Source organism: Barbus barbus (genome assembly GCF_936440315.1).
Source record: "Barbus barbus genome assembly, chromosome: 30".
NCBI classification, from domain to species: Eukaryota; Metazoa; Chordata; class Actinopteri; order Cypriniformes; family Cyprinidae; genus Barbus; species Barbus barbus.
Window position 1 is genome coordinate 4451659 of NC_136758.1, and position 121896 is coordinate 4573554.

At 37.9% G+C, this 121896-nt stretch overlaps 2 protein-coding genes across 2 annotated transcripts; both read right to left on the bottom strand.

Annotated features, from left to right (window-relative positions):
* Positions 1 to 23409: 23409 nt before the first annotated feature.
* LOC306850242 (forkhead box protein A2-like) lies at positions 23410 to 25776 on the bottom strand. The gene is made up of 2 exons (XM_079385759.1): positions 25502 to 25776; positions 23410 to 24868 (listed from the first exon to the last, which is right to left on the bottom strand). Exons 1-2 carry the CDS (start codon positions 25571 to 25573, stop codon positions 23717 to 23719), a joined length of 1224 nt encoding a protein of 407 aa, XP_079241885.1. The 5' UTR covers positions 25574 to 25776; the 3' UTR covers positions 23410 to 23716.
* Positions 25777 to 39603: 13827 nt separating this feature from the next.
* LOC306850517 (serine/threonine-protein kinase D3-like) lies at positions 39604 to 121628 on the bottom strand. The gene is made up of 19 exons (XM_079386183.1): positions 121305 to 121628; positions 120273 to 120919; positions 75001 to 75139; positions 64519 to 64650; positions 62866 to 63023; positions 60816 to 61008; positions 60648 to 60719; positions 60389 to 60572; positions 58974 to 59097; positions 58236 to 58313; positions 53162 to 53447; positions 47883 to 47935; positions 47572 to 47644; positions 47327 to 47433; positions 47030 to 47191; positions 44056 to 44154; positions 43395 to 43662; positions 41556 to 41641; positions 39604 to 41469 (listed from the first exon to the last, which is right to left on the bottom strand). Exons 2-19 carry the CDS (start codon positions 120555 to 120557, stop codon positions 41296 to 41298), a joined length of 2673 nt encoding a protein of 890 aa, XP_079242309.1. The 5' UTR covers positions 120558 to 120919; positions 121305 to 121628; the 3' UTR covers positions 39604 to 41295.
* Positions 121629 to 121896: the final 268 nt, after the last annotated feature.

The window sequence follows — 121896 nt, forward strand, 5'->3', positions numbered from 1 at the left end:
GCCCTTCTCGCTTTATCTGATGCCAATTCTGCATCGCACTCCTCCTGCCCCCTATCTGAATGTCTCCTATATGGCTGTGTTATCTTATCCGCAGTGTCATCTCTTTATCAGCCCTATCCCGACCCCAGCCGATCAGGCAGACTGCATCAGAACCGCACACATGAGCACAGCTCTGCTTACACATAATCCGCTCACAGTATTCTTCAATTTGCTCTATCGAGACAGACAAATCCCTACTGAAGGGGAGAAATAAAAAGTGGTTGTTTTTTTTTTTTTGCTCTTTGTCATTGTTGCCTGAACTGAGCTTGTTCAAGTGTATAATATAATATAATATAATATAATATAACATAAAATATAATAATATATAATAATATATATCATGACCCTATAGATGACAAGTAGTGAATAGAATAGAATAGAATAGAATAGAATAGAATAGAATAGAATAGAATAGAATAGAATAGAATAGAAATATGTAATAAGCTGTAAACAACCTTACAAAATATGTGATTTAATTAGAAAATTTTAATTGAGGTAAAAATTTACTATAAGTTAACACTTTATTTTACCGTTTCCGGTTACACTTTACTTTAAGGTCTCTTAACTAGTTGCTTATTAGCATGCATATTACTAGAATATTAGCCATTTATTAGTAGTACTTAAGCACATATTAATGCTTTATTCTACATCCCTAATCCTACCCAATACCTAAATTTAACAACTACCTTACTAATTATTAATTAGGAATTTATTGAGGGAAAAGTCGTAGTTAATAGTGAATAAGTGTTCCCTATTCTAAAGTGTTACCCAGTTCCCTTGTTACATGCACTACTTGTTGTTAATTACTTAGTGCCTATCTGTGTAATTACACTGTAAAAAGTCACTTTAAAATAAAGAATATAATATAATATAATATAATATAATATAATATAATATAATATAATATAATATAATATAATATAATATAATATAATATAATATAATATAATATAACCCCACAGAGGACAAGCCATTTGGAATAGAATAGAATAGAATAGAATAGAATAGAATAGAATAGAATAGAATAGAATAGAATAGAATAGAATAGAATAGAATAGAATAGAATAGAATAGCTCATGTGAAAACCCTGCAGAAATATGGCCCTAACCCTACAATGTAAAAGAAAGAAAGAAAAAAAGAAAGAAAGAAAGAAAGAAAGAAAGAAAGAAAGAAAGAAAGAAAGAAAGAAAGAAAGAAAGAAAGAAAGAAAGAAAGAAAGAAAGAAAGAAAATTCTATTTAATACATATTTATGTAATTACTATGTAATAACAATTCACATATATTATATTAATGTGGACATTTAAAAATACAAAACTGAAATAGAAAATAAAAAGTGAGCTACATTCAGGTGCCTATTAAATTAATAACATGTTAATAACAAATGAATAATAGTGTAATTACAGTTTGTTTGTTTTGAGTTTTGTTTTTTTGGTATGTTTTTAAGGTAGAATCCTGGAATCCTTCAGTTTCTATTAAATGCTTTAATAGGACAGGATGAGAGGTGGTCAATAAACTGGATAACAATCCATGTGTTTTTCTTTTCTTCCTATTCCGTTCATGGAAACTACCTTCTTCCTTTGTTTCTGTTTCTTTCTGCGATCCCCGCTGAATGAACACTCGGCTTTCCTTCTTGCCGGCGCTGACGGACGGGATTGGATCTGCGTGACAGGTGAGTCGGCCCAGCTGCTACCTGTAGCAGCCGCCTCTGTCAGACAGCAGCTGTCCGTCTCTGGATTGCACCAACACACGCACTCACTCACTCACACTCAAAACAGTCAGTCACGCATCCAGTCACACTCATTCAAAAACATAAATGCATACTCTCCCACACAGCCATTCACCCCAAACAATCAGCTCTGCTCAGATGCCCAGCTAAAGGAGCAACATGCTCCGACACACAGTTTAAAAGCTACTGTTTTTTTTTTTCAACTGAAACGGATGCTATAGTTTGTATTTATATTCTGTGCATTTTTTTTACAAATTAGGATTCATCAGAAATTAATCTGTTTATCAGTATGTTTTTGCTGTTCTAGCTTAGTGAATGAATAAAATCCAACCAGGCTCAAAATAATTCATTAAATATGTATGTATCCAAAACAACTAAATCAACTATCAATCCGAGATCCTTTCTGCAAAATTACAATCTGATTTAAAAGCATTTAAAAGGTTTTTGTTTGTGTTGTCCTTGTATAGTCCCATCCGGTAATCTTCCTCCATGACAGCATCACACACTCTTTGTCTCAGTATTATGATGGCAGTGAATGCACTCTAATGGCCTCTGTCGGTTCCTCTTACACACCTCCGCAGGTACACCTGTCACCAGTCGTCCGCCTCTCCACTCCACTCCCATTCTCTTCTCTTTCCTCTGCAGTTGAATAAAGGAGATCAAACGGTAGGCCCGTTGTTAAAGCCCATGTCAGTGAGACACCTGTGCTCTGCATAGTACAGTTAAGTCACCTGGACTCAAACTCTACATAATCACTTGAATTTCTGAGACAAAACAGTGTCACATATTATCTTCACTAAGTCACCAGGCTTTCATGGCTCATATATTATGATAAAGAATAATATGGAGCTCATATTACAGGCCCAAACTGAGCCAAAAAATAAGATGAAATTCTGATAGCTTATAATGTAAATCAATGAGATATATAGCAGTCTGGCATGAAATAATTTAAACACCATTTGTTATTTTATGTCTCCCAATAGATTATATTTAAATGCTTAGTTTTATGATCAAAGCTCTCAAGTTGCTTCAGTCCAGTGAGTGTTTAACTTAAAATATTACAAACAATATAAAAGTGATTCTTCTGTTTAAACATCAGTAATGTTTTCACAGCAAAAAGAACGTTAACCACGACCTGAAGGTGGACGTTTTTACAATTATTCTAAAAGGCCTTTCACTTGCTAAAAAAGGCTAAACTATCAATCAGATGACAGAAGGCATGGAGTACATTGTGTACAAAAGGTTTCTCAGTGCATCGTGTTGATCATTTAGAGACCTTGAAAAAAAAGAAATTTGTGTATCAAATGACACAGTAGGTTGTATATGGTTAATGAGCTATTTCTATTTGCGCTGACCCTTAAAGTAAACATGAAGGATTGTATTATATGCATCAATAAAGAAGAATGCATCAGGACATTGTTACAAAATTAAAAGGGTTTGACGTCAGCCATAAAAAAAGTAATTTAGGTGGAGCGATTGAATGATACATTACAAAGACAAACATTTTATATTTTTTTTACCCCCTGAGATAATTCAAATTATTTCAACATTTTTGTTGTCCAATGCCGATATATTTTATTTCTGCACTCCTGACCAGTGAAGGCTGCATGGTAAGTGCACTGGTTCAACTCCTTAAGAGCTTCTCTGGATAGTGGGCTTGTGGTGACCCATGCAGCGACCACCTGGCCTCTGCATTGCTACCTGAAGAGCAGTGCAATTAAGCTTTTACCACCCCTGATTAAAACACAAACACACTCACACACACACACATGCATGTGCTTGAACCGTCCCTGAACCCTTGTTGCCTAAATCACGTCTGGTCCAAAAAGACTGTAGTGGAAAACAATCTTTCTGCTCTCGCTTTAGTTATGGGATTTAACAGAACTCCAGTTTGGCACCAGATAAAATTCTTAAATTCCCTATTTTTCTAAGATTGTGTATTAGTGGCATCTTTTAACATGGGAATGAATACGCTAGACAGCTTTAGCACAGGCTGCTGAGTGACCTCATTATAGGTGGGGAGCCAAAAAAAAAAAAAAAAAAAAGCTTCTTAGGACACTTGCTCTTTTCACATGTTGCATTGTGTCTGCAACATCAAAAGCTCAATTGAGCAAAGCACTGTTCATCTGCAGCTTATCGCTGCCGGCTCACTTTGATTAGCTCACTTTCAGCACACAATGGACACATATCTAGCTGGAGTGAGACAATGCCTACAAAGCTGATGCTTCAAATCCTTCAAAGCAGTGGTTTGATGTGTGCATCTACCTCAAAATACAGTACAGATTGATCCATAGTTGAATAATTGAACCTAGCCTTATTTTATTTACTCTGTTTCTTTAATTTGCTTTTTCTGTACACTGATTGGTAAAAAAAAAAATAATAATAAACTGTTCAGCAGCTCAGACAATAGCTTTCAAGTTTACATGGCTGAAATTATATTATGTTTTGACATTTGGGAGAAGCATGATAAAGAATTGAATAAAGTATTTAAAAAAAAAATATATATATATATATATATATATATATATAGCCCAGAAATACACATTGAAATTCTGGGTGTAACAGAAGTAGCGTGACACAGACGGGAAGTAAAAACGGGGATCTTTATTTAGCACAGAGGAGTCGTGACGGATAGTTGGGTGATGCACTGGTGAGTATCAGTCTTTAGACTTCTTCCTTGGAGATTGGTGTGGAGAGTAACTTGAAATCCTTTCCTTACAGATGACCCGGAGAACAGGCGACACAGAGACGGAGCACACACCTCAGGAGCACGGAGACTGGAGAGAGCGTGGAAACAGAACACTAAGGAGGAACACAGGAGGTAAGTCACACAGGTAAGTCATATAGAATGCTGAACTAAGTCAGAGAATCCTCTTTGTAGGTACGAGACAATGTACAATGATGGTGACTGAGGTGTGTGCTTATGTACTTGGCTGGTGATTGTCTAATTGGATGTGTGACAGGTGCAGGTGCTCAGAACAGGTGAGAGGGATCTCTATGATTGGGTGGTGGTGGAGCCTGGCCGATCCATTATAGTACCCCCTCCTCCACGGTCCGCTCCTGAGGGCCGAATACCCCGACATTGTGGTGGTCTACCTCTGCCACGGGGTGCAAGACGATCAGGATGAGTAGCGTGGAATTCCTCCATTAGGGAAGGGTCTAGGATATAATTTCTAGGTACCCATGAACGTTCCTCTGGTCCATAGCCTTCCCAGTCCACCAGATATTCCAGTTGACCACCACGGCGTTGGGATTCCAGGATCTCTTTGACCTTGTAGACGGTGCCCTCTTCAAGGATCAGAGGAAGAGGGGGCTCCTCCCTCTAGCCAGGCTTTGTGGGAATAGGAACAGGGTCATGGTAAGGCTTCAATAGAGAAACGTGAAAAGTGGGATGAATTTTATATTGAGGAGGAAGTTGAAGCCTGTATGTGACCAGGTTAACCTGTTCCAGGATGGTGAAGGGACCAACAAATCTGGGACTGCGCTTCTTTCTGGGCAGGCGCAACCTCATGTCCCTGGTGGACAGCCAGACCCTCTGGCCTGGCTGGTAAGTGGGTGTTTCAGCTCGAAGATCTGTGGCCATCTTCTGCCTGCGCACTGCCCGCTGAAGCTGATGGTGCGCTGCGTCCCAGACCCTCTCACTTTCCCGGAACCAGTGATCGATGGCAGGAACATCGGAGGGTTCCCTGACCAGGGAAACAGGGGAGGCTGGTAGCAGAGTATGCACTGGAAGGGATTGAGACCAGTAGATAGATGTCACAGGGAATTCTGGGCGTACTCCGCCCAGCCTAGGAATTAAATACTAGGTATCCTGGTGGCCATGCCAGAAGGTTTGTAGAAAGCGCCCTACTTCCTGCACCTTCCTTTCCATTTGCCCATTAGACTGTGGATGGTATCCAGAGGTGAGGCTTACGGTCACACCTAGGAGATTGAAGAATGCATGCCAGACTCGAGAGATGAACTGTGGACCCCGATCTGACACGACATCCTCAGGAATGCCATAAATTCTGAACGCATTATTGAAGAGAAGTTCAGCATTCTCCAGTGCTGTGGGCAGACCCTTGAGGAGTAGAAGTCGACAGAACTTAGAAAAATTATCAATCATTAGAATGCATGCGTTAGCTCCAGAGGGTGGTAGGACTGTTATGAAGTCAAATCCTAGGTGTGACCATGGGCGATTGGGTAAGGGTAACGGAAGGAGCTTGCCAGCTGGTAAATGGCGGGGGTTTTTTGACATGGCGCAGTCTGGACATCCCTGGACAAACCTTCTCACATCCCTTGCCATATTTGGCCACCAGAAGCGTTCTCCTAGCAGCGAGAGGGTGTTGTTGGCCCCTGGGTGGCCAGTGCCCACATAGGTGTGAGAGGAGTATGTTGTGACCGTGGCACATATTGACGACCTGGTGGGCAGCCCGGTGGATTATTGGGAGCTGCATCAGTGGCAACTGGAGGAGTGGTCCATTGGATGGAACTGAGGATCAGTTTGGAAGGAATGATGCTTTCGGGTTCTTCTTGCTTTTCAGAAGGACTGAAAATTCGAGATAGGGCATCCGCCTTAACATTCTTGGAGCATGGACGATAAGAGATGGAGAAGTTAAACCTGGTGAAGAAGTGCGCCCATCTAGCTTGTCTGGGGTTTAGGAGTTTGGCATCTCGAAGATATTGCAAGTTCTTATGGTCTGTTAGCACAGTAAATGGATTAACGGCTCCTTCTAACCAGTGTCTCCACTCCTCCAGCGCTAATTTAATGGCTAGCAGCTCCCAGTTACCGATGTCGTAGTTAACCTCTGCCGGGCTGAGCTTCCGAGAATAGAAGGAACAAGGATGAAGTCGAGCTGGTTTCCCCTGCTGCTGAGACAGCACCGCTCCAACTCCGGTGGTAGACGCATCGACCTTGACTATGAAGGGTAGATCTGGGTCAGGGTGAACGAGGAGCGGTGCGCTCGTGAAGGCTTTCTTCAACATAGCAAAGGCTGTAGAGGCTGATGGCTGAAGACTTGGGTTTATTACGTAGAAGGTTGGTTAATGGGCTGACGATCTTGCTGTAATCTTGGATGAAGCAGCGATAGAAGTTGGCAAATCCGAAGAATCTTTGGAGCTCTTTGATAGTGGTGGGTTCTGGCCAGGAAGTGATAGCTGCTACCTTCCCCTCGTCCCAGGAATTGTACGGAAGATTGGTTAAAGGTGCATTTCTCAGCCTTGAGGTAGAGATGATATTCCCAGAGTCGTTGTAGGACCTCCGCAACGTGACGGCAATGTCCGGCCAGGCTCCGGGAGTAAATCAGGATGTCATCACTGTAGACGATCACTGAACGATGGAGAAACTCCCAGAGCACCTCGTGCATAAAGTCCTGGCATAAGGAGGGGGCATTGATGACCCCCTTGCATATCCGGATCAGATTATAAGCGCTGCGGAGGTCCAAATTGGTGAAGATCGAAGTACCCCGGAGATGTTCCAATGCCGATGGGATGAGGGGAAAGGGATAGTGAAATTTGACTGATCTTGTTGAGTGAATGGTAATCAATGCAGGGCCTCAAACCTCCTTCCTTCTTGGCCACAAAGAAGAAGCTGGGAAGGGAAAAAAAAAAAAAAAAAAAACGATGTATCCTTGTTTCAAGGCTTCGTCGATATACTCTTCCATGGCCTTCTGTTCTGGAAGCAAGAGTGGATAGATTTTTCCACGGGGCACTGGCTCACCCGGTAAGAGGTCGATGGCACAGTCCCATGGTCGATGTGGATGTTGCTGGGATGCTCTCTTGGGACAAAACACATCACTGAAGGGGGCATATTTGGAGGGAATGTCGACAGATTGTTTCTCTACTGGGCTTTCGATGGATGTTGAACACGCGGGTATCACTTCAGCAGGAGAAATTTGTGGTGAGGGAGTGCTGGGAAAACATCCTGGAAAGCAGTTTTTGCCCCACTTCAGGACTTCTCCCGTCCGCCAAGAGAGTAGAGGATCATGTTTTACCAGCCACGGGTGCCCCAAGATGATGTCAGCGGTGGACCCCTCCAGAGCTAGAAGATGAATGGTTTCGGAATGAAGCTGACCAATGCGCAGGTTGATGGGTCCCACACTATACTGTTTGAGATCTGCTAGTGAGCGACGCCTTGTGGTACCATCACAGAGAGGCTCAAAATCACTCTCCAGAACATTTTCGTTCACCATTCCTGGCTGGTGGAATAAACTTCCCACCCCTATCCGGAATGCCGGATCCCAGGCAACCTTCAAGCAACAACTGAAAACTCATCTCTTTCGGCAGTACTTGACTTCATCCTAAACTCAAAAAAAAAAAAAAAAAACTTTCCCTCTATCTTTCTCTCCACCTACTAGCTTGTACTTATTTGAACAATGACTGAGACTTGGTGTTACGAGCACTTCCTCTGTCTGATTGCCTCTTCAAGATTAATCGCTTTTTGTATTCCCCAATTGTAAGTCACTTTGGATAAAAGCGTCTGCCAAATGACTAAATGTAAATGTAAATGACTATAGCGCACATTCCTTCTGCATAATGGTTCCCCAGTTAATCGACTGGACTTGGTAAACCGTTTCGGTGGCGATGGTTTGAAGTTGGAGCTGGCGGCAGAGATTTCTGGAGATTCAATTCCCCGCTGACCTGGAGTCGAGTAGGGCAGATACTGAAACAGACACAGTGGCAGTAAGTATTACACAAGTAGTGAGCGGTTCCATCCTAACCTCCGTGGGTTGAATGACACTCACCACAGGTTGTGGCGGACGAAGGGGGCATGCCAGGATCATATGCCTATTCGCACCACAATATAAACAGAGACCGCGGGTCAACCTCTGTCGCTCAGCTGGAGTGAGTCTCTGGTTTTCAACCACCATAGGTTCTGGTGATGATTCTGGAGTGGTCGTGGAATCTGGTCGGCCGAGGAATGATGCAGACTCAGCGGGTGATAGCTCTGCTAGACAGGACTAATTGCGGTTTGCACAGCGAATAGACAGCTGGATGAATTGTTCTAATCCGATGGAGTCATCATAAGCAGTAAATTGCAAGTGAAGTTGTGGAACCAATCCCTGCCGGTAGGTGGTAAGTAGGGTCTTTCGTTCCATCCTCTGGCAGCTGCAAGGGTTCAAAACTTGATAGAATACTCGTTAATAGTCATAGTACCTTGCTGTAGATGGTAAAGTTGTTCACTGATTTTAGTATCTCCACCGGTCCTGCCAAATACCTCATGGAAATGAGAGATGAAGCTTTGAAGACTTTTAGTAGCGGGACTGGCCTGAGCCCAAATTGTTTCTGCCCATTGAAATGCAGTTCCTGTTAGCAGAGAAATAATGAATGCCATTTTAGACTGTTCAGTAGAATACATTTGTGGTTGCATCTCCAAGGTGAGGGTACACTGTAGGGGAAATCCGTTGCACTCCTCCGCCGAACCAGAGAAGGGCGCTTGTCTGGCCATGGGACTGGCGATGATGGTAGGTGAAGTGCGTGCAGTGTTTACGGAAGTGACTGGCAGTGGTGGTGATGGTGGAGCTGTACTCTGGAGCAAAACTCGTCGGAGGGAATCCACAAACTTCTGAAATGGGTCGGGGGAACTCATCTGTGCAGACGGTGTTGGGCCGGTCTTCTGTAACAGAAGTGGCTTGACACAGATGGTAAGTAAAAACAATGATCTTTATTTAGCACAGAGGAGTCGTGACGGATAGTGGGGTGATGCACTGGTGAGTATCACAGTCTTTAGACTTCTTCCTTGGAGATCGGTGTAGAGAGTAACTTGAAATCCTTTCCTTACAGATGACCTGGAGAACAGGAGACGGAGCACACACCTCAGGAGCACGGCGACTGGAGAGAGCATGGAAACACAGAACACTAAGGAGTCACACAGGTAAGTCATATAGAATGCTGTCAGAGAGTCCACTTCGTAGATACGAGACCGGACAATGATGGTGACTGAGGTGTGTGCTTATGTACTTGGCTGGTGATTGGGTAATTGGATGTGTGACAGGTGCAGGTGCTCAGAACTCAGATGAGAGTGATCTCTGTGATTGGGTGGTGGTGGAGCCTGGCCGATCCGTTACACTGCGGATTCAAAACCTTGAATTAATATTTTAGGATTTAGTCACTTACAGTATATCTCAAATAGACTGACATTCTCAAATCATGCTGGATTGCATGTATCAGGTTTTATGAAGCTTCTGTGCATGCTGTTTTTGAAGCCAGGCAGACATATTCTGAAATGTAATTTTCAGTTCAACTCAAATTGTTAAGCTGATAATTATGTATTTTTCAATAAATTTTAATGAAAATAATGCATAATGAAGTTATATTTCTAATATACAACAAAAGTTAATTGCCTCTTTTGTATTCTTCCTTACCGTTTTTGCTTGTTTCTTGTTGTTGTTGTTGTTTTGTTTTTGTTTTGTTTGATTGTTTGCACTCAACCCCCTTCCCTATCAAAACCTCATTACCTTGATTATTTAAAGTGTTAAATGTCAAAAATTCGTTGCCTCTTTTGTTTACTTCCTTACCGTTTTTGTCTGTTTTTGCACCCAACCCTCTTCCCCATCAAAACCTCATTACCCCTATTGGTTATTAAAAGTGTTTGCTTGACTGACTGACAAATATTTATAGTATTTATCTATGCAATGAATCTGGCTAATCTATGAGTCCGGCTGTTTTTCAACAAGAGGCACATATATAGCTTCTTACTTCCACCCAACCCAGAGGGCTAAAACACTCGGGGAACGGTCGCATACAGTAAAGCTGAGATCACAGGGTCCCTTACGCAGTGTTCACTTCTCCCTATACACTCTTAAAAACGGTTCTTTATTGGTATCTTTCATGAAGAACCTTTAACATCTGTGGAATCTTTCCATTACACAAAAGATTCTTTACAGTTGAAAAAGTTCTTCACACTAAGACCTGTTCACTGACAAGTTGTTTTGGGAACACACAATGGTTCTTTCATGGCATCACTGCGAAAGTTCACTTAACTCAACAACTTACAAAACGTATGCAATATATTATCAATTTTAATGATTAGAATCTGTCATATTTAAAAGCCCTACAAGTTCTAAATATATTGTGATGATTCACATGAAAATAGAGGTATTTTGGTCATATAATCATCTTAATTGTAACCTTTAAGCATTGTGGCTGACTAATAAAACTCATTAAAAATGCCTCAACTCCTTTTTCCTGCTTTTTTATATTTAGATTGCTGTGGCAATGCATAGAGACAGGTGGGTTAATGTCCTATAGCGTTTACAGTACCCTTCAAATTGTATTTGTATGTTCCCTTCATAGTACCGAAGATAGCAGAATACTCTTTAGTGATGTCTACATTTGCAGCACACTTACGGTCCATTGCAACACTACGACATTTTGTGCAATGTAAATATCTAAAAATATGATTGTGTTATGTAACGTTTTTCAATTTTAAAGTTTAAACGTGCTGTTCTTAGGCAAAGCATGTAAGATTAGTCTTCCCATGAGCACAACAATGAATTCTGCTGGTCTTGGATCAGTGTTCAACACCTCAAGTTCAAAACTCAGTTACTAGTAGGAAGGAAATGCTGAATCGAGATCAGCAGCTGCGTGCTCCTTCGACTTCATTTACATTGTTTACATCAAATACGCTATGTCATTTCTAAAATGATTTTACATAAATTTTAAATAAACAAATGGAGTGTAATATGTGGATTAAAACTTGTTTATTTAATTATGGTTGCATTAAAAATGAGTTTAGCCAAGTATGTGAAAATAAATTACATCCATATTCGCATTTAAATCAACAAGTGCCCGCCCTCTAAATCAACTCGAAACTAGCTTACAATGAGTTGGCTTTTTAGATGAACGAACCAGACAAATCTCTTGCAAACAATCTGATTTTTCACTGGATTTGAACTTAAAAACGTTGACACTATCAGTGGTAAAATCATATGAGGTGCAATAATTTTATAACATTTTGCTGCATGAAGAAAGCTGTTTTTGTGTTATCTATATATTTATTTATTTGTTTATAAAAAGCTTTGTTTATTTTTATTTATGGTTATGCCTATTTATGATGCTCAATAAAGAATCCATAGCTCCTTAGGTCAAACTGTACTAAAAGAGCAGACTTTAATAGGCCGATGAAGAGCCTTAATTGTTCAGAGAAAAGGCAGGCAGAGAGCGTCAGAGCTGAGTCGGTGACTCCGGTTGGCTGTCCTGTTGGTGTGGGCGGGCATTCGTGTCTCCAGGCATGGCAGCCTGTGTTTGCAGTTGTCCCTAACAGCACCGACCGACTCCAGCCCAAACACCTGTGTTTGCTTTTGCGCTCACTCCCCCAATCTTCTCCGTGCAGGTCACATGATCGGCAGATAGCCCCGGCACCATGGGAATACAAAAGCAGGGGCTTTTAGCGCTGTTAATCATTAATGTCAGGCTTCCTTGTGCCCCTCTCTCTTGACGTTGCAGATGTGAATGTTATCTTGCTCATGCATCCAGGTCAGACGTGACTGTGGGTAGCTGCAGGTGAACGTGGCTGATGGAAAGGGTTGAACCATCAGTTGCCAAATGAAGTGGCACGACGGGGGAAGATGACTGCTGATTGGTTCAGATCTAAAAAGAAAAGTGCATTCAACATGATTAGAGTGTGAAATATATATATATACATATAAAGTAATGGGAGAATGCGTAAATATATGACAAGAATACACATTTTAGGTGTCTAAATATCTGTATTCCAGAAAATACATTCAAATTTATAATAAAAAATTTAGCCGCCAACATTGGGGTCTTGTTTGACATGGTGACTGAGAAAATGGGAGTGATAATGGAAGTTAAAGTCATTGGCACTAACATGGAACACATCCATTTTTAAGGAATTAGCTTGGCTAAACCACAATCCTGTATTGAAAAAAATACTGAGATTGTACTTCTGTCTAGACTTGTTATTGGTTGTTCCAAAGACCCCAACTACCCCAATGCAATTTCCTAATGCATACACACTCTTAAAATTAAAGGTTCCATCTTTTAATAAAAGAATAATCTTTTGTGGAATGGGAAGTTTCCGTAGATGTTAAAGATTCTATTGTTTTTTTAAAAGTGTAGACATAGTTGGGTTTAACACACCAAGTCCATGTTATATAGGAAAGACTTGTAGTGTGTTCATTCCTAACAAAGGCATATATTGATCAGAGAGTTCAGGCAGAGGTTGAAAAACTAAATAGTCAGCATAGATCAAACACTCTGGCAATATAAATGAAGGTCTGAGGTTCAAATTTGTATGTGAGCTACCTGTGCATTGCAATTGTGTATTCTAGTTCTAGTAGAATTATTTACTTTAAAACAAATATTCCTTATTTTTTATTGAAACACACGCAGTTTAAGGAAATGGCAAACCTTTAACAAAAATTCTATGCAAAAACATGACTGAACCCACAATGTTCAGACATCCTGCCAGATTTACACCACATAACTGTTTGTTTGTTAACCCTGGACGCGAATGATAAGAGCTTGGAACATGAGTTCACCGCAAAAATCACTAGTTAACCAGGCCATGTGCTCTCTCTCCTCTGAAGAAACTCCCACCCACACACAGACATGCATTACCACACTGTTCCTGTCAGAGAAATAAAAAGCGGATTATAAGAGGCATATTTCCTGAGCCCGGGCCAATGGGGAAATAAATAGTTCATTTGTTGAGTCAGAGCAGGCCCCAACCGTAGTGCGCTTTAAACAAAGGTGCCTGTTTACCAGCAGCAGGTAGAAGATGGATAGCTGGTTAAACATTGCTGGCATACCTGGCCGGTGCCATGGGCCGGTCAATGAGACCTACTGAGGGGACATTGTGTGGCTGAGTCTTATCTCTGGTGTACTCTTTGAGACCAGACCTGTGAGTGAGAGCGAAAGGAACGTTTGAAGAGATACAGATTATAATGTTTGGCCTTTTTTTTTTTTTTGAGACCATGTGTATAACCAAGCTGTTAGGAAGGAAATGGTTGGAATATATGCAATTAAGAAGTGGGTTTAGTTGAGAAAGACGCAAAACATTTTAAATGTTCTTTAAGAGCATGACTAATGGTCATCTTTGACCTTTTTTACAAAAAAAAAAATTATACAAATAAATATATATATTAAAAATTCCTCATTACTAAAGAATCTAAGCAAACTTTCAAGATATGTAGTTCCATGTATTGAAAATCTGCAGAAATAGTCATTTCACTTTTGATGTGAATGGCCATTTGAAATTAAGATGGCATTTATATTATAATGTATTCATAATACTGATTCACTTTAAATGTAAAGACTAAGGAAATGCAATTTTATACATAAATCCATCATTGGATCAACTGATTCAGTTGTGGAAAATAAGCATATACGAATACGAGTATAACAGACATACCGCCAGGCACATCATTTTATTTCATATTTTCTCACAGCATAATATCTAAATAAACTTATCGCTCAAGCCTTTCACAGCTCCTGGTCTCTCATTTAATGCATGACCAAAATACTGTATCACGTTTATTTATTTATAAGCCTCACTTGGGTATACGCAAAAGCCCTTCAGCAGGGTGTGTTTTTATTCGTGTGTGTTCCCATAGCTGTATCTTTGGCATGTTCCGGTACTTGCTAATCACCCAGATTTTGTGTGTTTCATCTTATATGAGTCAGTCGTTCTCAGCCGTTTCTGTGCAGTAGAGATCTGTGTCGTGTTTCAACACAGCGATTCTCAGCACCCATAAATTACACAGTGGTGGCAACTTAAAGAAGTGCTGAAAAGCCATGAACAGAGCTTTACTTTACTATCCGTGAAGCGTAAGGCTGCACCATCCCACACACAACCTGTTCACACACACTCACACAAATGTGTATGCGGTACATACTTGCACTCGCATGCTTACATATAAACAAACTAAAAACAAATTAATCTTTTTACCTCATTTTGAAAGCCATAGAAGTTAATATTATTCATTTTGTGTTTCATTAAAATCCAACATCCTTATGACCTAACTATGAAATCTGTCATCTTTTTATGAGATGCTATTGCTTAAACCATATTATGCACTAATGCATTAATGTTAGTATATGAGTCATGACAGGAATTAAATGATTCTTCTCATCAACTTATTAAGTTATCTAGCTGCCTAATACATCCATAATTCCATATTATCTTTCTGATGTGTCTGGACTGCTAAAATAGAGAATACCGTGGTAAGAACACACACACACAGGTTGACTTGATTTACTTTAACCTGACTAAAGGCTGTTGTGTTTTATGTACAGAGAAACCCATATAGTCAAACAAAAGAGTATCATAAGAGTGAGCACAAAAGAACAGAATACATTCTGCAATATAAAACACATATGTGTTCATATTGTTAATTGCAATACAATTTTAAGAGTAAAAGTTGCGTCTGTTAACATTAATGACCTCTGAGCTTCAATGAACAAGCAAAAAACAATTGTATTTAACATGAACAAAGGTTAATAAACGCTATACAAATATTCTGCTCAATGCTAGTTTATGTTAGTAAATGCGTGAACTAATGTTAACAAATAAGAGCTCATCATGTTACCGTTGTGTGTTTATTACTTTTTATGGTGTGCAATCACAAAAAAGAAGCGCATGAGCTCTGGAACAGCCATCACATTGTCATCCCTCTTTCTTTTTTACTTATCAAAGGAGGCGTGTGAATTTTTTTCTTTTGCTACCACTCATTTGTGAAGCACGTCAGAGAGCCACTGTATCATTAGCACAAACCACATATCACAACCCTTATACTTGACAAGATAAGACATTGCCCTCGAAGCGCAATCTTGACCCCCTTTTTGCTCAGCCGTCCCCTTTAAATGAGAGCACATGCAGAGGTGAAGCCCGGCCAAGGATATATGCGCGCAAGATGTGGCATGAGCGTGTTTGTTTGCGAAATTGTGAAAAGCCATGCAAAAGTATCTAAATGACCATACAGTACAATGAGAATTAAACACATGGGGCAGCTGGACTCTTATCTGAACGAAACCCAGCAACAAAGGAGCCCTAAGACTAAGAGGCTTGATGCATGGGAAAGCTATGGGCCAGCTATTGTGACTGCCCTTCTGCTGAGCAAATAGTCCAAACTGTTCATTCCCCGTCTTCCATTCTCTCGCCGGCACATTGTTTGTGTCCTTGCATTTCATTCGGCAAGGAAGATTGCTCTCAGGCCCAGTGAGCAAACAGTCCAGAAAAGAGCCGGCTATCTTCTGCTGTTCCCAGGAGAACTAGCATTTTGATTTGGGCTCCAAGCTGTCAGAGGATTGGAGAGTTGATGTCAGGGTGCCTGAATTAATTGCTTTAAGCCGAAGAGGGGGCTGACTGCGTTTATCGCCAACTGTTCAGTAAGATGTTTCCTAGCAATTATGCCCTCGACTTCGGCTGTGAGCTCAATTGTCGGCGAGTATATTTTAGAGGCACGCCGCAGGACACGGATAAATAAACTTAAACGTATCTGCGTGGATGGTTAATGGTCTAGTCCTACGTGGAGAGTCATTAAGACCGTATTCAGAAAATTTGAAATTCAGATTCTGTTGGATAGCCTATTACACTGAGAGAAACATCAAATCGCACAGCTTGTTCAATTGGCATTTTCTTTTTCAGGTCAAACGCAATTCAAACTGTGCCTTTCCTTGTTGAACGTGTCTATTTTTTCAAGTGGAACACTCTTCCAAGCCAAACGGCAATTCCTAAATGTCACAAAGGAAATATAGCTGTTACTTCAAGTACCATTTAAAAGCTGAAATTAATAGTAAACCCTATTGTCTTCTTGTCCGTTACCATCAAAGGGCACCTCAAATGCTAAATAATTCATCTTCCCTATTCCCATCTTTCCTTTTTTTCTACAGCTTTCACTGAGAGAGCATTTGCATCATAAAGGCAAAATGAGTCTTAACCTGTCGCATAAAAGACACATGGATTTGTTTAGATTATGAACTACCTCTCATATATGTCTCACTGTTCATATCCATCATCTGATTTGCTTCAAAGGTGGCATCATGCTAAGGCATCCTCCAACAATGCTTTGTTTGCATGTAAAAATGGCTCTGTGGATGATTTGCATCGGTATAGGTTTGCATTGGTTGAAGAACGGTCTATGGGAAGAGCGACCTCAACGATGAGTTGAGCCTTTTAAACTTCCTAATACACAGTTATGGTAACGGTTGTTGCTAGTAATGTAGCCTGTACCAAACATACATAGCCTATAGCACTTTTCTATGTTATTGTTGTTTTTTCAGCACTAAGAGAGTGCAACAGTCGAATTCCGGAAGTAAAAAAAAACACTCATTTTGTTTTTTCCATAGGAAAACTGATTTTTAATGATAACTAAACCTTCAAAGACAAACCTGTTGTGAGCGCTGAGGTTGTTAATCAATTGGATAAGCTTGTGTTAAAGCCATTTTTAACTTATTTTATACTTAACAGTGGAATTCGTGTTGAGGACCTTCATTAGCTTGTATAGAAAATTCCCCCAATCAGAGAGCAGCAACCATATCGTGCCTAAAGAGCTGCAAATGATGTAATCAAGTTGGTCTCCCTATCCTCTCCATATATAGTATATGTATGGATATTTTGCAATAATCTTAAAATATTTTGTTTCTCTAGATATAATCAACAACTTAAAACTAATATTTTTAATTCAAGTCGCAGTGCTTCATGGGATTGTTTTTTTTTTTTTTTTTGTCTTGGACCTTTATCTTTTTGTCAGATTTTTAAATACTTTGCTTTAAATCAATGTTGGTTGGTTTGGTGGCTTATAACATCGAAACAAAAAATGAGTGGAAAAAAATTATTCCGGGACCAACACCACTGAGAAAGTGAATGGGTGCTAATGTGTTTAAATGCTTTTTTAATTCATTCTTCAGAACTATTGATATGCTATTTCTGGGAATCAGCAATTCACAATTACTTTTGTATTACAGTTAAGCACACTTCAGATGGTTATTATAGCTTTTAATGTGACTAAGGGGCCTCGTTAACATTCTCACTAATTGATGCTATTGTCATCGCATCTGTAAATTAGAAAACAAAGACATGCTTGCAGATAATAAATCAGCCACAACAATGAGGAGAGCTCTTGATCTGACAGGAAATTGAATTAAACTGCCTGCTATGTGGCTGTCAGCGCGAGGAGAGGGGTTAAACATTGTGTGTCAGGGGACCACTACTGTGTAGCATCTGAGAATAATCTGTTCTAACATACCAGAGGCTCCTCCGGGCTTTTTAACAGGCAACACCCAGACATTAATCTCTTTGTGATAAATGCATTTATACTGGATTAAATTGAAGATTGCCTTTAGTTTGAGAAAGGGTTGGTGAATTATTTCTGTCTGAGTTGGAGGATTTACTTTAAGAGCTCTTGCTGTGGACTCTCTGGGGACAGTATTGGTAGAGATCCTGGATATGTATTTACTAGTAGGTTAAATTTGCTCGTGGCAAGAGATCTGACTTGATCAAATGAAAGAACATCAACTGGTATTTGCTCTCCCATCACGTTTGCTCATGTCTGCTTTTGTTAAGTTGTTTACCAAACAAATCATTTGAATGCAAAATGAATACGGTTCATATATAAAGGAGCTTCTTTGTCAAGTTTCAAATTGCAACAGTTGTAATAAATATAAAGATGCATCACTACAAAACTCGTGAATCTTGCAGACAGATTATTTGTATGTGTGTGTGTGTTTATTCTCCATGAATGCTTGAGGAAAAAGATTCTCATGAATGTTGCATGAATATGCCCATCACCGTCTAAACTACAAGCTCCTCAATGTTGAAAAAAAATGCAGAAATCACCTTTGTGACATACTCCTCTCACGTACAATAAATTGGACAAGCTCTATCTTGGAATAACCTATCGCCTTTACCATTTCGGTAGTGAGAACACATGCAGGACACAATCTGATTCGCTTTTGTTATGCAGGGAATCACGCTGGGGCATCTGGGCTTGTTTGCCTTTGGTGAGAAATGGAGATTGGTTTGGAGGTCTGAATGAATTGCTAGCGTCTGTGTTTATTGCTTTCATTAAGATTTAATGAGTCAAGTGTCCTTCCCAGTGACTTAGATTTTACCCACAGCATTTGACCACAGGAAATGTTGGGCTAGTCTGTGAACTATTGGCATCCGTACGTGGTAGACATGTGTGTTAATGTAAGTGCACAGGAAATGGCATAGCTGACATCGACATTGTCATTTCTTATTTAATACCCTAGTTATTTCAGCCGTAAAATGGAATCTGGCATTTGTCCAGGTCATTTTATCCCTAAAAGATGCTGATGTTTAAACAATGAATCGGGCGAATGGGTTGGTTGAATGGACATGTGGTTTGGCCTGTACGTCTCAGCAAGAATTTCACACCAAGCTGGTGGATGAGTGTGAACACAGGCCTGAACCATCACACTCTTACACTATTTCCGCTGCATTCGCCATGATTCTCCGATCACAACACCCCGACAGCATGTAGGCCATTTAACAACAGCTCCTAGACAATCATACAGCCTTTTTCAGCTAAAGAATAATAGACAATGTTCCTATTCAGAGTGTCTGAAGGGTTGGGCATGTACATGACATTAAAAAAATGTGAGACCAAAAAAAGAAAAATCTAGTGATGATTCATTTCAAAACAATGCCACCTACTCATCCCATTAATTACTATAGTAAATTACTCAAGAGATGCTCATGAGTGTTTTATTTAGAAAACTAGTCAGCTCATATCATATTGAAACAGTAATTACAAACTTAACCCAGAATGGCTCCAACAATGTATTTACTTCATATTAAGAGTTTCTATAGCATGCATTGTATCACATGAAATGCAAACATTAAAGATCAGAAAACATGCATTTCTCCAGCCGAAGAAATATACAATTTCAATGTGATTTAGATTAGAGCTACATTAATTTGATCTTTTTCTGTGTGGAATGTCTCTTAAGGCACATTTGATCAGGTTATTGGCTTAAAGGAGCATAGATGTATCTGTTCATACTTATGGTATTACTCACAAAATATTATTTCATATTTTAATATATAATTATATTTACCAAGGTAACTAAGAAGAAGTAGTGCCGTTTATTGTAAGGGTAATATATGCATGCTCCACATGTTTGATATTAAAAATAGAAAAGAAAAGAAAAGAAAAGAAAAGAAAAGAAAAGAAAAGAAAAGAAAAGAAAAGAAAAGAAAAGAAAAGAAAAGAAAAAAAACACAAAGTAAAAAAATTAATAAAAATAAAAAACATCATCTTTAGGAAATAAAGCATGTGCTCTCCCGTGTTTTTTGTCTGACTTTGTTATATATGTAGACCAGTTAATAAATATGGAATTACTAGGAAAAACATTTAAAAAGAATGAAGGTTTTATTGCAATTTAACTAGGAAAAATATTCAAAAATCATTTTATTTCCCCGAGCATTAATAGATTATTTAAATATATTTGTGGAAATATGACATTGAACTATTTATTAATATTTTATCATAATCGGTTTGTGGGCTTTTTTGCGCTATTTTAGCATGTAATCGTATTGGGCAGCGTTTAAAAAGACTATTACAAAGACTAACCTAATCCTATTCGGCATATTGCAGTGAAACTGCCTTTCTAACTTTAGGGCGTAGATTAGGCGTCTGTGTTGAGTATTAATATAGTGTGGGACAGCAGCAGGATTAAGAGTATTTGGTCTTAAATCGGTCCCTCCCCAGCAATGGGTTAAAGCGGCATTACAGCTTGTAAGATGGGTGTCCCGCAGATCTCCCTGGAGACCGGGTCCACTTGGGTGTTCCAGGACTGAGCAGAGAGAGCAAAATACGTGCTAAAGCCATTTAGCTGACCCGATGTAGTTTAGATGCCACCACGCACAGTCCTGCGATTCGGATCAGACTGTGTTTCCATTCCAAAATTAGCTCATTTTGTGGTTTAGGTACCAATAAGAGTCGTTTATGTGTATTCAAATCAATCAAAATAAATCAAAGTTTCATTCCCATGCATGTAAGTGTGTGCATTAACCATTTTTGGCCTGTATTATGTTTGTATGTGACGTAGCTACTTATGAAAGTTTAGGCGATGCCCATAGCTCTCCTTGAGAAACTTTACTCTCCTAATAAGAATTTGGAGGATCGGTTGTTTACATTCCGGCTTTCATTTGCAGTATGATATGCAAATTGAACGACTCCGACGAAAAGCAATTAAACAGGGTTACCTAAGTGAGAAGGAAAAACACGCCAGGGAAAAAGCTGATCTCGTTGCTATAACAACAATAATAATTTGATTTTTAGCTTTTGTTTTAATTCGTTTTAACTTGCAGCCTTTTAAAAAAGCAGATATTAGAAAAATATTTTAGATCTTACTTTATATTGCATCCTTTAAAGTAGTGTAATCTACCTAAAAGCATCTTGGATTCTCTCATTCCAGTCTTAGCCACAAGTAGGGTAAAAATGGGAAAGATAATAATCATATTATTATTATTCATATTATCGTGGTCGTCCTTGATCCTTGATGTTGATTTATTTTTTTATTTTTTTACATTGAATCAGAACAGAAACAATCTGACAAGCTATCACTCCTTTTATTCATTTATTTACGTTGTGAGCGTAAACCTGAACTTTCTGTAAATTGTCATGGTAAGACTTATTTTGTCTGATGTCAAACATAGGTTGCTGTTGTTATTTGTGTCTCTGGAACGATGTTAACACCAGAAATTCTTGGTTGTTGAAAATAATTTAATTTGTTGAACGCTTCGCATTCGTTAAATGAGAGACTTGTACGAGCGTAAAATCCTTTATCTGCATTGATAATTTGGTTGCAAAGTCGTTTATATCTGATAAACGTATATCTGATATATACCGATTAAAAAAAAAAGACATCACCACTATGTACCTGAGAAAAACTCAATTTGATGCGCTGCGGTTATCGGCAAGGCGAAAGCAATGCATGTCTTCTCCGGTATCATTGGCATCAATCAGCTGGAATAGCCATCTGACAGTCGGCTGAAAGAGCCCCTTAACATCAGCACTTGAGTTGTGTCTGTTCAAGCGACGAGCCATATTGCCGTGAAATCGCATTGTTGCACGCAGAAACCTCCTGTATGAAATCCTTATTAAGCCAAACACTCAGCATGCATCGAAAGCCGCAGCAGTGAGCTGATTTAATGATGAAATGTTCGTACCTGGAGCCTGCAGAACGGTGTCGGAGCCTCTCCCGCTGCCTTCTGCACAGGACTGGAAGCCTCGCGGCATTTATTTGAGCTCAAACTCTGTCACTGTTGACTTTAGCAACAAAGCAAAGATTTCACTGCCCCGCTAGTTTAAAAAATGATTATTTTACCAAGATATCGATCAGTGCGCTATAAAAATTCAGCCTAGCATTATGTCTAAAACGAGGGGCAGCGCAATTTAATTTCTGTGTAAATTTACCTAGAAGTGACGTGCTCTTATTCAAAGTTTACACTCGTGTGATTTGATTGCTCATGTACACATCCTATATGTATTAATACCGCCTTTTTCATTGTTTACCAGTTTGTGTTTATTCGCAGATCATGAGGGTTTGAAATACAATGGAATGGACTGAGAGCTAAAAACACAGAGGTGACAAAACCAGGCCTTCTTTGCCATTATTCAAGCTGCAGGAGAATGCTCTTAGTGTACACGTTCATGTGATACCCCAGGGGGATGATTTGTTGGCCACAGATGACTTCTTGATCTGCAAGTTTACTATTAAAAGGTGAAAGCCTGTAACACAGCTTCCTTATGTGTGTCGGAACAGCCCCACTACATCAACATTTCTATTTCTGCTTTTACTTATGTTTCCTGTTATTAGATTTTTACATAAGAGGGGTCTCGGGTGTATTTATATGTTGGAAAGAAACGAGATATTTCGTTAAAATGACAGAAATGGGAGCTTTTTATATATTTACTTATTTTATTTTTTTAGTTATAGCTATTTCATTTTTAAAAAATTACTAATCTAAAATATTTATTGCGATACTGTTGAAACGGAGACTTTATTTCTTGACATTTTTATTTATTAATTTTACACCAAAAGGGTCTCAATTCGTAGAAAAAAGAGAGACTTTCTAAAGATGACAAAAGATATTGCTGAATTGAGAAATGGATTCTTTGTTTATTTTTGTTATGACTGATTAAAAAATCTTATGCCATCATATATATATATATTCTGTATATACAATTATATAGATTATATGCAAATAATTGGTGTCATCTTTCGTAACACAATGCTACATTTTATTGTCGTGATAATAGATTTCAGTTGACTATCGCTTAAGTGAAATGCAGTAGGCCTACATCTTTCAAGGCATTAGAATATTATAATGAAATGAATACTGATTATTTGGGAAATTTATGAATGTTTTGAAAAGTATGTAGCTAATTATAAGCAATTTAGCTTATTTTATATATCAGGGGCAAAAACTATTTCTTAGACTGTTTTTATTGTTGATATTATTTCAGGTCATTGTTGAAAATAGCATAGAAAGCATTCAGTCAAAATAATTCAACTGCGGCAGATTAAATATAAATCTGTAGCCCTCGCAACTAACGAGTGGTTGTGCAAATACCTTGATAATTCGTTGAGCAAAATTATATTTATTAGTATTATTATTATTATTATTATTATTGCTGTTGTTGAGAACACAAATGAGTGAAAATCAGAATTGCGAAAAAATTCCAAATAACACTTTAATATAGATTCTGTTCTTGTCATCAACTACAAGAATACACATTTACAAGCCATAAATAAGTTTACACAAGTGATTGAAGAACTTCAGTCCGTCCGCAGTCCTTCGGTGTGGATTTGGTCCATTTTTCAAAAGCCGCCTCGAAGAGTTCGTCACATTGTCAACAGATCTTTTACAAAATAATTACTAACGAACATCTAAATTAACGGAGAACGTCAAAAATCAGAATACGTATACACAAACATTTTACAAATGTACAAATGGTCACAAGGTCCGTGAGAGTTTAGGAAGAGTTCAGGATGGGCCTGGCGTACACACCTTGGTAGTACGATGTGTCCGGCGCATCCAGGCCCGCTTTGCTCGCCATGGAGCCCATGGATAACGGGCCGGCCATCGGAGAGCCGTAACCGTAATGCATCACCTGCTCGTATGTCTTTAGGTCCATTTTGTGATGCTGTTGCTCCGAGGACATGAGGTTGTTGATGGAGAAGGGATGGTTGAAGGAATAGTGATGATCTGGCTTCAGGTGTCCTTCGTGCGCCAAAACCGAGTGATGTTGGGCCAGGAGATGCTGCGCTTGAGAGCTCGGGGAGGCTGCGTGGTCCGGGCTCAGACCCTGAGCCGACTTCATGTCAGACAGGGATCTTTTGTGCTCGTTACTGGACGAGTTGGAATGAGGAGATTCGTTCCCGTTGCAGCTCTCAGAGCTGCTGTTCGAGCCGCCCTCCGAGGTTTTCCGACCCGGCTCCTTGCTCAGATTCTTGTCGCACTTGAAGCGCTTTTGCCTCCTCAGATAGCAGCCGTTTTCGAACATGTTTCCGGAATCGGGGTGAAGGGTCCAAAACGAGCCTTTGCCCGGCTTATCCGGGGAGCGCGGGACTTTCAGGAAGCAGTCGTTGAAGGACAGCGAGTGGCGGATAGAGTTCTGCCAGCGCTGCTGGTTCTGTCGGTAAAAAGGGAAAAGGTCCATTATCCACTGATAGATCTCACTGAGGGTCAGCATCTTACTGGGCGACTGCTGGATGGCCATGGTTATGAGAGAAATGTACGAGTAGGGCGGCTTGGCGTGCGTGTAGCTCCTCCGATAGGTCTTCGGGTCCCTTGATCTGTTTATGTTCGACTGGCCATACATGGGGCTCATAGCGTTCATATTGCTGTACGAGGTTAAGGTGTTCATGGAGGGCGCTTGCGCTGCCATGGGGCTCATGGTCGGGCTCAGGGCTGCGCTCATGCCCGGCATACCCGCGCCCATGCCGGCCATCGCTCCGGGAGACATGCCTGTCATTGAGGGACTCATGCCCGTGTTGACATAGGACATGTTCATGGTGTTAGCTGCTGTCATGTTGGCGGTCGAACTCATTCCGGACATGGTCATGTAAGTGTTCATGGAGTTCATTCCCAGTCCGGTGTTCATGTTGCTCACGGAGGTGTAACACTGCGAAAGAAATCAGACAATGCGTTTAAGCGCAATACAACTCCAAGCAGTAAATATATAGAATCGTTGGCCTCGCTAAACTGAAAAGAGAAACATAAGAAAACAGCTTTTTTTTTTTTTTTTAATTGCAGCATATAAATAGTTTAATATAGAAATGTTTTATTAAACAGTTCGTTTTGTTGGGGTTAAGAGAAAATAATCGAATTAATCTGGAGATGTGTCATAAAGTGAAAGGCATTTTTGTCAGTTACAGCTTTCCAGCATATTACAGGAAACCCCAGGTGTAGTCGATATTACAGCCACTCAGAAACTTAAAACCAAGAAGAGCAGGATATTTGTTTAAAAGTCAAATGTCCGGTTATTTTCGCTTTCGATGTTGTCGAAGAAGAAAACCCATGTATTCGTCGGCATCGGTAATTGCAAATGAAAAGTTTGCATTGTATGTCAAGCACAACTTTGTTAGGATAGTGCAGGGCGTCGAGATGATGGGGGAGGATTTGGAGGCGCCTCAAGTCAATATTTGATCTCAAAGTTAATATTATCTCAGGGCTAATATTGAGTTGTATAAAACCGGATCGGATTTCGACGAGGAGAAAAAAAATACATATATATTTATTTAGGTGAGTTACCCACCTCGGGCTCTCCGTAGTAAGTGCTCCAGTCAGCTGCGTGTTCGTGTCCCTCCATTTTCACAGCACCGAGCATCCTGGAAAAAAGTTTCGTGTAATTTTCAAAACGCTTCCCCACACGAGAAATGCCGGTATTGTGTGTCCTTTGGCAGCCAAAGGTGGTTGTTGGGGACCACGGGATACACTCGTGTCGTCGTTGTGCTCTCCTCCTGTCAAGGGCTGGCGCATGTGTGTGTGTGTGTGTGTGTGTATCTGAGATGACTGCAGTTGAAATGACGCCTGCTGCTGGCTCTTAACGCTGTGATATAGCTCTGTGCGCCCAGGCGAGCCTCCAATCCCTACTGCTTCACTCGGCCCCTATTTGAATAATCTGCTCACACCTAGGCGCGAGACTTCTCCATGTGCCCCCCTATTGTACACCTGCGCAGCTTGAAAAGAGCAGCCCCATTTGAAAAGATTCATTATATCCTAATCTTATTGTATTCCAGCGGGAGAAAGAGGGGAATAGAAGTTTGGACTGCTGGGAGAGGAGTGGTTTGAAATTACATCCAGATAAAATTGGGGAGGACGAATTTAAAAATGCCAACACCTCTGGCTTCAAGTATAGTTTTTATTCAGATCGATCAACTGTCCGAGTGTTTTTTTTTTTTTTATTTATTTATTTATTTTTCATAGTTTTTATGAACAGTATTTATTATTCACAATCAATGGGAATCAATTTTAAATCAGCAAATACATCTCACTTTATTTATTCTTAACAGCTTTTTTAAAACTATTTAATACATTTTAAGAGCTCAGTAAAGTCAAATTTTTAAAGAAGTATTTGTAAAAGGACAGTGTCCTGTATTTTAAATACAGTATAAATATAAGAGAAAGCAGGACGACTGTGACTTAGGCCAGATCGAAACGTGCTCATAATGCGTTGTTTGTTCTGAAATGTTTTCGGCTATTTTGAATGAATTTGTTTACCTGGCTCTAGTTTATGTAACTAACAGCGGTACGCAGTTTGCTAATGTAAGACCAGGTCGTCGGTGTTGATTCTGCAGAGCTCAGTGGCAAGATTTGATTGCTTTCGTTAAACAAAGTATCCTAACATTTATACACTTTGTTTGACTATCCACGATATTTAGCTGGTGGTGGTTTGGTGCACCGAGGACAACGAAAAAAAAACACAATACGTAAAAACAACATAATTGCTTATATTTTCATAGTCTTTTGGCCTTTCTTTGATTGCTTTGCATCTCTTGATTTGGTGCAAAAAAAATAGTGCGCCCTCTCTTGGTCTACAAAGGGATTTTTCCACAGAAATAGGTTAGTGTGCTCAATTGTTAAGACTTTAAGATAACGTAGGCTACATGGTAAGTTTTTTATTTTTTATTTTTTTTATTAACATTATTTAATTATTTCATGTTTAACAGACCACTAGTCGAAACACGTCACTAGATTTTCATGTATTTTTTACACTCAAGCGTATGTAGCTAATATACTGTTCGTTTAAGCATTTAATGAATCATTTAATATTTAAATGACACAAAGAATCATAATGGTTACCGTTCGGTAACAGTTCATTTTAGAATCACATTTTAACTAAATGTGCAGGCTGAATATTGTCATTCTTTATCCTTTTAATAAAATAATATTTCTTAATATAGTTCAGCAAGGCATCAACTCTTTTTCGATTTGACACGCGCGTCACCAGCGTTGTAATAATGTTGTAGAATCAGATTTAGTGTGTATTTGTGTATAACAAGGGTACAATTTGCAAATATAATGACGGAGTTTATTTGGAGCTGTGTGTATTGTGTAAACGGTGCTCATAGACACCGCTAAACGCGCGCAGCATCGCCGAACAAATAACCTTCAGCAAATTCGTAGCAATTTCTTATTGTGCTTTGACATGCTGTGTGCCACTGAACATCTTAAACGATGGTAGTTATGAAGACAAATCTTATTTTACAGCAGTCAACAAAACATTGTAACAGTAATTCAGTTAAACATGGGCCCTCACTAGAAATTGAGGCTTTATTTATACTGTAGCTTGTTTGAATTAGTTGAAGTGATTGAAAATAAGCATTCCTTCAGTTGAAATGAGAATTGTTCATCATTAAAATGTGAGCAAATCGATCTACTTCTTGTGTTTAACAAGTTCACATTGCTTTGATTTGAAATTATTTAAAATTATTTTTTCTGAGATAAAAATCGAATAATAAAAAAGAGCACTATAATTTGCCAGCTGTCTCTTGATCTACATCTCAGATAAAGAGATTGAAGTGTGTGTGTGTGTGTGTGTGTGTGTGTGTGTGTGTGTGTTTTAATCTAATTTTACCAAGCTAAACTAAACTAGGTAACTAGGCTTACCTAATTATGCAAGAAAAAAAATGATGCAACTGTAGATGCCATTTAAATTACATGGCACTATGTCCTCCTTGATTATTTTGTTTGAAGTTAATTATTAATGGACAAGGTACAGACTGTGAATGCATTCTGTGTAGAAGGTCACTATTTTGTATTTGGTGGAAATGCAAAAGGACCACGTCTTTGAGTAAACACCACGTTGGAGCATAGGTCCATACTTTGTGCCTGATCACCTCTGAACTTGTGTTGGTGTATGTCACATGTCTCCCAAAATATCAAGGTCTACAGCAAAACTTTTAGATATTTTATTGAGGCGCACTTTCTTTCTCTAAAGCGTCAGGATTTTCTCTGCTTCTGTGCGTGGCCCAGGGCTCGTTCATTCATCATGCGATTCAGCGCACTCTCTGTGCTGCAATACTGTCACTGTGGGTGGCGCCTTGGTGGTCCTCCTCAGTCTCATACATTAGGGCCTGTATTCTCAGTAAATATTGCCATCTTTAAACACTGACCTCCATTCTCCTTTTTGTCACTAGGAATTCATGTTTGAGATCATAGAGAGGTCAAGATATTTTAATCTAGTAGAAGCAGATAGATAGATAGATAGATAGATAGATAGATAGATAGATAGATAGATAGATAGATAGATAGATAGATAGATAGATAGATAGATAGATAGATAGATAGATAGATAGATAGATAGTCAGTAAAAGTGAGGCAGCAGGATTTCATTAAATTCCCTGCTGTTACTTGGTGCTCCACTTTCAAAGCTTTTAAACCACAAAAGAGGCATTTAAACGAAACTATGTTTGTTCTAATTTCTTCTTTTTTTGGCATTTGCACTTTTACCCCCGTCATTTATCTGATGGAACACAAAAGGGCCAGCAGGTTAAGCTTACGATTCATCTGTGTGTGACCGATAACTGGATCTCTTTCTTTCCAAATAAAAGATGCAAAAATGTTTGCCGCACAGTGTCTGTGGCGACAGTAAACATTCCAGAGCGAGACAGGAGTTTGTTCTGGCTATTATCTGGCACAGCTGTGACAACCCCTGTTGGCTGCAGGTTTGTGGCCACCAAAGCATGTTTACCTGGAAATGAATCTCAAAAGTAGAGCGACGGGGAATGCACACAACGCCGGTTGGATGCAGAGGGGGGAAAAAACACAGCCCCGCCATTGAAATGCCATTCAAAGCCAAAGGGGTGGTATGGAAGATATTGCACAGGGGCCTGGGCGCAAACAGTGGCGTAAATGGGCCAAAGGACTTCCTCAAATACGCACATTTTGATATTGAGAAGCATTCGCCGAGGACTGCCCCGTAGTGCGCTTCTGTTTGGTCTGTATCCAAGGCCCACTGCAATACGCTTCTGTTGTCATGCAAAAAAGAGCACGGCACAATCATGCATACCTCAAACAAGGTGCCAATCCACATCCAGCAAGCCCAGCACTGGAGGATCTGAATGCACGAAATCAAACATCTCTTCATTTCACCTAAATGGCCAAACCGGGCAGAAGTTAAACGGGGTGACAGAGGGAACAAAACAAGGCTTGAGATGGTAAATCTCTTAATTGATCAGATTAATGCATTATAATGCTTTGGCATGTCTGACAAACTATTACCCCTCTGAGGACAAAAAGGTTCGGATTAAATCCGTTATTTTAATCCTTCCATTTTTAATGTATGCCGCAGCAAAAATGTAATATCACATAACCCTCCATTGCTATTCATCAGTGAGGGAACTGCAAAGTCAACACACATTTTAATTACAAGCCAAAAGCAATTAAACGTGAGGACAAGCGTCAGTATGCTAATTAAATGGCAGGCTCCCGTGGGAAGGGAAGCTCTTAAATATCACTGCTATCAGTCCAGATTGAGCACTACGAGCTGCCATCGTTCACACTCACCTGACACATTTTCACCTCCGAGCTGCAGTAAAGCAAACACGGCTTGACTCAAATCAATTCATTAGGGAAAGTTATTAAAGAGGTGACAGCGTGTGTAACGTGAAGTTAGTAAGAGATTAGAGTTCCTGCATTTCCTTGCCATCCTCTCTCCTGCCATTAGTAAGGTTAGAAACAGTAATAGAGGAAATGGAGTCCAGCAGCGCTACTTTTTGGATTTTTAAGATATATGTTTCTAGAAGGCCCAGAAATCCACATACTCTCTCTTAATCGGTAGATTCTGCCATTTGTAAATCAGTGCCAATCATTATCAGCGTTTGCAATGGTTGAACTGACTGATGCAGGCCTTCAGCTCCTTAAGAAAACAGTCACGTTTCAGTTTTACATCAGTCAGAAGGCATTTGACTGTTCCCATTTTCCATTATTCCCGTGTCTGCCGGAGGCCAGTCTTATCTGTATTCCGGGCTGATAGGTGATAGTGAGTTTGCTGGAATGAAGGCTGACCCAAGACACCCAAGAGCTTCAGCTTCACGTATTCAAGTTTTAACTTATTTTGTGCATTCTCTATGCATATTAAATACAATAATTGTTGCAGAATTTAATAATCTAAATTTAAATTTTTATTTTAAATGTTTTATTTATGTAGGCCTCTAAATTATGTATTTTTTTTTTTACAAATGTGAGTATCAAATATGATCATCAGGCTTTTGAGGAATATTTATTTGTTTATCTTTCAATCATCATTGTATTGTATTGCATTATATGTTTTGAAACTACAGATCATAAAACTTAGCATTTAAATATAATTTTACTAAGATATATTACTGGGAGATATTAAGTGAAAACATTTATATCATGTAGTCAACTATACTGTTCAATTTTGGTCACATAATTATCAGCATCTACACCAAACTGCTCATTTTGATCAGTTTTGCCCTCTGAATAAAACAGATGAATCTGAGCTCCATATTCCCACTATATCATATTACATGGGTATTAAAATCCTGATGTATCAAATGTGATACAAAACATAAAAGACAGACGCAAACTTTTTTCAAATTCTGTCTAAAGGTTGGATAAACGGCTCCATTTAAAAATGGATATAATCTTACGTATGAGCGCTTAGATGTTGTGCCATAAGATTGCTGATAAACACCTATATCTGCTCGATCACCTGTCCCAGTGTGAGTTTCCATGAGACTCATGAGGGAATGTTATTAGAATTCTGCTCTGCAATTCCTTCCTGCCTCACCTGAAGATCCATCCATATGCAGATGGCTAATTTGTAATGTTTACTGAAAAACAGCATGGGGGACCCAGGGAAGCTCAATCTTTTTGTCATCCCAGCCGTTCATTCAAAGATCCCCCAGACACCGCCACCCCAACATCAGTCCCCAATCTGTGTTTGCTTACCCATGAACAGTGGCAGAATCCAGGGAGAGGAGCCCGTAAATTCAAGCTCTGTTTTACAGGCCTGGATAGCTAACAAGCTAGCCCGCTAAACAAGGAGACTCCAATAGCGAGACCCTCAACAGATTAGCACCTCATCAGCCTCCCGTGGCTAAGGACAAATATAGCCTTCCCTCCCATAAAATACAATGGGACCGCCGGCGATAAACAACACCCCAGCGGGGGTCCGATTCTCCCTCACTAAACTTCCTGACCTTCCCCTTCTCTCTGCCTCACAGCTGCCTGAGCCACCGAGTCCCGCTCCAGCCCTGTGGCCCAATTGGAGAGTTGTGTGTATTTCAGGTGAGCAAATATTGCCACTTGCTTGAGAGTTCAATGGTTGCCCCTTTCAGAGGTTGCGTATTGCAGTCACTCACTTGCAGGAAGTAGGTGTGAAGCTATGGGAATTCCTTTCGGCACAGCTGGAGTCATCCAATCAGTCCAGTCTTGGATTGGCCCTTAGATTTCAGCCTCTTTGTGGATTCTGTCGGTCTCATTTAACTCTGGCGTATGGACTGCTAGAACAGGAAAGGGAAAGTGTCATTCCTTTGAAACATACAATCTTTGGATGGCCGATTCGGTAGCTCACAGTAACGGTGGGATTTGAGAATTGACCCGATCAAGTAGGTGCTGTTTTTGAGATGCCTTTGCCTCACTAAGCATTTACAAAGGCGCCAACTGGCCATTATTAACTGGCTCCTACCTTAATACAAGTGTCTTGATCTGAATTGGTGCTGAACTGAAATGTTCTCAACAGAAGTAGGAAAGGAAATCATGTGCAGCTTGATCGCGGGAGTTTTTTGTGATCAGATAAACCACTTGAGCTCTTTCTTCAAATCAAATCACAAAAGCAGCACCTTGCACTTTTACAGAAAGGAAAAATATACGCAGAAATTTAATTATATTATGCGCATTATGCACCGTATACATAACAGTCTAAGAAGGTACTTAAAATAATTCCAGATTGGGGTGTCAAATGAAAAGAATGCTTTAATGCTCTTTAGTTAACAGTTCACATTAAATAATTAAATAATTCATATTGGTTGTACCCTCATCGCATGGTACGCTACTGTCAATTTCAAAAACCTTCACCCTCACTGCTCTTTGGTGGTGAAACTAACTCCCAACCTTCACGTGAATCCACCGCAATTAATAAATCTACCTATAACAGTCCTGGGAGTACTTGATAAACTATTTAGCAACTTTAGTACTTTAGTTTGTCAATGGGACACTCAATCGGACACCTTTCCACCCATCTACCTCTATATGGTTCATAGTAGTACCATATTGTGTCCCACTGACAACCTGTTGTACCCATCGAAAGTCTGGGACCAGGGTTAAACAATATCTATACACACAAGGTACTGGTGCTATAGAAATAGTAAATGAATGCATGGTAGAATATTTACAAGACAAGAATGGGATATAAATATACAGTATATACCCTAGTTAAAGGAACACCAATGTCAATTTTATTTTGCAGCTTTATATTTCTTTATATCATGTTGGCATCTTGAGTTCCATGAAGAACATGTAACATCCATAGAACATTATTAAAATGTTCTGTATAAAATGATTCTTTCTGAAATAAACGTTTCTTTGGGGAATCTAAAACAGGTCTTCCATGGCATTGCTGCGAAAACACTTTTTTTGGAACCTTTTTTTTTTTTTTAAATTGATGGTTTCATAGTAATTTTTTTGTCACATTGTGTTTGAGGACTATGACTTTTGCCTTAATAAACTCCAATTAAACAGAGTTGGTCCCTATACTAAACTGTTACCTAATTTTTGACTCCAGTTACTATAGGGTTTCAGGAGTATTAAGATCATACCAAACAGAATCATAATTTCTGTGCACATCAGATGCATCTATAGACATCCACAGCCCCATAAATGTCGACTTATCAACTAAAGCATCAGCATGTTACGTGAGAAAAGCCAACACAGAACAGCAGTGCTCAGACCCATATGGGACAATGCATTCAACAAGACGCAACGTCAAAGGCACACAGCTGGAGAGGGCTATACCTCTGTGCTCAATCAAAGCTCCAGATAGGCTACCCTAGTGGGGGTGTCCGTGAAAAAGACCCTCCTCTACTGCAATCAGCTCTCTCACACCTCAAATGAATCTGCTCCCTGATCCTGTTTACTCTTTGTGTGTTTGCTTGTTTGTTGGTTTGTTTGTTTGCTATAATGCCTGTCGATGCCTTGCATTGTGAAGACAGATAGCAGCAAGACGACACTCCACATGGACCACCCTTGGAGCTGGCTGAAGAATGCTGATGCTAGCCCGAATTATACTTAGATGGTGGTTTAATATGCATTTATGTTTAATCTGCAGAAGAGTTCCGAAAATAGAAAGAAGGTGATGTAGGTCAGCAGATAATATTTATAGTATACACAGAACAGTGAAGGCTTACAGCCCCAAAGCTCCCATACTTCACTGACAAATGAATTTTATTGATTGCTTGAGGAAAGATTATGTCTTATAAGGACAGATTTGGTCCATATGAAATTCTGACATGTCATAAAATTGAGGTTTTTAATAGAATACAATTTCCACAATACAGTGAATGTGTTCAGTCCATAGTCCAATATATCAAGACAGACTCCCGAGAGGAAATTCATGAATTAAGAAATAATTAAAGAATTAAGCAATCAATGAATAATTAAGCTGTTAAGCAATAATGAAATCAAAATAGTAATTATATGACAAAAAAAAAATATCCATGTAAGAATTAAAACTGTGCAATAGTGAAGACCAGAGATGGTTTTAGCATGGGGTGAGTTGTTACTTCATCAGTTTAGCCAATCAGAAAGTAGTTACAGGGGTGGATGAACTATACAGTACATGACCACCTCCTGACGTGATACAGAAGATAGTAGAAAAATGTAAACAACTGACAAAAATAAGGGAATAATATCAGAGCATTTTTAACACACTTCCACAACACAAATGCATGGTTGCAAGTTAAACAATTATTTAAATGAATTCTAATTGTTTGTCTGTGTGAAAGTTCATACTGCACTGACTCTATGAGCAAGGATTGTGCTAATGGTAACAATGAGCAATGTCTTGTTCGTCACTTTTACATGCTAAATATGTTAGCATGCATTTCATTAGTTGTTAATTATTTGTTAGGCTAGGTTTGATTGGTTCTAGGACCACCACTCAATTTGGAATTATCTGGGAAAAAAAAATTAAGTAATCAATTTAAAATGAGGATGATATTTGCCAAGTTCTGTCATGAAACTCTAAATGGTGCAGGCTGATGGATCCTTAAAGGGTTCCTCCACCCCAAAATGAAAATTTTGTCATTAATCATCCCCATGTCGTTCCAAACCCGCTAAAGTTTTGTTCGTCTTTGGAACACAATTTAAGATATTTCGGAAGAAAACCGGGAGGCTTGTGACTGCCATTGACTGCCAAGTAAATTACACTGTCAAGGCCCAGAAAAGTATGAAAGACATCATCAGAATCAGTGGAGATGCTGTTTTCGTTCAAATCAAAGTGTAAATAAATGTAGAAACATTTCACACAGAACAGGGACAGTCACAAGCCTCCTGGTTTTCATGTGTTCCGAAGACGAACAAAGCTTTTACGGGTGATTGTAAAGTGATTATTGACAACATTTTCATTCACAGCGTTAAAATACTTGGCACAAGCTGATTGGTTTATACATACGCAGTCAATGAGCTTGCTGCTTTACATTTAGATGGCTGGTTAGCATTCACTAGAGCAGTTTGCAGCATGCTTTCAGAGTTCCTCTGAACCCCCCACCTTCCCCAGCTCCACCTGTATAGATCTGCTACTAGTTATTTGATATGCTATTTGTGCAGTAGTAGTATATCTTAAATACTCACAGCACCATATCGGCGTATATGAATTGGCAGTAGCAAGTTCCTGTACTTGCTTTCAGCAGCAGCAACAGCAATAATCTACAACTACAGTAATAACCAACAGCAGCAGCGTAATAGATCTATTCTGCCAAGACCAAATACATTAACATTATCATATGCATTACCATGCTAAAATCTTCTTGTCATGCTAGAAATAACATCATACACACTCTCTCTCTCGCACACAGTCCATAGTATTTTTAGAAAAGAACATTTTCCTGTACCATTTTGGATTTGAAATGGGAGTGTTTTGCAGTAAGATTGAGCGATAGAATAATTATTTCAAACAAGTAAATGTGATTACCAGAATACAACCAAAAGCTACATGTGCATGTTTTGTGTTGGTGTTAGTCCAGCGAGGACGTTTGAGCCACTCTTTGAACTTGCACAGTTTAGAAATAAGTTTACTTTTCTAATCTACTACAGTTTGTAACAAACAAAAACTGGGAGTATTATATAAAAATTTAAGATGCAAAGCACAAAACAAAACTTAGAAATGTTGAGTTATAAATGTTAAAGTCCTGACATTTTATCCTACCCATCAGATTTTCCTTACTGCGCATGCGCACATCAATATTTCGTTCTTTTTCTCACGCTGAACAACAATATTTAATGCATCTGCATTACTGTAAGGGGTAGGTTTAGGGGGGGGGGGGGGGTAGATGTAGATGTTAATAAAACACAATCTAATAGGTAGAAAAATATATTGACTGTTGGTTTCCGGTAGCTGTATCCCACTGCAAATATAACACATAATTACAGTATATACACTACTGTAAGGGTAGGTTTAGGGTGTGGTAGGTGTAGACATTAATAAATCATAATTTAACAGGTAACATTTTCGTTGTCGAATTGTACTACCTACTGTTTTAATGGCAGGTAGGAAAATCTGACAGGGTAGCACAAATCGACAGAACATCGGTCACACTTTGTAATTACAGAAATTAATTACATATATAACTACATACAGGTATTTTTTTTAAATATAAGTACAATGTAAAAACATGTATGTACACAATAAGTGCATTGTATCAAATGATTACCTTAAATGTAAGTACATAGTAATTAAGACCACTTAATATAAAGCGGGAACTTAAAGGCTGTGTTACAATAATACTGTAGGATTTTTCTACAAAAGTTAGTCATTTTTATGATTTGTTTTGCAATCTGACACTCCATGAATTCCACATTTAAGGTGCCTTTATGTGAAGTGACTCATATGAGATTACATATTCTGATATTTTTGAAATGTTACATTTTATTTTAAGTCAATGTTTTTTACAATGTTAAAACACAAATAAGTACCGGATATGTTAAATAACTACACGGACTACTAGGCAGTTACGTTTTTTGTTAGGGTTTGGATTAGGATTGCTTGCTTGCAATTATGCATGATTTACTGTTATTATTAAAGTATGTACTTGTGTAACTGCATCACCTTAAAGTAAAGTGTTAGAATTTTAAATGATAAAGATTTGCATCACTACCCCAAATGTACATTTGTGGGACATATACATAACCTATATTTTTACTTTGGTATGCAGTGCAATTAAAATCCGGGTACATTTAAACTTAAACAATGCATTTATTGTTTTTATTTTCCATCTGACATGTAACTAAATTTTAAATCAATTTTAAACACAGTGTTCATGTTCATAAGTATAGCAAGTTGTCATTTAGCCGATGCCTTTGTGCAAATGTAGCATGAAGCAACCTAAGATCAAGACAATAGTAAAGCTCATGAATCACTCCATAGTGTTGAAATCTGCCGCTCTTCTTTTTGTTACTATATATATATATATATAGTTATTTGAAAGAAAACAAGAAAAAGCATATTGTTTATTTTATTTCTAATAATTTTATTGTATTTTTATTGTTGCAGTGTTAATGAGCATCTGCAATAATAGTCTGAAATGAAACAGCGACCAAACTATTTACAGAAGTTACACTGGGAAGAGGTAGAGAGAGAAGTTATAGAATGGCAATATGACAGATTCGAACCTGCTATGAGAACAATATGCGTCTCGACGACCGATGCTCTGGTGAAATGAACATTTTAATGGCATATACTACAAGCACGCACTGACCACATGAGGTTTGCTGAGAATTCTGTGAGCAGAACGCCCTCTAGTGGCATAAAAATGAAATCAAGTCTGGCAAAATATGACCTTCTGTTATGAAACAGCCAGGACGTTGATTTCATACATGTCCTCATATGACGACACCGGGACTAAAAGCATGTTTATTACGCATTTTGGGAGACATAACAAATGAATAGGGAAATAAATTATATTTCAATATTCTCTGAAATATTATATATTATTATGAAAATCAGGTCAAATATTACTCCCATTATTACACTTTTTTTTCATTACATGTTGCCCCAAAAACACATGCAAATACGATTTAGTTTATAGATACATTGTATATAATGAGAAACCCCGTTTATGGCCATTTTACACACATTTTGCAGAAAGAAAAAAAGTATATCGAATCATTCTGGTATAACATAGTTGAGATTCATCTTAGTTTAAAAATAAAAAACTACAAATGTATTGGTGATTTTTTTTAAAAATCTATTGTTTTTGCATAACCTATGAATGAAATATAATTTTTAACTTTTTTTTTTTTTTTTACATTACTCTAAATGCTCAAAACAATTTAAAGACATGAAAAAAACTTTTTTGTTTTCCCTAAAACTTTTTTCTCGGGTCTTAAGAGGTTAATAAGCATCTAACACACTATGCAAATGTGTTATCATGTTTTCTCATAATTGACTGATTGAGCATTTGATCCCTCAGTGGTATCTATAACAAATGCGTCTGAAGATCATATATAAGACGTGCAGAGGAGAATGAACGAGACCTCAGGGCTCCATTTCCCCTTCTGGAGCAGCATCTGGACTTCATTACCCATATTTACACAATATGTGCATTTAAGCCTGTTTTGATCTCTACAATCTTTCCAGCATTTAATGGACTGCCAAGCCTTACATCTAGAATGAGGCTGAATCTGCAGCAATAAAGCTCTGTCGCTCAGTGGCGCGTGGTTTGTGCTTCTACTGAACGACAGACAGCGCCAAGCCCTGTGGCCGCAGCCAGCGTGCATCTAAACATGCTGTATTACAGGCTTTATGGAAAGTGAGACCACATGTGTGTTCCTATGCAATAAAAATGAATTGTGCGTTCATTCATGATGACTGCGAGCAGGCATTTTTGACTTGTTTACTGGGTCTGCTTTTCTTACAGTGCACCTTCACCCTCATGTCTTTCTACACCTTTTCTGTTTTCCTCGACAAACGAAGAGATTTTGTTGAATGTTTGTGACCGGTTTGGTGACCACCGACTTCCGTTGTATGGAGAAAAACACTCAGACATTTCTCAGAATATCTTGTTTTATGTTCCACAGAATGAAAATGCAACATCAACTATTTTACTGTTAGTGTTGTTAGGTATTTACCAATAAGTCAATAAAAAAGTCATGCTCTTTCTAGTTTTATTTTAGCTCATGCTATTTGGGGAAAGATTGTTTTATTTCCAATCTCAGACCTGTAGGTGCCTTATCTAAACCAGTTTATGATCAAAACCAAATGTATCCTCAGTTTGCAAGGTCTGGTCATGAAATAAAATGACAGAGTAATTTTATCTGCCCAGTTTTCCTGTCTCCTGAAGATGAACACTTATCAGTCAGCCATGTGGCACGGCCACACATCTTTAAGCCATTTGCGGAGAAGGCAGATAAAGAAGCTCATTCAGAGGTCCCTTCATCTCAGGGGAAGGGGATGAGACTCGCTCTTAAGAGACTGACCTGCTGTCTCGAGTACCCAGCATAGCTCTGACTGAATGTCTGTTGATAGATTAAATACCCTTTTTAATGTTTGAAAGAAGCGTCTTGTTCACCAAGGCTGCTTTTGAGCAAAACTACAGTAAAACAGCAATAACCAAATATTATTACAATTTTAAATAGCTGTTTTCTATTTGAAGGTCAGATGATTTTTCAGAAATCATTCTAATTCGCTGATTTGCTGCTCAAGAAACATTTCTATGATATTATATTTTCTCACAGTAACTTTTTTACACTTTTATTCCTCACATTCCTTAAGATTTTAAGGATTTGATTTACGACACAAATTATCCAAATTTGTTAATCTCTGAGAAACATGAAGACATACAGCTCATTTGTGAGGAAGGCCACAGTGCCTGATCTCAGCGGTTACATAATTGCATCCAGCTGCTGTTGATTGGAGCTGATTTGTGGTGCCACTGTTATACTGTGGCTCACTGCTCTGAACACACTGACACACACACACACACACTGACTGACACACAAACACACACACACACACACACACACACACACACACACACACACACACACACACCAGCAGTACAAACCCACAACATCAGGCTCCTTGACAAACCATGATGCTTAACCCAGCCAGTAAAACCTGCCATATGAAACTTCATTTTTTTTTTAAATGGGATAGTTTGAGACAAAGTATATATAAAAATATTGACATTTAAATGCTTCGTTTTATTATCAAAACATATAATGCAATGCAGTACAGTGATGATTGACTGTAAACAAAATAAACCAGTAATTTTATGTAAAGGGCTGTATGCTTCAAACCTCATGATATTCTGGTGCGGACATGCCCAGGTCTTCTGATCATTTCATGACCTGCAAAAATGGCAAAAACTTCATTTTGTCAGATCTCTCCTGCACCATCAGCAAATCCAAAAAATTGAAAAATCACCCCAAACACATGGAGTGTATAGCTTTTATTGAACCAGTATGTACTAAAATATACAGAACACTGACACTTGCCAATCCAGCGGCAACATAGTGATCAAGATGTGATGATTTAGAGGAATCCTCGACCCTTTTCTCCCATATTTCATTGTGTATGGTACAGTTTTCATTCCATGGACAATGAAAAGAAACTACTTAAAAATGGCTTATTTTCTCCTCATATTTGATAATTTTCACTAAGTTGTGTGTGTGTGTAGAGGGATGTGGGTACAATGTGCCAATTTATCCATCTTAATTTTTATATTGTATGTGGTTTTTACAACAACAAAAAGTCCATTACCAAAAATATTTTTCAGATTTTCCAGTTCTGGGATTCATAGAAAGGTTCATTCTTCGGTACGAAACATACCATATTAAAACAAAAAAAATGAAAGGAACAAAAAGAATATAACACTGTTCATCTTTTTCTAATAAAAGTTGTTAGCAGTTATTTTCAATACATTATTTTTTGTATTAAAAGAGCTTTGCTAATGAGTCATAAAGCTTTCTCACAGTAGGCTTTTGACCAACACATCTTTCTGCACTGCTTTCTGCACTGCTTAGCTGGTATTAGATTTTAAGACTGCAGCATGAGGAATAAATAAAACGAATGGCTCTGAGGACAACACGACGTAAGAACAAGAGTCACGACAGACACAGATGTCTTTGGTCCGCTGAAGTTAATATCTCCCATTCCATCTGGCAGATTCAATTCAGAGCTCAAACATACTGTAGCTTAAGTGTAGCTGTCCTTTCATCCGACGGCACAAGCGCGAATCTTCTGGATTCTTCAAGAATGGTGTGCTGTTACGTCACATAATACATTTAATTGTACCAGCTGCAGTGGTTGTATTGTTTAGTGCAAAAAAATGACCCTTTTGAAATCATTCAGTCTGCTGTGTAACCTATATCTTAAGACAAAATTAATTAGAAGATCATAGAAGAATAAGAATTTTTAAAAAATGCATGTTCCAGTTTGATGCTTTCCAAACGAAAGGCTGTGAACACTACTATAAATGACTGCATCGTTCTCCCCAATGTGTTTTGTTTTACTTCATTCACATCTGTTACTACCCTTTCTATTATTGTAACGCGTTTCTGACATTCGAACACACGCCTCGATAAGAAACAAACATAACAGCACCGTTTGGAAAAGAAGAGTCATTGAGACTTCTGAATGCACTCCCAGCGAATATTTCCACGCTCTGAAACAGCCTTCATCTTCATTAGCAGTGTGGATCTGCAGTTTCCATGACTCTTGTTGACATCCAGAGAGCGGTCGACCCTGCTGAGCTCGTAACAGTTTGCTTCAGATTGCTGATGTGTTTCAATCTCCACAGCAACAGACCATTAACAGGTTGCTGCTTTCATCTGACCTCGTTTTCAGTTTGGCTCACATGGCCACTAGGGGTCCTCGTCCATATCATCGAGGTTTGGCGCCATGATGAAGTGCTTAGGATACACCAGGCTGTGCTCGTAAGCGTACTTTTCCCAGCGTGCATCGTCGCTCTCGTGAGTAATGTAGCGTTCCCCTCGGCGCGTCTCAAACTCTCGCAGATCGAGCCACGTCTGGTAGTCCTGGGACAGTGCAGACATGGATAAGTTGAGGTATAAAGCTCTAAAACATTCAAAGAAGCCGTTTGACAGGTTTTTAGGTTCCTTACCTGTAGCCACGGATGACTGAGGGTCTTATCCACACTGTAACGTTTCCTCATCTTGACTTGGAGAAGGTTGTTGATCAGATCTGTAGCTGTAGAGTTCAATTGGAGATTGTGGAAATAGATAGACTAGTTAATACATGATCAGGATGTTACAATATTACAGATCTAGGCCACATTGCCAAAAAGAGCAATCTGTACCCTTACATAAAAGAGAGGTTTATTCAAGTGTGCTGCTGGTGTACTTGTTTTAACCCAAAAATTAAAGTATACATCTAGTGTACTTTATATCTCTGATAAGTACATAAAATGTTCTTTCTCATAATTCTTAGTAAATGAGAAAACCATAATTAGCATATACTTACAGGTAATCAAATATTTGGCTTATTCATATGAAATAATAATCAGATATATATTAGAGAATCGGACTCGTAACCCAAAGGTCGTGGGTTCGAGTCTCAGGACCAGCAGGGATTGTAGGTGGGGTAGTGAATAACCAATACTGTCTCCACCTTCAATACCACGACTGAGGTGAGACCCTTGAGCAAGGCACCAAACCCCCAACTGCTCCCCGGGCGCCGCAGAATTGGCTGCCCACTACTCCGGGTGTGTGTGTGTTCACGGTGTGTGTGTTCACTGCTGTGTGTGTGCATTTTGGATGGGATAAATGCAGAGCACAAATTCCGAGTATGGGTCACCATACGTGGCCACGTTACGTCACTTTCACTATATATGCATACAAAATGCTTCTTTATGATAGTGATTCAGAATACAGTATATTTCGAACTTGAACTTCCATGCACAAGTTTATAGTAACAAGACAGCTTTGAGGTTAAATAGCTTATAAAGAGTTTAGAAAAAATAGTACATTTGTGGAATTAAATCTGGGGCTAAAAGTAACTCCTAACTTGCCGATTTAGGAGAAAATATTAAATATAATTAGGCATGTCAGTCTTAATTTTAGGACTCCTACATTTTTAATCTAAGAGTAATTCACAAAGCGTTTTAGCTCTTTAATCTGTGAAAAATCGGGTAGTGAAGAGGAATCCTAAATCACTACAACCAAGGGCTAGAAGTATATAACTAATAGTATATCTATAAGTTCACTTGTAGTATACTTCACAGCAACACAAAAGAAACACTTGAAGCCAGTTTAGTCCCAAGAAGTATTGGAATACTGGAGTATATTACTAGTCCGATTGGATTTGTAAACTGAAAGTTGAACAACAATCTTCAGTGTCACATGATTCTTTTTGGTGCTCAAGAAACATTTCTTATTTTTATCAAGGCTGAAAACAATTGTTCTGCTTTATATTCTGGTGAAAACCGTGACAAGTAAAGAGCTGTTATGCAAGTTTCTTCACACAAAGTTCAACAATAAATTAAAACGAGTGTAATGATGAATTTGAGTATAATTGCTCCAACAAAAATAAACATGTAATGATGTGAAACGCAGAGACAGAGAAATAACATTTATAGTCTTGTAGAGGAGTGTGACAGACTGAAATTGGGAGAGGCTGATATAATCTCTCAGGTCCTGGGCGGAAAGAACTATTCTAAACAGACGTGGGGGTGGACAGTCTGCTCGCTGTCTGACAGACATCTCCCTCTTTCTTCTAAAGCACAAGACAGACATTACTCACTACGGTTCAGATGAATACAAATGAAAACACCTTATCCGGCATGCACTAGTACTGCCTATTTCTTCCAAAAATGTACAAAACCAGTTTATATTTTGGTTTATTCTCAGCAACTGCATCTACTCTGTAACAAAAACATAGTGGTGCTGAGAAAACAGGTTCATTCTTTAGAAAGTAACTTGAAATCAGTAAAGCATGACTTTACCTTCTGCAGAGATCTCTTTCCAGGGTGTTGGTGGGTACATGAACGCTGCGTTCTGGATTTGGTCGTTAATGTCCTCGTCCTCATTAAAGGGGAAGGTGCCACTCAAACTGACATAGATAATGACTCCCACTGACCACATGTCCAGGGAACGGTTGTAGCCTTTACTGCGCAGCACCTCTGGGGCAAGATACGCTGGTGTGCCCACCACTGAGCGCCGGAAAGATTTTTCCCCGATGATCCGAGCAAACCCAAAGTCACACAGTTTGACCTGAAACAAGAGAGTGATCTCACTGAGCAAGTGGTCTAGTTTGCTCATGTTTTGTCTCAGGAACTCTATAACACTTTTGTCAGCTGAACCCGTTTGACTAAGTATTTACTTGAAGGAGCTCCTGAGAATTTAGAATAATATTCCAATAATTTATTAACACATTTCTATGAAGTCGGTTAATGGTTACAATCAAAAATCTAAATTATTTAACTGTTCTCTTGTGTTATATTTTAAATGTTTTTATTTTAAAATACTGTATTTATTAACATTTTGCATTTTTATGATTTAATTATTAGCTTTTCATCAACTCAAACCCCTAGTTTGGGAAACCCGGTGCTTTTTATATGGTGATTTTCTCTTTAAGGATAATGTCTTTTATTCACTGTTGTTTACCTGAGGAAATGGCTCGGCGGATGCCAACAGCACATTTTCTGGCTTCAGGTCACAGTGAACAATGTTCTTGAAATGGAGATGTCGCAAAGCCACAAGGATCTATGACAGTAAAGCAGTCACTTAATTGCATGCAGTTATCAGCTGGATGGTTTTTCTAAAGCTTTATCTGGCCATCAATGTAATATGCTCTTCTAATGTAAAAGAAAAACCCTTCATTTGTTTCTGACAGACAGAGAGACAAGACAGATAGAAATGAGATTTCTCCCCAGTATGAAAGCATTCTAGATGACAGTTTCATATTACAGTACAGCTGTCTAGCTTTCTGGACTGATATTGTAGAGTAATGCCAGTAACATATATACAGTCGTGGTCAGAATTATTGGCACCCTTGGTAAATATGATAAAAAGAAGGCTCTGAAAATAAACCTGCATTATTAATCCTTTTGATCTTTTATAAAATAAAATAAATAAATAAAAAATCACAAAAATCTAACCTTTCATTGAACTAAAACAATTTAAAATGGGGGAAAATCTCATTATAAAATAAATATTTTTCTCAAATACACGTTGGACACAATTATTGGCACCCCTAGAAATTCTTATGAGTAAAATATCTCTGAAGTATTTTCCCATTCATGTTTACAATTTTGAGCACTCCAGGGTGATTATGAACATGAAATTATCCAGCCATGGCTTCCTGTTTCACAGAAATATAAATAGGAGGGAAAACAAAGCCCAAATTCCATTAATCATCCATCACAATGAGAAAAACCAAAGAATATATTTCTGATGTGCAGCAAAAGATAATTGAGCTTCACAAATTAGTGAAGTGGCGTTATTTCAACCATCGGGGCAATAATTCAGAATTTCCAATCAACAGAAAATGTTACGAAACTACCTGGAAGAGGACGTGTGTCTATATCGTCCTAATTAACGGTGAGAAGGAGAGTTTGAGTGGCTAAAGACTCCAAGGACCACAGCTGGAGAATTGCAGACAATATTTGAGTCTCTGGGTCAGAAAACCTTAAAAAAAAAAAAATTGTCAAACAGCACCTACATCACCACATGTTGTTTGGGACGGTTTCAAGAAAAATTCTCCTAGCTCATCCAAAAACAAACTCCAGCATATTCAGTTATCAGACACGACTGGAACTTCAAATGACTGGCTTCTATGGTCAGATTAAACTAAAAAATGAGCTTTTTAGCAGCAAACACTCAAGATGGGTTTGGTGAACACAGGGATAAAAACTACCCCATGTGTACAATGAAATATACTGCTGTATTTTTGATGTTGTGGGCCTATATTTCTGCTGGAGGTCCTGGACATCTTGTTTAGACAAATACCAACACGATTCTATCAAATACCAACAGATAGAAAATCAACAAGTGACTGACTCTGTTAGAAATCTTATAATGGGACATGTTTGGATCTTCCAACCGTACAATAATCCAAACACAAACCTCAAAAACAACACAAAAATGGGTCACTCAGCACAAAACCAAGCTTCTGCTGGCCATTCCAGTCCTCTGACCTGAACCCTGTAGAAAATGAGTGAGGTGAACTGAAGAGAAGAAGCACCGTCATGGAGCTGTGAATCTGGAGGCTCAGGAGAGATTCTGGATGAAGGAATGGTCTCTGATCTCTTGTCAGGTGTTCTCTAACCTCATCAGGCATTATAGGAGAAAACTCCTATACTATTTTGGCAAATGGAGGTTTCAAAAAGTATTGAATAAAAGGGTGCAGTTAATTATGGCCAATGTGTATTAGAGAAGAACATTTATTTCATAATGATACCCCCCCCCCCATTTTAAATTCTTATTATCAAATGAAAGGTTAGATTTTTGTGAATTTTTTTCATAAAAGATCAAAAGGATTAACGATGCAGATTAATTTTCACAGCCTTCTTTGATCATATTTACCAAGGGTGCCGATAATTCTGACCACGACTGTATGTAAGAGGCATGCTGTTCGAATAAAAGGTTAGTTTAATATAAAAGTTTTAATAGGTAAAACAGGCAAGAGGAAATGTAAAAACACATGCTTAAGAATCATAAAAACACCAAAAACAAAACTCATGTCCATCAGGACTTCATCCAATCTCATATCACATTACTGTTCAAAGGTTTGGGGTTAGTAACAATGTTTTTAGTAACACAACTTTTTCTTTTCTTTTAAAAAAGAAAAGAAAAGAAATTAATACTCAGCAAGAACATTAAATTGATGTCATCAAAAGTGACAATAAAAACTTAAATATAAATAAATAAATAAATATATATTTTTAAAGACCCTGAAAAAATTACGGTTTTCCGCAAAATTTATAATCAGAAATGTTTCTTTAGCAGTGCATTTAGCATATCAGAATGATTTCTGAAGGATCATGTGACACTGAAGACTGTAGTGATGATGCTGAAAATTCAGCTTTGCATCACAGGAATACATTTCATTTTAAAATATATTCACATAGAAAACTGTTATTTTTGACTTGTAATAATATTTCATAAGATTACAGTTTTTACAGTATTTTTGAGTAAATAAATTTACCCAATGAGCTTAAGAGACTTCTTGCAAGAACATAAAAAAAGCTTACTGACCCCAAATTTTGAACAGTGGTGTATAAATGCTTGGTTTGATAGGATGTGAGACCAACACCACTGACATCGGGCATTGGGCTACATGTCGAGAACAAACATGGATGCAATCACAATCATTAAACATTGCCATTTATTTTCATTGAAACAGAAGCATCTTAGCCACATCACAACAGCTCTGTGGCTTCAGATCCATGACTAATAGATAAGCTCTCGGGGTCCCCAGGGGCCCAACTGCTCAACCCACAGACTCGCCGCTCTAATTTAGCTGTAGATGAGATCCAGACTACTGCCTCATCGAAACAAAACGCACTTCAGAATACACATGAATAAACATGAAAAATTGGATTTGCAAGGACTGGAGAAAACAAAGATATTTGCAAACCTGTGTGACGAGAAACTTAGTGATGCGCTCTGGAAGTTTGCTCTTCTCACTGGACAAGATCATCTCCAGCATGTCACCGTGGAGTTTCTCCATGACAACAAAGACTCTCTCTGGAGTCTCAAACATACACTCCAGGTTTACGATGCCAGGATGGTGCAAATTCTATAAGAAAGCAGTCACATATTAAACTTATTAAAGGGGACCACTTGTCTCCAGCATAACGAATTAAGGAAGTCACTGTTCTAGTGCTATCTACAGCCACAATTTCTCAATAATCACATTAAAAAGATTGATCACCTGTAAAATGGCAACCTCATTTCTCAGCTGGCTCTCCTGTTTGGTGGGGAATCTCATCTTGTCTATTACTTTGATGGCCACATCTCTGCCTGTTTTTCTATGTTTCCCTTAAAACAGATTTAAAAGGAATATATATATATATATAAATAACAATCACTTAAGTGATATCCAGAGATTGTATTAAGGTAGCACAGTTATTTATCATTGGTATATTCCCAAAGCCACTGAATTATTTTAGTGTGTACCTCCATAAACAATGCCAAACTGTCCAGAACCCAACACTTCATCAGCAAAGATCTGATAGATTGAGCTGATGTCCTAAAGATGGAGCAAAAAATAAATATTAATTTCAAATATAGTTTCTCCAGTACACTCAATCCAAATACAATTTCTCAGTCTACAGTTAAATTAATAAGCTCAAATTGTTTTATTTCCTCTCTCAGTTCTTCACTCTTGCAGTGTGGCTTGACCGTGGACATGACCGAACATGCAGAAGGGTGAATAAAGAGAGTGTATAGTTGTGAAATATTGCCGGTAAACACAGTCAGACACTCACCACATTTTCCTGGATTTGACTGTTAGATACAGAAATGCTGATGGACAGTTCCTCTGTAATACACACAAACACAATACACACACATTTGGCATTTCATCTGGGTAATGTTCAAATGTCAAATCTGTATGTAGGAAAATATGAAGCAGACATATATATATACATATTCAATTGGTGTCACATCCAAAACTTGCAACACATTGTAAGTTATCATGCGGCTGGTCATTTAGCAATTTGATTGCTGAAACATATTTTCCAGTCTTGTTCTCATTCCTGTGCAAAATGTGAGAATAATTCAAACATATCATATCTGAAATATATAATAAATTGTAAATTACTCTGAAGATGACAAACATGAGCTACATAGTAATTCTCTGAAGGGACACTTTGTGCTTTTTCTGTTTATTTTTTGGGTTAGATTTGCCTACAGACAAACACTTAATTATGTATGTCACTCATCTCTGGGCTGAAATCTCCTCTGAATACTGAATCAAAAGTGTGTTTGTTTCATAACTAAACAGCTTTCATTAATCCAGACCTGTCAAACCTCTTTAATCTTCTGTCTCTCAACACAATTAAATAGAGGTGCATCAGGATATTAAATACTTAAGCTCGGCCATTTACTCTGCAGAATAGAGCTGCAGATCTGCCTGAAAGTCACTATTCACAGCCGTCTCAGTTTGTACCATTGCTTCATCAATGACTGCTTGTTTGGACATTTAAAATTTCCAACTTCATTCTGTTTCAGTGATTTATCACACACACACATGCTCATCCATACATCATTCGGGACATGCTGTTGACTTATGTTGCATCTGCTGTTTGTGCAGCATTTTGAATATTGTGTGTTGCAATTTGTTTTAGATGTGCTTTTATGTTTATGCTTTGTAAAGTGCAGGGGACTGGCTAAAATCATTGCATAGAGTAAATTACTATTATTGGTCCCACTTTATATTAGGTGGCCTTAACTACTATGCAATTACATAATAAAAATAAGTACAATTTACTTATTGTGGTCATATTCTATTGCAAAACACTTTGCTGCTATTGAGGTGGGATATGGGTAAGGTTAGGGACAGGTTTGGTGGTATGTGTAGGTTTAAGGGTGGGTTAAGGTGTAAGGGATGGGTCAACAGTGTAATTATAAATGTAATTACAGAAATTAATTACAGATGTAATTACATATAGGTATTTTTAAAAATGTAAGTACAATGTAAAAACATATATGTACACAATAATTGCATTGTACCAAATTATTAATTTAAATGTAAGTACATAGTAGTTAAGGCCACCTAATATAAAGTGGGGCCCTATTATTTTCAGTAGCAGTACAAATTTCATGTCATAGCAGGTCGTGTGTCTTTTTAATGAATTAAAGTGCACTTTTTATAGTCTTTTTGGATAATTATACATTTTTAATAGCATGTAGCGTTAAATTAACTATTACACTACTGTTCTAAATTTTGAGGTTGGTAAGATGTTTCTGAAAGAAGTCTCACCAAGGCTGCATTTATTTGATCAAAAATATCGTATATTATTATTATTATTAAAGCTTAAAATAATTGTTTTCTATTTGAATATATTTGAAAATTTTATTTAGTCCTCTGATGCAACACTGAATGACAGCATTCATTTAACCCTCTGGTGTTCGGTTATTTTAGACCGAAAAAAAAAAAAAAGTTTAGAATTTTTCAAAATCGCTACTTCATCGGAATGGTACGAAACTTGGTGACTTGTATGGCAGTCGCTACATGACCACAAAAAAAAACAAAACAAATTGTGGACTTGATACGAAAAAACTAAATGGTCTTAAAAAAAAAAAATAGTCACACTTGTGTTGTTTGCGGTCAAAAATTGGACCGCCATTGGAAATGAATGGGAAATACGCAAAAATACAAATAATTTTTTGTGTGTACAATCTACAAAACATTCACAATGCAGAAAAAGAGTGCACAGCAATAAAAGGGTGACACTCTAAAACAGCAAGAGTGTAAAATAGACACACTCCGCCCGCCCCCCATCCCCCACAGAGACATACACTCACCTAAAGGATTATTAGGAACACCATACTAATACTGTGTTTGACCCCCTTTCGCCTTCAGAACTGCCTTAATTCTACGTGGCATTGATTCAACAAGGTGCTGAAAGCATTCTTTAGAAATGTTGGCCCATATTGATAGGATAGCATCTTGCAGTTGATGGAGATTTGTGGGATGCACATCCAGGGCACGAAGCTCCCGTTCCACCACATCCCAAAGATGCTCTATTGGGTTGAGATCTGGTGACTGTGGGGGCCATTTTATTACAGTGAACTCATTGTCATGTTCAAGAAACCAATTTGAAATGATTCGAGCTTTGTGACATGGTGCATTATCCTGCTGGAAGTAGCCATCAGAGGATGGGTACATGGTGGTCATAAAGGGATGGACATGGTCAGAAACAATGCTCAGGTAGGCCGTGGCATTTAAACGATGCCCAATTGGCACTAAGGGGCCTAAAGTGTGCCAAGAAAACATCCCCCACACCATTACACCACCACCACCAGCCTGCACAGTGGTAACAAGGCATGATGGATCCATGTTCTCATTCTGTTTACGCCAAATTCTGACTCTACCATCTGAATGTCTCAACAGAAATCGAGACTCATCAGACCAGGCAACATTTTTCCAGTCTTCAACCGTCCAATTTTGGTGAGCTCGTGCAAATTGTAGCCTCTTTTTCCTATTTGTAGTGGAGATGAGTGGTACCCGGTGGGGTCTTCTGCTGTTGTAGCCCATCCGCCTCAAGGTTGTGCGTGTTGTGGCTTCACAAATGCTTTGCTGCATACCTCGGTTGTAACGAGTGGTTATTTCAGTCAAAGTTGCTCTTCTATCAGCTTGAATCAGTCGGCCCATTCTCCTCTGACCTCTAGCATCAACAAGGCATTTTCGCCCACAAGGACTGCCGCATACTGGATGTTTTTCCCTTTTCACACCATTCTTTGTAAACCCTAGAAATGGTTGTGCGTGAAAATCCCAGTAACTGAGCAGATTGTGAAATACTCAGACCGGCCCGTCTGGCACCAACAACCATGCCACGCTCAAAATTGCTTAAATCACCTTTCTTTCCCATTCTGACATTCAGTTTGGAGTTCAGGAGATTGTCTTGACCAGGACCACACCCCTAAATGCATTGAAGCAACTGCCATGTGACTGGTTGATTAGATAATTGCATTAATGAGAAATTGAACAGGCGTTCCTAATAATCCTTTAGGTGAGTGTATATGAACTAGTGTGACTGTAACACAATAGTCACTGTTTCTGCAAATGCATGAAATAAAATCAATAATTCGTCCAAAAGTAATAATTATAATAATTCGTCCACAGTCAAAACACAGACACCAAGGAAGGGGTTACACACTAATACATCATGAGTACAAAACAGACACACACACACTCAAGCACACACTCACAGACACACACACACACACACACAACATACTATTATACACACACAAATTAACTGGTGTGGCTGTAACAATATGGCAATATTGAGCCAGAAGATTCAAATAAGAGATTGAAATCAGATTGATTAATCTCTGATAAAGCATTCCTGTTCATTTTTGGTACATTTTTGTTGACTTTTGCTGTTATGTGTAACAAAATGCCTTAGTAAAATAAATGCAAAAACTAACATTTCAAACAAAAAAGATCTAAATCTTTACAAAAAGTTGTCTTTGAGAATGTCTAAATATATATATCCAGATCCACAACTTAATAAAAATAAGTCTTTATGCCTAAAAACAGCTAAAGAATTTATAAGCCTTTTATAGAGCTATATAGGAATCTAGAGGGCTAAACCATGGAATTGCAGATGTTTTTCTTTTTTTATTCCGACCAGATGGCACTAATCTGACTTCAAAAATTGGATTTTAAAGGCATTGTCTCTATTTCAACATGAAATACTGCCATAATTGAAAAGTAATATCAAAATTTTATAGGAAAAAAAACTATTATTTTCAATGGGGATTATAATTATTGCATAAATATTCATTAGTACCATGAAATTCTCTCAAATACAAAAGAAAAAATATTTTGGAACAAAAATATATTATTGATTTTACTGAAGATAAAAAAAAGTTACATTTCGGGTGTTCGGTCAGTTTTGACCGCGAACAACTCAAGTGTGACCCCCAAATGAACAATACCAGAGCGTTAAAATAGTCACTTTACTGACACATTCCATCAATTTAATGCATCCTTGCTGAATAAAAGTATTCATCTTTCAAAAACATACTGACCCCAACCCCAACATGATATAAACAAATACTGCTTCATACAATATCATTCATGTTGCACCTTATTGTTATGTCAGACATATTTGCATTACACTGGCTCGTCACCAGTAGTGTTATATAGCATATTTTATGTTTGCCTGCGAATACAATTATCTTGCCTGCTGTTAACAGGTTGCTCCAGTGTTTAACTAATCAGTTGTCTGAATGATTGTGCTAGTGCTGCTTCCTCAAGAAAGTTTAGTCTTGCCAGTTTAAACAAAGTGTTTTTAGCCATTCAAGCGCAAGACAGCCTGAAAGACATTTCAATGCAGTACTCGCACACTGTGATAGATCGTTTCTGTGCGCAAAACATCCTTTTTTTCTTTAAAATGCTTACATTAATCGTGTCTAATATATATAGTTTTTTTATTAAAGTGGCAATAAATTTACAAAATAATGTAAACTTGACTGACTGCTTCCTCTTTAAAGTCTTTTGTGTTCAACAGAAGAAAGAATCTCAAACAGGTCTAGTACAACTTCAGGGTGAGTAAATGATTTTTAGGTGATCTTTTTAAGCCTTAAAGAGACAGTTTGAATAAAAAAGAAATTATGCTCAAACTTCATGTGTCATGAAGTGCCAGGTGTTCAAAATCTACAATTCTGGTCTTTTCATATGGCTTGAAACAATTATTTTTCTACATTGTAAAGAAAATTAAGTTAGAACAAGAAAATACTAGCTCATTACTTCAACATTTTATGTTTAATTCAGTGTGTTACTTGCTGTTTCTTTGTAATTATATGTGAAATGTACTAGCAATTCCTGAGTGAAAATAGTTTCAAAGTAAATCATATGGTCATATGGACCACTGTATTGTTTTGTTTTTTTGGTATAATTTATGAATTTTATGTAAAACAGCAGTATGTACTGTTAAATATCTCATTTTCTGTTTCATGGATGAAAATGAAGATTCACTTCACATGATTTTAAAAGACTTTTAAAATACAGAGTTCGGACTTTGCTACTCACTGTGATCTTTACTCTGTCCGGCAGCGGCACCCACGCTGGGCTGTGGTGTTACTGGAACGGGCATCAGGGCCTGGCGAATTGCCCTCTCCCAGCCCTGGGCCACCTCCAGCCCCACGCCACCGGCAGCCAGCGCAGGGTTGTGGATGTGGAGGCCGCCGGTGTTCTCCCCTACGTAGTATACCATGGTGGCGGTGATGACCTCGAAGCAGTGCGGATTGCCCCCCAGGGCTAAACTACTGAAGTCGCGCGCAACCTCCACCTGCAAGATCTCTGACAGGGGAATCTCCTGTGGGTCAGACAACGAGTCAGAAATTTACACACTGACTCAGTGACAGCTAGATAAGATCGTTTAACCAATTAAACAACCTCGCATTTGCTCTTTGGGTCTGGAAATGAGTCATTAAATTAATCCACGTGATATTGAAATAAAACATCCAGTCCAGTTCAAAATTCGCCTCACAGAGTTCGCAGAGTTCATCAACTTTATGGTGTTAAAGTGACCAGGATCTCACTGATGAGAAGTAAAGGGCGGTCGCTTTCCAAGTCCATGTGGTTCCTCCAGATTCAAAACGATACTCTCAAATGTTCCTTATCACACATATCAAAAATAGCACTGTCTGTGAATGCAGCCCAAGCTTGCAGTCTAGGGTTAAGCTTCAATCTTCACTGACGACGCAGAGCCTAATGAGCCAAGTCTGATTATGACAGTCTCTTAAGAGTCCACCTTCTGCCCAGCCCCCGAACTTGCTCTCAGATGAGACAGGAAAAACAGTAGCTGTGGCCAATCAGCGCAAATGCTGCGCCTGCGGTCTCTTCTGAATATGAGATGAAGTGCTTGTGGTTTGGTGGGTGAATCATGTGACCCAACCTTATGAAGAGCTCCATGATTACAGGGCAGCGCTCGTGTGCATACGTGTATGAGTGTGTAGGCAAGTCTTACTCTAGCCACCGATACATTATGTAGGAGGTGGTCACACTTAAGGGGGTGGGCTGTGGTTATCCTGAGAAAGGCCTGGAACCCCCTTACCCAAAAAACAAAAGTACAGGGCTTCCATCTTCAAAAGAGAACACTATGATTTCCAAATGTGCAAATCTGACCCGTTCTGTTAAGTTATAGATGAAAATCAAATGCACGATCATGTCTTACACTATACTTTAAGTATAAAGCTTTGGGAATCTTATACTTTACTCATTGTGCTGAGAAGTGTTTTTCTTATTGACTACCTCACAGTTGATTTGACTGAGAAAATTGAGAACTTTACAATAAAGCTAAGAACAGAAATGGAGATGGTTTTTATTAACAAACTGTTATTCTTTAGAATTATGTAGTGCTTTAGTAATAGTGAATCTAACAAATAAGCTTGCCTGAAATATAGATTCTTGTCAAAATTTCAAAGAAGTAGTATCTGTTTTAGAATTTAAGATCTGAGCTGAGCGCCAAGCTGATAATAAAGTGGTGTGTAAAACAGTCTTAAACACACCCTGAAGTCTCACCCAGGGTGGTGAGGTTTCCTGACTTTAGTTTTACAGCTGGGAACACTGGAGCTGCTACAGAAACATTCACAGAAACACACAAGTTCTTAAAAAAAACAATGAGCATTAAAAATATTTAGATTTTCTACTGATTTTATTATGACAATATGACCTTTACATCTCCAGATGTGTGAACGTTACTGAAGATATAACCATGGCTCATTTCCCAGTGGAAGCCAAAATACATACACTACCATTCAAAAGTTTGAGGTCAGTATGATTTTGTTTTTCTCTAGTGCCCACCAACTCTCTACTGCCCACCAAGGTAAAACAGTAAAAACAGTAATGTTGTGAAATATCATTACAATTTAAAAGAACTGTTTTATGTTTGAAAATATGGTAACACTTTATTTTGATAGTCTACTTTAGACCTTCTACTAACAGTAAGTAACTTTGCAACTAAATGTCTACTAGCAGTCAGTAGAGTATTAGTGGACAGTCTGCTTAATATCTTCTAACACTTTATTTTTTACAACACACAATATACTGACTATGAGAAGTATGTCAACTTATTATACTAACCCTACACCTAACCTAAGTATACTCTGAGAATTAGTTGACATGTAATTGCAAAGTTACTTATAGTTAGTAGAATGTCTAAAGTGGACTATCAAAATAAAGTGTAACCAAAAATATTTTTAAAATCTAATTTATTTCTGCAAAGCTGAATTTTCAGTATCACCACTCCAGTCCTCAGTGTCACAGAAAGTTTGGACATGCTTTATATTACGAGTCTAACTACTATGTATAAGCATTTAAATTTAAATCATTTGATACAATGTACTTATGACGTATTGTGTATATACATGTATTAATTGCTTAAAATTTAAACTTTTGAATGGTAGTGCACATATTTTAAGCTGTCCACTAATCTTAAAACATAAAATGTAAATGTACATAAACATACTCTGAGCGCGCACACACACACACACAGAGTTGCGCTCAAAATTATTCCTACCCTTGGTAAATATGATCAAAGAAGGATGTGAAAATAAGTCTGCATTGTTTATCTATTTTATCTTTCGTCCTTTGGAGTGTTACAAGCTGTTCGTGCAAAGATAAGATCCCTGAAGTTGCAAAGACTAAAGTCTCAAAACCAAAGAGATATTCTTTATAAAAGTTAAGACTCTGCCACGCCCCTCTAAAACGGCTCGTTCGAACACGCCCCCCACATCTTGACGTCAAGATATGGAAATATTTGCATAATGCAGCCCAAATGTTCACGCAAAGAAAGAAGGTGTGGTTTCAGTAACCGCAGTAGTGTTGATGCAGCGTGTCAGGGAGACGCTGTGTGTTTCTATGTGAAAGCAAAAGCACTTTATTTGGCCTTCCCAAAGTAGATGCATTTAGGAATTACGATTATTAAGATTACTTACAACACAACAGCAATGTATTTTATGGACGACCGTTTTGTGAACCTAGGAGAGGAGGTAATTCTGACACTGCTATGACAATCTGGCGCTTCTGAATCAGCGACTGTATGTTTTTTTATTAGTTTAAGTATTTGCTATTGACTGTTCAAATGCAGAGTTTTGCGTGTCGTGTGTGTGTGTAAATGTGTGTGTGTGTGTGTGTGTGCTCACGTGTGTGAGAGAGGGAGAAAGGGTCACACAATTGCGGCTTGTGTGCAAATACATATGAGCTTCATCACTGTGTCTGTCACGCGACTCTTTTCCTCTCTCGGGCTTGAACTGATGGTAAAACTAAGGACATTATTTACTGTCTTCCTTTACTATAATTTTGAAGCTTCCTATTATGGAAAGGGGCGTTACATTTCCGACGCGCACTTGTTGTGTTCGGCCAATCACAATACACTGTGCCAGTTGGCCAATCAGAGCAGACTGCACTTGTCGGAAGGAGGGGCTTTGTAGAAATCGAAGAGTTTGAGAGAGGCGGGGCATAGAGGACCTACAATAATGTACAGTGTTTGAAAAATAATGTGTTTTTTGAACAATAAAGCATGTCAACATATTCTGTTACACCAAATAATGATCTTTAAAAAAGCATCATATGACCCCTTTAAAGTAAAAGTAAAGCATGCTGTCTTGCGCTTGAAAGTAAAATATCTCTAAAGCATATTTCCATTCATATTTGATATATTGATATTTATCAAATATCTTGATATATAAATATGAGGGAACACACAAGGCCAATTTCCCTTAATCATTGATCATGAAATCAAAGAATATTTCTTTGATTTTGATTTCTGATGTGCAGCAAAAGATTGTTGAACTTCACAAATTAGTGAAGTGGCTTTAAGAAAAGAGCTAGAGCAGTGAAAATTCCCATTTCCGCCATCAGGGCAATAGTTAAGAATTTCCAATCAACAGAAAATGCTACGAAACTGCCTGGAAGAGGACGTGTGTCTATTTTGTCTTAAAGCAAGGCGAGGAGGACTCTCCAAGGACCACAGCTGGAGAATTGCAGAAAATAGTTGAGTCTTTGTGTCAGAAAGCCTCAATAAATAAATAAATAAATCAAACAGCACCTACATCACACTCTCATCAAGTGACTGACTCTGTTAGAAATCTTATAATGGGCCATGGTTGGATCTTCCAACAGGACAATGATCCACAAATGAACATCAAAATCAACACAAAAATGGGTCACTTAGAAAAAAAAAAAAAAAACAAGCTTCTGCTAAGGCCATCCTAGTTCTCTGACCTGAACCCTATAGACAACGACTGGGGTGAACCGAAGAGGAGAAGCACCAACAGGGATCTGGGAATCTAAAGGGTCTGAAGAGATTCTGGATGAAGGAATGGTCTCTGATCTCCTGTCAGATGTTTTCTAAACTCTTCAGGCATTATAGGAGAAAACTCAGAGCTGCTATCTTGGCAAATAGAGGTTGCAAAAAGTATTGAATACAAGGGTATGATTAATTTTTGAGTGTGTCTGTGTATGTGTATATATATATATATATATATATATATATATATATATATATTTATTTCTGAGTGAAAACTGTTAAAAGTAAATCCTAAGTAAATTAAGTAAATCTTACTTAAATGTGACCACATATGCTTGAATACCTGAAAAAAGTAAGGCATTAAAATGATCTCCCACCAAACTTGTTGTACCACTATGAGCAAACCTGTATAGTAATACATTTGCATTAACCATAAAACTACACCGTGTATTTGATACACTTCCTGCCTCTTACTGAATGGCTTTTAGCTCAAAGCTGAAGCAGAGGAGGAGGGGTATTCTGTGGTACTTGCCAGACACCTCAGCGGTGAATGTGAGAGGGGAAAATACTACTGCCTCTAGCTGTGTGAAATGAGCAATTAATTATAATGTTTTGACATTAAAAAGATCAAAAGGTGGACTGCTGCATAATCAGTTTCGTTAGAAGTATATGAGCAATATTATGATTTCTGGGGTTATTCTAAAGGTTGTTCTTGATAACATTTAAATATAGACCTGAATGTCAATTGTTTTCCATCAACAGAGAAAATCATTTAAACCTGAACCTCAACAATTGTTTTAGTAAATATAAGTAGAATACTTATAGAAAATCAGAAACACTTATAATACCTACTTTGTAATATTTGGCTCCTGAGTCATTCTGAAACAGAGTCAGACTCTTGCTGTCCAGTCTCCAGTAGTGTCTCTTTCTCTGAGGACAAAACAGGTTTGACTCATTTCAAAACTCAGGAAAGTTGTGAGAAAACACATATTGATATAAAGGGCATTTAATGCAAATTAATTATGATGAAGAAGTCTTCGTGTAAGCTTTAGTCTACTTATTATGAAACTGCATTTTGCCTCCAGAAATAGAAGATCAGAATTGTTATTTTTGATTGAACTACTAGGCAAAATCAGATTAAATAATTGAATAAATCATAGCCGTTATTTATTTGTCTTAAGAGTAACTGCATTGAAAAAATAGCACTAAACATCAGTATTCAACTACATATTTATTTTGCAACAACAAAAAGGACTTAAAATGACACAAAGAGAGCTCTGGGAACCTTACTGATTACTCAAATTAGTCTCTGAATCTGTATTTTACACCAGTTTGTGACATAAAATGTCCAAACAAACCAATTCACTAAAATGAATCAGCAAAAATGTGACATAAAAACATTGTCACACTACACCACAAAAAAAGCTTTTTAATGGAAAAGTTACCATATACTATCATGAAAGTAGCAGTTGTAGTTAGTAATTCTTCATCATTGTTATACAGTTTTGCCCTTAGCAGAAGCTTTCTTATCAAAATGCATAAACTGCCAAAATAAATAAACAAACGTGTGAATATGAAATAAAATCTCACAAGATTGTCTCGACTGGTGTAGTGCACCATCCATCCTTCTTTGACCATAGTGGAGCTCCTCCTCTTGGTGTGTTTGACCGATTGCACCACACGCATCAGGGGGATATTTGTGCTGGTAGAGGGGCTTAAAGAAGATAAGAGAAACGGCAGTGATCGATAGTGCTGATGTGGATGATTGATCAAGAAAACGTCTGAATTTAAGGTTTAACTCGCCCAAAACGGAAAATTCTGTCATCTTTTACTCACCCTCAAGTTACTCCAAACATGTAAGACTTTCTAACCAAACCAAACCAAAGTTTTTGGTCCCCACAGACTTCCACAGTATGAAGCAAAAACAGAAACTGTATGGTTACCCACATTCTTCTACACATCTTCTTTTGTCTTCAGCAAAAGAAAGAAACTTAAAAAGGTTTGCAAAAACTTGAGAGCAAGTAAATTCTGACCGAATTTTCATTTTTGGGTGAACTATCCCTTTGTTTCTAAAAATATTTCATTTTATTTTAAAGTACATGCTTTTATCCAAAGTGACTCCCAAATGAAGACAACGTAAACAATCGAAACAACAAAAGTGCAACAATATACAAATGCTGTGACAAGTCTCAATTAGTCTAAGTTTTTATAATAAATAAAAATAACTGAGTACATAGAATAGAAATAGAAGAGAGAGCTAGTGTTAAGAGAGTCAATTTATTATATTTTTATAATAAATAAAAAGAAAAGAAGTATACAGAATAGAAAAGAGAAAGAAAATGCTAGTGTTAGAGGGTCAAGTTTTTTAAATACATAAATAGAAGACAATTATAATAGAAAGTTACGTTTTTTAATAAATGAAAGAAAAGTAGATGGAATAGAAATAGAATAGAGTGCAACTGTTAGAGGGTCGTTTCTTAATACATAAATAGAAAACAAATAGATTTAAGATTTAAAACAAATAGATTATTTCATTTCTTTATTTTCTTAAATGTGTGTATATAGTATTTACAGAGTTTTGACTTGGTTTTAGTTACTTTTTCTTATTTGTAAGTGTGCTAAATGACTAAAAGTAAAGTAAGTAAAGAAAACAAGTAGACAGAACAGAAATGCAATAGAGTGCAAGTGTTAGAGAGTCAAGTTTTTTTTAATAAATAAAAAGAAAACAAGTAGATAAAATAGAAATTCTAGTGTTAGATGGTCAAGTGTAGATGGAAGGATCGATTCAACTCGGATCGAGTTTGGCAAGTCATTTAAACCAGCAGGGAACAGTTAAGGTAAAAGTCAGTGAAAGTGATTTTGTGGCTCTTTGGGATGGAACAATAACACGCCGTTCACTTGCAGAATGCTGGTGGGCACATACGTCTGAAGTAGTGAATTTAGGTAAAGGGGCGCAGAGCCAGAGGTGGTTTTGTAGGCATTTTATAATTATCCAGAGCATATACCTGATGGTCTTCACAGGTTCTTCATCCTTCTCACGGTCCATGAAGGGGGAGTCCATAAAGAAGATCTTGTCTTCTGGAGTGGTAGGTTCCTCTGAATCATCCAGACCACGACTGCTATCGCTGTTCACATCACTGCTGTCTACTTCCATCGTGGTATCAGAGTCAGGACCTGGGCTGGCCGGCTCTGAAAGAAACATACAGTAAACTTATTAGTACATGTTTCATTTTAGTTGGATGTGGCTGAAAACCATGACCATACCTCCATTGAAGACTCCAAGACAGTCTTTTGGTACCTTTGAAGCACATCGCTTGTGGCAATTGAATTTACAGTCTGGTGAAGAAAACACTCATGATCACTTTTTTTTCTACATTTGTCTAGAATTCTTTTCTATATTGGAAAGCATAAAAAGAAGATGGCGATACTCGCCTTTGCACTGCATGCCCTGGCGGAAAAGCCCTTTGAGCAGCCGTTTGCAGTACTGACAGATGGTGGGGCGGGTGTAGGTGTGAATGACAAAGGTGTGAGGGACCTTCACCCGCCCCAGCACCATCTTCTCCATCCAGATTGGCCGGCCGCTCCATGATGGCATTCGCTTACCCGGCTCCTGATGGGGGCGCTGCTGTAGCGAAGAACAATGCAACAAAAAACTGACCACTGTAATTCACATACTGGGTACAGCATGCATACTGCAGACCACAGAGATAGTATGCTGAGTAGTACGACAAGTAAGATTATGTTTTAAATTAATACTTTTAGAATCCATTTACCTAACAACTAACAAGTTACTGTAAAGATTTTTAGTTATATTTTCTATTTCAAATAAACGCTGTTAAAAGTATCATAGTTTATCAAGTATCATAGAAACTTTAAGCAGCTCAACTGATTTCAAAAAATATTTCTTTAGCAGCAAATCAGCATATTAGAATGATTTCTGAAGGATCATGTGACACTGAAGACTGGCGTAATGATATGGCGTCACGGGAATAAATTACATTTGACAATATATTCAAATAGAAAATAGATTTTAAACTGTGATTATATTTCACATTGTTATTTTCACATGTTCACTTGATGAACATAAGAGACTTCTGTCAATAAAAAAATCGTACTGATTTCAAACCGTTACACAGTACAGCAGCCATCTATATGAATGTAACAGAGGAAATAATCTTTAATGATTCAGTTTTTCACAGCACGCATTACTTTACTGAATTCTGAACTAGACAGCTCGGATTAATTACTGTAAACAAAGAGAGAACTGAGAATTGCTTTGCTTGACCTTGACAAGACAGTAAGAGATCAGAAAAGTATTGATCTGACCTTTTTATAGGGGCCAAAAACAAAAGAACTTTCTTTCCTTTCTTATACTGAGCTTATGTGGAGAACATTTCATTAGGTCTAAAAAGCTGTCAGATGTAAAGAGCTGAGTTTGTGATATTTCACAACATTTTAAATACAACTGCATGGTTTGACGGGGACCACAAGTACAATGTCAGGCCTCGAGAGGAGTTTATTTGAAATAAAATAAGTATAACATACAAGCGAATGTACATTGTCCAAGAGGGATATTGTGAGATAACTCAAAGGACACAGTGTACTTGCCATGTTTGGGTTTGGGCTGATATGAGGTGATCGCGCTAAAACAATGCATATCTTTCAAGCCATTTTGTTATATATAAACTAGAAATATAAATTAATAACAAGTGAAACATAAAAAGTATTTGGATATTTATGTCACATCCAAAGAGTATGCAATTTTACTGTTTTTATACTAGACTAAATGTGACTCTGGACCATAAAACCAGTCATCAGGCGTAATTTTTTAATCTGAAAGGTGAATAAATGAGCTTTCCATTGATATATGGTTTGTTAGGATCGGACAATATTTGGTCGAGATACAGCTATTTGAAAATCTGGAATCTGAGGGTGCAAACAAATCTAAATATTGAGAAAAATCGCCTTTAAAGTTGTCCAAATGAAGTTCTTAACAATGCATATTACTAATCAACAATTCAGTTTTGATATATTTACAGTAGGAAATTTACTAAATATCTTCATGGAACATGATCTTAATATCCTAATGATTTTTGGCATAAAAGAAAAATCAATAATTTTGATCCATACAATGTATTTTTGGCTATTGCTACAAATATACCCCAGCGCTTTTGTGCTCCAGGATCACATATTATCTCAGATCTAACTCAACCATTTTTGCTGATATTCTTAAATAAATCCTTTTGGTTAAAATTTGGGAAATGCTTTTAAAAAGCTTGTGTCCATGTGATAGTCATATACAAGCGTACACAGGTAATCTAGCAGAATAATCACAGGTGTAGTTATACTATTTGGACACTAGAAATTGTCCAAATATTTTTTGTATTATTTAAAAACAAACAAAGATCTACTGTCATATTTAAAACCTATAAATAGTGTGCAAAATAAATAATGCAAATCATAAAATAAAATCATTCCTTACCTCTTCCAGGCTCACGACAGCATGCTCTGCTGGAGCAGGACGAGGAAGAGACAGCGACGGGCCGGGCAGAGACACATTAGAAAGACGTCTTTTCCTTATACCGCTACAGTTGTTAGGGATCTTAAAGGCACATCGCTTGTGATAGTTCAGGCCACATCCTAAAAATCCACAAAGAAAGCTTTAGTGTTCAGGATTAGTGTCAAGGAAAAACAAGCCTTGGATTTGGTTTAAAGCAAGATCAGAATATTATTAGAGATAAGGTAAACGGTCAAGAAGATCAAAATCAAGCACAAGGTTTAAGGACTGAAGATAAGATGACACACAGACAAACTCCATCAAAGTTTTACTCCTAAACTCCAGCAGAGGGCTCCCTCTTCTCGCAGGCATATGGGCACTTAAGCATGTTTAGATACCTACATAGAAACCAAATGCATCTCCTGAGGACTGGGTGGGAATTTTAGATTTACTTTTCCAAATCACATTCACAACAGTTAAAAGTGTAAAGTGCTTTAGCATGCCTCTACATATGAACAGCTTGCATCCATTCAGTGTAGCTTCTTACAAGTGGAGCCCATAATCTTCCTGCAGCTTTTGAATGTCACATCCAGCGCTTGGCAGAAACACTGGGTTCCATTCAAACAGCCCCTGATTTCAACTTCAAAGCTGAAGCGATGGCAGCACTGGCACATCGCGCCGCATGTCTGAATCCATCGCCTCCAGTCAGACTCACAGATCTTTAAAGCAGTCTCAGACTCACTAAGAACCACAACAATACCTTGATTCAGATTCATTTACAAAGTGCTCTTTTTGCCTTTGTTGTTTTAGTCAGTCAAAACTTTGTTACGTCATTTTTTCATTTACTTTAGTCTATTTTACTGAAATGGCATATACACTACCGTTTTTTAGAAATGTTTTTTAATACTCTTTTCTGCTCACCAAGACTGCATTTATTTGATTAAAAATACAGCAAAAACGTAATGCTGTGAAAATTATTACAATAAAAAAATGCTTTATTTCTGTGATCAAAGTTGAATTTTCAGCATCATTACTCCAGTCTACAGTGTCACATGATTCAGATGTCAATGATGATTTGCTGCTAAAAAAAAAAAACATTCTTATTATTATCAATGCTGAAAAAAATGCTTAATGTTTAATATTTTTGTGGAAACCATGATATATTATCATTCAAAGGTTTGTAAAAAAATATTCAAAAAGAATGCATTAAATTGATCAAAAGTGACAAAGACATTTATAATGTTACAAAAGTTTTCGATTTCATATAAATGCTGTTCTTTTGACCTTTCATTTCATCATAGAATCCAGAAAAAAAACTTTCATGATTTACACAAACATATTAAGCAGGAAAAACTGTTTTCAACACTGATAATAAGGACCATACTGTACTTAAAAAGTGTTTTATTCTCACTAATGCTGCATTTATTTGATCAAAAATAGTGAAAACAGTAATATTGTGAAATGTTATTATAATATTTTCATTTTATTATATTTTCCAATTTAATTCTATGATTTCAGAAATCATTCTGATATTTTACTAATGATAGTCATAACACCATCATACATACCCACAACAATAATACAAAAATATTCATATGCTGAATGGGGATTAAAATACAATAAATATACGGCTGCTACCTTCACATTTGAGGCCCTGTCGGACGAGTCCCCACAGCATCTCTCCGCAGTAGTCACAGAAGGTGGGCGCTTTGTAGGAGTGGACGTAAAGCGCATGGGGTCGGATCTGGAAGTCTTCCACTGTAGCTTGAGCTGGAATCAAAACGCAACTTAAAGGACAACTCAGGCGAAGAATGGATGATGCAACAAAACACTGAGCAAAATAATACAAATGAGAACAAAATGAAACAAAAGAACAAGATACATATAAAACATTAGTCAGCATTAGCAGCATATAATTAGGAGTCTAGCAGTCATAATGTTTCATAACATTCCAAAGAACAATGAAACTACTTGTCTTGTACGTTTTTTGACAACTGGTCCACCCTTGTTTTAGTCAGCGGTCTACAGACTAATGAGAGATGAGCAGACTGATCTCCTGAAGGCAAAAGCATAGATGTATGACTGATGTTTAGACTGATCCAGAGTCAGTGATAAACTGATGTGACTCAGACTGGAATGAGTCCATTTGGATGATTCACGAGGATGAGACTGAGACTGAAAGAACTGAACATCACTTCATGTGTGTGATGAGAAAGTCAACTTGTAAGGCTGTGAAACAACACGCCACTTGAGCTGTTTCTGCAGTTCCTGTTTTATAGTTTGTGGTTTTACCGTAATACATGACTGGCAGACTTGAGTAGCGCACACCGTGACTGCACTGGCAATTCAGTGTTACTGTTCTGACGTTCAGTCCAGGGGTGCCGACAGAGCCTTATTACAGGAAATATTGCTGTGCCACAGTAGAATATTACTGATAAATCCTTGTCTGACAATGAAGATTACCGTACAACTGATTACTGATAATATTTCTGCAATTATTTTGTGTTTGTTCGCTGTTTAGAGAACTAATGACGCCAGAATCACTCTTGATCTAATCTGACAAACAGATCACAAAGGTCTGAATTTGTTTGCATTTTTCAGTTCAGATTGTTTTTTTTGTTTTTTTCAGTTTAGATTTATTCAGACATTTCAGTCCTCGTGATTTATTTTCATGTATTATTTTTATGATCTCTCACCTAAACAGTAATGGATTACTTTAGAAGACAGAAAACAAAAATACATTTACCTAAAATGGAAAATAAAAAGGAAGCAAAACCTACAAATGTCTTTTATCATTTGTCAGCAACAAAGCAGCTTGACTGTGCACTGCAAAGCTACATATATACACATATACATATATATATATATATATATATATATATACACATATACATACATATACATATATATATATACATATATACACATACAGTACCCTCCAAAAATAATGGAACAGTAAAGACAAAATTGCTTTGTTGACTGTGGAGTCTAGACATTTACAAATATGATTAAAAGATGAATATGAGACAAAACTACAGAATGTCACATTTTATTATTAGCCGTTTCAACACATACATGTTTTACCAAATAAAAAGAACAGCACTTTTAGAGTTCATCCCACTCATTGATGTGAGCATAAGTGTTGGGACAGTTGCCTCACAGGTCTTTCAGTGATCAGCTGTGTCCTGTTGCATTAATTCTTCAGATATTAAAAGCAGGGAATGTGTCGTATCAGTTATATCCATTATTTCCGTATTCTGAATCTTGCATTCGATGATGACACACAAACCAGGATGAAGATGAGGGAGCTGACTTTGAGAGAAAAGCAAGCAATTTGGATGCTAAAAGAAAAGAGGAAGTCAGTTAGAGCTCTAGCAAAAACAAAGGGCATGGAGAAATCAAGAGTTTGGAAACCACCAGCAGCCAACAACTACCTGATAGGCTGAGAAAACAACAGTAGTTGATGACAGAGAAATCATAAAAGCTGTGGAAATGAATCCTAAAAGACGTGTCTGTAAAATCACCAACAACTTCCAGAAAGCTGGGGTGATGCTCTGACAATCTACTGTCCTCAGGAGACTTTGACACAGAATTACAGATGCTACACAGCAAGATTCAAACCTCTGACCAGCACCAAAGATAGAAAGGCAAGATTAGAGTTTGCAAAAAAGCACAATAAGGTGAGCCAGAAGAGTTTTGAAACTGTGTTTATGGACCGATGAGACAAAGATGAACCTTTATCTAAGTGATGGGAAAGCAAAAATGTGGAGAAAAAAAGGGAACTGCAATGATCCCAAGCATACAGCCTCATCTGTAAAGCATGGTGGAGGTGGTGTCATGGCATGGGCATGCATGGCTGCCTCTGGAACAGGCCCTCTCAACTTTACTGATGACTTCATGTATGATGACAGTAGCAGAATGAATTTGGAAGGGTACAAAACCATCTTGCCTACCAATATTCAAGAAAATGCCAACAGATTCATTGGGAAGTGCTTCATATTGCATCAGGACAATGACCCATAACACCCTGCCAGTTCAGTCAAGGAATTAATAAGGGCAAAGAAATGGAAAGTGTTAGATTGCCCAAGTCAATCTCCAGATTTAAATCTGATTGAACATGAATTTCACCAGCTGGAGAGGAGAGTAAAGGCAGAAACTCCCCAAAACAAGCAACAATTGGAATTGGCTGCATTAAAGGCTGGGAAAAGTATTTCAAAGGATGAGAGCAAGAGTCTGGTGATGTCTATGGGTCACAGACTCACTGCTGTGATTGTGCGCAAGGGATCTGCAACTAAATAATAGCTTTTAATCTTTTATATCTGCCTTATGTTCAACTGTCCCAATACTTATGCTCACATCAATGAGTGGGATGAACTCTAAAAGTGCTGTTCTTTTTATTTGGTAAAACATATATGTGTTGAAACGGCTAATAATAAAATGTGACATTCTGTAGTTTCGTCTCATATTCATCTTTTAATCATATTTGCAAATGTCTTGACTCCACAGCCAACAGAGCAATTTTGTCTTCACTGTTCCAATACTTATGGAGGTCACTTATGGAGTCACATATGTACATATACATATACACACATATATATATAGGGAACCTTTTTGATGGGGGCCTTTTCTTGTCAGTCAGTGAGTGAGAAAGCATCTGCCAAGTATATAAGTGCACTGCTAAAATGAAAGTATAAGGTCAGGAAACATTTGGTGCATGGCAAACATTTTCTGAAAGAAAAAAAAAAGAAAGAAACTGTGTCCTAGATTTCTGTCACTGTTTCACAGGTGGATGGTTTTTCTTAAAATTATGAGCAACTAAAATGCAAAACTGTTCCATTTTCAAAACCTATAAAATACACACCCAATTTTCACTTTAGTTAATAGAGTTCCTACCTTTTTCCCTCATTTTGTAGCATAAGAGCAAAACATTCAGTAAGGTCAGCGTGACACCCAACAAATTCACAAACTGTGTGACATAAATCTAATATAGCACCAAATTAACTTTGTAGTGAACATTCCCAGGATTTTGACGTAATGGGAGGGAAGTGATCTGACACCAGGTCAGAAGTACACAAGAGTACTCCAGAGTTACAATATTGGTTATGGCATGCTACATTTTTATTTATTTATTTATTGCAGCTTGTAATTTTAAGAATCTGAATTTAAAAGAACAGTTATCAATTCAAGACTTGGAATATACAGTTTCAGGTTTTTACATTTATTGTCTCTAAAAACTTGGTTAGCTCTCCAAAACTCAAATCTGGGATATAATTTGACTGTGAAGCATTTCATATTTGTCAAGTCTGTGAAAAGAAGTCCAAACGCACCTTTACACACTGCAAACACACAGAAGTGGTAAAAAACCACAAAGCTGTGTTTACAAAAACCTTCATTAGCAGGAAATTGTGAACTGCATGCTAGAAAGTTGGCTGTTCATTCTTGTGCACAGGCAATAGAGCATTAGATATGCTCCCACACAACTACACATTTTCAAATCGACTAGTCGGTGAATAGTTGTCTAAGCCGTCCTAAGGAAGTCCTGTATAATTTTGGTTTCAACTGACCCTGAACAGATACATTTCTTACATCAGATTTGTTCTTGTGCTGACTTTTTGTGGTTTGTCCACTCAAACTTTCTGTGACTTTGAATAGAAAATATGATGTTTTACCAAGTGTATCTTCCAAATATTTGATTTGAAAAGAATGGTAATTCAGGTTTCTTTCAGGTAACTTAAATAATATGCTTATTTTTAGTAACATCTGATTAATAATTGATTTTAACCAAGTCAACTTACAATGCAATATGACAGTATAGAAATTTGATAGGAGAATTTGGATTATTTACTCTATGATTGGATTGCAAAATCTGAAATCTGGTCAGGATTCAATTCAAAACAACATTATGGAACAATTTACAAAAATTAAGAATTTTATTTGGATAATATCATGTTAATTAAGTAGTAAACTTATTCAACAATATTGAAAAACACTACGAAGAGTAGTGATTAAGAGTAGACTCCAAAAGAGTTGATTCCTCAACTCTGAATAGCCCTAGATTCAGAGTCGCCTCCAGCACAGGAATCGGCTCTCGTTGTCGACTCTGCTGTTTTGTCCGAAACTGTCATTTATTTAATTCTGCCATATTTGACCAGGGCTGTTTCTTGTGACTTTTCCCTCTGTAAAATGAGATATTAGCAACAGTTAGGTAATGACAATGAGGATTTCAAGGTAATGTCATCACTAAATTGGATGAATTTGGACAGTCACGCTGAAAATGTGTTGTTTTAAAAGGGAGACTTTAAGGCATCGTGTCGAGGAGAAAAAATAAAGTGTGTAAAAATCACTGCAATCCTGTTTTATTCCTAACCCTGTTGTGATGTAGCCCTTTTATGTATGGTTCTCAAACCCATCTAAGGGTAAAATTGGTTTTTAAAATTTGTAACACTTTCAGTGCTGCAACAGATTAGTATCCGAAATGCAAAAAAGAAAAAAAAAAAAAAAAAAAACACACAACAAAACACATCTTTTCACCTAATTTTGGACTGTGAATCTAAAAACAATGAAGATACAGAAAATTCTCCTTGAATGATTAAGAAGATGAGTCTTCAATTTTGAGTAAACTTTGAGTATTACATTTCATAAATTGTGTGTAAACCAGTTGGGGTCAATTTGACCTCAACACAACTGTAGTCACCTGAATTTTCAAAGCACATCTACAGTATGTGTCGAAACTTTGCACATGACCCTAAATTAAAAAAAAAGAAAAAAATTATTTAAATCTAATTAATTTATTTATTTGGCAAGTAGCCAAGTTATAAGTCGAATAATGTACAGTCAGCTGGTCATTATTGCAGACAGGGGGAATAGGACATTGACACAAAGCATATTATAGCCCATAAACTATAGTTATGTTTCATATAACATAACTGTGTTGCATAACATGTGATGAACAAACACTCATCATGAGCCAAGACGTGTTAAAGCACAGTAACAATTGCATTCTCCAACAACTCTAATGTGAGCCATCACTTGTGACAATGGCAAATATATTTTATTACGCGGCACTGTACAAATTGACAGAAGAATGCAGATGTTCCAGAAGTGTTAATGGAGCCAAATGTCTTGGAATTTTTTTTTTTTTTTTCCCATGTCAATCTGCTTCTTTGAAAAATGACGGTTCTTCAATTAACTAATTGTCTCCATTAGAAGGCTGCATTTTCAAATGTGGTTTGTTTTGACCATGGGAAAAAAAATGATTCTCTGATGTTAGGATACAAACTAAAGGAACAAAGAATCTCAAACTTGATCAAATCAAACCGGGTAGGGAGAAAGAAAAAAAGTGCATTCCTTTTTGAACATCAAAGAGACAAAGTAGAACATTTGAGCTTGCAGTGAATCACATGGCAGGCAGCAGTCCAGAGCGCTGGAACACAGACTCATAATGAGCCATTCATGAAGACACTACATACATTATAACACATGAGGAACCCAGCATCTCAAAACTCATCTATTAGTCTTCAGGCAAAAAAATCCAAACATAATTAATAAAGTTTAAACTCATACTCTTTTAGAAAGACTCCTTCAAAGTCCTCCTCGAAAACATTCAGTTTCAGGAGTTCCAAGATCTGTTCCACTGCTGAACTTGAAATCGAACCAAAATACACAGATAACAGTTTGAAACTCCACTTGAATACACAGCACAAGGACAGGACAACAATGTCCAATGCAGCGGATCCCGACAACACACTATCTCATACAAACGCTCAGAGTGATCGGCATCCTGCTGTTCCCTGAACCAGAGCTGCCTCCACAAGCTCAGCAGAAGCACAACCATCACCTACTGCAACAAAAACAAGCTTTTGCCTTTGAGCTGAGCGCCAACAAAAATATGCAGAGGGTTTTATTAGCACAGCCAATGGATACAAGGATGAGAAAGACAAGACAATATTGAGGGTCAGTGTGTGAAAGCATATTCGTTTGTTTTGTCTAAACCAGAAGTTATCAACTAACAGACAGTGGTCCAGATTTGGACTCAAGACCGGCTCCATCCAAACCTTAAAGGAACACTCCACTTTTTTTTGGAAATATGGTCATTTTACAACTCCCCTAGAGTTAAACAGTTGAGTTTTACCGTGTTTGAATCCATTCAGCCGATCTCTGGGTCTGGAGGTAGCACTTTTAGCTTAGCTTAGCATAGATCATTGAATCGGATTAGACCATTAGCATCTCGCTCAAAAATGACCAAAAAGTTTCAATAATAACATCGTGTACTAAGACCGACGGAAAATTAAAAGTTGCAATTTTCTAGGCCGATGCGTAATAATCAAGGAACTTTGGTGCTGTACCATGGGTGCAGCAGGTGCAGTGATATTATGCAGCGCCTGAAAGTAGTCCCCAGCTAGGTAACTAGTTATGATATAGCCGGGGACTACTTTCATGCGCTGTGTAATATCATTGCGCCTGCTGCACCCACGGTACTGCAGCAAATTTCCTTGATTATTACGCCGGAATCAGAGTATAGCTCCTAGACATATCGGCCTAGAAAATCACAACTTTTCATTTTCCGTCGGTCTTAGTACACGATGTAACTACAGAAGAGTCCAGCTTTAAATAGGAAAGTTATGGAAACTCTTTGGTCATTTTTGATGACCAAATGCTAATGGACTAATCCGATTCAATGATCTATGCTAAGCTAAGCTAAAAGTGCTACCGCCAGACCCGGAGATCGGCTGAATGGATTCAAAAACGGTAAAACTCAGCTGTTTAACTCTAGGGGAGTTGTAAAATGAGCCTATTTCCAAAAAAAGTGGAATGTTCCTTTAAATCAGTTCAAAATATTTTTAAAAAGTCTTCCCATACTTTTCAATCCAGTACAGAAGTGGCATAAAAGTACACAAGATTGTGAATCAGCCCTATGTATCTGCCACTTGTTCAGTCTTGTTCACAGCCGACAACAAACAAAACACACACTGACGATAGCGTCATAGTGTAAAGACAGCTTTAGAGCAATTTCTGCTTGTTCATTTGCCAATTATTAAGACTCAAAAGACTTTTTTTTATGATCTAATCCTGGATATATGCTGTAAAAAAGTCATCTTATTTCTTTTTAATCATTTGTGATTTATTACTGAATAAAGTAATGGAAAGACTATTTTGACTAATAACAATCTAATATAATAATAATTAGTATTATTATTATAATGACTTTATTATAAGTATAGAGCTCTCCACTGTTAGTAAAAGACTGTAAAAATGATTAACAGTAAGTTTCTATATATGTGAATAACTGTACATACATTTAATATAATTTCAGGGTAAAATACTGTTAAAATTACAGTTTTTGGATATTAAAAAGAACAAGTCATTGTATAATTTACAGTGAAAAATTAATATTCCCAGAATTCCCAGCATGGCACTACACATTTGATTTATTTCTGTTCCGTTTTGTTGTTCTCCTCCTTGTGGAAAAGCTGTTTTTGATTCATCATGTGACTTCCTCATCACTATCTATTTTTTGGTAGTTATCAGTATATTAAAACAGATATTAATATTTCAACAGGTTGGAATATACACATTATATCAGTTAATAAAATATATTTTTTACTGTGAATTTAAGTTCTAAGTAATCTGTAAAATCTAAAATGTTTCTACCATAATTTTACATTACAAACATTTTCCTCAGTTCAGTGACTGTTGGAGGAACTGGAGCGTTGCATGAGTTGGCAAAAACCAACATCATAGCATCATATTCGCCAGTATTTTGGCTCATTTCGAGTCGGAGTGAATGTCAGGCGTCCGAAAGTGAGTTTTGATGAAGTAACTTGTTGATCCGTGCTGCTTGAGCCGAGAACCGTTTCAGACGATTCAGTCGGAATTGGTGAACTGGTTGAATCTAGTTCAACAAAACGAGCCGGTTCAAAAGAACGATTTGTTCGTGAACCGAGCATCACTCCAGAGTGTTTGCCTGAAGGGGCGGTCACACTCCACTTTTCGTTTCATTGACCTCCATTCATATGCATGCGAAGCGCAAGCCTGTGTGAAAAGTTTCGCATTTCGCTGCATCCCGAAGTTCAAACTTGGTGAACTCTGGTCTGCAAATTCGCATCACGTGATACCGTGTGATCAACGGCATATCGCTACATCACAGCATGACCTCCAATCTGAATTAAAATAACATACATTTAAAAAGTGCTGCAGGAAAGTGGAGTAGATTGTATGTTTTTACATTTTAGATGCATTATAATTAGTTTTTACAATTTAGATGTTGAATTTAGGTTTTTAAAAAGACGTGATGTCATATCATGGCCGTTGCAGCATGTGAAAATTTTGCATGCTCAAAGTCTAGGGTGACCCCAGCTTGAATCTCTGGATTACAGGTAATAATGTTGCAAATAATGTTCAACTTCTTCCTCAGACTGATCTTTTTGCTTCGTAAGACCTCATTATATTGCCAGGAGCCGTGGGTATTCCTTGATATGGTTTTTTTTTTTTTTTTTTTTTATTCTCAAAGATGGATTGCATTTTATGAATCACTAAAGACAATGGTTTCAGCTTAAAATCTTTACTGTTCCACTCAGGGGAAAAAAAAGTCACCTACATCTTCCATCTTCAAATTAACACCTAATTTTCATTTTTGGATGAACTATCCCTTTAACCAGTTTCACACAATGTGTTCAGAGCATAGGTTCAATAACCTCAGGAAAACTTTCATGAATAAGGATCTGAGTTCTGGGAGAGCGCTTGGGACTTTAGACGGAACAATCCAGAAAACTGGCTTGGAATCAGTCATGCATATTGTGTTGTTTTCCAGTGCCGGACACTTGAATGTGTGTGTTTGCCACTGAGTGAGGAGGATGTTAAGAGCAGGTGTGCTGTACAGCTCCCATGTGAACACACCACCGACAGGAAGATCAATCTTCATAAAGCAGGCCTACACAGGATGTACAAACCATTCTGCATGGGAACAAAGATGAGCTCAAACCCTAAGTGACAGCAGAACTGGATAGTCATACAACATATGTATCTGACAAAGTCACTTGTTCTTGTCAAGTAAACAGAACCCTTAAGCCATAAATCTTTCAACACATGACTCTGTACATTGATTAGAAAAACTGATCGTGATAGGCGGTCTCAAGGGGATTGACCTGGCTGTGTTAACAGGCATTTGACGGGAAACCACCTGAAGTTCACAATGACTAGATTAACATGGGCCTCTCCGTCTGGTACACATGTGCCACAACTGAATACAATCAAATTACAGAGTTAAACTGATCTGTTCAGTCTTGCAGAGATGCTAGCAATATACGGCCATCAGTGTAACCAGCTGCAAAGCTATAAATGATTGCATAATATAAAGAACATACACTACAGTCAAGATGACCTGAAGCTCTTGTATTGTAGCTGCACGGTTCTTCATTTGTCATCCCTTAACAGAAATTTTCAATGGTATTTTTATTCACAGTATCCCTTACAAATGTACAAAAATAACAAAATGTCACCATTCTGCTGCTTCTGATAAAACGTCTTGTTAGTTAATATCTACCCAATACTGTCCATATACACTAATTTAGGGTTGGTAAGACTTGTTTTTACATCTTTTGAAAAGAAATCTCTTATGCTCACCAAGACTGCATTTATTTGATCAAAAATACAGTGAAACTACAATAATGTGAAATATTATTAACACTTTTTTTCTATTTAAATATATTATAAAAAATGTATTCCTGTGATCAAAGTTGAATTTTCCAGTCTTCAGTGTCACGTGATCCTTTAGAAATCATTCAGTATGCTGATTTGCTGCTCAAGAATGTTTCATCGGTGTTGATAAAAAAACAAACATCTTTTATCTGAAATAGTAATCTTTTTTAAACATTATGTCCAAAAATGAATGTTTTCATTTTGATCAAATTAATGTGTTCTTGCTGAATTATTATTATTAATTTCTTTAAAAAAAAAAAAAAAGGCTCACTGAACCCAATGGTGAAAGGTTGTGTATAATTAATGAAATACATGAGTTTGTTTATGAGAACAGTAATGGTCATGGTGTTGTTTTAAAGTGTTACTTTTCCCCATACAATGCATTGTCTATATATTAATAAAGCCACAGCTAGCACAGCTCACCGGACAGGACGACCTCAATCAGATCTCCCTCATGGATATCCTCTGCCGATGTTAGCCGCTGGAGGATGTTGTCCAAGTTCAGATCATGGCGGAAGAGCAAGATCTTATCGTACAAGCCAAAGAATCCACATTCTGGGAACTGAGGAGGAGAGGATGAGATTTGTTATTAATAATCAAATCAAACATCAAAAGAGTTTCTTTTCTTGATCAGTAACTTTGCATAAATACAAAGGAATTTAGAATTTCATATTCATTAATGACTTGAGATTTCTCAAGTATAAGACAATTATTCTATAAAGACAGTTATTCTATAAATAAAGGATTAATGTGTAGTCTACAAAATGCATTCTTTTACAATAATGATCATTTGACTATTATCCTGTTTATTTTAAAGCTACTCAAATGTTAAAGCTTTATTTAGAAGGGGGAAAAAAAGTTGAAAGCTCTTGAAAACTGCAATAATATTATACACTAATGTCTACAACATTATTATTGTTGTTCCATTTTTATATGGAAAAGTTAGTTAGCAACAATACAACATGTCTTCCTCTATTTTAAGTTCTCTCTTTAAGACAGACAGTCCTAAAAATGAGACAGTATAAAATGCTAAAATATGGACAGCACTGAATTATTGCTTACACAATAGTACACACTGACACACATGACCATTCAGAATCAAGTATTCCAGAGATCTATATAATAATGTGTGATGAATCCTAATTCCTACGCTCGAGCCAAAGACACCGAGAGAAACATCCAGGCCCTGTTTTTCAGCAATGGCCCGCCTCTAAGGAGATTACTAAAGCTGGGAGGCATGCGGAGCCGAGCAGAGTCTGGAATATTAGCCCTGCAAAGGGAAGGTCTGAAAAACATCTGTTGAAATCAAGCCCACAGTGATGAGTCACACTACTGTTCTCCACTTCCTCCAGCACAGTTCTTCTCCACGTGGAAGAAATGCCAAACACCAAAAGATAGAGGGCTCATTACCCTTGCTTATATGTCTTTTTTTCTTCGCATTTTTAACATGCCTAAATATATACATAAAAATATTTGCACACAAAGCAAGCAGTGTCTCTTTAATCAAATACAGTGTAAAAACTTCAAGGTTGTAAATGAAAGTTTTTATAAGAAAACACTATTTCAATTTTGGAACTTCGGAGAAGTTTATTTCAGTGTGTTACTATTTCTTTGTCATTATTAGTGCAATATAGTTTGTTTCAAGGTAAATTCTAAACCTCTTTTAATCCACAAAGTACAACTCCTTTATGGGCAGGAATTCGGGCAATTTGTATGTTAGTTGGAACTAGTAAAGTTAGTAAGAGGAAAACAAACATTCCAAAATGAAACAGTCCCACAGTCAGAGGTGAGATATGTCAGGATATGATCACAGCCAATTCTGAGGTATTTCCTCTTATCAAGAACCCCCCCCGTCCCATTCAGACTGGAGGCAGAATATTTCACCCTGACATGTCTCTGGTGTACTCTGGGATCTACATTAGTTTTATTTATTTATTTACTAATTAAAGGCTCATTGGGAGTATATAGAGAAAGAATCACTGAATATGTAAAGTTGAGTCAATTCAATTCAAATGGATTTTTTTATAATTCTACACAATACACATTGCTTAAAAGCTGCTTTACAGGAAATCACAATGTTGATGATAATAATAATAATAACAGCAGATTAGAGCTGGACAATCATATTACTGTTTGCAACAATAAAAGCAATCAAGCAGATGAGAGTAGCTACACAGCACTTTGTTAACTGATAAAGTACGACACTTATTGTGTATATCCAACTTTATATAAACAGCTGGCCAATAATATAGTGACATTCTGCAATAAATAAATAGCAACAAAATATAAAAAATACTATTCCGTATATATATTATAATAAGAAACTTATATAACTTTTCTGGGGGGTTTTCTACTAAACAGTTCTTTGGAGTTTGATGCTTGTGAGGAAATATTTACAAAGCCTTTCACAACAGGCCAAGTGGAAATATTGGATATCAGAAATGAGGGGATGAAAGATGATGGAGAGGAAGAGAGGGAGCATAGGAATGGATGGGTGAGGATCAAAGCTGCCCCTTGCTGAAGGGTCTGGATGCGGTGCGTCTCACTGCCAATGAAAGAATCCATCTGACACAGCTGTTTCCCGGCTGGGTCCCGACACACAATGCACCCAAAACAATACTGCCCATAATGCCAGGGCCAAGCAAATTCACGGCCAATGTTGCTGGCATTGCCCCAATGTCACCTGTGTGCAGAAATCCCTGTCTGGCTCCAGACCAGCTGTGTACTGACTCCAGACCAGGATCTCACAATCAACACAATGACTGTCATCAAAAAGAAAAAAAATGCAATGAAATCACGAAGGAAAGGAAAAATGTATTTATCAGTACAATTGTATTTAAAGTAGGTCTGTCAATTTAACATGCTACAATTGGTCATTTGGGGTAAAACAAAATTATGCGTTAAATTTATCAATGCATTTAACATACCCACCCCTCACAGATCTGTATGGGATGAAATTAGTCTTAGATTTACTAACAAATGCATGCACAATTATCCATGAACTTCATAAATGTTGCAAATGTATCTTACTATCCACAACCAAATCCACAAGCCTGTCAACTGTGAAATTCCGAATTACATAAACCTGCAGCGGATTGTACAAATAGGATCATGTTTGTGAATACAGATGCTTTCGTTTGCATTATCAAAATTCATACATGCAACAAGGAAGATGTGCATTTGTGGATCAAGTGGCACATGTGCATTTGTTGGCGTCTTTCCTGAGTCAATCCCCTTTGATTCATTTTTTTATAGTAATACAAATCATTTAGTTCAGTTAGAAGAAAAGACACTACAATTAAAAACTGAACGTGGCTGCTCAATGCAGATGAATGATAGTCGCATGATCACAAATCAGATTTCATTTATCACGTGAGGATAGTGAGTCAAGTTGACTCAACATGATAGCGGATGATTTTGTTTCGAAACGAAATGCAAAAGCTGTTTGCCAATATTTTGGATTTTGACGGGCAGAGTAGAATAGCCAAACCAAAAAAAAAAAAAAAAATACACAATGTAACATTCATAAAAACGTACACAATGGAATGCGCACATGTGACTGGGGATAGTGCCATCTATGGGTCGCTGATTTTCTTAGGCTCAGCTGCGTGTGGATCGCGAGCTGTGTGTGTGTGTGGATTGGGCAAGGCTAAACGGGTGGAACTAAAGTCTCAATTCAAATGAATCAAATAGAATCGACTCAGAAGAGATGTGAATGAATGCACGTGCGTCGCCTGATCCACAAATGCACATTTTAAATCGCTACATGCATAAATTATGATAGTTTAATACAAACTATAACATTTGTATTCAAAAATAAATCTCCATTTGAACAAAATGCTGCACATTGATGTAATTCTTAACTCTGCAGACACTGGCTGAAAAGCATTTGTTTCAGTGTAGTGATGCACATTTGTGAATTTTTCAAATCGTGTACACATTAATGAATTGCACTGGGCTTTGTTCATTGGTAGTTGTGTGTGTGGGCATCGTGAAATGCTGCAAATTGCGAAAATTAAGTCTCAAAATCCAAATGAACCGAACAAGATTAATGCAAACAAGATGTCAATAAATGCACGTGTCACCTGATCCACAAATGCACGGATTCCTTTTTGCATGAGCAATTTATGATATATTAATGCAGATCACAACATTTTTATACACAAACATGTCCGTATTTGTTAAAATCGCTACACAATCATTTAATCCCGAATTCCACAGACTCAAATTGAAAGACATTTGTTTGTGGTTAGTAAGATACATGCATAAAATTTATGCAGTACATGGATAATTGTGCGTATAAATGTATTATATTTCTATTTTTATATTGTTGCAATTTCTAACAATAATAGTATTATGTAGTTAGGTATTTTATATTTTTATATTTCAAGTTTTATTGTATTTTAAGTTTAAGAAAACCCCGTTTAAAAAGTAAAAAAAAAAAAAAGAACAAAAAGCAGGATGTTTCCAAAGTCAATGAGTAATCGTCTTTAATACCCATGATCTCAATTTGCACAACGAGTTCACTAGTTTTTACACAACATTGAGTAAAAAAAAAAAAAAACTAAAACAACCATATAGGTTGCACACATTGCATAATACATATTATATCCGGCAAACTTCTTTTCACTCCTAAAATAACTAATCTGCAAAATGCAACTGAAATCCATAAAATGGCTTGGTCATGTTAAAACCAGCATAATTCCATGCAGCTAGGCTTGCTTTATCCCTTAATGTACAAGAAATATAAAAAGCCTTGGTCTTTCTGTTGAATTATATAAGCTCATTTGACACAGCTGGACATTGGATCTAATCTGCATCCCATTTCATTCATAGCAGATAAAAGAGCATCCCATGGCTGTTTGAATGACCCCACTCTGACTGGAGTTGCATACAGACATCAACAGCAGATCAAATGTTAGCTCTCTGCTGGAAACGAGCAACGACAAGGTTCAATTCTTATTGTATATGTAAGATGAGAATCGAAATATTGTTTCAGAATTTTCATTTATCCCACCTTCGAATCCATAAAATTAGATTTAGACCTGCATAGGAGGAATGACAGGAAAAGCCTTTGCGGTCTAAACTGAAGATTATAGGGAGAATTCCCCCAAAAAATGAAAATTCTGTCATTAATTACTCACCCTCATATCATTCAAAACATGTAAGACTTCATGAACATTTCTGAGCCTGGGAACATTTCAGTTACATTGCTTTCTATTAAGGGTCAGAAAGTTCTCGGATGCCATCTAAAATATCTTAATTTTTGTTCCGAAGATGAACAAAGGATTTATGGGTTTGGAACAACATTAGGTTGAGTAATTACTGACATAATTTTCATTTTTGGGTGAACTATCCCTTTAAAGCAAGACAGTTTTCCAGTGAGCATATAGGTAAAGACCAGGGCCCGTATTCATGAAGAATTTTAATGCAAAAAGTAGCTCCTAGTGACAAAATTCTTCTTTACTCTTAAAATTAAAGAAAAAATCCTAGTAAAGAAAAAAGTAATTCAGAAAGCATCTTAAGAGGCTTAAGAGTTTCTTTAACAGCGGAGAAAATGGACGAAAATGAAGAGGGAGAAGAAATGTGTTGCACACAATGCATGACAGTGAGTTAATAAGACACTACACATTAGTTCGTGCAGGGATCATGTTTGTGACTGATCTTATTAAAGACATGCTAACATCTCAGACACCGCGCAGAATTGCCATAGCGCCAGAAATCACTACATTAACATATTTGGCAACTGGAAAAATGCAACTATGCAGCAGTGATGATTTGGGTCTGTTACAGCACTTATTAGGCTTATATGTCTCTGTTCATTTCCTATAAAACACAGTAAATATGCAGGGCCGGCGCCAAGGCGCCCAAACGAGTTACTGTGCCCCCCCACTTTCCATCCTCTCCCCTCCTTGCTGAACGCGATCGATTTTGAAAGCGAAAGTACCATTAAAACAGCGCACATAATGCGATTGCACGCTTTAGCGAGCGTCAGCAACTGCACGAGATCACAGATTGCAGCCCCCCACCCCCTCGACACACACACACACACACAACTTGATTTGTGCCCCCCCTAGAAATTGAAATGCCCCCCGATGGAGGTGCCCTGGCGCCGGCTCTGTAAGTATGACAGCATGGTAAATAAAAAATTAAGAATATATATATATATACATATATAATGTGTGTGTGTGTGTGTGTGTGTGTGTGTGTGTGTGTGTGAGAAAGAGCGAGAGGAAAAATTCCGCCTGCAATTTCAAAGTGAAGGCTTATAATATACCCTACTCTTAAAAGCACTCTTTTATTTCCTTCTTGACAACCAACAAATCACAGTCTTCAAAAGATTGTGTCATACATAGCAACGGGGTCAACCCCGCCTCCTCACTAAGATGAAGGTTTTTGTCTTTTCCTTACTCAGAGTTGATGAGTCAGATCGGTCCCGAATCGCTCTTAAGCTAAGACTCCTACGTAAAAGTTTTTAAGGATTCTTAGAATCTTTATGAATACGGGCCCAGACCTTTTGGAGTAACGTGCTCTGGACAGATGAATCAAAGATGCAGTAACAGCAGACATCTTTGGCGCAGATGGTGGACAATTACGCAAAATCCCTACAAGAAGCTTTTTCAGCTAAAGGTGGCAACACTAGTTACTGAGAATACTTACTTTTTCCACAGAAGAACTTCATACCTATTAGTGGTGTGCGATATGATGATTTTTGATTGTGGATGATAATGTCTCCACGATCGGCTTTTGAAGAAATATCGTAGTATCGTGCTGCAGCGCACATTCTATTAGCTGCAGTTCTGGTGCCGCCGTATCAATATACTCTACATTCACATCAAATGTCAAGTCAGCGGTAGAGTTACACTCACAGGACACTGCACTTATTCACAATCACAAATGTACATTATTTGCATGTGCTTTAAAGCCTTTTAAACATTTCATTCACATGCTGTTCTGGTGTGTGCTTTTTCTGAGCACGTACACTTGAAGCATGTGCACTAAAACAGCGCCTGATTACTGGAATAAGATATCTTTCGCACTAATACTGTCAAAACACAAAAGGTTTACATATAGACTCGGTTATGTCTAAAGTGAAAGTAAACATTTGAGAGAAAAACAGATGCATGTCTTTATATTAGATGCGTGCAGCTCTTAAAGCAACAGGAGACTAAACATGCTGCCGACGGTCATTAAAGGGATAGTTCACCCAAAAAATTAATTTGTGTTATAATTTACTCACTCACATGTTGTGCCAAACCTGTATTAACTTCTTTCTTGTGCTGAACACAAAAGAGGATATTTTAAAGAATGTGGATAACTAAAAAGTATCTGGTTGACATTGACTTTGACAGTATGAAAAAAAATCCTATGGAAGTCACTGGGGACCAGCAACTGTTTGGTTACCCACATTCTTCAAAATAACTTTTATGTGCAACCGAAGACAGAAACTTATTTAGGTTTAAAAAAAAGAACTTGAGAATGAGCAAATTAATTCATTTTTGGGTGAACTAACCCTTTAATGTTAATAAAACAAAAAAAACACAAGAACTTTAATACAGTTGCTTTAATAAGAATCAATTATCGTTTTTTTATATTTTTTCATTAAATTTTTTGAATGCTACTTCTAAATACACCTACTGTACCTGAAAAATAAAGCACTGTTTGTTTTGTTTGTATATTATGTGTATTTGTAATGTTTATCTTTGTTCTTATTTTGAAATAACAAAGATAAAATAATGACAAGGTTTTTATCTTCACCCACTTGACCTACAGTTGCATGCGAAAGTTTGGGAACCCCTTGCAGAATCTGTGAAAATGTGAATAATTTTAACAAAATAAGAGAGATCATCCAAAATGCATGTTATTTTTTATTTAGTACTGTCATGAGTAAGATATTTTCAATAAAAGATGTTTACATGTAGTCCACAAGACAAAAAAAAATAGCTGAAATTATTAAAATAACCCCATTCAAAAGTTTGGGAACCCTTGGTTCTTAATACTGTGTGTGGTTACCTGGATGATCTACGACTGTTTTTTGTTTTGTGATGGTTGTTCATGAGTCCCTTGTTTGTTCTGAACAGTTCAACTGAGCTCTGTTCTTCAGAAAAATCCTCCAGGTCCTGCAGAATCTTCAGTTTTCCAGCATCTTTTGCATATTTGAACCCTTTCCAGCAGTGACTGTATGATTTTGAGATCCACCTTTTCACACTGACGATGATTGAGGGACTCAAACACAACTATTAAAAAAAGGTTCAAACATTCACTGATGCTCCTGAAGGAAACACGATGCATTAAGAGCCGGGGGTGAAAACTTTTTGAATTTGAAGATCAAGGTAAATTGTACTTAATTTGTCTTCCAGGAAACATGCAAGTAGCTTCCGAAGGGCAGTACTAAATGGAAAAAAAATGTATATTTCTACAAAATAAGAAAAATTTGGACATCTTCATTCTGTTCAAAAGTTTTCACCCCCGGCTCTTAATGCATCGTGTTTCCTTCCCGCCCATTTGTGACGCTGTCCTATAGATAAAGTGAGAAGCTGCGGTCCGCCTCCGCCATTACTTTCTGTAGCTGCTGGAGATATAATGTCAGCGCCAAAGAGGCTTTTCAACTGTTGTGTTTTGGAATGCACTAACAAACATCGGAGTCTCCATAGACTCCCTCCATCTGAGTCAGAGGAAACTGTGGTTAAGTTTCATTGTCTAAGGAAATGTCCCGGAAAAAAATCGGTAAAGTCTCTAAAATGTGTAGGGATCAATAGCAACGCTTCGTGCACGAATGTCAGCTCCAGATAGGGGTGTGCGATATGACGATTTTTGATCGTGGACGATAAAAATGTCTCCACGATCTGCTTTTGAAGAAATATCGTAGTATCGTGCTACAGCACACATTATGTCAAATACAGTTCTGGCTCCTCCGTCTCTATGTACTGTACAACACGACATACAGCAGTAGAGTTACTCTGACAGGACACTGCACTTATTCGCGATCGCAAAAGTACATTATTTGCATACAAGCCTTGCTGGTTAAATGTTTAATTCGCGCGCTGGTCTGATGTGTGCTTTTTCTGAGCGCATACACCTGAAGCTTGCGCACTAAAAAGCCTGTCTAACAGCGCCTGATTACTCAACTAAGTTATCTTTTGCGCTAATACTGTCAAAACACACAAGGTTTACATACAGACTCAGTTGGTTATCTCTAAAATGAAAGTAAATAGTTAAGAGAGAAATAGATGTGTGCAGCTCTTAAAGGGACAGGACACTAAACATGCTGTCGACTGTCATTAAAGGGATAGTTCACCCTAAAATTACATTTCTGTCATTATTTACTCACTCGCATGTTGTCCCAAACCTCTATTAATTTCTTGTGCTGAACCCAAAAGAAGATATTTTGAAGAATGAGGGTAACCAAACAGTTGCTGGTCTACATTGACTTTGATAGGAAAGAAAAATCCTATGGAAGTCACTGAGGACTGTTTGGTTTTCCACCTTCTTCAAAATAGCATTTATGTTCAGCAGAAGAAAGAAACTCATTCAGGTTTAAAACAACTTTTGAGTAAATGATGGTATAAAAATAAAACATTATGACAGAATTGACAGACAGATGACTATTTAGTTTTTGGGGGAACTATTCATTTAACGTTAACAAAACAAAAAAACGCAAAGAGAAAAATCACTCATTATTCTTGACTGAAAAACTTTAATACAGTTGCTTTAGGATTCAGTCTATCTAGTGTTTTATTTTGATATTTGTTCATTCAGTTTCATTGAATGCTCTGCTAAATACACCTATTGTACCTGGAAATAAAGCACTGTTTGTTTTATTTGTATATTATGCGTATTTGTAATGTGTATCTTTGTTCTTATTTTTTAATAAGAAAGATAAAATGATGACAAAGATTTTTATCTTCGCCCACTTTGGCCTAAATATCTGCCATGCATCTTTGTCTTTCTAGTTTGGCTGTAATGCTCAGACAACTTGTAAAACCAAAATAGTAAAACTTACATGACAAAGAATCGTGATAAAATCGTGAATCGTGATATTTCTAAAAATTTTCCCATATCGCCCACCCCTAGCTCCAGACAAAGTAAGTGTCACGCGTTTGTTTTCCAAATTGCCCTTCTGAAAGAACTTCTTGGCACTCTGTAAGGCTAATGATGCTAAAGCTACCATTGTCTCTGGTTTCAGTGGTGCTGTCTTCATGAATGATAGTGAATAGGAATGTGATAGCATGCCACCATGAAACCAGCTATGTTGTTATTTTTATCCCGCCGTGCTCCCCTCTGTGTAATTCATAAACGCGAATTTATTATGCACAGTACAATCAGATGACTGACTTTGAAACGGAGTACATTTTCTGTAAAGATAACCGGCTTGTACTAATTGTGGAATGTTTATTTGGAAAGGCTAGCACTGCTAATGCTGGAGCATGAGCTCTTGAAGCTCCGCCTTCTTCTCCGGGAGCACCAGCTCATTTGCATTTAAAGCAACATCCTCAATATCAGTTTGGGCTCATACCCTAAAAGTGGCAATTTTAACAAGCTATAAAAAAATATCTGTGGGGTATTTTGAGCTAAAACTTCACATACACACTCAGAGACTTATTTTACATCTTGTAAAAATGAGCATAATAGGTCCTATTGATATTACTGTTGAATAAACGATTGACAAATCTAATTTTCCTTGTGGTTTTGTTCAAGTATGTCAACTTTATTAATAGGCACCATTCAAAGAGGATCAAATATTTGCTTGTCCAAATGTCAAAAAAGCCAACAATTTCCATTGGATGCACTTATTTTTTCACATGTCTGCATATGTTTTCCATCTTCTGTAGACAGACAATAGCTTGGTGTGATGCACAGATCAAACCAAAATGAATCAACTGATTTATGGTTCAGAACTTGCCATTTCTTGTCCTTTCACTGACTCGCTGACTTGAAAACAGAACAGCATCCGCTTGGCCACCGATTTTAAAAGAGCAAACCTTACTTTCAACTTATGTCATACCTCTGACGTTTTACAGGCTGCTCCTGACATGCATCCTTCCTGAGAGAGGAGTCACGGAGAGCTTTCCTCTCTGCTCTGTGGCCAAGTCTGGACCTGGACCCTTCAACTTCCTCCTGCTGGCATGGCCCACACACTTTCCACCCTACATTTCCCATTCCCTCTCATCAGCAGCTGGTGGCCAGGCAAGCGGGCGGCTGGGAGAGGCTGCAGCGAGCCACACCACGACCAGGGAGCTAGAAAGAAGCTGTAAATGTTGCCCACATTCAGACGACTAACACGTAAAAACAGAAGAAACAGACAGGCTCTGGTTTCTGACTCACATGAAGAGAAAGAAACTCCTTACAAATTCTGTGAGTGTGCGTTGTTCTTAAAGCTGATTTATGGAAGCAGACCCACTCATAAGCACTGTGCAAGTCATGGGATTTAATCAATTAGGTCTCAAGCTATTTGTTGGTTAATTGCCCTGGAAAGTGTAAGCACTGTGCCGCTTTCAAAACAAGATGTTTGTTTGAGCAGCCTGACATGTCAGCTTCTGGGCTTCTAACCAATGGCGTGAGTTTGGGGCAGGACTAAAGTCCTTTTAAGGCAAGTCTGTTCACTTTGTGGCCATTTTGGTAATGTTCCCTGGCTGGCATACAGTGTTTCAGTATTACATATTCCAAACCAGCTATAACATCTGACAAAAATTTTATCTTTTTGTTTCTTTAACTCGGGTGAGGATAAAAACACAATTTTTCTGGCTGGACAAGGTAATGCACACACATGCTACAGAACCAAAAACAGGTCATTGGTAGCACATGCAGTAAATGACACGCTGCACCAGCCAACTGGTTACTACATTAGTGCAGTATTACAATTCTGCTAGTTAGTGAAAACATACAGTACTACTAGACAGGATCTAGCTTGTATGTTCAGGCTGTTTCATGACTCACTTTCAACTTCCAAACATTTGGTTAAATAAATAGTTCACCCAGAATTTAACAAAATCATGTTGTTCCAAACCCAAATGACTTTGTCTTCCACTGGGCAAAAACAGAAAATTTAAACTTTTTTAAACACAATTATAGGGTTCAAAACTTCAAAAACCATGCAAAGGAACCATAAAAGTGGTTAGACTATATATTCCCACTTTCTGAAGCAACAAAAACTGGTCTGGGGTACATTTTCCATGCAACAACATAACTCGTTGCTTAACTAGTAAGATGCATCGCTTGAGAAATTACCCAGCTAGACATGGCTGTTTCCTGAAACTGCAGGAACAAATCCATCATTGTATTGAACTATCGTTATGACCTCATGCAGGTCAAACTATGCTTCTAACCACAAGTCCAAGATTGTAGTGCCAACCACACAAGTTTGCCTTGCGTTCTGCAAATGTTCAATAGTACTATGGTTTCGAGAAACGCTAAATCATTGAAATATGTTTTTAACACCATAACTTGGGACCATAGTTTGCGAACAATGCTCTTGGTTCACTCACAAATCCAGCTGATCCGGTTCTTGCGTTCAGAGGTGAGGATTTAACTGAGGAGAAGATCATAAGGCAATTCAGAAGTCTTGGAATATAGGCCTATCGCATGAGACATATGGGACACTTTTGCGATACTTCTGTTGTGCTTATGCATCCTTTTTGAAGCTTGACTACTTCAGTCTCAGGTCATTGTAATTTCATGAAAAACGGTCTTCAATCTTTCAACCCTTTTTTTCAGGAAGAAAGTCATAAGGGTTTGGAATAGCATGTGGGTAAGAGAATGATGACAGAATCATCAATTTTGGTGAACTGTTTTAGTAAGACAGTCACAAAACAAGGGTTGGAGAAAAACCTAGTGTACAAACAAAACAAAAGAATACCAAATCTGTACATGACATTCTTTAATTGAGTTTGAAGCTCAAGCAATTGCCATATTTATATAAATAAATAAATATAATAAATATAATAATAATAATAATAAGGTCTGTCATTTTAACATTTTTTGGGGGGGGGGGGGGGGGGGGGGTATGCACCCGCCCCACCCGACATAGTCATCTTACATTTCATAAGGTGTGGCACAGGCCAATCGGCAAATAAATGTACTATCTCCCGTCTTTTTCTTCTCTGCATTTCTTCTCTGTTCAAGCTTGTTTCCTGATCTAGTTTTCTAATAAACCTGGCTTTATATATTACAAATACTGTGACAAACTGATCTTGGTTAATTATGTTTGTAAGTCTAAATAACCACCAATATCCAAAACCAAGGCATACAGTAATAGTGTGTTATGGGGTGCAGCGATTTCTCCAGCTCATTGGGTGGCTGATCCAATCACAGCAGAGCAGCTGGGTCAGAGTGATGTCATATAGCTCATATTTCACTCCTGTTGCCACTGATGGCTCTCCCTCCAGCTTACTCATCATTTTCTTTCCTTTCTCACTTGCGTCTGTATCTATGTCTGTCATTCTCCTCCTCTCTCTCATGCTCTTTCTTTTTGTCTCCTAGCTATTGGCACAAGAACTCAGAAGTGAGAGCAATACATAGGTCATGAAAATAATTACAGCATGTAATTTGTACTGGTTACATTAAAAAAATATTTTTTTTAATATATATTTTTGAAAAAATGTCTCTGTTGTTCACCAAGGCTGCATGTTATTGTGAAATAAATTTACAATAAATTTTACTGTGAAATATTATAACAATATATAAACAACAATAAATAAAACAAATATTCTCAGATTATGTATGAAACAAGCATACAGGTGCATCCAACTACTGCGGAGATGATGAGTCAGTGTCGCTGACTTCATCTCTTAAACCAAAAACAAAGAAAGCACTAGGCTAGTTTATCAATTAATTATTAAAATGTTCCTTACTGTTTTTCCATGACACATTCATAATCTATGTGTGCGCTTGAGCGCTTGTTAATGTAGGCAATTAAAGGCTCATTATTATGATTTAAATGGTTTATTAATAAACGTGCGATTGGTCGACTAATGCTTCAAATGAATGACTACTAGTCAACCAGAAGTTGAGGGCAGCCCTAGTCCCTTATGAGCCATATAAATGTGGTGAACACAGGACGCTGGTAGCATGGTACCGTGAGAACATAGAACCATAGAATCCAAGAAATTTAGGATCCTGGGAACATAGGACACCTTGTTCCTTATAAGCCACATAAATGTGGGGAACATAGGAGCCTGAGAGCATAGAAGCATAGAAACATGGAATCCTAGAAACTTGTGACCCAGGGAACATAGAACCCTAAACAAATTAGGACCTTGGGAACATAGGACCTTTTTCCTTATGATCTATAAAATGGGGAACATAGGACCGTGGGAACATACAATTCTTTTTTTCTTTTTTTCCAAGTGATTTTTTAGGAAATTCAATTACTTGTTTTCCATTTAGAATTCTTCCACACCATTGTTCTTCTTATTGTTAATGATAGTTACGCTCATGTTGTTCAGTCAGTCAGCAGATCAATGTACACAAACTAGATGAATTATTCATTCATGAACTTAATGTTCCCGTTGTTTGTTTTTTTCTTCAGTTTTGTTATGAATACCGATACCTTGAGTTCGATACCGGTTCCTGAACGATACTTTTTTCGATACCAGTTTTATGAAATCAGTTTTAATAAGATTACATTATCTCAAAAAACTATTTTTTAATGTTGATATTTATACAGACTCAAAGCCTCATCTCCTGAGCCACTGCACAAAGGAACAAAATATATCCAACACAATAAATAAATAAATTATTTTAATAAAGTTCAAATTGTTTTCAGTTTGCACATCTGTTAGGCTACGTTTACATTAGTGCGTGTTCATTTTAAAACGCATAGCTCAGACAGAATCATCATTTCTAGATTGTTAAAGACTTCAAGAAATTTAAAATCTTCTTTCATAAGTGGGTGTTTTATTTTCTTTCACCATATGTTTTATTGTTATTAGAATTCTGGTGTAGTATGTCTAATTATTTGAATGCATAAAAACAACTTAGTTTATTTAAATTTATTCTTAAAATAGCCTAATGAAAGGTTTTATTTTTCCTCAGAAATTCTGTGTTCTGTATCTGGTTTTCAAATGAAGACATAAAACATTAATTTAATTTCTTTAAATTATTGAAAATCAACGTTTATTTATTTTGGCAAACAAAGGGGGTTTACTATTAAAATAAAAAAAATGGAATAACTGTTGTGTGATAATTTTAAAAAAAAATAAAATAATAAAGTTTTAATAATTTTAATAGTAGCCTAGTAGTAGCAGTATGTACTGTCCGCTGAACAATATTAATATATTTCTGCCGCAGTGTCTTCCGAGTTAAACCAAACTTTTATTTTGACGGGTTTCCGGGAATACCTTTACAGTTCTGTGTGTATATGATATGACGTTAGATTTACTCGAATCAAACGGTAAAATGCTCATTAATTGACTCTCATAGCAGTTCTGGAGATGTTGTTCATGTGTTTATGTCCTCATTTAGAGAGGCGGCAGACGCTGAAATCACCTCGAGCGTCACGCGCGCTTCAGTCTGTGTATAATAAACAAACTGCGCGATATAGAGAGCGGACTGCTCCGTGCTCTTTCGAAACGCTCTCGCGGATGTCAAACACTGATCTATCAGCGCCGCGCCGCTTCTAGTCAAACGCACCTAGTGCTGCAGGATTATTGGCTCACTGACGGTGATGAGATTAACCCCTTAGGTATCGAAATTTGGTACCGAACGACAAGACGTTTTTCGATACTCGGTGGTATCGAGGCAATTCGGTCGGTGCCTAAAAAGTATCGAACTCGATACCCAGCCCTATTCATAGGTGAGTAAATCAGCATAGGAAATAAACAAATTACAAGCATAGATATATATAATAAAACAAAGATGCAAACGAAATAAACATTGGTCTCACTTAAACTGGTATTTTAAAAGGCAAGTCTAACAGTATTCAGGTACAGAAATTGAATAATAAAATGTAAAATAACACTGCACAGTCTTCACTGTATAAATTAATAAATCTGTGTTAAAGCTACAAAAGTAATTTTTCTCTGTGTTGTTGATTAACATGGCACAGAAAGCAACAGGGACATTAAACTGCTGTTATTTTTAAAAATAAAAACTTTCTCAATTGTTTACCTTCACCTAAGACATAAGCAACTGTATTTTACAAGGAAGTGAAGTTAACGCCACACACCACTTAAGATGCAGATTTAAACAATTGTTTTGCCAAGTAAACACTGTATATGACTGTGAAGTGTAAATGCACATGAATTTTGTTCAATAAAATAAAACAAAACAAAATTTAAAAAAAGTTGTATCTTAAGGTCTATGGCTTCCGGAGCAGCACCGGATGTAGTGTCTGGCGTGCTTTTCGATTATTAGGTCATTATTACTCTCTTTATCAGAGAGCAACAAAGATGTCTGGAGTACCTAATCATTTTAGAAGACGTCTGAGTGCGATTAGGGATCGCATAAATGCCCAAATTGACAGTATACTTGAATTATCACCACCCGAGCATGGAGAACAAAGTCTTGTAGACAGGTATGTAAGGAACGGTGGTAAAGTTATTTTAACATTGGGCATTTCGTGTTTAGAGCCCAAACCAACTCCTATAGGCCTATAAACAAATGCCTTTTTCATAGCACAAGATTTAAAATTTAAATAAAATATATATATTAGCCCATGACATTATGATAAACTAATAGTAAAGTTTTCAGAAAAATGTCCCTTTTATAGCACCTGGCTCTGTATTTGAAATTGGCACTTTATATGTCCTTTAAACTAATAAACTAATAGTGAAATGTTCAAAAAAATCTGTTATTATAGCACACAGCTATTTTTTGAATTGGGTCCTCATATGTCCGTCTATCTGTAAATAGGCTACTTTAAAGAAAATATATTAATTAGCCTAATAAATCAATTGGATGATTTAACTACACAATTTAAACCATGACATTATAATAACAAATTAATAGTAAAATGTTCAGAAAAATATCCCTTTTATAGCACACAGCTGATTTTTGAATTGAGACATATGTCTTAATTTTAGAACTTTAAATGAATGCAATACTGAAAATGCACGCAATGTAAATATTTTAACACGTGGTGGTGTTTGCCATTAACTTATCGCCGAACGGCACTTATTTAACGCCTGGCGGTGTCATAAAAACAGCGTTTTAATATTAATACGGTGGTGAAAAGCACCCAAATTCTGAACCATTTGGCTTTCGATGCTCGGGAGCTTGCGCTTTCGTGGCATATGCCATTGCTAAGCAACTGTGACCTGCGCTCTCCTTGACAACGCGGAACTTGACAACGGATTTCCAGCACTGAAAATAAATACTAAAAAGCAATAAATGCTTACACTCACTTTGTAGCAGGAGCTCACACAGATCATGTCTTTTTCACTTCTAAGAAAGCAGGTTTCTTTCCCATTGATCAACTGTATGGTTATCAGTACATGAATCAAACTCCCTCAGAATGTCAATGACTTTGTAATACAATTTTCAGAGAGGACCAGATTATGTCTGAGAGTCTAAAGGCCTTTTACACTTCCTTGCAGTGTGACTAGCTGAGCAGATCACTTACTGGCTTGATAGACAGGAAATGCAAACAGCTTATAACACAGTTTTGCCAAACTATGCAGACTATTCTCATCAATAAAGTTAGCATGGTGCATCAAGACTCTGAGAAAAGTGAGGCCTCCATATGGTTTTCATTGTAGAAACGTGCCACTATTAACATAATAGGAGGAAATCTCAATTTTTGTACACTAACAGTAGCTCCATTGTTGTGTCTCCATGGCATGTGGGTATTTTTCTGTTAGTTGTTGTTGTTGTCATTGGTTCTGAACTGCAAAGAGAATAATGGAAGACAAAATCTTGAAAGCTGTATTTATTTTTGGGCAGTAAGAGACCAAAATTGACAAAGTGCCACACCATCTGTGTGTGATGTCAAACTATATCATGCTGTAAATTGGATATGCAAGCCAATGCCAATGACGCAAGCTACAGAAAATATGACTGCATATGCAAACCATGACAACAATTTCAAAAAAAGACTTGTCAGTTTCTAAAGTTGGCAAAACCTCAAAAATAGTATGGATCCAATGTTCATGTAATATCATGTCTACTAAAATGTATTAATGTGATTGATCGTTGAGGGCAGCATAGATATCCTTCATTGTCTATGAAATCTCATTGTGGTTCCACAAAAATAAAAATTGTGATATTAAGTAAGTCAGCAACTTAAGTTTGTATTTTTATTTATTTATTTTTTTCATTTGACGTAATGTCATTACATGTTCACTCAAGCATCTCTCCAGCATCACAGAGGATAATGGCCTGAAATGAAGACATACTTATCTAAAGCACTTTTCACTTATTTAGCTAAAAGCAGGGTTTCCAAAAAGGGGGTTCAGTAAGGAACTACAGGGGGTTTGTGGGTTGATTAAAAGCTAATAATTAAACCATTATTAAATAAAATAAATATTACTAATATTATTAGAAAAATAAATGACATAAATAGGGCTGACATTATCAAACTGCAAAAGGCTGTGATTTAGCCAGTGGCGGAGCCAGGATGTTTTCACAGGGGTGGCCAGGGAGGGGCCAGCAACCAGTCTGGAGCGGCACAGAAATCTTCATTATTTCAATATAGAAATGTGTTTCACTGTAAAGTACTGGACTGTTTTAGTGCCTAAAACAACTAAATACAACTAATTTGTACTTAATTGTTTTTGAGATATTTGTGAATTAGGTCAAGTAATACAGAGTGAATATGAGCTCAAGCTTGTTCTCCATCGTTGCATACTAATGGGTGAGACATGCAAATAGCGATAAGTGAAAAAGGCCAGAGGTCAATAGCACATAAATGCCAGAATGTAAAATGAGCTATTTTATGCATTTAAATGGTTTGTTCTTAATTAACGAGAAAAAAATATATATTTTTTTTAGTATAAGGGCATTGTGCTCACATTTACTTGTGCGTTAAATTACAAAAAAAAAAAAAATACAATTTGCGCCTTATATTGTGATCTCGATTTGCAGAATAGCTATTTTAGTAAGCATTTGAGAGACGTTCTTTAATGTGATGCATACATGCATGCACAGTTTGCAACTTTAATCGTCTTTTTGGTATTTTCATGACTTAACTGACGACAAAACTACATTGTATGTTCATAGTTTTTTATGTGCTTTATTTATGATGAAGCAATATCAAGCTTGCACCTCGTATTTGCGTAAAGTTGAAGAGTGTGCGCCATGACTCATGAGCACATGTGACGGCTGACAGAACAGGAAAATTAGTTTTACTGACAAATAGCCTAACAGCATCTCATCAGACTGCAGTTCACTGTTGTTCTCCTGAAGCTCATTTGGCACATGTTCCTTTCCGCGCTCGTTTGACTTGCACCTGGCGCTGAGGCGATGTTGAAGTGTACGTCTGAAAAGTCTCCCGTTTGATGCGGTCATAAAGAGATACGGCGGTTGTGCGTCTAATTAAATGCACTTCTTGTCAAGATAAAAAGGTACAAAAACTACAGTTGTGAGTGGGGTGGCCAAGCTTAAGTCAGTGGTGGCCACGGCCCCCCCTGGCTCCGCCCCTGGATTTAGCATTCTGTTCATTTACACACAAGTGTTTTCAGTGGCTCAGAGTGGCTTGGTTTGCAATACATGCTACTCACACAAACTCCATCTCTGTAACATCCACTTGGGAATGTCACGGGTGCCAGGATCACTTTTTCACATTTGTGACCCGTGCTGGCAAAACGAGTCGGAATGAGCATGGTTTGAGCTACAGACAACAATAAAAAAGGGAAAATTTTAGATTTTGATTTTGGTCGAATTTCAGGTTTTCACAAAAATTCATTAAAGGAATAGTTCACCCAAAAATGAAAATTCGGTCAATATTTACTCACCCTCGTATTATTCCAAACCCGTAAGACCTTCTTTCATCTTCAGAACACAATTGAAGATATTTTTGATGAAATCTGAGGGCTGTCTGACCCTCCCATAGACAGCAAGGGAACGTCCAAGGTCAAGGCACAGAAAAGTACCAAGATGATCGTCAAAGTAGTCCATGTGACATCAGTGGTTCAACCGCAATGTTACGAAGCTACGAGGATACTTTTTTGCGCAAAGAATACAATACAACTTTATTCCACATTTTCGCCTCTACTGCATCACTTGGGGATGCGTGTTCATGGCAGTGCCATGATGCTAGTGCAGGGTTCCTCAAATCTTACCCTGGAGGGCCAATCCACTGCAGAGTTTAGCTCCAACCCTGATCAAACTCACCTGTCTGTGACTTTCTAATGATCCTGAAGACATTGATTAGCATGCTCAGGTGTGTTTGATTAGGGTTACAGCTAAACTCTGCAGGAAAGTGGATCTCGTGGGCCAGATTTGAGGATCCCTGTGCTAGCGTGTGGAGGCGCATGTGTTCAACGTCATCACGCCAGATCTGGATCAGCGCATTTTTGGGTGAACTATCCCTTTCATTAAGCCCTCATCTAGCGATCCCAATGCTCCAAATAGTAATTAAACATCTAAAATCATCTTTATTTGTACATTTCCTGAGATGAGTACCTTTTTCTCTACTCTCTTCTTGCGCTGCCGCTGACTAATATGTGAATCACGCACATAACTGCGCTTCCGCCAATGTGCAATCCCGATACATGCTGTACACACAGAATTACAGTATTTAAGTAGGCTATTCACGCAAACATAATCTGTTATGTCTTAAGTGAATGTTGGGGAAAACATCTGATGTGTAACATTATATTAGGCCCAGTCCACACGAAGACGGGTTTCTCTATATACGCATACATTTTTTACCGTATAGGCGTTTCGTCCACACGAAACCGGCGTTTTCGAAGAGTGAAACCGATCATTTTTGAAACCGGGTCCCAGGGTGGATAAATTTGAAAACGCCATTTTCATGATTTCGTGCGGACGGCGAATCCGTATATTTTCTGAAACGATGACGTCATCAGACCACGTCTCGCCCCTAATCAGACACCGCTACGTCACATAACAGCGACAACAACAACAACAATGTCAGACTACGTGCCTGTGTTCGTGCTGCAGAACCTACTGAGCTCATTAGTTTTATTAAAGCAAAATCTTCTGCTTTACGTGTTAGTTTATATTCAGCGCGCAAGGTTTACGCACATGGTCCAAGTCTTCTTCTCTGTTTTTTTGTGTATCTCTGTGGCAGAATTACAGCGCCACATATTGGTCTGGCATGTGTACTACAGTGATTTCAGTGATTCCGTGTGGACGCAGATATTTCCTGAGACGACTCCGTGTTTACGGAATTTGAGGCAAAAAAAAAGTTCGGATACGGAGAAACCCGTCTTCTTGTGGACGTAGCCTTAGATCCATGCAATACAGTAGGTCTTAATATATACGCCGTCTGTCTCAATCTATCACTGCTCTTGATTGAACTGCTTTTGTAGTTTTAATAATCAATTTACTTGTAATGAATACACTTAAATGATTTTTACATTTGATTATTTGTTTTTCTTACTTGAATGCTTTTGTTTAGATGTAAAATGAAAAAAGTAATGCACGGTTCGTTTCTTTCTTATACTTGTTCTACTGTTGTTGGTTTTCTGCATCTGTTCTTATTTTTAACAATAAAGATAAAATAAAAATGGCTATATTGTGATTATTAATATAGTAATTAAAATTAAGAAAGGAAGTGGAAGAAACAATGCAACGTTGCTAACTGATTTTGCTTTGGAACCTTCAAAAAAAAAAAACTTTAACTCGTTTTTTCTTAGAACTGACTTTATTACAGATTCCAACAAATCATACATCATTTTGAAGGTATTTTAATGGGAGAATGTGAAAATAAAAATAACTCCTTTTTAAAAATTTGCTCATTGTGACTCATTTTGCCAGCACAGTTCACATTTGTATAATTTCCGAAACTTTAACGATTAAACAAGACTTAAAGGTCTCCCTGCAGTTTCCAGTCTAACGTTTGAAAGTGAAGAATTTGAGACATTTAGTATTGTACCTTGTACTGTAAAATATTACAATAATCATCTTTTATAGGACTGCATTATAATAGTAATACATTTCATTTTTCATCTTAATTTTTTATAATGTTACAAATAATATTATACAACAATTTATTATTATTATTTAAAAACATTATGGTTTGTTATTTTTAAATTACGTAAATATTAAGCCAAAAGGTGTCAGGTTCAAACTAAATGCTGGCAATTAAGTGACAATTTGACAAGCAGTTGGCCTCGGTTTCAGACTCAATCAAAGTGTGTCAAAGTTCACAAAATATCCTACCTGCTGGATCCTAAGTCATGATAAGTCATTTCATCAGAGCACCTTTCAGATGGGTTTGGGCTTGACATTCCTCTGGAGAACATCCACAGGAAAGAGTTGATCATACGTTCCATGCTGTAACTAGCCAAAACTTGTGAAGGGAAAGTGATCTATTTCATTTGGAGCCAATGACTTCAGTCATTCTCTTCCTGTTAAAAAAATATATTTTTGTAATTATACCTAGATCTGTTTTTCCACTTGAATGGATGTCAGGTAAGATCTCCAAATCAATGTTGAGCTTTTCTGAACTCTTGACATTAATTCTGAAAGATCACTGAACTTGAAGAGGCTCAGACTTCCAATGTCATCAGAGCAGATAAGAATATGAATGGCGCAAGATGTTAAAAAAAAAAAAAATTATGGTTCATTCTGTTAAAATACATAACTGCATGTGTATTACTGGAGTGGTGGTGCAAAAGATGACAGATTTTTTTTCATCATGAAATCTGCTAGTTATTATGTTAAAGATTCACTGACTAATAAGAAACAAACATGTAAAGTTACATTTTCCTCTATCTACATTCACGTCCCACACTGGGCAACACACATGGCTTACACTAAACATACTGACTGTAAAGTCCTGCTGGGTCCTACTCAATCATTCACACACACTGCTGAATCACACCAGGCTGATGCATCACGTCTGACTATACTATAGTATCATCAGGCAGGAACAATCGAAAGCGAAAGTCCAGATGGAAGAGATTTTGAGTGCAAGCAAATGATAATGAGAACCACAGGCTTGATTTTCTGTATTTTGCAGATTGTTATGCTAAATGTTATCAGATCTTCAAAGAGAGCCAATCAATACACAAGTAACTCTTTATCTTTCATGCATGGGTTAAAGAAAGTTATAAAACCCCTGGTGCCCTTGTAAAGTAAGCCAAGAACTAGTTGCACCTCAGCAGCAAAAACTGCAACCAAACACTTCCTGTAATGTTGGCCGAGTCCTCCTTGCAGAACTGCTTTGCAGTGACACCTGTAGGCTTTCAAGCATGAATTCTAAGTTTCAGGTCAAGTCTGGACTTTTGAAGGCTTTTCTAAAATGCTATTTTGTGTTACGGTTCAACTATTCTGAGATAGGCTTGCTTGCATGTTTCAGATCATTACTTTGCTGCATGTTTCACCCGACCCTCTGAGCACACACTGGCAACAGAATCACCATTTTTTAACTTGCTTGCCAGATTTTTGACACACAAACATATGTATGTCTAAGAAACATGTCAATCAAGATTTTTTATAAAATGTCTTTGAAGGTCATGGCAGGACATTTTTACTAGGGATGTCCCGATCAGGTTTTTTGTGCTCCAGATCAGAGTTATATCAACAGATGTGTCTGTGATTGGCTACATTACTCAAAGCTACGAAAACACATTGTAAGTAGAAACCATTTATCAGATATGAAAATCCCCACCCCACACGTTGACAGGGTTGGTTAAATGCTTGAGACGGGGAAAACGGGTGGTTTCAATATTAGGTGCTTTCTTACCAGAGGAACCTTTTCATAGTTCCTAGAGTAATTGGCAGAAGGTCCCGCTTTTTGGCATATTCGCACCACAGGAACTAGGAACATATTTATCTATAGGAACTCCATTTGGGGGAACTAATTTAGCTACTTCAGATAGAGTCTAAAACAGTTCTATAGGAACTACCAGTGACCTAGTGTACACTGATTTGCAAAATGCATATGAAACTCTGGCTAGCCGGCATTTTTAAAAAGCCATGTAAAAACATTTACTTCACTAACATGCACTGTAAACATGACCATGAATTTAATTGTAAAAGACTGTAAATGCTACAGTAAAAACCTGTTAAATGGTTAACAGTAGGGATGCGACGATAAATCGATGCAGAATTGATTCATGAATAGGGCTGGGTATCGTTCAAAAATTTTCGATACTGGTACCGATACCTTGAGTTCGATACCGGTTCCTGAACGATACTTTTTTCGATACCAGTTTTATGAAATCAGTTTTAATAAGATTACATTATCTCAAAAAACTATTTTTTAATGTTGATATTTATACAGACTCAAAGCCTCATCTCCTGAGCCACTGCACAAAGGAACAAAATATATCCAACACAATAAATAAATAATTTGAATAAAGTTCAAATTGTTTTCAGTTTGCACATCTGTTAGGCTACGTTTACATTAGTGCGTGTTCATTTTAAAACACATCATCACTTCTAGGTTGTTAAAGACTTCAAGAAATTTAAAATCTTCATCCACTTTCATAAGTGGGTGTTTTATTTTCTTTCACCACAAGTTTTATTGTTATTAAATTCTGGTGTAGTATGTCTAATTATTTGAATGCATAAAAACAACTTAGTTTATTTAAATTTATTCTTAAAATAGCCTAATGAAAGGTTTTATTTTTCCTCAGAAATTCTGTGTTCTGTATCTGGTTTTCAAATGAAGACATAAAACATTAATTTAATTTCTTTAAATTATTGAAAATCAAAGTTTATTTATTTTGGCAAACAAAGGGGGTTTACTATTAAAATAAAAAAAATGGAATAACTTGTGTGATCATTTAAAAAAAATTATAATAATAAAGTTTTAATAATTTTAATAGTAGCCTAGTAGTAGTAGCAGTATGTACTGTCTGCTGAACAATATTAATATATTTCTGCCGCAGTGTCTTCCAATTTAAACCGAACTTTTATTTTGACGGGTTTCCGGGAATACCTTTACAGTTCTGTGTGTATATGATATGACGTTAGTTTTACTCGAATCAAACGGTAAAATGCTCATTAATTGACTCTCACAGCAGTTCTGGAGATGTTGTTCATGTGTTTATGTCCTCATTTAGTTCTGAAATGACCGCGAGCGTCACGCGCGCTTCAGTCTGTGTGTAGTAACGTAAACAAACTGCGCGATATAGAGAGCGGACTGCTCCGTGTGCTTTCGAAACACTCTCGCCCGTGGATGTCAAACACTGATCTATCAGCGCCGCGCCGGTTCTAGTCAAACACACCTAGTGCTGCAGGATTATTGGCTCACTGACGGTGATGAGATTAACCCCTTAGGTATCGAAATTTGGTACCGAACGACAAGACGTTTTTCGATACTCGGTGGTATCGAGGCAATTCGGTCGGTGCCTAAAAAGTATCGAACTCGATACCCAGCCCTATTCATGAATCGATTCTGAGATCTTCCAAATGCATTGCGATTCTCTCTGGAATCGATTCTGAGCTTATATTTTAACAGTAGATGGCGCTCTAATCTACTTTTATCCGCACACTCAAATGCTCATGAAGAAGAGCGCTGAAGAGCACTTGTGTGTTCGAATACTCAGAATACTTTTGAAGCGAGATTAATGTAAACACCCTTGTAATTCGCTTCAAACTTTTCCAATTTTATGCATGATTATTTTAATCTGCTGTTCAAAACTAAGATCAAAATCAACTCGAGAAAGAATAGCGATGCATTCCGAAAATCTCAGAATCGATGCTGAATAATTTCTCAATTTTTTAAGGCTGGGTATCGATTCGATTCTCGATTTTTTTTATTACATTCAGTGAGTTCTAAAGTAATCATATGAGGCTGCATCGCAATTTTTCCATAAATAAACAGAATAAATGAATACGTTTGTTATAGGCTACTGTATAGACCCTTTTTGAGTCGACGTCACGATTACGTCACAGCACAAGCTGGAGGCAAAACAGAGGGAGAACTGGAGGCAGCCCATTCAAACCAGCGCAGATTCAGCAACATAAGGAGCTTTAAATATAGTCTTGTTGTGATGTTGGGTGCCAGAATCGACATAGTAAAGGCTCTGATTTGAAATTTTATCGCTTACCTGCTGCCACTGCCAGACAAAAACGGACGACTGTGATTAAAACGCGATAAAACCAGAGGACTGGACAGAAACGACCGTCAAAATGCTCGCGTTTGCAACGCACACTTCTTGTCAGAAAAGGTTCAATAAAGTATTGTCTTTTGTTGTTATGAGTGCGTCTATAGATTTCTTATGCATCTCGCGATTATGTTGTGTATGAAATAATGTCTGTGCGCATGTGTGTAAAACAACAAACTTATAAGCTTAATCATTTGTAATTGTATTGTTATGAGTAATTGTGGCTTGGAATAATAATGTTTCTGTAAAAATAGTTGCCTGCTGAAATTGAAAATACATCTTCATGACTAGATAGACACTGTGAGTCTGTCTTAACTACACAGGTTAGATGTGAGTCAGTCAACCGGAGGGAATCCTGTCAGATCGTCCATGCTTCGAGGAAAAGCGTGCGCGGGTCGGCCGATCTGGTTTCGTCCATTAAAGTTAACCTTTTCAAATAACAATCGCGGTCCTGGACAGTGCGTGACCTTACATATGTGGGTGAAATCGGATTTTCTCCAGTTATTGTTAAAAAACAAGCTAACAAACTTAATAGCTAGCGTTAGTGAAGCGGTCAGTGGAATCTTTCTGCCTCCAGCTAAGCTCCGCCCACAGAAAAACGTCACAATGTTTACTAACAGAAAAAGGGTCTATAAGTTAGGCTGTTTTGTATTCGCACTTGTGCTCCTAAATACATTTTCCAGTTCGCACACATCTATTTTTAGTCGCAAATGCGAGTGAAATGCTCGCACTGTTGAGCCCTGCATTAGTGTATGTTACATCGGATGTTGTTAAATTATTTCATTTTCATGTGTGTTACCATGATGGTGTCTAGTGTTTGTGTGAATGACACTGTGCACCTTCTCTATGTGTTAAAAGCTGCTTGTCATGGGCTTTGGTTCATCATGTGACTTTCTCATCACCACCTGCTTTTGGTAGTTATCAGTGCATTACAAAGGTACAAAACAGATTTCAGTAATTCAATAGGTTGGTACATTCAAATTATATCCGTTATTAAAATTCCGGTATTTAAATGTAAATTTAAGTTAACACTAGTGCTGTCAATGGATTAAAAAAATGTAATCGCGTTAATCAGTCATGGACTGAGACATGTACTGTCATGAGACATGCGACTGTACTTTCAAAATAGCCCAATTGTGCGGTAAAACAGCGACCCTGGCAACACTGGTTGGCTGTACCCTTATCACATGAGTATACATATCTCTTGCTCACTTAATTTAAGTTAAAAAAAAATTATTAACCCGTTAAATTTTTTTATCTTAAATCGCATGCATTAACGTTGCCAGCCCTAGTTAAAACCATATAACCTAACATGTTGCTACTGTATTTTTTACGGTAAAATTCTGGCAACCACAGCTGTCATTTTTTTAGCATAAGTTTTACGCATTGTTTTTTACAATGTGGAAAAAAGCGATAATGGAATTTCCGTTGTCTGCAGTGTTCTTTTCTTTTCTATAGTGATAACACTACAAGTTGTCATAGGCGATTTAATCAGATTTTCATGCTCTTTCAATCGCGTAAATTGTGTTTACATTCCATCTCCATTATCATGAAACCCACAACACACATCAAAAACAGCTCCGAACACTGTGTCCTCCATTCATCGGTTATTGACATTTGTAAATAGTGTGAATAAAAATGTCGCTGTTGGCCACTTCCTGCTGCTGAGTTCCTGATGCCGGTGAGAATGCAACCAGAAAAATGGCCCGAGGGAGAAATTGGTTCTCTAGAAACGACCCTGCTGGCTCGTTCCTAGAATTAATTCCTAGAACTACGTGGTGCGAAAGCGTCTTTTAAGACTTGTCAATAAATGGCCACTGTTGTGATAACCCAGTCAATCACTGGTGAGTGAAATTTAACAATTTATTAACGAATGGCTAACAACAGAAATTATTTAGTCGCCGAGCATGAAATGTAGTCGCATATGCAAGTGATTTACTTCCAATGTTGGCACCTGTGCCTCAGCTTCGGTTCAAAGAAGATGAGTAAACATTTTCATGAGAATTATTGGATTCATAGCATAATTCATAGTTCATTCAACAGGCACATTCACACACAAACATTTTTTTCTTACAGAGTAAATCAGCCCCGTTTATTTATAAAAAATAAAAAAGATATTGGTCTAGCATACAATGCATGATTCTGAACAGCTGAAATGAAATCATCAGTGATGCCCGTCTTCCTGCACAAACCTTTTGGTTTACATCTGATTTATTAAAGTTTAGAAGATGCTACTTTCTTCACTGTTAAAGCAAAACCACTTTGCATGTACTCCTAAAGGATGATGATGTGAAGAGTCAGTGGTTAAAATCCATTTTTACAGTGACGCCACAGCAGTATAACTCCTACAACCTTTAGCTATTCAACATTTCCTAACCCTAAATCCTGTCATTTACTGGTGCTTCTTAGTTTAACATAGGATTGGCAAAGTGCTTATTCATTAAAGATGGGGCTGTACCCCGTTTATTTTATTATGATTAATTATTTATGAATATAAATTCTACCATGTGTTCAAAACGTGTAGCTTTGTATCGTTTAGTGTGTACACCCAGTGCACAGCTGTGACCCTCTGCTAACTGGCTATCTCACATTATGGTCTTGGAATGCTGCTTTAATGTCTTACCTCAAATTATGTTGATTAATGCAGATTTTCTTTAATCTTACTACCTTGAATAATGAGAAAGTGTGGAGCACGATTTTGCTTTACAAACCAATGTTATGTTACATCACTAGTGTTCAGTTAACGTATGTACTGTTATTGTTTAGTTAAGTGTTTACTCTTTAGCTGTTATTATATCAATTGTGTACACTATTTTATGAAGAGAAACGATTGGTCAGTTCAAGAAACTGAACATTAGTTACTGTCACGAACTCAGCCTCTGTGGCTCCCTCCGATCACCACCAGAGGGAACCCTCACATGAGTATTAACTCTGTCATTCGGACTTCATTTCCCATCACACCCCGTACCTGAGACTGATTACATGCACAGGTGTTCCCTATTGACTGGTCTATTTAATCTGCTCAACCCTTGCTCTCATTGCAAAGTCTTGTTCTTGCCATACAGACATTTCTGAGCGTTTATCCCGTGTTTGAGTTCCTGTTGCCGACCTGGACTCTTTACCCGTTTATGAAAGAACTCTGCCTGCCTAATCTGATTCTGCCTGCCTTGCTGATCTGTTTTGTTATCTGTCTGCCGCCTGCCCAGACCTCTAGCCTGAACTCTGTTTATGATTCTGCTCTGCCTACATGGTACCTGACGCCTTTGATTGACTTATGCTTGTATGACCATTCTTGTGTGATCATAGAGCTGTACATGGATCTTAAAGACACTGCCTCCTCATTGCCAGAAATCGATCCAGCAGCGTTTTATCATTTCACCACTGAGGTAACGGCTCAAGCTACGATCTTAACCATCAGCAACAACTTAATCACCTTACCCTGTTGACCAAAGAAATGTTACAGGCATTGCGGGATCTTCGCCAGCAGACACCCGCAGTCCAAACACCTCCCTCAAGCTCACCTCTCCAAGCCCTTACCCCATCTACATCCACCGCCAGTCCTCGACTGATAAGTTTGATGGCTCACCCACGAAGTGTAAGGGCTTCCTATTGCAATGCTCGATGTTTGTTAGTCAACAACCCATGCTATGTCCCACCGATGATAGCCGCATCGCATTTGTTTGCTCGCTGCTCACAGGCGGAGCACTGGAGTGGGCCACTGCTGTATGGAGTGATGATCATCCTGTCTTTCCCACTTTCACTGCCTTTATCCAGCGGTTTAAGGAGGTGTTTGAAAATCCCGCTGGTGGGAAGGGGGCGGGTGAGCAACTGATTTCACTAAAGCAGGGAGAAGTTCGGCAGTGGATTATACTCTCTCCTTTCGCACACTCGCAGCTGAAACGGGATGGCCAGACGATCCGTTGAAAATTCACTTTCGCAAAGGTCTGAGTACAGAACTACAGTCTGAGTTAGCATGTCGGGATGATTGCAAAACCTTGGATCAGTTCATTGACCTGGCCATTCGGATTGACAATCTTATTCGTTCCCGACGTCAACCTAGTTTTTCCTCGGCTCCAGTCGGCACTCCAGTTCCATTCTCTAACTCTGAACCCATGCAGATCGGATTCACTCACCTCAGTGAGGAGGAGAGAGACGCATGCGCAGGAATCTATGTCTGTATTGCGGACTCTCAGGACATATGAGGGCTGCCTGTCCCACACGGCCATCTCGCAACCCCCCGGCGGTGAGTTCTAATTTGAATCCATCCACTATTCTAGAAATACCAGTCACTCTAACATTCGACGGGTAGATTACGGAGGCTAAGGCTTTAATAGATTCTGGAGCTGTGGGAAATTTCATGATGCTAGTTTTGCCAAAGCTCACAACATTCCTCTTGTCCCCTGTGTATCTCATCTGGCAGTGGCAGCGCTAGACTGTCGCCCGCTGGGTTCTGGCCAAGTTCAATTCAGCACCGAGGACATCCAATTAAGCGTTGGAGTTCTTCACACCGAATCCATCAGACTATTTGTTTTCTCATCACCGCAGACTCCAATCATCCTGGGATTACCCTGGCTAGAGAAACACAATCCTTCAATCTCCTGGTCCGAAAGGCAAATTATTCCGTGGTCAGAATCCTGCAGACAGAATTGCCTTCCTTCTACCTCAGCCAAAAAAGTGAGATGCACGCATGAATTACCACTCCCTGCCGAATACCACTATCTCGCAGAGGCATTCAGTAAAACCAAAGCCACCCAGCTTCCACCGCACAGAACAGGAGATTGTGCCATTAACCTTCAAACAGGTTCACAAAATACCAAGGCAGACGCACTCTCCCGACTCTACGAGTCCGCCCCCTCAATTCCCAATCAAGAACTCACCATTCCATCCTCGCACCCATTCTATGGGATATTATGACAGAAATCACTAACGCCCACAACACTGAACCTCCACCAGCCGAGACTCCACCTAACCTCACATATGTGCCCCAAACTCTACGACCACGAGTCCTTAGTTTGGTCCATTCAACCCCCAGTTCAGGACATCCAGGTATAACAGCCACACTTCAACTAATGAATAACCGGTTTTGGTGGCCTTCCATTCAGCCTGAAACGATCGCCTTCGTCAAGAACTGTTACATGCAACATCTCCAAATCACCTCATCAAATGCCTGCTGGTCTGCTCCAACCATTACCCATACCACAACGTGCATGGTCACACATAGCCATCGATTTCATAACGGGCCTCACAGGGCCATACCACTATCCTCACAGTTATTGATCGCTTTTCCAAAGCCTGCCGTCTGATCCCTTTACCCAAACTTCCCACAGCCTTCAAGACCGTCGAGTCTCTGTGCAATTACGTCTTCAGGTTTTACGGTCTTCCCGAGGATGTGGTCTCTGATCGAGGTCCCCAATTCACCTCACGAGTATGGACCGCATTCTGCCAAAAAACTCAATATCAATGTAAGTCTCACTTCCGGTTATCATCCCCAATCCAATGGCCAGGTGGAACGTCTCAATCAGGAACTTACTCTATTCCTTCGCTCATACTGCCATAGAAACCAGTCCGACTGGAGCCGCTACCTATTCTGGGCCGAATATGCACAAAACTCTCTCTGCAAACATGCTACTGGAATCACTCCCTTCCAATGCACTCTGGGATTCCAACCTCCTCTCTTCCCCTGGTCGGGGGAACCCTCAGAACTCCCTGCAGTCAACTCATGGTTACAGCGACATGAGGAGACCTGGAATGAGGCTCATACCCATCTCCAGAACAGTTTGTCGTTCCACTGAACAAGCCAATCGTCGCCGACGCATCAATCCCAATTATCAACCTGGTCAGTGGGTCTGGCTGTCTACTCGGGACCTTAGTCTCCGACTACCCTGCAAGAAGCTCAGTCCCAGGTACGTGGGTCCATTCAAAATCCTCAGACAAATAACTCCTGTGGTTATCTCACCCACTTCTCATGTCTCCCTGCTCAAGCCCGCTGGTGGTCCGAGAGGAGCGGAGGTCCAGGAGGAGGCTGGTGACCAGAGGGCTCCTCCCATGATCATAGATGGCGAGGAGGCATATCAAGTCCGAGAGATTCTGGACTCTCGTCGCCAGGGCAGGATACTTCAGTATCTGGTGGACTGGGAGGGGTACGGCCCAGAGGAACAATCATGGGTCAGTGCGGAGGACATCTTGGACCCTTCTCTTACCGCAGACTTTCATCGAGACCATCCAGATAGGCCGGCCCCGAGACCCCGTGGAAGACCCCAGCATCGTTTGCCTCTTCGCGTCAGGAGCCGCTCACAGGGGAGGGGCTCTGTCACGAACTCTATCAATACTCTGTCATTCGGACTTCATTTCCCATCACACCCCGTATCTGAGACTGATTACCGGCACAGGTGTTCCCCATTGACTGGTCTATTTAATCTGCTCCACCCTTGCTCTCATTGCGAAGTCTTGTTCTTGCCATACAGACATTTCTGAGCGTTTATCCCGTGTTTGATTCCCTGTTGCCGACCTGGAATGTTTACCCGTTTATGAAAGAACTCTGCCTGCCTTGCTGATCTGTTTTGTTATGTCTGCCGCCTGCCCAGACCTCTAGCCCGAACTCTGTTTATGATTCTGCTCTGCCTACGTGGTACCTGACGCCTGTAAATGACTTATGCTTGTATGACCATTCTTGTGTGATGATAAAGCTGCACATGGATCTTAAAGACACTGCCTCCTCGTTACAGTTACAACATTATTACCTAAGCCGCAGGAAAACAGTCTGGAGTGATGTCTGATTCACAACTTAATCATTCTTTTGAACTGGTTCACCAAATCGGCTTGAATCTCGGCTTGAAAAACAGATCTACAAGTTACTCAATCAAAACTCACTTTTAGACATGCCTGACATCCACTCCGGCTCAAAATGAGCCAAAATACTGAGGAAACTGTTCAGACTCAGACTGAAGACTGAGTCGGTGATCAGAGTATGGATGAATTGAGTACTTAACACTTTAACCTTCAACCCCATTTAGGGCCTCGCAGGTGAAAATAACCTACCTGAATTAAAATGGTAACAGTTTGTGACAAAGTGTGCTTACACAAACAAATTAGGTATCTTTGGAAAGAAGAGACTCTGGGCTTTTCTATCTATCATCCAGAGTTGATAATGCTCAAAAAGATAAAAAGTTATAGACACTGACGTGCCTTGAAAAATATTTTTCCACACTGAATGTTTTTTTATTTCATATACAAATACATGAAATAAGTCCTGGAGCAATCCAGAAAAGTAATGGATCGAAAGCCATGTGTCTCATCAGTTCATATTTCAAATTTGAAGAAGATACCATGAAAAATGAGATTCCTGCAATATTTTTTCTGAAACTATTTATAGTCCCCCCACCCCCCTGTTTGAGGAAAAATAACCACCAAATGGATTGCAGAATTATACAAGCTATTTTAGTCATTATACATGTTCCTGCATAGTTTTTCAATTATAAAATAATAGACAGATTTATTTGAGCACTAAAAAATACAAAAATAATTATTTGAGTAATAAAAAAGGAAAAAAAATAGAAAAAAATGCTTTGTATATAGTATGTATACTGAAGTATTCTTCGTTATTCGTTATTACAATGATAAATATCACTGCCAGACGTGAAGTGATATTGCCAGACATGGTCATAGAGTCAGTAAACACACGCTGATGTGCTTCCATTCAGATTATAATCAAACAGATGGGCCATATAATCAATAATAGCTGATCAATGAATCACAATGATAGCCGTCATAGAGTCGCTAATAAACACGCTGATGTGCGTCCATACAGATTATAATCATGCAGACACGGCCACATTCCCCACACAATACACACACACACATATAAAAAATGTAGAAGAAAAAAAAAACAGTTTTTTATGGATAAAGCAGATCGCTAAGTTATGCCCCGCTCAGATGACAGCGTGCGTCACAGAAGCGTCACTGCCGGCAGGAGGGAGCGCCAAATTCAAATAATCTATATTCCGCTTTTCTGAGACTTTTTTTTCCGTAGACGGTCTCATTATGTTTGTAAGACCGTATTCTACAAAATCGTTTTGTTTTTTTACCACCAAGACGCTGTTTTTGAGCGTAATTTATTCCATAACGGACGCGAACAATAACTCTCTGAAGAAATGAAACGTAAACAAAGGAATATTCATCCTTATTACAACGTTATTGTTTCGCTGGACTAAAAGTGCTCGCTGGGATGTTTTTCTGTGGACCCTTACCTCTCTAACTAAACTGGGATTTCAGCAGTGGACGCGTTTGTGGCTCGTTATTACAATGATAAAGGTACGTACGGCTTTTTTACTCTGCGTGTTTGGATGTGTACTGCTTACACAAATGTAGCAAATTTGTGCCACTCATTCCTTATAAGCTTTCCATCGAAAAACAGCGATCTGTCGTCGATGCTTGAGGCTTAGACCCTCAGAATGATATAGAGTTTGACAAGATTAACTTTGTCCCGTTTCATTTATTCTATTAGAAAACAATGACACATGCAAACAAAGAGCGTTCAGTGCGAGGTCGCTCTGGTGCAGGCTAACAGGTTAAATGAATGTGCGAAATTATAGTTTATGTAACTAATATATATATATATATGTATATATAACGTTTTAAAAAAATTTAAAGTTTTATTTTTATGTCCCTGTTATGCTTTATTCTTTTACTGTCAATGTGTCAGTAGCTGCTGATTTGCATTGTATGAATCTCCAATGGCCATGGTTTCAGCTAAAAATCTTTACTGCTCTACTGGATGAGTTGTATCTTGGATGGCCTGAAGACAAGTAAATTAATAGCAAATTTTAATTTGTGGGTGAACTCTCTCTTTAATCTGCCTATTCCTACACCGATTACTGGCAATAATCAGACTATCAGTGTGCATGTGAATGGAACCATTTAAATGCCTTAATTACAAAGGAAGCTCAAAAGATCAGCCTTTCTTAATTCCACTGAAGTACACAAATGCCCTTTGGAACATTCTCACAATATGCTGGCATAGCATGAAATATCAGCTTTTGTAACTTGTGCCAGCTTGAGTGAATGCTGTCATTAAAGCAAAAAGTGGACTTGCCCAATACTAAGAAATACTGAAATCCATTAACCATTTTTGTGTGGATGTTTCCAGGAACTGTATAACAATCTGACCACTAGATGAAATATGGTTTCTTCCATAGGAAGGAGCAGATGTGTGCTTGCTATATGGGCCACTGGGGTTGGGCTGGGGGAAATGTATTTCCTGACCATTTTGCAGTTAGTTTTGGCCAGTGGGATCACGGCACACTCCAATTTCCAAGTGCACCCTCTATTTAACAATTTTTCTCCATTTCTCTTACTCCCTATTTGAGTTCTTTTGCAGTCCATGTCCAGGTTTTTGTTACTGTGGTAACGGTGTAATGTTGTCAACTATCTTGCAATGAACTTGTTAGAGTATAATGATTAAGTTACTCTCAAAAAACACAAAGCAGATTTTCCCCCTTTTCCTGTCAGCTGCTGGTGTAATATATCTGCAAGAATTTTCCATGGAAATTAAAACAATTAGACAAAGAGCCACTTAAACACCCTGCACTAGTTTAGTAAAAATCTGCAAAGTCAATATGACACAACTACCAATTTGTTTCTGTAATGTGATGCATTTAAGAGTGAAACTAAATCTAACAGTCAGCTGAAAAAAATAAAATAAAAAATGTGGGAATATAATGGATCACAAAAATGGACCTATCCCTCCAGAAACATAGCCGGAAGCCACTTTTGATGAGGCTTTTTGCCTAGGACACCGATCTAACACCAAATATATCATCAGTGATTCCCATACATTGATTCACTTTAATGCTGTCAAACAATTAATTGAGATTAATAATAAAAAAATAAAAAATAAATGTTTTTGTTTACATAATGCGTGTATACGGTGTATATTTAAAGACAAACTTGTGTTTCATGTATATATTTAAGAAAAATGTTATGTTTATATTAAATATATTTATAGATAATATAAAATTTTATAATATAAATGTACATTTTCAAAAATATATACTGTATGTGTGTGTATTTATATATATATACATAAATATACACAGTACACATACATATATTATGCAAATAAAAAACCTCCACAATATAAACACTGACTGCCACAAATAGATTTTCCTTTTCCGGTTAAATTTTTATTTTACCATTTAAAATGGGTAAAATCTTACTGAACATGATGCATTGATTGCCTCAGCATGTCTCTCTCACGTGTTTCTATCTTCTTTTTATTGAGCTACAGCGATAGCTGAATCCCTTTGTCCATATTAGGGATTTGTAGGAATGTTCTATTACATTTGTGGTGTATATTTGGAGTTTCCTTGCAAGGGCTCCCTCCAGCTTCCAGTAGGATTGAAACATACATGCTCACACCACCCTATTTTGGGTAAAAATAGGCAAAATAGTACTTATGACCATATGCAAGTTTTTCTCCAGTGTTTTACCACCTCAATAAGTTTTTACTAATGTACAAATATACCTCATTGTCATGTTATAACCATCTTTCAATAAAAATAAAAAATATGCCCTTAAATTTGTGGCAGTTGTATCAAAAATACCGTCCCATCAAAAATGGTATTGAATATCACTATTATTATCGTATTGAAGTTATAAATTCCAGTAAATTCCCCCAGGATAAGTGCCACCACAAATAGACTTTAAGTCTGTGATCATAGACTTTAAACACTGATCTTTATTTCTAGGGGTGGGACAAAAAATTCTGAGTATTCTGGTAGCATAACGAGCTTATTTCCTGAAAAAAAACAACTATAAGTCTGTCATCACTCATCTACCAGTGAACAAGCAAATGGATATTTCTGACCGACATCAAACTACACACAGACCCACTAACCTGCTTTCATGGAAGACATCCACATAAGCAAATCCTGTTTCCAGATGTCTCCATATTGCAAAGCCAGGTTGCATTGCCTTTTGAGCGATATTGAGGTGAATTTTCAATTTTTTTGCAATGACTTTGCCAAAAATCTGCACATTTTCTTCTATGGAGCTTTATCATTCTCTGATAGAAGATGGGCTGTCAGTTCTGGGCCAAAGTACACTGCAAACTCACTATTTTACATTGTGAAGCAGAGCAGAGAACGCCACCAACTGTCCAACAGTCCTGCATTTGCAATGCAGTTCAAATCAAACTGTCCTTGAAACGAGAGCAGCAGTTGAAAGAAGTGCCCTGATTCACATTAGGTCAGTTTGAGATGTTTGATTTGACATCAGCACTCAGGAATGTGAGGAACGCTGATTGCATGCCGGTGTTAGTGCGATGAACTCTTGTTTTACGATGCCTCCCTCTGTGGCTGCAGACGAGAGCCTGGGTGACACCAAAACAGGAAGTGCCTTGCAGATGTTTATTGCTCAAGTCATTCTGAATTGCAAATGTCCATCAGAGTTCAGGAACAAAACGCCCATGTGGACAGAGGGCCACAGAAACACGAACAGCAACTTTTCTCTGGAATTAGTCGAAGTCACAATGATTCCGCTGATTAGTAATGAGAGGATAGAGTGACAGTGAAGCTGAACACAGATCGCTGTGTACCTGTATACATAATTCATAAGTGATCCTATTGCTCATCCCACTCCATAGAAAGCCAAGTGCTGTGGTTTTTGCATTAAGGGGCAGAATGCAGTCTGCAAAGTGATCTGAAAGATCAAAAATAATACCCATGCAATAAATACAAGCAATTTCTTAATAATTAGCGATTTGCACTAAAACGCAACTTATCTTTGGGTATGGTATCGGGCACAAATGTCCTGATCAGACTTGAATGTAGTTGGGATGGAGAGCACATCTGCTGTAGTGCATTTGTGAATAAATGTATGCTGGCGAATCACTTCCCTGAGTGTCTTTGTCGCATAAATAATAGCCACCAGAGACAGAGTTCATCCAAAAGCATATCTAATGAGGCCATCAGCATATAAAACACTTTCCTGTCTGCTCCAGGTTGACTGTGGTAGCGCTGCGTTCTGCTGAGTGCTAGAATTCATGCTTTCCCAAGTCAGGTCAAATTCCTCCAGCAGAGCACTGGGGAGGCTGAGTGACTGTATTAGTAACAGCGTACAGTGTGTGTGTGCGCGAGTAAAGATGGCCAGGATGATGGGAGAAACCAGAGTCATATTTTCCACCGATATCAAAGCCATATGATCCTGCACAACTGGATCTCAGCAGATGGCGTTTGCTGTTCATCCCCTGGGATTGGAGAGAGTGATGCAGAACAGCTCTGAAAATCGTTCCTGGCCTGCATTCACTTCAGCGTTTCCAAGATTGCATCAGAAAATGGATTTATTGTTGTAGGGACCAAGGTGCAAATTGTCAGAAATCTACACCTAGGGACAACATAACAACAACCTTCTCTTTTGTTTCATTTATCGTTCTGCTTACTGAAACACTGACACATACTTTGAATATGAAGTCAACGTTTCAGAGCCCTTACTCTGCTGACAAAAGCTAATGCTGCCATCACACAATGTCTGAATGACTACTTTAAAAAAAAACAGCATTTCAATGAAAATTTGTACTTTTATTGTTTTTTTGAAAACTACATAAGACTCTTTAGCAGAGATGGGCACTCGAGTTAGTGACTCGGACTAGACTTGACTCAGATTCGACCTGAAATGATTCCAAACTTGACTCGACGAAAAGGGCTCGTGAATATTTTAAAAGCAACTCGAGTCTTTTATCCTTAAATACTTTTATAACTGATATCTAAAAGGCGGACTGCATCCATCCGGACCGCGAGATGTAACAGCAGCACCATTTTAAGTGAGCAGCGTGTCAAAACAGCAGAGCAGATCACATAACAAGCGTTGTTTATGGCAAATATTTGCAGCGCTATATACTCTAGTATTTTTATCTAAAGCCAAACGCACTTAATTCAAGCCCTTTCAGCTCTGTGTGCCTTCTCTCTCTCTCTCCAGGCGCGCATCAAATTTAAGAGCTGCGGATGACGCGGTTATTTGAACAACAACAGAAACAATGATGCAAATCTAGTTATTTTTCTTACTACTATCTATTTATCTCTCAATAACTTATGACTCTGACTGTTCAAACCAGATGTGACAAGACGTTTCTGATCTACATTTAGCATTATTAATCTGTAATAATCTGGAAATAATTAAAGCGCCTATACTGTGCAAGAACTGCATCGCATATAATTTAATTAAATCATAGCATTTGTGAATTCACAATTACGCTTAGTTATGATTTTTAAATGGGTTTAATATATCATGCAGCCTTGGAAAATAGACTAATAATGTGTTTTATGGATTCTCATCCGTGAAATGCGCCACTTCCGGTATTTTGCCAGTTAATCGACGTGAGCAAAATGAAGTCGACGATTTTTTAAAATCGACTAGTGGACTAAAATCGATTAATCGCGACAGCCCTAGACTCCGGCGACAAAGACTTCAGACTTGACTCGGACTTCAGGTTAAAGACTTCAGACTTGACTCGGACTCCAAGTTAAAGACTCGTGAACATCACTAGCCCTTTAGCAGTGACATAAATATTTATTGTGTGTGTGTGTGTATATATATATATACAGTCACCTAAAGGATTATTAGGAACACCATACTAATACTGTGTTTGACCCCCTTTCGCCTTCAGAACTGCCTTAATTCTACGTGGCATTGATTCAACAAGGTGCTGAAAGCATTCTTTAGAAATGTTGGCCCATATTGATAGGATAGCATCTTGCAGTTGATGGAGATTTGTGGGATGCACATCCAGGGCACGAAGCTCCCGTTCCACCACATCCCAAAGATGCTCTATTGGGTTGAGATCTGGTGACTGTGGGGGCCATTTTAGTACAGTGAACTCATTGTCATGTTCAAGAAACCAATTTGAAATTATTCGAGCTTTGTGACATGGTGCATTATCCTGCTGGAAGTAGCCATCAGAGGATGGGTACATGGTGGTCATAAAGGGATGGACATGGTCAGAAACAATGCTCAGGTAGGCCGTGGCATTTAAACGATGCCCAATTGGCACTAAGGGGCCTAAAGTGTGCCAAGAAAACATCCCCCACACCATTACACCACCACCACCAGCCTGCACAGTGGTAACAAGGCATGATGGATCCATGTTCTCATTCTGTTTACGCCAAATTCTGACTCTACCTTCTGAATGTCTCAACAGAAATCGAGACTCATCAGACCAGGCAACATTTTTCCAGTCTTCAACCGTCCAATTTTGGTGAGCTCGTGCAAATTGTAGCCTCTTTTTCCTATTTGTAGTGGAGATGAGTGGTACCCGGTGGGGTCTTCTGCTGTTGTAGCCCATCCGCCTCAAGGTTGTGCGTGTTGTGGCTTCACAAATGCTTTGCTGCATACCTCGGTTGTAACGAGTGGTTATTTCAGTCAAAGTTGCTCTTCTATCAGCTTGAATCAGTCGGCCCATTCTCCTCTGACCTCTAGCATCAACAAGGCATTTTCGCCCACAGGACTGCCGCATACTGGATGTTTTTCCCTTTTCACACCATTCTTTGTAAACCCTAGAAATGGTTGTGCGTGAAAATCCCAGTAACTGAGCAGATTGTGAAATACTCAGACCGGCCCGTCTGGCACCAACAACCATGCCACGCTCAAAATTGCTTAAATCACCTTTCTTTCCCATTCTGACATTCAGTTTGGAGTTCAGGAGATTGTCTTGACCAGGACCACACCCTTAAATGCATTGAAGCAACTGCCATGTGATTGGTTGATTAGATAATTGCATTAATGAGAAATTGAACAGGTGTTCCTAATAATCCTTTAGGTGAGTGTATATATATATATATATATATATATATATATATATATATATATATATATATATATATATATATATATATATATATATACACACACATACACACACACTGAAAAAAATTATAAACGCAACATTTTTGTTTTTACCCCCATTTTTCATGAGCTGAACTAAAAGATCTAAGACTTTTTCTATGTACACAAAAGGCCTATTTCTCTCAAATATTGTCCACAAATCTGTCTAAATCTGTGTTAGTGAGCACTTCTCCTTTGCCGAGATAATCCATCCACCTCACAGGAGTGGCATATCAAGATGCTGAGTAGACAGCATGATTATTGCACAGGTGTGCCTTAGGCTGGCCACAATAAAAGGCCACTCTAAAATGTGCAGTTTTACTGTATTGGGGGGGGGGGGGGGGTCCGAAACGCTGACATCAGCAAACCGCTCATCCACACGACGCCATACACACTGTCTGCCATCTGTCCTGTACAGTGAACACCAGGATCCATGAATAGAACACCTCTCCAAAGTGCTAGACGCCATCGAATGTGAGCATTTGCCCATTCAAGTCGGTTACGACAACGAACTGTAGTCAGGTCGAGACCCCGATGAGGACGACGAGCATGCAGATGAGCTTCCCTGAGACGGTTTCTGACAGTTTCCTCCTTTTTCAAGACAAAAAGCTTTAACAAAATTACAAGGGGATTTTATGGATATATTTTAGGTAGTAGAAAAAATATCTAGAGCTTGTATTAACCACAAACATTATTTAAAGCATTCAAAAAAAACTCATTCAAAAAAATAAAAAATCCCATTGACTTCAAGATGATGGAACTGGAAGTGATAAAATGCAACTAGTTTCCTGATTTTGGCCAACAAAAATGCATCATGTAATCCTAAAATATATTTAAAAAAGAAAAGAAATAAGAATAATTTGTTAAAAAAAAGTTATTCTAAGTTTTTGCCCAATATGTGTACTGTGTATATTTATTATGTATACATAAATACACATACATGGAGTATATATTTTGAAAATATTTACATGTATACATTTCTATTCATATAATTTAGATTATAAATATATTTAATATATAAAGACAACATATTTTTCTTAAATATATAGATGCACGTGCATGTATTTATATATACATAATACATATACACAGTACACTTATTTTGGATGCGATTAATCGTTTGACAGCACTAATCTATACATATTCTATACTTGCTTTATCCTCTGTAAGCTTGCTTGTAATTTGAAAAAATTACTTGGAGGTGAAAATTATTTCAAAAATCCTAAACCATTTTTATTTTTTAATTATTAATTATTTTTATTTATTTATTTTTTCCCCAGGGTAACAGTAAAGGAGCACCAGGAGGAAACCCACACCAACATGGGGAAAACATGCAAACTCCACACTGAAAGAAACCGGACTCAAATAATGACTGTAATTGAATATGATAATTATTTTGAATAATTATGAGTAATATTTTGAATTTGAATGCAATTAAAATAATTACACATTTAATGTACACTAGTGCTAAAAAAAATATTATCCTATCTTTGGAAGTGGAAAAAGAGAGAAATAATGTAATTTTTTTTTACTTCAACATAACGTACATCACATCATAATTTCGAACTCTTCTGCACCTTCAGGACCAGGACTGTTTTCAGGTCAGCTGGAGGGTGTGACTCATCAACAAAATGCTAGCTCCAAATGCCTGGACTGGGTCTTTGTCCAACATTCCTGCCTTAATGCTCACATCTTACAAGATTCCGTGAAATATCAATAGAGTATTTTCCCCTCTGAATAACTAGACCCAATAAACGTCATAAACAACAGCAGCAGCAGCAGCATACTGGCCTGAAGGAATGTGAACTTGACCCGGACTGCACTGGACAGACTGTACAAAGCCAGATGCAGCATGTCATTAACTCACTGTGCTGCTCTTATGTGGCATATTGACCTGATATTCGGCTTCTTTTACCAGACAGTAATGGCACAGCCGCTGTCATTCACAGGTCACCTGACCACATAGCTGCTCTCAGAACAAGGCCATGATTTGAAGCCACTGCTTACAGGTTTTAAAAGGCAGGGATTTATTTACACAGTTTTGAAAAACTAACGCCTGAGATTTAGATTTACCAAACAAGCCAATACAACAAACATGTAATGAGAATTCAAAATCCTTTAAGCCTTTTACAGTGCATACTCCAAATTTGGCACAGTCCTACAGCCTGTTCTGACAAAGTGTGCTGATCAGTCCTTTTTTTGTTTTGTTTAATTTTTTTTCTAGAACTGACAAATTCAAATTTCCCCATAATATAAATCTTCTGACTGTGTGCTACATACTGCAAAATTTATTTAAAATATGAAGGTGTTCAGCAAAATAAATAAATCTATTTACAGTTCCAAAACAGAAAAAACTTGAGAGTTGTCAATGAAAGTGGTTCTAAATGCAGAGCAACAACTCGATTAATCAATAATTTGTTTATTTTCACTATCGATTTATTCTAAATTTCAATTAATTTTTGAAGCTCTACTAGGAATGCACCTAAATTTTGGATACTAAAATGAGAAAGATGAACAGAAACTGCAACTTTAACAGATCCAATAACTGAAACTTTGACATGGAGTAGCTGATTAAAGCAGACTTAGTTAAAACACATGGTGATGATATCTTCTCAGAAAAACCATGTGTTTACTGTATGTACAATGTGTGACAATTCAAACTAATTAAAAATATACACCTCGTTTAGTGTCTGATTGATAAAGATTGTTTCCTGTTTTCTAATTGATTGTATGGACACGCTTATCTGTCCCATGCATTACTCAGACAGGTAAAAATGTGCTTGTATTATCCAAAGAAAACCCTCAAACTGATTCTCCAATGTTATTGTGTTCTGTCATAACAGTGCATGTGTAAAAAAATAAATAAATCCAAAAAAATAAATCAATATTACATTGATTAACAATGACACATGCATAACTACATGCATTTACTGCATATACATACTTATAATGTATTTTTGTATTACAACTTTTCTTGTAAAGTTTCAATATAATGACTTTTAGGGCCAGATTTACTATCAGCTTGCTCCAGCGCAAACCCTCATTTGGCGTTAAAAAACTATTGTCAGGGTTTACTAAAGACACGAAGTGGGGAATTAACGTTGAAAAGGTGTGGATTGGTAAATTTATTGGAGAAGAGTGTTTAAATGTATCATGCAACACAATTTACTAAGATTTGCTGCATCATTTAATGGCCAAAAAAGCATGTCGTAAAGCAGGTGGTAATGTGCACCGCTCTTGATAAATTGCGCTTGTCATCATTATAGAAATGAGATGTTGCATTTGTGTTCTTTAATGTGCACCTTGTCAGTACATCACCCGCAGAATTTCCCCTCCCATCTGCGCTTTCTGGCCCATAATGTCATGTGGTGTAACCATCAAGTCAAATGTAACAACATGTTTCGGTAGCACTTTATTTTAAGGACCTATTCTCACGATTAACTAGCACGCATAATACCAGAATATTGCCTATTTATTAGGACTTATAAAACATATTAATGCCTTATTTTGCATGACCATATTTTAGATCCCGTAATCCTACTGCATACCTAAACTTATCTAACAATACGAATGTTACACAAAAAAAAATAATAATAATAACAACTTTATAGTGGTTTAAATGTTGATGGAGATCCACAAAGATGCATTTTTACTTCATCACACATATATCAACCAAGAGGAAAATGTTTAGACTAGTTGTGCCCTGTTTTCAGACAGTTTTTTTTTTTAATAAAGCAAAGTCTAGATGATACTGGATCATTGATGCTCGTCAATGGCAGCTGTCACAGCTGCTAGGTGTCATCAGCAATCCTCTGTAGACTAGGCATCTCATTTAACGTTTAGTTCAAACCTTGCAGCCTTTGACGAGAACTGGGACACAGCTACAGAGTTAAGTCGACCAAAAAATAGGCATTTCAGTACCCAGTGCTTCAGGCTATTCTGATTTAGGCTTTAGGGTTTTTTCTAACTGATTGGATTGATTTCCTGTTTTACTCTAATGAACAATCAGACATCTTTTTGTGTAACACCAATATCTATCTATCGTACCTAGATTTGTCCTAGCAACCTCCCAGACTAGACAGAAAAGGCCTAACAACACTTTAGCAGCCACATAGCCTTCAGCACCACTTTCTCTCTCTTTAGACTACCCAAGCATTCGAATTACATTAATTCAAATCATACATTTACTGTAATAGTAAGTTATGACTGAGATCAGAAATCCACAGCCATTGCCTTCACCATCTGACCAGTGCAAATGTGCTGCTAGCATCATGCATCCCACCTCATCTGCCGTGTTTGTGGAAATGCATGTGGATCAAAGCAGATTTAGATGAGATTGAATGAAAATGTGTTCTTTAATCAGTCACTAATGCTCCTAATGCTCATCCACCTAAATCAACTTCCTGAAGATTACAGGAAACAACTCGCATCAGTCAATTAGTCTTACCCTTTTACAGAAATGACCAGAACTCAATTTCAAACATAATCATGTGGTCTGAAAACATATATAGTTTTTGAAGCAAAAACGTGTAGAGATTTGACAGATGCACAGTCAAATGATGTTATAAAGTGTGACCAAGCACCTAGATTCGGTGAGTGGAATCATGCAAATAAGAAATATCCTTAAAGCGTTATTACCTTTTGATCGACTATGGAGCAGACCAAATCCTTCACAGAACTGAGGGACAGATCGTGTGGCTCCAGGGTGACCATCTCCCTAGTAAGTCCGATCTGAAGGAGGAAGGACACTCCGTGGAGGGAGCTGGTGGGGCTCGGAACGCTGTGATTCCCATTGGAGAGACGGACACAGAGTGGCACCGGAGGGCTGGGTGATGGAGAGGGGGTTGGGGGTGCAGTCTGATGCTGAGAGTGGACGAAGGGTTTAGGTAAGGTCAGAGGAGAGGTGCTACTACTGGCAGACATTAGTTTCCTCAGCAAATTGAAAGTAAACCATGTAAAACTGACAAGCTTGGAAACCGTGGCTGATATCCAATGAGAGAGCGGGTTGTGTTTTTAATTAAACACAATATTCTTCTGTCCTAACTAAGACAGTCATGTGCAATCCGTGCCGTACGAGGTAGTGAAATCACACCACAGAATAAGGTGCCTATTTTTCGCTACGTTTCCCTCTAAGAACATGCAATCCGGAGAGCATGCTTCATGGCTGGCCGTGTGATTTCCAGCACATGTTGCACTCGTTGGATTGATAAGACTGTCAGGATGCCAGCGTGATGTTTGACAAAGTGGCCTCCATTCTCATCCAGCTCCGGATTCAACTCTCATTCCTGTTTGAAACAAAACAGATTCAAGTCTTTACTCCACAGTGTCCATCATCTACACGCATAATAAGTGTAACTTCACACTCCTTGGCTTGTATTCTGGAAGAGTTTTGAACATTTTTGCCATGAAGAGCTCCAGCTCACATCTGGAAGCACATCTGGAGACCCTCCCACTCTAGATCGCATAACTGGCACAAGACCACAAATACCAGCAAAACAAGTTATACAATGTCTTTTGTTCAGGTTTTATCATCATGCATCATGAGCAGCTGGATCTCAAGACGAGAGTCAATCTAAAAGACACGCAGGAAAAGCGAGGAAACGTACCTTTAAGGCTGGAAAGGCGTTTCCCTAACAAGTGAAGAGATGAAAGAAAAGAGAAAAAACTTACTATCAATGGAAGACGAGGACTTGAGCGCCTCGAGGTTTGTTTTAGGAGGCTTCTGAGGCTCAGCTTCGTCAGTAAAGCATCGATTGGTTGTAGAGTCCCTCACATGAGCTCGATTTGAAACTTCCTATCCTCTTTTCATGTTACAGTCTACTACTTTACTCGCGCCTCAGGATCTGCTCTCCGTTTCCGAAACGCCGCATTGACCGAGAAAGTAAAACCTGAAGGAAATGTCGAGCTGAAGAAGTGAAGTTGAGCTTTATAAATGCAGAAATGTTTTTCTCTTTCTCTCACGCGCATGTCTCTCACGCGCAGTTTCCGTTATATGAGCTCTGAGCGCGTGCTCGCGCCCTCTACCGGCCACTGTGACGCTATGACGCTTTAGAGCGTCCCGAATATTAGTTACATTGTAGCGATATTTCTGCGACGGTCCACAAAGCTGTTATACGATGTATCATATAGTTTATATCTAGTATTATACAAATGGAATGGTTCAGTTTTTCTTTGAAATATAATTATGCAAAAGCTTCATACCTGTATTATAATATTTCTAATTATTGCAATATGCATTAACTATTAATCGGTGGAGCTATGG

What these genes read in the sequence shown, in the direction of transcription:
- LOC306850242 (XM_079385759.1), bottom strand. Translation starts at nt 25,573, where the DNA reads ATGCTCGGTGCTGTGAAAATGGAGGGACACGAACACGCAGCTGACTGG. An exon ending in CTTACTACGGAGAGCCCGAG is followed by an intron (nt 24,869 to 25,501) that starts GTGGGTAACTCA and finishes TTTCTTTCGCAG; the next exon opens with TGTTACACCTCCGTGAGCAA.
- LOC306850517 (XM_079386183.1), bottom strand. Translation starts at nt 120,557, where the DNA reads ATGTCTGCCAGTAGTAGCACCTCTCCTCTGACCTTACCTAAACCCTTC. An exon ending in ACAGGGCCTCAAATGTGAAG is followed by an intron (nt 63,024 to 64,518) that starts GTAGCAGCCGTA and finishes GTGGATTTTTAG; the next exon opens with GATGTGGCCTGAACTATCAC. An exon ending in GAACCTGTGAAGACCATCAG is followed by an intron (nt 59,098 to 60,388) that starts GTATATGCTCTG and finishes ATCTTCTTTAAG; the next exon opens with CCCCTCTACCAGCACAAATA.